The 135769-nt window shown below is 55.9% G+C and overlaps 10 protein-coding genes across 16 annotated transcripts in view; 7 read left to right on the top strand and 3 right to left on the bottom strand.

Moving 5' to 3' along the window:
* The window catches only part of AQP2 (aquaporin 2), a 7736-nt gene extending 1861 nt beyond the window's left edge, over positions 1–5875 (top strand). Inside the window, exons 2-4 of the mRNA XM_054649183.2 lie at positions 2902–3066; positions 4660–4740; positions 5660–5875. Coding sequence (XP_054505158.1) covers positions 2902–3066; positions 4660–4740; positions 5660–5875 — 462 coding nt within the window. The remainder of the gene's footprint in view (positions 1–2901; positions 3067–4659; positions 4741–5659) is intronic.
* Positions 5876–15816: 9941 nt separating this feature from the next.
* On the top strand, positions 15817–18994 carry AQP5 (aquaporin 5). The gene is made up of 4 exons (XM_054649132.2): positions 15817–16359; positions 17581–17742; positions 17973–18056; positions 18809–18994. The coding sequence occupies exons 1-4, from the start codon at positions 15997–15999 to the stop codon at positions 18992–18994; spliced, it is 795 nt and encodes a 264-aa protein (XP_054505107.1). The 5' UTR covers positions 15817–15996.
* A 14448-nt stretch (positions 18995–33442) lies between these two features.
* On the top strand, positions 33443–35484 carry LOC129130560 (pro-glucagon-like). The gene is made up of 3 exons (XM_054649064.1): positions 33443–33537; positions 34657–34803; positions 35475–35484. The coding sequence occupies exons 1-3, from the start codon at positions 33443–33445 to the stop codon at positions 35482–35484; spliced, it is 252 nt and encodes an 83-aa protein (XP_054505039.1).
* A 1628-nt stretch (positions 35485–37112) lies between these two features.
* SLC4A8 (solute carrier family 4 member 8) lies at positions 37113–68726 on the bottom strand. Its single transcript, XM_054649134.2, has 25 exons — positions 68549–68726; positions 61478–61559; positions 60291–60425; positions 59748–59883; positions 58905–59065; positions 57091–57276; positions 55810–55898; positions 55543–55700; positions 55121–55208; positions 53577–53723; positions 53325–53416; positions 52673–52847; positions 52277–52410; positions 51189–51434; positions 50996–51101; positions 49696–49857; positions 48971–49084; positions 48357–48518; positions 47570–47821; positions 45048–45116; positions 43007–43180; positions 41896–42033; positions 40782–40879; positions 40240–40343; positions 37113–39327 (listed from the first exon to the last, which is right to left on the bottom strand). Exons 1-24 carry the CDS (start codon positions 68591–68593, stop codon positions 40256–40258), a joined length of 3237 nt encoding a protein of 1078 aa, XP_054505109.2. The 5' UTR covers positions 68594–68726; the 3' UTR covers positions 37113–39327; positions 40240–40255.
* Positions 68727–76764: 8038 nt separating this feature from the next.
* GALNT6 (polypeptide N-acetylgalactosaminyltransferase 6) lies at positions 76765–92452 on the top strand. Its single transcript, XM_054649126.2, has 11 exons — positions 76765–76843; positions 81823–82394; positions 83616–83788; positions 85612–85761; positions 86190–86424; positions 87767–87884; positions 87984–88184; positions 89710–89841; positions 91100–91201; positions 91312–91464; positions 91584–92452. The coding sequence occupies exons 2-11, from the start codon at positions 81907–81909 to the stop codon at positions 91695–91697; spliced, it is 1866 nt and encodes a 621-aa protein (XP_054505101.1). The 5' UTR covers positions 76765–76843; positions 81823–81906; the 3' UTR covers positions 91698–92452.
* A 959-nt stretch (positions 92453–93411) lies between these two features.
* Positions 93412–95195, top strand: CELA1 (chymotrypsin like elastase 1). The gene is made up of 8 exons (XM_077192799.1): positions 93412–93454; positions 93548–93630; positions 93725–93825; positions 94081–94206; positions 94291–94427; positions 94693–94838; positions 94919–95068; positions 95178–95195. Exons 1-8 carry the CDS (start codon positions 93412–93414, stop codon positions 95193–95195), a joined length of 804 nt encoding a protein of 267 aa, XP_077048914.1.
* A 92-nt stretch (positions 95196–95287) lies between these two features.
* On the bottom strand, positions 95288–100980 carry LOC129130558 (chymotrypsin-like elastase family member 1). Its single transcript, XM_077192798.1, has 8 exons — positions 100941–100980; positions 100765–100847; positions 100570–100670; positions 100189–100314; positions 99968–100104; positions 99557–99702; positions 99327–99476; positions 95288–95488 (listed from the first exon to the last, which is right to left on the bottom strand). The coding sequence occupies exons 1-8, from the start codon at positions 100978–100980 to the stop codon at positions 95288–95290; spliced, it is 984 nt and encodes a 327-aa protein (XP_077048913.1).
* A 1376-nt stretch (positions 100981–102356) lies between these two features.
* BIN2 (bridging integrator 2) lies at positions 102357–109080 on the top strand. Of its 3 annotated transcripts, none has more exons than XM_054649129.2 (11): positions 102357–102499; positions 103909–103989; positions 104103–104157; positions 105609–105703; positions 105795–105890; positions 105970–106077; positions 106164–106249; positions 107054–107129; positions 107409–107491; positions 107743–108574; positions 108877–109080. In XM_054649129.2, exons 1-11 carry the CDS (start codon positions 102422–102424, stop codon positions 108982–108984), a joined length of 1698 nt encoding a protein of 565 aa, XP_054505104.2. In that variant the 5' UTR covers positions 102357–102421; the 3' UTR covers positions 108985–109080. The 3 variants fall into 3 exon arrangements, with proteins under 3 accessions (XP_054505104.2, XP_054505102.2, XP_077048896.1); XM_054649127.2 differs by having other exon boundaries at positions 107743–108589; XM_077192781.1 differs by lacking the exon at positions 102357–102499 and adding an exon at positions 102569–102618 and having other exon boundaries at positions 107743–108589.
* A 5223-nt stretch (positions 109081–114303) lies between these two features.
* SMAGP (small cell adhesion glycoprotein) lies at positions 114304–121714 on the top strand. The gene is made up of 4 exons (XM_077192752.1): positions 114304–114530; positions 114893–114965; positions 115058–115132; positions 120348–121714. The coding sequence occupies exons 2-4, from the start codon at positions 114935–114937 to the stop codon at positions 120509–120511; spliced, it is 270 nt and encodes an 89-aa protein (XP_077048867.1). The 5' UTR covers positions 114304–114530; positions 114893–114934; the 3' UTR covers positions 120512–121714.
* Positions 121715–121938: 224 nt separating this feature from the next.
* On the bottom strand, positions 121939–128909 carry DAZAP2 (DAZ associated protein 2). 5 transcript variants are annotated; one of them, XR_013185916.1, is made up of 4 exons: positions 127900–128260; positions 126490–126726; positions 122904–123382; positions 121939–122843 (listed from the first exon to the last, which is right to left on the bottom strand). XR_013185916.1 is itself a non-coding variant. In XM_054649060.2 (4 exons), exons 1-4 carry the CDS (start codon positions 128769–128771, stop codon positions 123257–123259), a joined length of 483 nt encoding a protein of 160 aa, XP_054505035.2. In that variant the 5' UTR covers positions 128772–128909; the 3' UTR covers positions 121939–123256. The 5 variants fall into 5 exon arrangements, 3 of the variants coding, with proteins under 3 accessions (XP_054505035.2, XP_077048865.1, XP_077048864.1); XR_013185915.1 differs by having other exon boundaries at positions 121939–123145; positions 123185–123382; XM_054649060.2 differs by adding an exon at positions 128759–128909 and having other exon boundaries at positions 121939–123382; positions 127900–128006.
* Positions 128910–135769: the final 6860 nt, after the last annotated feature.

Here is a 135769-nt window from a genome sequence, read left to right as displayed (position 1 = left end):
TTTTTCCCAGGATTGCTCTTGGGGCACTTGGATTCTGGGGGTCCCAGTGGTTTCGGGAAGGACACATCCAAAATCCCACCTCTGCATCCCTCTTGTCCCAGGCTCGTGCCAATTCCCCCTCAGCTGTGGGTACAGGCAGCCTTTTCCTGGCTCTGCTTTGGCCAAGCCACAATTCCCAAGTTGCTGAAGTGGTGGGGACAGGAGAGATTTGGGCACAAACCCAGGGATTCCCTGGATTTAGATTCCTCTGGCATGGTTTTAGTGCTTGTGAAAAACGCCAATCACTTGTTTTTAAAATGTTAGAAGTTTAATAGTTATTAAATTGTTATAAAAATAGTAAGACAATTAGAGTCATAATAATTTGGACAGTTTGAAATAGGACAGTATGAGACAATAAAAACAAAGAGTTACAGACAGTCCAGGTACCTTTTCTGGGCAACATAAGCCCAAAAAATGCCCCACGTTAACAGAGGATTAACCCTTAAAAGCAAGAGCCTGTTGCATATTCATACACCTCATGCATGATGCATAAATTCCATTCAAACACAGGATTCTGGCTGGGCAGTGTCAGCTTCTTCCTCTGAATCCTGACGGTGCCTTCAGTTGGGAAGAAGTTCATTTCTCCTGATAATGGGGCAATAAATTCTCTTTCTCTGAAAGATTCAGGTGTCCTGTGGCTGCTATCTCAGTGCGAGTCCTTTCTTTAGGAAAAAAGTATCCCACATAGCATCGTTTCTATTTTAACAATTTTTATAACCTATAAAACTATATTTAACACCGTACTTAAGAGAATTAATAGAGCATCACTTTCTAACACAACACATATAATATTCATTTCAATATTTGCAAAAAGCCAATCATAAAATACATGCATTTTTCACAGTGCTGGTCCAGAGGAGCATCTCCCCGTCCCCTCCCTCCCTCCATTTCTCCTGGGGCACTGGAGCTGACTCCTCTCCCAGGAGATGCTGTGCTGGTCCCACCCACCTCCTGTCCCCAGCTCCCCCCATGCCTGGGGGGTTTCTGATCTGGGGCAGAGCCAGTAAATGCCCCCATGGCTCTGCCTTGGCCAAGCCACGATTCCCAGGCTGCTGAAGTGGTGGGGACAGGAGAGATTTGGGTCTAAATCCCAGATTTTCATTAGATTCAGCTCATTCCTTCCCACTGTGATGGGATGGTCACACCAGATCCAGCTGGTTCATCCCAAAACCCAACACACGGATTGCCTAAAGCTTCACAAGGATCTCAGGGAAAAAATAAAGCCAGGGAGCTCAGGATCCCCGTGGAGGATTCTCCAGTGGTATCCTGGCCTCCAACACCCCCTTCCTCACAAGAGGGGGAAAATGAACTGAAACCCAGGGATTCCCTGTCCCATCCCAGGGGGGCTCAGGCACCTGTCGGGATCAGCATCACCCAGCCCCAAGGGAGCGAGGGAGGAGCAGGGAGCTGGGTTGGGAGGCAGCACATGGAAATTGCCTTTCCCACAGCAGGGAGGCACTGCCAGGACTCAGCAGCACTGCCAGAGTGATTAAGAGGGTTAAAAAGAGGGATTGTGGTTTGATCTGAATGAGAGGATTTAGGCTGGTAATGACTGAGGGTAATAAAAGCAGGAGGTTTAAGGGAGACTCAGACTGCTCAGCTTTGTTGGTTCACAGCTTAAAGTGGGAACTGGGGATTTTGGGATTTTGAGAAGGCTTTTTTCCCCTGTGAGCTGTTCGTGGTGTGGCTGCCTGCACAGATCACCCCTGTAAAAAGGGAGGGGAATACTGGGGAGGAGAATGAGGAAGATCTGACTCTGGAGCTCGGGCAGGAGGGCAGAGCTGCTGATCCTCTTCCTGGGATCACCAAGCAATGGGATTAGATTTGGGAGGGAACGAGGAAAGAAGGGACTGAGTTGGAGGATCAGCTCCAGATCAGACCTGACAAATTCTCTGAGTCAAAAAAGTGTGGAGAGGGATTTTTTTTCTTTTTTCATGCCAAAATATTTCCTTTCAATGTCTTCAAAATGCAACTTGCGAACTTTTCCAAAAGGCATTTTGAGTAGGAGGAAAACAAAAAGAAATTGAAAAATGCCAAAAATGTGCCAATAAAATTTCCTGAGAGGTCAATCAAGCATTTCCCATTGAGCCACCTCTTCTACCTGGGAAGTTTTTTCTTATTGGTGCCAAAAATCTCCCCTGTCTCCTTTGGCTCCCCGTGGTTTTGGATTCCTCCTCCATATTTGTCGGGTCCGGCTGTCTGTCTCTGCCCCGACACGAGTAGAGTGGTTCTTGGGTGGCACGCGATGCAAAGGACGAGTCTGGACTCTTCAGTTTTTCGGTCTTCAGGTTGTTTATTATTTCTTATCTACAAAATTTCCTGTCTGCCCAACAGAGGTCTGATCTGCAAGCAGTCACAGGCACTCTCTGACCACCCACGGGGCGGTCATGTCTTTTTATACTAAAACCTACGTACACAATATTTACCTTTATTTCCCAATGCTTTTCACCCATGCTAGCAAGTGCACCTTCACCATAAACCAATCTCTAAGTGCCAACATCATCACAGGAGATGGAGGACAAGAAGAAGAAAGAAGAAGGACAAGACACGCCCTGATCCCTCCATCTTGTCTCCATAACCCCCCTGTACCAAAAACCTTAAAGTCTATATCTCACCCTCTAAATGTGTCTCTTTTACACCTTTTACTCTAAAGTGATTCTCTTGTCCTCAAACTCTTGTTACTTCTGTGGATGGATCAAAATCAAGCCACCAAACACTCTTGGCAACATTCCAGGATTTTCGAGACCCCCAAGGGTTCTCCTGGCATCTCTGGACATCGGGAACGATGTGCTGAGATCCCACACATATTTCCCATCCACTCACAGAACCTGGATTTGGAACATGTTTTTCCTCCCGTTCCAGCTGCACAATGAGACCACGACGGGGCAGGCGGTGACGGTGGAGCTGTTCCTCACCTTCCAGCTGGTCCTGTGTGTCTGTGCTTCCACAGACGAGCGGCGTGAGGACAACCTGGGCTCCCCTGCCCTCTCCATCGGCCTCTCTGTGGCCGTGGGGCACCTCCTCGGGGTGAGTGGATGGGCCAAAACCTGGCACTTTTGGGTTCTTGTTTTGTTTATGCCCCAAGTTGGTTTGGCTGCATCCCCTGGCTTGATGGGGGATATGTAACCTGTGGTTTTCCAGTAGAGAGAGGGAAAAATCCCACCAAATCCATGGGAGAGCTGTGACCTGAGCTCAGCCTTTATTTGGCATGAAAAACTCCAAGCCTAGCACCTGCTGGACTCTGCTGCTCCAAGGCTCCTGCCAGGAGCAGGGATGAAGGCAGAACTCGACTTCCTCCTCTGGTTTTAAGGCTGAAATTTCCTGAGGTCCATCAATTATTTCTCCTTGAGCCACATCTTCCACCTGGGAGATTTTTGGTGCCAAGAATGTCCCCTGGTTTTGGGGCTAAAGCCAGAGGAAGGATCCAGCTGGCCACAGACGCCTCCCTTGGACTCTGCCTCTCCTTGAATCCCATTGGAAGTTCCTGTGGGATCTCTCCTGGAGCAAGGGCGTTGGTCACTGGGGCTCCCAAGCGCAGGATGAGCCTGGGAAGTGTTTGGGATGGATACTCAGGGAAATCCCACCTGGGTCATGGCCCAAAGCAGCCCCCACACCCAGTGCACACAGGAAAACGCTGTTGGTCACAGCACACGGCTGGGACGGATGGAGACAAGAGATCTCTGCAGCCAGGATGTGGAACTTGGGGTTTATTGCAAAGGGCCTGGGGGCAGGGCCCTGCTGGGAGCTGCCAGGCACAGCTGGAGCAGGACTGAGAGGAGAGAGGGGCAGAGAGGATGAGAGGGTGAGAGAGCAAAAGGGAAAGAGAATAAACAGGGTAAGAGGCAAGAGCTAAGAGGGGTAAGAGCTAAGAGGGGCAAGAACTAAGAAAGCGAAGTTCCCATTACAATACAATAAATCTTCTTCTGTGTTGAATATTCTGATCCTCACTAACCAGTCTAGATACAAATCCTACAGCATTTCCATACAGCCTATAAGAATCACTACATTAGCATACAGTGTTACATTTTAAACCCTAAAATCTCCTCTTTGGGCCCCTTCTGCCAAGCTGGCAGGGTCTGCTCTGACCCTTGGGCCTGTCTGCAAGCAGAGGGTGTTGTTCCATCAAAAGGGGATCACCTTCAGCCAGCCACACCATTGTTTTCCAGTTGTTCAGTAACTGAGGGATCTCAAAGCTTGCTTTCATTTCAATCTCGCTTAGAGTTTCCATATTCTCAAAATCTTTTGCCAGACAATCATATTTATAAGGCTTTCCTGTTTCATCTTCCCCAACATCACACCTTCCATCCTCAGTGCCCCACGAGCCTCTGTGTCCATGGGACTGTTCCACCCCTGTCCTCAGAGGCATGAGAGGGAATTTTCTGCAGGACTGGGAGCTCATCCCCGCAGCTCCTGGGGCTGCAGCACAGCAACCCCGGGACACACGAGCTCAGCCACCTCACAGTGCTGACTCAGGTGCTGGCAGCTCCTGGGATGCATTTTCCTGGAACAGGAGTGCTGAAGGGTGCAGCAGCAGCTCAGCTGTCACCCTAATGACACCCCAATGCTTTTAAAATGAGGTGGAAGGGTTTAATGCTGACAGCAGCCGTGGTGTTCCCGCAGATCCGTTACACCGGCTGCTCCATGAACCCCGCCAGGTCCTTCGCCCCCGCCGTCGTCGTTGGAGACTTCAGCGACCACTGGGTGAGAACTCTGGGGGTTGGGTTGGGTTGGGGTGGGTGAGGCCCCCACAATGCCAATATTCCTCGAAACTCACCAAGCCAGGCAAATCCCAGGCATTTCCATGCCAGCTCCCAGCTGGAGGAGAGATGGAGAGATTAGGAGAAGGAGGTGGAGCTGCTGGGTGCTTAATTGGCTTTTCCAAACTTCAAACTGGGAGCGTTGCAACAGGATCAGGGTGTGAGGTCTGTTGACATGACTTGGCACAGGGAACAAAACCAATGGAGAGTGGAGCTGTTGCCAGTCCTGGGGAACTTCCCTGGTTCCTGGATCTAGGTACACCTTTGGGAACACTCCCCGGCTCCCCAGGGAATGCCCATGGCTCTGAGCCTGCTGGAGCTCCTGGAGCATTTCAGCAATGCTCTCAGGCACAGGGTGGGATTGGTGGTGGTTGTCCTGAGCAGGGCCAGAAGCTGGATTTGGAGGATCCTTGTGGGTCCTTTCCAGCTCAGGAGATTCCATGATTTTATTGTTTTCATCTACAAAGAGCCTGGCTGGAGGCAGAGCTGTGGTGGTTCCTGATGTGTTCCAAGGTGTCTCACCCAGGCAGGTGACTCCTCCTCCTCCTCCCACAGCAATCCATGAGTGGGTAGGAAAATGCTCCTCCAGATGATGCCACATCACTCAGCACGTTCACAATGGGCCTGTCATTAATGCAGAGTCTGAGCAGAAGGGGAATGGTGGAAGAGGATGGTTGGGAATATCCCAGCACTGGAGGGGAGCTCAGATCCCCAGCAATGGCCAAAGCAGAGCTGACTTCGTGTTTTGCTCCCAGGAAGGAACCCAAGGCCCTGGAATGCCCCTCAGAGATCCCAGCTCCTCCCCATCCTCCAAAGCCAGGCTGGGCTTTGCTCACCCCACTTTTCTCTCCTCTCCTCTCCAGGTGTTCTGGGTGGGCCCCCTGATTGGGGCTGCAGCAGCCTCCATCCTCTACAACTACGTGCTATTCCCACAGGCCAAAACCCTCTCGGAGCGCTTGGCCATCCTCAAGGGCTGTGAGCCCGAGCAGGACTGGGCCGAGCGCGAGGCCCGGCGGCGCCAGTCCGTGGAGCTGCACTCCCCCCAGACCCTGCCCAGGGGCATGTCTGAGAAGGTGTAGCCAAACCCCCCCTGGGCCGAGAGAGGAGCTGGAAACCTCTGGCGTGGTTTTAGTGCCAGTCCAGAGGAGCATCTCACCTGTCCCCTCTCTCCCTCCATTTCTCCTGGGGCGCTGAAGCTGACTCCTCTCCCAGGGAGATGCTGTGCTGGTCCCACCCACCTCCTGTCCCCAGCTCTCCCCGTGCCCGGGGGGTTTCTGATCTGGGGGAGAGCCAGTAAAAATCCCAACCCCGCAGGCACAAGGGATCTCCCCAGGATGCCCTCTCCCTCACGCCCCTCGCAGGACACGGAGCTTGGCTGGGGCTGTTCCCTCCCGGAGAGCTCCGAGGAGCCTGAGGAGTGTTCATTACCCTGGGTGTGGAGGTTCCACCCGATGCCTCATTGCTGCTGCACTCTGCTCCCGTCCCGGGTCCCTGCTCGGCTCTGGGCTCACACACAGGAGCAGGAGCAGGAGCGCTGACTCTGAGCCATGAGTGCCACACATGACAGGTTCTGCTGTGAAAGGGACCCAAGTGCCATTTCCCACCCGCCACAGGACACGGAGGTGCTCCCACAGGAGCTTTCCTGGGAAGATGGGACTGGGAGCATGGCCGTGAGTCCCTGCAGGCCCCACTGGGGAGCACTTGCAAATTCTCCCTCCTGTGAAACAGCAAACCCAGGTTACAGCCCAAACTCAGACCCACCTCATTGCTGGGCCAGGGTTGTCCTTCCTCTCTCTCCCTGGTTTTCCCTTCTTTCCTCTGGTCCTGTTCCCCTTGGATCACCTGGAACACACCAAGGGAAGATTTCACACCCAGAGTGTTCCAGGTGCGAAGAATCAGAATCATGGAATGGGCTGGATGGGAAGGGACCTCAAACCCCACCCAGTGCCACCCCTGCCGTGGGCAGGGACACCTCCCACTCTCCCAGGCTGCTCCAAGCCCTGTCCAACCTGGCCTTGGGCACTGCCAGGGATGGGGCAGCCACAGCTTCTCCAGGAATTCCATTCCAGGGCCTCTCCATCCTCTCAGGGAGGAATTCCCTCTCATCTCCATCACCTGCTTCTCACATCCCTTTCTCATGGCTGCATTACTCCAGACCCTCCAAACCCCTCCCACGCCTTCCCTCTGCCCTCTCAGGACCTGGTCATGGTCCTCAGCCCAGCCAAGGAATTTGGGATGGTTTTTGGGTGAACTTTGCTCTTTCAGCCATTGATTTAACCCCATTGCACTTGCTCTGCTCCAAGTTCTCCAGTCCCAGAGTGGATCCCACCAGTGTCAGCCCCACCAGGATTTCTCTGGAAAGGCTGTGATGAGAATATTCAATTAGACTGGGCCCAATTCCATTCATAGGGGTGATTTATGGATCATTCTGGATCATTTCCCTCCCCTTGTTCTGACAGGACACCCCCACCACAGGATGCTCTTCTCTCTGCTCCACAGCACCATCCCCTCCTCCCATCAGATCCATCCTTGCCTTCCTCCCATGCTCTTCCTCAGATGTTGCAGTGGCTGTTGCTGCAGGGCTGAGGAGGGAGCCCAGCTTTGATCTGGCCCAGACCTGGTGTTTACCCACAGCCAATCCATGCAAACACCCCCAGAGGGCTTTGCCAAGGCAGCGCTTCCAGCCCTGGTGTGATCCACCCAAAACCAGGGACTCTGCTTCCCTTTGCTCCTTGATGGTGAATTTGAATTTTAGCTCAGAAGAGACTTCTCAAAAATTCCCTCTGTTCTCAGCAATGGCAATAAAATAATGTTTTAAATCAATCCCAGTGTCAAATTGTATTTCTTTTATCAAATGCTCACTTTTAAAAGTCATATGAGGGTTTTGATGCCTTTTAAAGGAAAATTAATCCATCTATGTGTGCAGGAAAATCCCAGCAGACTTTTCCAGAAGTCACCCTGGGCATGCTCTACTGTGGAAAAAGCCACAGCTGAACTCAGTTATTTATTTAAATTAATGTTGGTGCATTCAATATCTCTTCTCCAGATTGAAGCATTTCATTTATTATTTACCCTGACAATGTTTAAGTCTCATGGGGCCTGAGCCTGAGGTTTAATGTCTGATAATGGCTCTCCTCTTTCCCATGAAGTACTTTAAATTCCCTTTTAGCCCCTGAATTCGAGCACAGGGATCAAATACTGACAGGCCACCCCAGAGCCTCCCCTTCTCTGGGCCAGATAACCCCAGCTCTCCCAGCCTTTCCTCCCAGCAGAGCAGCTCCATCCCTCAGCTCATCCTGCAGCCTCCTCTGGGCTCTCTCCAGCAGCTCCAGCTCCTCCCTGTGCTGGGCCCAGGGCTGGAGGAGCTCTGCAGGTGGGGTCTCACCTGGGCAGCTCTGCAGGTGGGGTCTCACCTTGGCAGCTCTGCAGGTGGGGTCTCACCTGGGCAGCTCTGCAGGTGGGGTCTCACCTGGGCAGCTCTGCAGGTGGGCACTCACCTGAGCAGCTCTGCAGGTGGGCACTCACCTGGGTAGCTCTGTAGGTGGGCACTCACCTGGGCAGCTCTGTAGGTGGGGTCTCACCTGGGCAGCTCTGCAGGTGGGGTCTCACCCGGGCAGCTCTGCAGGTGGGGTCTCACTTTGGCAGCTCTGCAGGTGGGGTCTCACCCGGGCAGCTCTGCAGGTGGGGTCTCACTTTGGCAGCTCTGCAGGTGGGGTCTCACCTGGGCAGCTCTGCAGGTGGGGTCTCATCTTGGCAGCTCTGCAGGTGGGCACTCACCTTGGCAGCTCTGCAGGTGGGGTCTCACTTTGGCAGCTCTGCAGGTGGGCACTCACCCGGGCAGCTCTGCAGGTGAGCACTCACCTGAGCAGCTCTGCAGGTGAGCACTCACCTGAGCAGCTCTGCAGGTGGGCACTCACCTGGGCAGCTCTGCAGGTGGGGTCTCACCTGAGCAGCTCTGCAGGTGGGCACTCACCTGGGCAGCTCTGCAGGTGGGGTCTCACCTGGGCAGCTCTGCAGGTGGGGTCTCATCTTGGCAGCTCTGCAGGTGGGCACTCACCTGGGTAGCTCTGCAGGTGGGCACTCACCTGAGCAGCTCTGCAGGTGGGGTCTCACCTGGGCAGCTCTGCAGGTGGGGTCTCACCTGAGCAGCTCTGCAGGTGGGCACTCACCTGGGCAGCTCTGCAGGTGGGGTCTCACCTGGGCACAGGGGCAGAACCCCTCTCTGGAGGCTCAGCCCAGGCTCAGGGAGCTCTGGGTCCTGTCCAGCTCTCACCCCCAGAGTGTTTTTAGGAGTTTCCAGATTCCTGCAATGATTATCAGAAGTCATCAATTTATTTTTGGTGTTTTTCAGGTGATTCAGAGCCTGGCTGTGATTTCAGGGCCCTGTGCCTTGGTGAAGCTCCTCCAGCCCAGGTGGGATGGCAGTGCCAAGGGGAGGGGGAAATCACCTTCCCAGGGACATCTCCCTCCCCACATCCTTCCCATTTGTTCCAGGCTGTGCTCCTTGGAAACCAAGGAAGGGCTGCACAGGTGAAGACATTTCCACAGCAAAGACCTTTCCAGAGGAAAAACACCACTGCCCCCAACTCGGAATCCTGAGGACACAACAAATGGCCCAAAAGAGTTCCAAGTGAGCAGAAGGGGGCCTTGGGAGGTCCCTGGTGCTGGTGGCTTTGCTGGAAAGGGCTGGACCTGAACATCAGGAGGGTTCATCCCACCTTTCCCACTGTGTGGTTTGGTTTTCCAGCCTGGCTTTGCTTTCCCTGACACTCATTATCCCATGGGACAATTAACGGTGGTTTCAGGGCAAATGAACTCCTGAGGGGGCAGAGCAGCCCTGACCAGCAGGAATTACTGAGCAAAGAGCAGAGCAGAGCTGTCATTAAGCTTTGTCAGCAGTCAGCATTAAAGAGCGTCCAGGTGGCATCCAGGGTTGGCAGGTGACTGTCACCCCCAGCAGCCACGGCAGGCTGCAGCAGCAGGGACAGCACAGGGGACATGGGGACAGCCCCAGAGCTCAATGTCACAGCCACAGGGGACATGGGGACAGCCCCAGAGATCAGTGTCACAGCCCCAGAGCTCAGTGTCACAGCCACAGGGGACATGGGGACAGCCCCAGAGCTCAGTGTCACATCCCCAAAGCTCAGAGTCACAGCCCCAGAGCTCAGTGTCACAGCCCAGAGCTCAGTGTCACAGCCCCGAACTCAGTGTCACCATCCAAGAGCTCAGTGTCACAGCCCAGAGCTCAGTGTCACATCCCCAAAGCTCAGTGTCACAGCCCAGAGCACAGTGTCACTGTCCCAAAGCTCAGTGTCACAGCCCCAAAGCTCAGTGTCACAGCCCAGAGCTCAGTGTCACTGTCCCAAAGCTCAGTGTCAGCCCCAAAGCTCAGTGTCACACCCCAGAGCTCAGTGTCACAGCCCCAAAGCTCAGTGTCACAGCCCCAAAGCTCAGTGTCACAGCCCAGAGCACAGTGTCACTGTCCCAAAGCTCAGTGTCACAGTCCCAGAGCTCAGTGTCACTGTCCCAGAGCTCAGTGTCACAGCCCAGAGCTCAGTGTCACAGCCCAGAGCACAGTGTCACTGTCCCAAAGCTCAGTGTCACAGTCCCAGAGCTCAGTGTCACAGCCCCAAACTCAGTGTCACAGCCCAGAGCTCAGTGTCACTGTCCCAAAGCTCAGTGTCACAGCCCAGAGCTCAGTGTCACAGCCCCAGAGCTCAGTGTCACTGTCCCAAAGCTCAGTGTCACAGCCCCAGAGCTCAGTGTCCCAGCCCCAAAGCTCAGTGTCACAGCCCCAGAGCTCAGTGTCACAGCCCAGAGCTCAGTGTCAGCCCCAAAGCTCAGTGTCACAGCCCCAAAGCTCAGTGTCACAGCCCAGAGCTCAGTGTCACAGCCCCAAAGCTCAGTGTCACAGACCCAGAGCTCAGTGTCAGCCCCAAAGCTCAGTGTCACAGCCCAGAGCTCAGTGTCACAGCCCAGAGCTCGGTGTCACAGCTCAGAGCTCAGTGTCACAGTCCCAAAGCTCAGTGTCACAGCCATAGAGCTCAGTGTCACTATCCCAAAGCTCAGTGTCACTGTCCCAAAGCTCAGTGTCACAGCCCCAAACTCAGTGTCACAGCCCAGAGATCAGTGTCACAGCCCCAAACTCAGTGTCACAGCCCAGAGCTCAGTGTCACTGTCCCAAAGCTCAGTGTCACAGCCCCAGAGCTCAGTGTCACAGCCCCAAAGCTCAGTGTCACAGCCCAGAGCTCAGTGTCACTGTCCCAAAGCTCAGTGTCACAGCCCAAAGCTCAGTGTCACAGCCCCAGAGCTCAGTGTCACAGCCCAAAGCTCAGTGTCACAGCCCAAAGCTCAGTGTCACAGCCCAGAGCTCAGTGTCACAGCCCAGAGCTCAGTGTCACTGTCCCAAAGCTCAGTGTCACCATCCCAGAGCTCAGTGTCACAGCCCCAAAGCTCAGTGTCACAGCCCAGAGCTCAGTGTCACAGCCCCAAAGCTCAGTGTCACAGCCCCAGAGCTCAGTGTCACAGCCCCAGAGCTCAGTGTCACAGCCCAGAGCTCAGTGTCAGCCCCAAAGCTCAGTGTCACAGCCCCAAAGCTCAGTGTCACAGCCCAGAGCTCAGTGTCAGCCCCAAAGCTCAGTGTCACAGCCCAGAGCTCAGTGTCACAGCCCAGAGATCAGTGTCACTGTCCCAAAGCTCAGTGTCACAGCCCAGAGCTCAGTGTCACAGCCCCAAAGCTCAGTGTCACAGCCCAGAGCTCAGTGTCACAGCCCCAGAGCTCAGTGTCACAGCCCCAAAGCTCAGTGTCACTGTCCCAAAGCTCAGTGTCACAGCCCCAAAGCTCAGTGTCACAGTCCCAAAGCTCAGTGTCACACCCCAGAGCTCAGTGTCACAGCCCAGAGCTCAGTGTCACAGCCCCAAAGCTCAGTGTCACAGCCCCAAAGCTCAGTGTCACAGCCCAAAGCTCAGTGTCACAGCCCAGAGCTCAGTGTCACAGCCCAGAGATCAGTGTCACTGTCCCAAAGCTCAGTGTCACAGCCCAGAGCTCAGTGTCACAGCCCCAAAGCTCAGTGTCACTGTCCCAAAGCTCAGTGTCACAGCCCAGAGCTCAGTGTCACAGCCCCAGAGCTCAGTGTCACAGCCCCAGAGCTCAGTGTCACAGCCAGAGCTCAGTGTCACAGCCAGAGCTCAGTGTCACTGTCCCAGAGCTCAGTGTCACAGCCCCAGAGCTCAGTGTCACAGCTGTGGCTCTGAAGCCAGCACTGAAGGAAGCCAAAGCCTCGTTGCTGCAGGGCAGGAGAAAGTGGAAATGCTGCCAGCCCCAGGGCAGCGGTGTCATCGGTGTCATCACTCAGCTTCAAAGAGAGGGCAGCAGATGGGGGTCAGATAAGAGGGATCCTTGAAATCCCCACCTGAAACACCTGCACAGGGGCATCCCAAAGCAGCAGCAAAGCCTTCCCTGCAGCCCTCGAACTGAGGATCACGAGGGCAAAGTTTGCTGCTTCTGCTCTGTGATATTTCAGTTTTTCCTTATCAATGCCTCATTGCAAAATGCTGGAGCTCAGCCAGCAAGAAACACCTTTTCTCTCGAAAAACTGAACCAAACTTTCTCTTCTGATGTCATCCCAGCTAAGATCTTTGGGCCATCTCATCCCAGCTCATGACTTTAGGTCATGGGTTGGACTTGAAGATCTCAGAGGTCTTTTCCAGCTCAATTAATTGTGTTTCTGATCCCAGTTCCAGCAGAGTTGGCGTCTCCTGTTCAGGACATCCTGTCACTGTTGTTGTTCCTGCCTCCATTACTGGGCCAGTTCTAAGGTTCTTGGCTGAGGTACAGAGCCAGGTGAGGGGGAAATCCCAAAGCCTGGCTCAGCAGTGTTTGTAACCTGAATTTGGAGCAGCCTCTGCCAGGCCCCGAGGTGCAGCACGGAGCTGATCTCACCAGAAAAAGCGAAGAAATGCAAATTAACAGCAGCAAATTAACAGCAGCAAACTAACAACAGCAAACTAACAACAGCCCCACACAGGCTCTGACCACGAGCAGGGTGACAGCAGGGACTGCCAGGGGTGGCACAGGGTGGCCCCAATGACACACAGCCTCCCTGGGCGAGGCAGCCCCGGGTGAGGATGAGGCAGCAGCTGCCTCCCTCCCACCCCCTCCCCGCTTTGGGGTCCCTCTCCTGAGTGGGAGACGGGGGCAGGTTTTGGTTGTGTTGTTTGTCTGCCGATACCAGCGAGGAGGAGGAGGATGAGAAGGATGAGGATGAGGAGGAGAAGGACGAGGAGGAGAAGGATGAGGAGGATGAGGAGAATGAGGAGGAGGAGAATGAGGAGAATGAGGAGGATGGGGAGGATGAGGAGGATGAAGCAGGCAGCCAAACCTGCCCCTGTTGCCCAAAGCCTCCCGTGCTGTCCCTGCAGGGCGGGCGGGCAAGGCGTGTGTGACCCCTGCACGTGGGTGTCCGTCTGTCAGCACCGCCTGCCCCAGGCCTGCACACCTTGCCCAATCCCATTAAACCTGACACATCAAAGCACTTCCAGCTCAGCCAAGCTCCTCGGGTGGCACGGAGCCACGGAGAGGACGGGGAGCCTTCCAAATGCCAGGGCTGGCATCGGGGGAGCCAAGCAGGAATGCCCTCACTAACTCCGAAAGCTGATCCTCTCTAATATCATCCTAATCATTAAGAAGCTGTGAACCAGCATTGGCCTTTTAAACTAAAGAGGGCTTCCCCCCCTCCTTAATGGTATGCCTCAACTAAACCCCAGCCCCTGATTTTTTATCATGCTCCCTTCATGACTCACTTTCTCTTTAGTTACCCAAACTTCTGTCATTCATATCAATAAATCCCCCCTCTAGCAAGCCACCCATGGCTCCAAGCACTACCCCCTGAACCTGACCATGAACTTAACCTTCTTTGACCAGTTCTCAAGCCCATCCTTCCTAGGAATCCCACTAATCCTCATCTCAATGACATTCTCAGCTCTCCTACTACCATTCCTAGATAATCGATGAATCACTAACCAGCTCTCAACCCTCCAACTATGGTTTATCAACCTAGTTACAAAACAATAATGCCTCTAGACAAAAAAGGACACAAATGAGCCCTAATTTTAACATCCCTCATAATCTTCCTCCTGGTGAGAAAAGGTTCCCCAAGAGCCTCGGGAGCAGAGGCTTTGCGTGGTGCTTTCTGGAAGTTTTCCCTGTCATTCCCAACCCTATTTGATTAGATCTCCTAGTCAGCTGCAGGATTTTTCTTGTTGTTATCCACGCTTGGGAGGCTGGAAGAGCATTTTTGGCTTTTCAGCCAAAGTGAGGAGCGTGCTGGAGGAGCCGACAGCAAAATGCAGCTGCCCCCAAGGGATGGGGACATCGAGGAAGGGTTTGAAGGATGGGAACAGGGAGCATTTTATCCTGCTGAAGCCACAGACAGGGCTGAAGGGAAGTGGCAAGTAATTACCACCCTGGAATCCAGCCAGGGTGTCTTGAAATACCAGCTTGCAAAACTTTCACCAAAACACGCCAACGGACCAGGTGTTTCGAGGATAACAGATCTGGGCTTTGACTCTGCAATCAGCCCCGGGATCAGCAGATCCAGGAGAAAACCATTATCAGGAATTAAGGCTGTAACAGATCCTCAGTCCCTTGAGGCCCACCAGGTCTGTTTTGCTCAGGATTTTGGGTACAAAGAAAGAGAAAAGCTCATTTATTTCCAGTCCTGGACAAGAATTTCCCTCTCCTTGCTCTGGACAGGAATCCTCCAGGTGTTTGACCCCCCCCCCCCCCAGGCCTGACAGCCTCCTCAGAAGGCAGCAGTGTTGAACTATTTGGATTTAGGGAGGATTTTACCAATGTCCAATTGGTTTACAATTTTTACCAATGCAGAGCTTTGCTCCCTGAGTGCTGCAGTGTGGCTGCCCCTGGCAGCCAGGGATAAAACCAGCCTGGGCATCATTTGGGAGAGGAAAAGTGAATCAACCAAGAAAGGACAGCAGATCTGGCACCCAAACCCATCTAAAAAAATATCCTGGCACAAGGCTGCAAGGGCTACGAGAGAACCAAGAATTCTTTGTTAAGTGTCACCCGAGACCTTTTCCGCCCCAAAACCTCTGTCCCCACCAGCTCCATGGGCACAGCCCCGAGAGCCTCCCCTGCCCCTCCCTGCCAGCCAAGCATCTGCCAAAGGATGGGTTTGGGATGGAGGGCAGCGCCCCAGGAACATGAAAGGAGATGTGTAAACACAGCCTGTGTCCATGCAGAGCCTGTGGCTTGGTGCTGGCATTCCCAGGAGCAAAATCATTGCTCATTGAGCAAGAGCTGGAAAGGCAGAAAGAAAAGGAAAGGGCGCAGGGAGACAGGGGAGGAGACACCGTTCCCAGCTGCACGTCCCAATTCCAGCACTTGTTCCAGTGCTCTGGAAGGAGCAGCAGAAAGGGCAGGGAGCAGAGGTTCCCAGCCAGGCTCTGCACCAGGAGCCCTCTCCATGCCATTTCTCCATCCACGCACCTCAAGGAAGCTCCGGCTCATCTACAGCTCCCCAGACGGACAAAGCTTCCCTCAAACCCTCCCCTGCACCCTGGACAACCGCAAACCACTTGTTTGCTTGAGCTGAGCTCTCTTCACAGCCTGGGAGAAGTTCCAGGTGTTTGATTTTCCATTTCAAGGTTCCATGGAAATCGAACGCACTGGAGCCCGGCCCCAGCAGAGCTCCTCCAGCCCAACAAGGGTTTTCCAACAGGAGGAGTGTGCAAGCACAGGGAAGGGAGGGAGGGAGGGAGCAAATATTAACTACACCTGTGCTAGTGAAACACCCAGGGCCTGGCAAGAGGCAGTAAAAGCCAAAAGCAGAGGAGGGAGCTCAGCCTCGTTATGCAACCTCGTTATTCAACGACCACAGAGACACCCTATAGGGGCTCTTTGTTTGCAGAGGGAAAGGAGAGAAATACCACCAATATCTGAGTCACAGGTTCACCAAGAGGCTCCAAAGACGTTTTCAGGTGGAAACTTTTGCAGGTTCACATGGTAATTTGGGAGGACTGGCTAATCCCCTGGCTCCACCCACCACCCTGTAACACAGCTCCTGCTGCTCTTGCATATATAGATAGGTATGGCCCTACACCCGGCTGCACACACCAGAGCCCGGACACAGAGCAATCCTAAACTTTCTTCCTCCCTGGCTGCCCTCCACCTGCTCCCACCATGAAGAAGGAAATACTAACCCTGGCCTTTGCTCGAGCCGTCTTTGTGGAGTTCCTCTGCACACTCATCTTCGTCTTCATCGGGCTGGGCTCGGCGCTGAAGTGGCCGTCGGCGCTGCCCAGCATCCTGCAGATCGCGCTGGCCTTCGGGCTGGCCATCGGCACCTTGGTGCAGGCCTTCGGCCACATCAGCGGCGCCCACATCAACCCCGCCGTGACCATTGCCTTCTTCGTGGGCAACCAGATCTCCCTGCTCCGCACGCTGCTCTATGTGGTGGCCCAGCTGGTCGGGGCCATCGCCGGCGCCGGGATCCTCTACGGTGTCACCCCCGCCAACACCCGCGGCAACCTGGCCATCAACGCGGTGAGTCCCTGCCCAGGATCTCCCCTCTTCCCTCGCCTTCCCCTTGGCACCGGCACGGGGAGGAGAATCCGTGGGGATGGATCCTCAGCGCTCTGTCCCGCACACACGGCGGGCTGGGAATGGGACGGGAGCGGAGCCGAGCTCAGACATGACGGCTTTATTGTGCGAGTGATGAGTGGGATGTTTTTCCCTCCTGTAATGAGGGCTTCCTCTGTCCTGAGGGCCCCGTGAGTCACCCGCACCATTGAGATATTCCTGAGTGCAGCCTCTCCACCTGGAGATTAGCGCGGGACAGGAGCTGTGCCAGCAGCAGGGGGAAGGGAGGGAGCAGAGCCCAGTCAGACCAGTATGGGCAGGGGGAGCAGGAGCCCACTGGAGTCACAGCCCTGGGGGAGCCGGGAACGGAGACGGGTGGGGAGAGTGGTGGGCAGGAGCTGGAGAAGGAGCGAGGGCAGGACGGTGTCGAGGGGCCCCGAGCAGTGGGGGCTGCTCCCAGGGGAGGAGGGGGAACAGCAGAACCCTCTGAGATAAGCAGGAATGAAGCACGGCCTGAAACCCTCGGGGCAGTGCTGGAGAACATCTGCAATGAGAGCGGTGGGGCTGCTGCTCCAACCACGGACAGGCCTGGGGGCAGCACAGACGTTCACTGGGATGAGGAGCTCCAATGCCTCTCATTCCACAGGTTCCACATCGCAAACAAGCCAGTTTTAGATAAAAAATGAGCTGTGATGGGTTGGGTTACTTTGTCTTTCCCGTGTCCAGAGGGGTCGAGTTCCCCTGAGAGTCCCCAGAGTTTTGTGCAGAATCACTGAGACAGAACAGCCCATCCCAGGCCACGACCTTCATCCCAACCCTCTCCCTCCATCCTATTCCAGCTGCTCCTCATCCTCCTGGGCAGGTGCTCCACAAAGTGCAGGATGAAAACAGCCTGCAAGGATCAAAGAAATGCAGGGAAAAGGGATTTGGTGGGAAAGCAATGCAGTGTTGTGGAGACAGGGAAGTGGAGATGTGGAGAGCCCAGGGAAGGGGGAGAGAGAGATCTTGGAGAATTGCAAAGAAAGAAAGATCATTCCTTTCAGAGAAGGAGCAGGGACTGGGCAGGGGCCCTGGGTGTTTCTCCTCCAACTTCACCCTCCCAAACCTCCCAACAAAGCACCCGGGAGCCCTCCTGGTGGTGCTAAGCCCTGGGAGGGTTAATTATTGTCACTCTCATGGTTCCAGCTCAACAACAACATAACCCCAGGCCAGGCCCTGGTGGTGGAGATCATCCTCACCTTCCAGCTGGCCGCCTGCATCTTCGCATCCACGGACAACCGGCGCAGCGGCGTCGGCTCCCCCGCGCTGTCCATCGGCCTCTCCGTCACCGTGGGCCACCTGGTGGGGGTGAGTCAGGGGGGTCCTGCGAGCACAGAGCTTCCCAAAATGCCCTCGAGCAGTTGGTCCTGAGGGAGCTGCTCTGGAGGAGCAAACACAGGAGACTTTGGGGTCTTTGGTCGTGAGGGGTCATCTCCAGCTCTCTGGAACAGAGACACCGTCAGGGGACACCTCAGTCCCTGCTCCCAAAGGGTGGCTCTGATCTGCTCCTTAACCCAGGGTTCTTTCCACACCACCAGATTTACTTCACCGGCTGCTCCATGAACCCTGCACGCTCCTTCGGGCCCGCCGTTGTCACCAGGAGGTTCAGCCCCGCGCACTGGGTGGGTGTTGGTGGCACTGGGGACAGGGACAGGTGGTGGCCACTTGGGGACAGGGCAGGGGTGGGGGTTTCAGAGCCCACCCCAGGCAGGAAGGGTTAAAAGGGGCTGGAGAAGGAGGGAGGTTTTGCCCCCGCAGGAACAGTTAATGCCTGGGCACAGAGCCAGCCAGGGGACAGAAATGAACCCCTCCCAGGGTAGGCTGGGTGGGAACAGCCTAAAATCTCATCCAGTCCCACCCCATGCCATGGGCAGGGACACCTTCCACCAGCCCAGGATGCTCCAAGCGCCATCCAACCCAGCCTTGGACACTTCCAGGCATGGAAATCATCTGTGGTGCCCTCTGAGCACCACTGGTGCATCATCTGAGGGGAAGGAAGCCCATGGAAGAGCCCAGCTTGGCCTTTCCTCTCACCCAGCACTTCCTGCAAGCTCAGCCCCGGACTTACAGAGCAGGTTTGGCCCTCAGTGAGCACAGGCTGGGGGGGTTTCATCCCAGGAAGTGTCTGGGACAGGTATTTTCCTCTCTGCATGGCAGAAGATGTGGAGCAGGGATGGATGGATGGGTGGATGATGGATGGGTGGATGATGGGGGATGGGTGGATGGATGATGGATAGGGATGGATAGGGATGGATGGATGGATGGATGGATGGATGGATGGATGGATGGATGGATGGATGGATGGAGGTGCCATGAGCAGAGCTGGAGCAGTAGCCCCAGGAGCTGCTCTCACCACGTCCCTGTTGCTTTCCAGGTGTTCTGGGTTGGGCCCATCCTTGGGGCTTGCTTGGCCTCCCTGCTCTACTTCTACATCCTGGTCCCCTACTGCATGAACATGTCTGACAGGGTGGCCATCATCAAGGGCACCTACGAGTCTGAGGAGGAGTGGGAGGAGCAGCGGGAGGAGAGGAAGAAGTCCATGGAGCTGACCCCACCGTAGGAGCAGCTGGCAAAGCAAGGCTGAGGGAGGGGAGGAAGGCCCACCCATGGGCTTGTGTGTGCCCCACGCCAGGCCACCACCACACCCAGCTGCAGCTGCTGACTCTTCATCCAAACCTTCCCATCCCGGCCCCCGGGGGTGCCGGAAGGCCGGGGGCTCTCTGTGTGTGTAAAGAACCCCTGCATCAGCTCTAGAACTTCTCCAGCTTCCCCACAGCCACAAAGCCCCTCAGCCAGGCCCTGGCACCCTCGGCTCCAGCTCTGCTCCCTGGCAGGGCCCCACGCCCCACACCGGGGCACCTGCAGGACCTCACCTGGCCCAGGGATGGGAACACCTGGGGGAAGGGGAACAACTGCTTAGGGCAGGGGGTGCAGATACCCCCAGCCCAGGGGCTGCTCGTAGATGCTCTTTCACCTTTCCTGGTGCTGGGAGTCCTTTTTATTCCCAAAAGAACAAGACATTTTGGATTCTGTGTTGAGATCTTTGTATTATAGTTTATTATTTATTGCAAATAAAGGAAAGTAAAAAAAAAAAAAATCCTGGGTGCAAATCAGCTCAAGTCTCAAAGTTTAGAGGGAAGAATGGATTGAGCTGGACACAAACTCATCCCAAAGGGTCAGAGAAATAGCAAGGCTCAAACCCTGGATCCTGTAGGAGCTGCTGGGTTGGGAGGGGAAAACCTGAATCCTGGGAAGGATGAGTGGGTGCCTGTGCTGGAGTGGGGAAGGTGCAGGGCAGCTGCGAGTCCATCTGAGGCTGGAAGGAGCAGGAGCATCCTTGCAGGGCAGGAGCAGGAACAATCCTTGCAGTGCAGTCCATCCAGGGCTGGAAGGAGCAGAGCATCCTTGCAGTGCTTCCAACCCTTCCCACACGGCCGGTTTGACTCCAGCTGTACCAGTTCTCCCAGACGGCTCCGTGGGTGCCCTCAAAAAGTGACCCACAACTCCCCAGCCCCTCAGCTGTGCCAAACCCACACCTTCACCTGACCTTCTGCTCTGGCCCTGCTCTTCCAGTTCTACCACAACCCTCTGCCAGAGCAGCTCCCAGCACAGGGACACCGGGACAGGCACAGGGACACCAGGACAGGGACACTGGCACTGGGACACCAGGACAGGGACAGCAGGACAGGGGACACTAGGATAGGCACAGGAGCACCAGCACAGGGGACACTGGGACAGGGACACTAGGACTTCTGTGCCTGTCCTAGCGTCCCTGTCCCAGCATCCCAGGGACACCTGGACAGTGGCACAAGGACACCAGGACAGGGACACCCACCCCAGTCCCCTCCCCAGCTCCAGCCCCTCCTCCTGCTGCCCAGGGGAGGTTCCCCCCACGGACCCCCCCAAGTGGGAGGAGGCTCTGCCCTGGGCACTCCCCCGTCCCGGGTTCAGCTCCATCCCAGCCGGAGCGGGAGGCTCTGCCCTGGGCACGCCCCCGTCCCGGGTTCAGCTCCATCCCAGCCGGAGCGGGAGGCTCTGCCCTGGGCACTCCCCCATCCCAGGTTCAGCTCCATCCCAACCCGGAGCGGGAGGCTCTGCCCTGGGCACTCCCCCATCCCAGGTTCAGCTCCATCCCAGCCGGAGCGGGAGGTTCTGCCCTGGGCACTCCCCCATCCCAGGTTCAGCTCCATCCCAGCCGGAGCGGGAGGCTCTGCCCTGGGCACTCCCCCATCCCAGGTTCAGCTCCATCCCAGCCGGAGGCTCCTGCAGCCCTGGCCGGGGAGGATGGGCAGCCCCACCTGGATTTTGGCACTCCTGGACCTGCAGTCCTGGCTGAGCCTGGGGACAGCGCTGTCACTCCCCCAGCTGTCCCAAGAAGGGGTTGGGGACAAGCAGGAGGAGGAAGGGAGGTAGAAGAGCCCTTTGGGTCAGCAGCAGGGCAGGAAATTAAACCCTGCAACCCCCCAAGTGTCCTCAGGGATGGGCTGAGGATCCCCCACACCTCAGTTTCCCCTTTTGAGGGATATTTGGCCACCTTCCCGTGGGGGATGAGAAGAACACTGGCCCTGGGGAGATTAAAGCAGATCCCAGAGATCCCCTCTCAGGGGCTGGGGCAGGGCAGCCCCCCAAAACCTGCAGCCCCCCAGTGTGCTTCCCCTGCACCCCAGAACCCGGGGATGCACCCAAAGGGTGCACTCAGCCCCCCCAAACTGGGAATCTTGGCCATCCCCCTGGTTCTGGAGCTCTGAACCCCATCCATCCCCACAGCACAGCAGGGATGGGGGAGCCCCAGTGGGAACTGGGGACCACCACAGCTCCCCCCAGGTGTGCCCAGCCCCCCCAGTCCCTCCAGGTGATCAACAGCAGGGGAAGGAGCTCGGCTTGGGTGTGAGCCCTCCCGGGATGAATCAGAGGCTCCTGCAGCTCCAGCTCTGTGTCAGCACTAAAAGCACCCAGGGCCCAGCCCTGAGCCCAGCTCGGGCGCTGCCGGGGGGATTTGGGGTCAGTGGCACCCCAGAGCAGGGCAGGAGCAGCTGAGCCCAGCAGGACCCCTCAGCAGCACAGCCCAGAGCTCCTTCCCCCCCAGCTCCCCTGGGCCCTGAGGATTTGATCCGGGCAGGGAGGTGAATTCAATCCAGACTCAATTTTGGCATCCAGCAAACCCTGTGACCTCACCTGGCCAGGGCAGGGCCCAGGGCAGGGTTGGGAAAGGACTGAGGGCCTCCCACCTGTCCTCACCTGTCCAGGAATGGGAACAGCAGCACTTGAAAACCAATGGAGAATTTATTATTACTACTTCTCCAACATTCCAGCTCCTTCAGACTCGTTTTTAATTAGATTGGAAGGCTGGGAGACAGCAGTGCCCCACTCACTCCCTGAGCAGAAATTGGCTTTTCATGGAAAAATTCACCTTTATTTCAGCAGAAACAGCAAGGCCAGGTACAAACCTGCATGTTCACACTGACTTACCTGCAGGGCTGTGCTGGTTTTCCTGCTTCTCCCTAAAACAGGAGTTTCATTTCCATTCCGTTCCGTTCCATTCCACACCTCTCCACCATCATTTGGGGAATAAAAAGGTGAGTTACACTTTATTACCAGCTTATCTTACCCTAATTTAAATGTTTCTCACCAGGTGAAACCACTCCAAAGGCACCTCATTACCATTCCTGGGTGGTTTTGCTCTAATTAAGGGTTATTCCCTGGACGTGCCCACAAGCAGCTGCTCTGCTCTAAGAAGATTTCACAGGTAATTCCTCACTCCTGAGTACCTTTTCCATCCTCAGGTAATCACTGCTCAACTTTAAAAACTGGATTTTTTTTTTTGCCTGGAGGGAGGACAAGCCCAGGATTTTCACAGGTTGCAGCAGTCTGGAAACTTCACATTTTTAATACATCAAAGGGATTTCAGGTCTATTTAAGTCTAATTAATGAAGATCTCCACCAGATAATTTAAATTCCCTGAAACCCAAGTTTTCTGGACAGGGGAGGAACCAGGGCCATGAGAAGAAGAAAAATTCAGTGGAAATGGCTCAGTTAAGGATTTTTCTGTGGGATGCAGGAGCTTCTTTGTTTTTGCTCCTTGCAGAGGGTGAGGCCCAGCTCTGTCCAGGAGGGAGCAGGGACAGAGCTCCACATCTGGGGCATATCCCTTCCACCCTGCTCCCAGCTCAAATTATTGTGCATCCCTGAACGTTTCCGTTGAATCCTCAGGTCCTGGAGAGCAGAGCCTGGTTTCACCTGGAAGCTCAGCTCAGCTCAGCTCAGCTTGCTGGGAAGATGAGGAGAAAACAACGCAGGAAATCCCAGAGAGGGAGAAAAGCATCACAGAGGGGCTTGAATCCCAGCTGGGAAGTCCCAGGGAGCACCTCCCTGCTGCAGGAGGAATTCCAGGGCTGCTCTGGAGAGCCCTGAGCAAGCAGAGAGCAACTCAGGAGCACCACGAAGGAGCTGAGCCAGAGGAGAGAACTGAGAACACAGAATAGAACCCAAAATAAAGAACACAGAACAGAACCCAGAACAGAGATCGAGGCTCCACACCAGGGAACTTTATTCCTGCAAATACTGACATTTCCAGAACATTTCCAGAGCATTTCCAGAGCATTCCCAGGGTTGAAATGCCACCAGAGAGGAGTGAGCTGTGCCCCAGGAGCAGAGCCCAGCCTGGGTGTTGGCATTAGTCATGGCACAGGCTGTGCCAGCACCCACCTCCTCCAGAGCCTTCCTCCTCCTACTCAGCCTCTGCCCAGCCTGTTGTGCCATGAGATCCCTCGTTAGGAGCCAGGAAACAGCTCCCAGGCCACCAAGGGACAGCAGCCACCCTTCCTGTTGTCACCCCGGCCAGGAACGTGGCCTCCGCCTGAGCAGCACCTCCTGCAATTTGTGTTTGGCTCCCTGGCTCAGTTCACGGGGATTTGGGGGTCAGGCTGGGCACCCTCCAGTGCTGCCAGTGCCACCAGTGCCCTGCCTGGTCCCCACAGTGCACTGAGACCCCAGTGGGTTCATAATTCATGGAAAGGTGAGAGCTGCCCAAAAAATGCCCAGGACATTGAGGAGGCAAAGGGCCAGAGATGTCCAGAGAGCAGGAAGGGCAAGAGGAGCTCCAAAGGTGCTTCTGTTCCCACTAAACACCTCCCACAGCCCCCCAGCAATAACCTCTTTAATAACTCCCAACTTTAATATGTCCCAACTCCTACAGCCCAAAAAACGCTTCTTTAATAAATCCCAACGATTTTTATAAGTCCCAACTCAACTCTAATAAGTTCCAACTCCTTCAGCCCCTTCAGCCTTCAAGCCAGAACAGCTGGGAGTTTTTAGCAGGTGTCCCAAGGCAGGGACCAGGAGGGGACAGGTGTCCCCCTGCCCTGGGTGCTCTGGAGCAGCGCCCCTGGGAGAGCCAAGGGTGCCGAGGGCAACTCCTGCTGCCCTCTGCTGGGATTGCCATGGGGAAAGGAGAGGAGGCCAGGAAAACCCTCCCCAAAACGGCCCAGCTGAGGGAAAACCCCTCTGTTGTTTCCACCCACCCTTCCCAGAGCTCAGCCTCAGCACCCCATGGACATGGAGGTTCCTCCCTGGGGACTCCATTGGCGCTGCCGGCGGCGCGGCTCTTCCCGCTGCCAAGTTTCCTCTTGCTCAAGGTTTTGCCTCAGCTTTCCAAGATCTGTTTGTTCTTAATCACCCTCCAAACAAAGTCCAGGCGGCTCCTCTGAGGGCTGCTGGGGATGGCATCAATAAAAATCAAAGGTAATAAGAAGGGAAGATAAAGGTGCCCTGCAGGCCTCAGCTTGGCCTGACAAAGGGGCTTTGTTGGGAAAGGTCAGCTCTGGAGCTGAGAGGGTTTCCCAGGCTGGAGAAAGCAAGAACCCAGCAGGCAAGGAGGGGATTAAACTCAGCTTTGTTAAACTGCAGCCCTGGGGTGAGGTGTTGGAGCTGCCCCAGCTGCTCCAGCCAGGCTTTGGGCTGAGTTCCTCCAGAACAGGAGCTCTCCAAGCTCAGTGCCTCCATCCAGCCCCAGGATGGGCAGGAAAAGGAGGACAAGACCTCGAGGGCCCTCTCCCTGCACAGAACCACTCAGGAGAACTGGGACCTGATCCATGGCAGAAAAAACCCCTGAAAAATCACCACGAACCCGCAAAATAAACCAAATAAATCCCCTGGCACGAGGCCTCCAGGATCCAGGCCCGGCTCTGCCACTTGACATTAATCCTGCTTGGCAAAGGCCACGGGAGCTCCTGTGCCCAAAGCAAGGTGCAGCTGCAGGTTGGGATAAAGCCCTCTTGTGCAGCCAGGATTACAAATGGGGATGAAAACAAACTTAAATGTCCAGCACAATGAGCCTTTTCTAAAAAAGTCAGAAAGAAAAAAAATAAATCGATTCCTCTTCCCCAGCAAATCTTTCTGCTTTTACCAGTGGGGATTTTTCCCTCCTGCCCAGGAGCTGGTTTCTCTGGGGACAGGGCAGGTGGTTCCCTGCCATGCAGCCAAAGAAAATGAGCCCTTTCTCCATTCTTTTTATTTTAATTCCTTATTTTTTAAGCTACTTATCCCAACAGCCAATTGTTTCCTCACCAGGAGCCCCCCGTTTGGAGATCAGAGTCCACAGGAATTCTGACATTCTGTTATCACCCTCACGGGGAAGGGATATAAAACTGAGCTTGTTTTCTTATCTCTTGGAACAGAAACTGCCAGTGTGTTTCGCAAAGGAGCCCTGTAGGAACAGTTAATCAGTGGATAAAAGCGTGTTGGGTGTGCAAACACAACCTTATCCCACTGCTGACATCAGGGCTCGCATCTCCACGGCTTTGCCCTGGATTTTTGCCACATTGTGTTTGGATTTTGAGCTCAGCTGCAGAGCTGGGCTCGGCAGAGCTGGGCTCTGTCTCTGCAGCAGCAGAGCTGTGCTGGGCTTTGCTCATCGCTCCTGCACCATCCAGCCCCCAAGTGCTCCTTTCTTTCCATGGAAACAGGAGTGAACCTGAGAAGTGCCCTGTGCAGCAGCCACCCTGAGCCCCGGGTGCAGCAGAACAAGGTGTGGTTAATGTCGGAACTCAGCACATCCCTCTGGGTGTCCAGAGCTGCCGGGGGGCTCGGAGACCCTGGCTCACAGCCCAGAGCACCTGTGGGTTTCATTTTGACCCCTGGAGCAAGTTGCCAGCTTTGTATGAGGACCTGAAAGTCACAGAGGTTTGAATGGTGTAATAATAAAATGATCACAGGGTGAAAATGGAGATTTTAGGATTTTTGGTGTGGGGGTTGTGGGGACAAGATGGAGGAACTTGGGCGTGTCCAGCCTTTCTTCTTCTTCTCCTTCTTGGTCTCCATTTTCTGCTGTGATGCTGGCACTTTGGGATTGGTTTAGAGTAGAAGTGCACTGTCTAACATGGGTGACAGGTATTGGGAATTAAGTGTCAATATGTTCTATGTAGTTTGTAGTATAAAAGGACAACACCACCTCAGGGGCGGTCAGAGTGCCTGTGGCTGCCCTGCTGAGCAGATTTCGGCTGGGCAGAAAGAAAATTTTATAGATAAGAATTAATAAACAACCTCAAGACTGAAAAGTGAAGAGTCCAGACTTGTTCTTTGGCCACGTGGGCTGAAGCAGAGACATCCTATGTTGCCAACATATTTTCATGAAAAATCCTTTTCTAGGATTTTTCCTCCTGAGAAGCTGAGAGGCCCCAGGAACAAAATGTAAACATTGATTATCTGCTGCTGTGGAATGCAACAGGTGCATCTGGGATTGGTCTCATGTGGTTGTTTCTAATTGATGGCCAATCACAGCCCAGCTGGCTTGGACAGATGGTCCGAGACAGAGCCTTTGTTATTCATTCTTTTCTATTCTTAGCCCAGCTTTCTGATGAGAACCTTTTCTTCTATTCTTTTAGTATAGTTTTAATGTAATATATATCATAAAATAATAAATCAAGCTTTCTGAAACATGGAGTCAGATCCTCGTCTCTTCCCAAACCCGAAAACCCCTGTGAGCACGGTCACAATCCTGCACATTAACAACCATCAACCTGAGAGTTAACCAGAGCAGGGAACACCCCCCAGCCCGGGCACGACCCCAGACCATCCCTGCATGAGCCATCCCGGGATGGGCAGGAGCGAGATCCAGCAGCAAATCCAGCACTGGGCTCCTTCAGCTCAGGCTGGCGCTGTTTAGGACCAGTTCTGGTCTCAAACCCAGCCCAAAGGGGCCAAAGCAGGCACTGCCAGGGGTGTCTCTGGTGGAGGCTGCTCCTGCTCCAGCTGGGGCTCCCAAATCCTCCTGCCTGACGTCTGAGGATGGTCAGGATGAATCCTGCACCCTGAGCAAATTCAGCCCAGATCTGAAACCTCTGAACCTCTGGGCTCAGGCTGGGGCCAGAAGAAAGACCCCAAAGGGATGGAGTGAGTCTAGAGCCAGGAATGGGGCTGGGGAAGGGCTGGAGCACCAGGGAAGGGTCTGGGGAGCTCCTGAGGGACTCAGCCTGGAGAAAAGGAGGCTCAGGGGGGACTCTCTGGCTCTGCACAACCCCTGACAGGAGGGGACAGCCAGGACAGGCTCAGGCTCTGCTCCCAGGGAACAGGGACAAGAATAAAGTGCCTGGGGAAGTTTAGGTTGGGAAATTTCCTCACTGTAAGGTTGTCCAGCCCTGGCACTGGGGCAGAGCTGGAGTCATCACCCCTGGAAGTGTCCAAAACCCGCAGGAATGTGGCCCTTGGGGGCCTGGTTAATGCTGCTGATGCTCTCGGAGGTTTTCTCCCAGCCTGGATGATTCACCTCGGGAACAGGAGGGCTCAGACAATCCAAGGCAGCCAAAGAGCCAAACTTCCCATCTCCAGGCGAAGGAGCTGAGGCTGAAGGGTCCTCGTGGTGCAGCTGCAGCTCCCGGGGCCCATTCCCATCCCCGGGGAGAGCAGGAGCTGCAGCCAAGCCTCGGCGGCTGAGCAAACACGGGCGGCTGCTGTCCAAGCAGGCAAGTGAATCTGGAGGCACAATTTGTCATCTAATTGCAGCCACACCCCCCCGGGATTAATTGCTGCATTTGAATTCAAAGCAGGGCAGATTTACGGCCCCATCAGGTTTCATCAGCCGTTACTGGTGATTGATGCCCGGCTAAAAGCACTGCAAACAGCCAAAAAAGGGCTCTAATAGGGGTTTTTTTCAGAGTTAGGAGTATTTGAGTTGTTTGATCATCCCCAAGCCTGCAAGAGAGGGGGATTAAAACCTTGGCCACATTTGCTGCAGACTCCACTGAAGGTTTTTGGCTCGTGCACGAAGGGAAGTTGCCTCGGGAGGGTGTCTAAGATTTCCACAGAATTATGGGTAGGAAGAAGAGTCAGGGAAACAAAACCCTGATGTTTTTCCACATTCAAAGTCAGAGGGACATTTAGCAGAAAGAAACCTTTAACCAGGATAAACCAGCAACTACTACAGTGTCAGATAAAGAGGGGAAATTAACCCCACCCTGCCCCAAGATCAGCCGTTGTGAGGCTGCAGTGTGTAACCACCCAGGTGCAGGGTCAAAGCCATCCCACAGCTCCCCATACCATCCCATAACCTCCTGAAAACATCCACAGCCACCCAAAACCATCCCACAGCTCCCCAAACCATCCCTCAGCCACCCAAAACCATCCCATAACCTCCTGAAAACATCCACAGCCACCCAAAACCATCCCACAGCCTCCTCAAACCATCCTCAGCCACCCAAAAACATCTCACAGCTCCCCAAACCATCCTCAGCCACCCCAAACCATCCCATAACCTCCTAAAAACATCCACAGCCACCCAAAACCATCCCACAGCCACCCAAAACCATCCCACAACCTCCTAAAAAAATCCACAGCCACCCAAACCATCCACAGCCTCCCAAAACCATCCCACAGCCACCCAAAAACATTCCACACCCTTCCCACACCATCCACACCCTCCCCATATCCTCCCTCAGCCACCCAAATCCATCCCATAACTTCCCAAAAACCTGTTTCCCAAACCATCCCACAGCCACCCAAAAGCACCCCACCCCTGCCCCAAACCACCCCACAGTCTCCCAAAACCATCCGCAGCCACCCAAAACCATCCACAGCCACCCAAAAACATTCCACACCTTCCCCAAACCATCAACAGCCATCCAAAACCATCCCACATCCTCTCAAACCCTCCCTCAGCCACCCAAAAACATCCAAGCCCTCCAAACCCTCCCTCAGCGACCCAAAACCAGAGCTCAGAGCTGGTGATGCCCAGAGCTGCCCCAGTTCAGCTCCTGTGGGGTCCCAGTATGAACCAGCAAGCGCTGGTGCTGGGCCCTGAGGGCCTGAGGCTGCTCAGAGCACCCAGAGGTTCCCCAAAAACCTCTGAGAGTACCCAAAAAAAGTCTTTCCTCCATAAAGGAAATGGAAACCACCTTTCACTGCAGGGAACGGTGCTGGGAACACCCAGGAGGGTCAGGGAGCAGGAGGGGCAGGGAAGGCCAGGGAGAAACAGGGGTCACTGAGGAGCTCCAGAGAGCAGGAGAACCCACCAGGGAGAAACAGAGGTCACTGAGGAGCTCCAGAGAGCAGGAGAACCCACCAGGGAGAAACAGGGGTCACTGGGGAGCTCCAGAGAGCAGGAGAACCCACCAGGGAGAAACAGGGGTCATTGAGGAGCTCCAGAGAGCAGGAGAACCCACCAGGGAGAAACAGGGGTCACTGGGGAGCTCCAGAGAGCAGGAGAACCCAGCAGGGAGGGCCAGGGACAGAAGGAGCAGCCCAGGAGGGCTCAGACCCCAGGTGTTTCAGGCACCATGGGCTCAGCCAGGTGTGTCCCACGCCCTGCTCCACCCACCAAGGTTCAGCCAGAAGAGGTGCAATGCACCAGTTCAGCCAGGTGAGAGGGCTGAGCCTCCAGCCTGACCTCCAGGTGACCCCAAAGAGCAGCTCCCAGTGATGAGGAGGAGCAGGGACACCAGCAGAGGTGCCACCATGGCTGGGGACCCACGGGTGTCCAAATCCCAGGGGTGAGAGCCCCATGCTCCACCCCAAAGAGTTTCACCTGCAAATCCCATTTTCTCACCCACCTCCCAGCCCAGCAATGGGTTCAAACTGGTTTCTGCTCCAACCCTCACTGAGGAAACCACTTCCAGCTCTCCAGGCTCACATCCAAGTTTCCCATGGGCAAAGCCTGTCCTTGGCCCCCAGTGGCTCTGTGTCCCAGGGATCATGGACATTGGGAGCTCAGGGAAGGTGCCTGGGGACAGAAGAGTGCTGGCAGCTGGGGATAAGAGGGACCTCACCCAGTTTGTCAGCAGCAATGTGAGAGGAGTCATAAATCCATCAGAAATGGGGATCCACCACAGGGATCAGCCTGAGCTGGGTTTTGGAGAGGGCCCAAGTTTTGACTCCTCACAGCTCAACCCATCAGGTCCCACTCTTGGCACCAGCTCAGCTTCCCATCCCACCCCACTGCTCCTCCCTGGCACCAAGCCTGTGGGACATCAACTCCGAGATGTTTCCTGCCAAAAGCCAGGCACAAAGGGGAGAGGAAATAATCCCCAGCCCTTCAGAGAAAGGGCTTCACCGAAAATACCCGGTGAGAACACAGAGTTTCGCTCTGCAGTGGCCCCTCCCTTGGCTCTTCAACACCTGCAAAGCAAAACAGAAAAAACCAGCCCAAAAAATGCTGAGAGCAAACCCAGGCCCTCGGCGTCACAGGGGAGGTTCCAGGTGGAACCAGTGACCCAGGGAGGTTTTTCTTTGCCAGATTTGCCTTGGCCACTGGGGCACCTCCAGCTGTGGTGGGGAGGAGGAGGCCACAAACTCCTTCAAGAGGAAAATGGGGGTGAAAAGTGCTGATTCCCAGGCCCTGGGCTCGGAACCACGGCTGGGGGACAGATGGGGACCTTCTCCAGTCCCTGCCCTGGGTTAGAGCCTGGGCTGGGCTCTGTGGGCAGCAAAGGCCTCTCAGAGGAGCCAAGGGAAAGCCAAAGTCTTTATTCTTTCCTGTTAGCTGTAAACCCCCTCAAAATGAAGCATTTCCTGGTTTGTCCCCACTCCAGCAATCTGGGTTAAATTTAAGAGCAGGTTTAAACATGAACTTCCCTGCCCATGGCAGGGATGTGGAACTGGATTTAAGGTCCCTTCTAACCCAAATCATCTGTGCTTCCATGGCAAAGTCATCGTGTTCCCAGCCTGATTTCAGACAGTCCTAGCAGGACCATGTCCCACCATCCCCATGGGAGCAGCCCTGGCTCCTCCTGCCTCTCCCCACTCCTGGAGATCAGCTCACCCTCATGAGAGCTCCTGGGGAAAAATAGGAAAAGGGCTGGATGGGGAATGAATGAGAGTTGATGGATGTGGTGTCTGGAGTTTTCCCTCATCAGCTTTTTGGTCCCTGCTCCATCAGAACAGGATGCTCTGGTAGCCTCAAAGCTGCTTCTCCAGGGATGCTCCCAGAGCCAGAGTTTGACCTCAAAACGTCCCAACTCGGGTGTGACGTCACCGTGATGTCACCGTGATGTCATCAGGATGTCACTCCAAGCTGCCCCCCAAAAAAGAGGAATCGCCGCAGTCCTTGGAGGGGCAGGACGGGAGTTCTGGGAGCCTCGAAGGGAGGAGGAGGGGAGGAGGATGGGGAAGGGCAGGGGAGGAAGGCTGGGCAGGGAAGGACAGACAGACAAACGCTGCCACCTGGTGTCCATAAAACCTCTCAAAGTCCTGAACCGGGATGGATTCAGCTCTGCAGGATCGCAAAGCTCAGGGTCCTGCCTGTTGGGCTCCTCCAGCCCCGGAGAGCCACCAGCAGCTCCATCCAGCTGGAAAAGAGAGCGTGACTGGGTTTGCTTGGAATGGGGAAGCGCCGCGTCCCCAAGGGCTGCAGGAAATCACCCGGGGGCTGTGGGGAGAGGCTCTCATGGGACATTTCCCGAGGCCACTCCAGCCCTGGGATCCACGGTGAGAAAACCACACGAGGAGCATCGGCTGAGCTGAATGTGCCCTCCCCGAGCTGCCGCCTCCGCAGGCAGCGCCGCGGCCTCCCGGGCCGGGGGACATCGCAAACGGTGACATCGTGAGCTAATTTGGTGGCATTAATAACAAACATCCCACCCGAGTGACAGGCGGCAGAGCTGGCCCTCTCGTCCCCAGATCCAGCTAATTAATGTCCCCCTCCCTCCCTCAGGGGATGTCAGGCTCCCTCCAAAGGCCGCGAGTGGCCCTCATTAAAGGCTCGTCAGGATGAGCGTCCCCCAAACATCGACCTTATTTTGACAGTGGCAGTAATTACAGAACTCTCCGTGGTGGAATGACTATAATTACCCAGGCACGAGCAGAAAGGTCCCGAGGGGGGGAGAGCACAGAAAGCTCTGGAGAAAGAGGGAAAAAAAGAGAGAAATCTGCACCTGGAGCCCCCATCTCTGCTGGTGGGAGAAACAAGGCCCAGCTCCCCAGGGCTGGCTGTTGTCTCCCACTGCCTGGGAGAAAAGGCACATTCAGACCCCCAAACACCAAACCCTGGACATTCTTCCTTGCCTGGAAATGCCCCAGAGATCCCAAACCTGCCCTGGAAACACCTCCTGCCATCCACACTGGGAATGCAGAGCCCCCAGGAGCCCACCTGGCCCCCAGGTGGGGAGAAGCTCTTCAGGGAGCTGAGGGCTCTGCCCTGGGCCCACCCAGGAGCCCCCACCCTCCTCCAGGCCCAGATCCAGCTCTTTAGGGTTGCCCTCAGTTTTCCCCTTCTCCTTATTCCTTTTTCCTTCGCTGGATCCAAGGATTTGAAACAAACGAGCCCAGTTCCTATGGGACACCCTGGAAAACTCTGAACCAATGAGTTCCAGGTGTTCCCAGGGCTCCTGGGCTGAGCCTGGATGTCTCACAGGGATCCAGAACTGCAGCCCCTCATGGGGCCTCCTTTCACCCCCAAACCCCATAAATCACAGGGAACGTCCCCAAAATCACAGGGAACATCCCCAGTTTCGGGTCTGGACTGGGGCAGCCACACCAGGCTGGGATCACGAGTGGGATCTGCCTGGCTGAGGAGCTGCAGCAGGAATTTCACACGGCAGGAAGTGTTTGGAGACACAAATCATTGGTTTGTGCCTTTGCTCTTTATTCCTTCTTGTTTCTTTTCTCCAATGAAGGTGCTGGAAAGGGGAGCCCGTGGGCAGATAAATCCATGCAGGACACGCTGTGCCAGCAAGGGGCCACCTCACCTGAGAGGAGGAAACCCACAGGTCACTGCTTTGGTCCAAAAAGTGGGGAGAAAAAAAAGAAAATATAAGAAAAACAGCAACAACAATTAAAAAAAAAAAAAACTTCATTGAAGGCGTCAGTTGGAAAATCCACCAGTAACAACATTGTCTGCAGCAGCCCCACTCCAGAAAAGCTGTAATGATTCACAGTGACCCATCTGAGGAAAAGCAGGATACCTGTGACCCACCTGTCAGCTCTGGGCATCCTCCAGATGAGTTTAAAAGCACCAGGGAGGAGAAGAGTTCAGCCAGAACCGGCTCGAAGGAGGAAAATCAGATCTGGTGTGGAGGGAGCAGCTCAGTCCCCAAGGTAGGTGCCTCTCCCTCCCTCTGTTCTCCCAATCTCCAAAAGAATCTAACCAGGTGAAGAAAGCATTTGGTGATGGGCAACAGAAGTCTGGGTTTTGGCAAATAAAGGGTGGGAGGTGGCATTTTATTCCTGCAGAATTTCTGAGGTGTCCAGCAAAAATAAGGAATGTAAAATACGAATAAACCTGCTCATCAGGAATGCGCTTTTCCAAGCAGTGGGGAAGTTCTCCAGCACTGTGGTGATAATTCCAGGATAGAAATGTCACCCCCAGACAGAAAAGGGAGGTTTGGGATAAAGCTCATTGCCAATTTTATCCTTGGGTGCTGTTCTGCGTGCCATGTGCCCAAGGGAAGGGTGAGGGTGGGTTTGTCACACACACCCACCCCAATCCTGCCCACACCCCGGGCAGGGGCTGGGTGGGATCAGGGCTTGGGGTGGGAATTGCAGCCAGGAGATTCCCTGGGTTTCTGCCTCCCCAGGAGCCCAGATGGTGCAGTGGCTGTACCTGTCCGGGCTGGTGCTCGCCGTGCTCATCCCAGCCGGAGGGCAGGTGGCTCCCAAGGACCTGCAGGAGCTGTCCAGGTACGGGGCTGGGTGGAGCAGGGCTGTGGCAGCAACTCAGCCCTCTCCACTCCTGGGGCTGTCCCAGCTCTCCCTGCTCCAGTTTATTTTGTATGGATCCCGTTTATGTATCCATCTTGTATGTTCCCATTTATTTTGTATGGATCCCGTTTATGTATCCATCTTGTATGTTCCCATTTCTTTTGTATGGAAGCCGTTTATGTATCCATCTTGTATGTTCCCATTTATTTTGTATGGAACCCGTTTATGTATCCATCTTGTATCTTCCCATGTATTTTGTATGGAACCCGTTTATGTATCCATCTTGTATGTTCCCATTTATTTTGTATGGATCCAAACAAATTCCCTCCCGGCTCCCAGAGCTCCTGGGCTAAGCCTGGATGTCTCATGGGGATCCAGAACTGCAGCCCCTCACGGGGCCATCATTTCACCCCCAAATCCCCAAAATCACAGGGAACATCCCCAGTTTCAGGTCTGGACTGGGGCAGCCACACCAGGCTGGGATCTCGAGTGGGATCTGCCTGCCTGAGGAGCTGCAGCAGGAATTTCACACGGCAGTTCCTGGCAGGGACATTCCCTGTAGGGAATCCCAGGATTTCCTGCCTGGGTCAGAGCAGAGACACCCTGCCCCAGGCCAGCCAGGCTGGGCTGAGCCCCTTTTGTGCTGGTGCTCCCGTGGCACCTGTCCTGTGGGAACCCTCTGTGGTGAATCCCAAAGTCGCCCTGGAGCTGCAGAGGATGGTGCAAACCTCGGAGCAGCCCCACGTTCCTGCTCTGATGGGGGAAGCAGGGACCAGGGTGGAGGTTGGGATCCACCAGCAGGAAAGAGGGGGATGATTTGGGACAGGACACTGGATGTGTTTATTGGATGCCAGGAATCCATGCCAGGCTTGGCAAACCTCCAGAAACTGAAACAAGAATTGTGCGTTTGATTTGTAGGAATCATATTAAATATTGCAGATTTATTCCTCTGCCCTATTCCATCTTTTCTGGGGGGGTGATCCTCACAGGGACAGGGTTTGGAGGGCACAGCCCCACCCTGGCCATCCCCTGGGGCAGGATCCTGCTGGGCTGTCCATTCAACCCCATTTTCCTCCCTTCCCCTCCCACCCTGAGCAGATGGAAGCTGTTGGGACCCCAGAACTCCCAGAGCTTCCTGTCCCACATCAAGCGACACTCGGAGGGGACCTTCACGAGCGACTTCACGCGGTACCTGGACAGGATGAAGGCCAAGGACTTCGTGCATTGGCTCATCAACACAAAGAGGTGCTGGGAGCAGGGAGAGGGGTGGGATTGTGCTGGGAAACAACCACCCACCTCCCCAGTCCTGATCCTCATGGAGAGCGTGAGAGGGAACTGGAGCAGTGCCAGGACACAGGGAATGGATGGGATGGGAAGGAATTCCTCCCTGTGAGGGTGGGGAGGGCTGGAATGGATTTCCCAGAGCAGCTGTGGCTGCCCCTGCATCCCTGGAAGTGCCCAGGGCCAGGTTGGAGCACCCTGGCACAGTGGAAGGTGTCCTCCCATGGCAGTGGGTGGGGTGGGATGAGCTTTGAGGTCCCTCCCAACCCAAACCATTCCGTGATTCCATGAAATCCATGGATCTGGTGCCAAGGCAGGGTTGGACTCCCTTTTCCTGCTGCCCAACAGCTCCCAGAGATCCTCTGGTTTCTTGTAATAAGGTCAGGAAAATTGAGGCATTTGTGGTGTGATTGGAACTCTGGGACGGGAAGGGGCTGTTTCATCCTCCCCGTGATTTGTCCTCACATTTTCCTCCTCATTCCAGCCTTACCCTCCTGGGATCACTGACATTTCTGTTCCAGCCATTCCCAAGGGGCAGCTCCTCCCTGAGTGAGGGAACCCTCCCTGCCCATTCCCAGCTCCTGATTTTAGCAGGAGTTTCCACCCCCTGAAGCTCTTTGGGGTTTGTTTTTAAGGTACAATTAACAGCAAATCCAGGCAGCAGCTTTCCAGCCACATCCACGTGAGAAGGCTGGGCCTCTCCTCGCCTGCCAGGATCAGGAGCTCCACAGAAGGATTCACCCATCACCTGCAGCTCCTGGATCCAGCCCTGGGTCCCTGGGAGCTCCACAGAAGGATTCACCATCACCTGCAGCTCCTGGATCCAGCCCTGGGTCCCTGGGAGCTCCATGGAAGGATTCACCCATCACCCATAGATCCCAGACCCAGCCTGTGGTTCCTGGGAGCTGCAGGTGATGGGTGAATCCTTCTCCTGCTGCTGCTGGACCCAGCCCCTGGTTCCTGGGAGCTCCAGGGAAGGATTCCCAGCTCCTGGACCCAGCCCCTGGTTCCTGGGAGCTCCAGGGAAGGATTCCCAGCTCCTGAACCCAGTCCCTGGTTCCTGGGAGCTCCAGGGAAGGATTCCCAGCTCCTGGACCCAGTCCCTGGTCCCTGGGAGCTCCAGGGAAGGATTCACTGCTCCTGAACCCAGCCCCTGGTTCCTGGGAGCTCCAGGGAAGGATTCCCAGCTCCTGGACCCAGCCCCTGGTTCCTGGGAGCTCCTCCTGAGCTCTGCCCCCATGGATGAGCCGTCCCTCCAGCCTGGATTTCCCTCTGGCTTCCTTCTCCCCATGGTTTTCCCCAAATGCCAATAAAACCTTCGCTCACTCCTGCAGTTCCTGGTGTCTCCAAGCATCCCACTGGGATCCCACACAGTCCCAGGGGATTCTGAGCCTCTCACTCCCATCTTGGTGCCTCATTTTCCCTCAATTCCTCAAGTTTTGGGTTTTCTCCAGCCTTTCCAAGCATCCCACTGGGATCCCACACAGTCCCGGGGGATTCTGAGCCTCTCACTCCCATCTTGGTGTCTCATTTTCCCTCAATTCCTCAAGTTTTGGATAAAAGGGAAAACCAGGGTGTGCCCACCTGACCCCACTGACCAGGGCCAAAAGAAATTTAAGAAAAACCCTGCAGTAATTCCCTTTTTGGTGTTAAATCACTCCAATTTAATCTGGATCCAAAGAATCTCCTTGGAGTTAATTTAGTTCTAATTAATTACAAGACAAGTGGGCCCAAAAAAGGGCCAGAAAGGCATCAGAGGCAACAGCTCTGGATGGGGAATTTCACCTCTCCAGGGCATTCCTGGAGTCCCAGCACAGCCAGGGTTGGCACAGGGGACATGTGTGACACAGCTACTCCCACTGAGAAATAAATTAAATTAAATTAAAATTTTAAATATATAATTTTAAAAAAGAATAATTTTTAAAATAGAATCATTTTAAGATAAAATAATTTGGAAAAAATAAAAGTATAATAATTAGAAAATACTTTTAAAACAGAGTAGTTTAAAAATTAAATTATTTGAAAAAAAAAAGCAAAAGTAAAATAATTTTAAATTAAATAGATTTAAAATTAAAAATATATTAATATTAGAATAATATAATTCTAAAAATTAAATAAATTAATTTTTTTAATTAAAACTTCCCCCCCTTGGTTTTATTTCCAGCCCAGAGTGTTCCCAAATTCCCTTAGGATAAAATAAATAAAACTATTTCCACCTCTCAGAAAGAGAAACAACTCCAGAATTTTCACAGAGAGCACAAAAACAACACAAAGAAAGTGTCAGCACCTCGTTTATTCCCTGTTTGATTTATTCCCTGGTTACAGCCTTTGTCGTTCCCATTCCCATGGATTTCCTTTTGGGAATAGTCTGGAAGGGCCCGGGGGGGAGTGGGAGGGGATTGATGTCAGATTTCACTTTCTGGGTCATTCCAAAGATATTTTGGGTTTATCCCTAAAGCAGCTCCAGGAACCATTTCTGGAAGGTTTTCCCTCTGTGTTGTTTTCCCCTGCACAAGGAAATATCAAATCCTCCCAAAATATTCAGCCTTCCTTCCTTCCTTCCTTCCTTCCTTCCTTCCTTCCTTCCTTCCTTCCTTCCTTCCTTCCTTCCTTCCTTCCTTCCTTCCTTCCTTCCTTCCTTCCTTCCTTCCGAAGCTGAGCCCAGCCCAGAGAAAAAAAGAAAACAGGAAACCCAAACTTGTCCAAGCAGAGGATCCCACTAATCCCAACTTTCCCTTTCTCCAGAATTTACTTCATTTTTCAGCCCCCTCTCCTTCCTGAAGGCCCAAGGCAGCTTTTCCTGCTCAGCCACTGCCCACCCCAGGCTGGCAGCAGTGAAACTCCACTTCCCAAATCCCCATCCATCCAACCTGATGGAGTTTTGCCCTGCCTGGGGAGGTGGCACCTCCATCTCACAGAGCAATTCCCCACCTTCTTTTCCCCAGCCCTTGTCCTCCTGGGGTGGTTCCATGCAGGAAAAGGCTCCTGGATGGGTGGGATGAGCAGGAGTGGTGGTGCCCCTGTCCCAGCTGAATGTTCCAAGAGGCTGGAGCATGTTCCAAGCCTCCTGGGGGCTGTGGGAGCACCTTTTCCTCTGGAACGTCCTCCCTCCACAGCCCCCGGACTCAGCCACACGTCCCAGGGGGACACCAGAGCCCCCCAAACCCCCAAAGTGTGGGGAGAGCTTCAGGACCTTCACCAATTCCCAGCCTCTCCCTGTGAAACAGCAGGAAAAGGAGGAGGAAAAGGCACTTCCCACTTCCCTGCCAGCTCCAAAGAGGCTTTGCAAGGACGGGGTGAAGGAAAAACCAGAGCCCAGGGAGGTGACAGGAAGGGAAGGAACAAGGGTGGGGTTCTGGGGATGCAGAGCTCCACAGCTCACCTGGCTGCTCCCACCACCAGTGTCACTGCCATATTCTCTGAAAAATCCTTTCACCAGGATTTCTTCTCCTGGGAAGCTGAGAAGCCTCAGAGAAAAATGTAAGTAATAATTATCTGATTGCTTCTCCTGTGCTTGGCTGCTTTGGAATGTGGTCTGGACATTGTTTACCAACTGGTCGTTGTTTGATTGGTTCTGTGTGAATTGTTTTTACTTAATGACCAATCACCATCAGCTGTGTTGGACTCTGAGGAGTCAGTCACGAGCTTTCATCATCATTCTTGTTAAGCCTTCAGTCTGTATCCTCTCTCTTTCTTTAGTATAGCTCTAGTATAGCATTCTTTAATATAATATAATTACATAAAATAATACATCAGCCTTCTGAGAACATGGAGTCAGATTCTCATCTCTCACCTCATCCTGGAGACCCTCACAAACTCAACACCACCAGGGATTTTATTTTTAAGCTTCCCTTATGGTCATTTTGGAGCTGACTAAAAAGGGACATTTCTGGATTTTACTGCTCTCAGGCTGGTGGCAGAGCCCAAAAAGAACCCTCAAAAGAGATGGGAAAATGGAGCATAGGGAGCTTTTCCTTTGTGTTATCCTGAGTGCTCAGGGGTGGTTCCTCCCAATTTCTGAGATGCTCCCAAGGCTGTTCTACCATGGAGAGCACCCCTCTTGTACCAGTATGAGACAAAAGTTACCCAAAGGAGGATCCCAAACCAGCCCGAAACCCCAGCTGTGAGGAAGGAGAAGGCGCCAGATCGAGCAGGGAATGGTTTTGTACATTCAGAGTTTATATTTGGAAAAAAAAAAAAAAAAAAGAAAAAAAAAAAAAAGAGGAAGGAGAGGAAGAATTCGAGATTAAAAAAATAGAACTGATGGGAAGCGGTAGCGGTAGCGGAGCCTCCACCACTGCACAACACACGCACACGAGGACACACGAGGCTGGACAACACGGACCCCCGGGACGCAGCAGCCCGGGGAACGGGAAACTCTGCATGGCTTTGTGGGACCCCTCGGCTGGGAAACGAGCCGCTCCTCCGTGTCTGCCTTGGCACATCCCTGAGTCACACTCCTGCTCCTCGACGGCGGCGTCGAGGCGTCTAAATGTGGGCGTGGGGGGAAAAAGGGGAAATGGGGGGTGTCAGCAGTGGAAGAACCAGAATCAGAGATCTGTGGAATTGTTCAGGTTGGAAAAGGTGTTTGAGATCAACAAATCCAACTGTCAACCCACATGTTGACAACTAGCCATGAGCCCAGGTGCCACATCCAAGTTTATGGAGCTCTTCCAGGGATGATGGCTCCACCCCTGCCCTGGGCAGCTGTGTCAGCCTTTCCATAAAGGAATCTTCCCCAGCATCCAACCTGAACCTTCCCTGGTCAACTTGAGGCTGTTCCCTCTCCTCCTGTCCCTGTTCCCTGGGAGCCAAGTTCATCACCAGCCATGTCCCCAGGTGCCACATCCAAGTTCTTGGAACTCTTCCAGGGATGATGACTCCACTCCTGCCTCCACAGGCAGCTGTGTCAGGTCCTGGACAACCTTTCCATGAAGGAATCTTCCCCAGTATCCAACCTGAACTTTCCCTGGTCAACCTGTATCTGTTCCCTGCGAGCAGATACCGAATCCCCCTGGCTGTCCCCTCCTCTCAGGGAGTTGTGCAGAGCCACAAGCTTCTCCCTGAGCCCTTCTCTCCAGGCTAAGCCCCTTTCCCAGCTCCCTCAGGAGCTCTCCAGACCCTCCTCCTGCTGCTCCAGCCCTCCTCCAGCTCCACTCCTAGCTCTGGAGATGCTCCCAGCCCCTCAAAGCCTCTCAGGATGGAGGATCCCAGGATTCCAGGTGCAGCTCCCTCACTTCCCAGCAGAGAGGAGCTGGTGGCCATGGTCCTGCTGCTGGTGGCCATGGTCCTGCTGCCTGCTCCCAGGAGCGTGGCCCTTGCCCAGCAGCACTGGCCAGAGCCCAGGGGTCCATGGGCCTGTGCTGTCCCCAAAGGGCCACGCCACAGCTGAGCCTTTACCTCCTTCCTCCCGGCTTCAGAGCGTCTCTGTGTTCATGGTCAGAGCCTTCCACACCGTGGTCTTGGACATCTCATCCGAAATGTTGATCTCGGAAGGATCAGCCCTGAAAGGAATGTTCCAGATGGTTTTCCATGAGGATGGGTCTGATCCCACCAGGAGCATTGGCAGCAGCCAGAGGAACAGGAGGGCCTGGAAAACCGGAGCTCAGCTGGTGGGGATGGTTTGGCTGGATGAGGAATTTTGGGAATCAAGGCCTGGAGCTGCAGACCCACAGCTGGTGTTTCGTGTTTTCCCCTGTGACCTCTCAGGTGGGAGCACGAGGGTCTCCAGATCCCAGAAAGCCACTGGTGATGTAGTTTTGGGATAAAACAGGAATTATGCAGCCACTGTGTGGGGCCAGAGCTCTGCCATCACCTCTGAAATTGCCAGTAAATTGGGATTTTCCCACTAAGATGACTGGGGATAAATCTGCAAGTGGAGAAACCTGAGCCAGACACTTCCCACTGATCCTGCCAGGGATCCTCACCTGGGGGGTCTTTACCTGTCACTGCTGGGCTTTGGGGTGTCCACCCTGCTGGTCTTCCCCAGCTTCAGCTGAACAGAATTCGCAGCAGCTGCTTCCATCATTTTCTGGGACTCCTGAAAAGAGACGAGTCAAGTTCTCTCTCCTTGATCCAAGAGGGGAAAAATGAAATTCCAGTAAAAACCTGGCAGGCTCCCCTCTCCTCTGACCCACAGCACCTTTAGCAGCAGGTAAAGACCTTCCCCTGTGGGTGTGTTTGGGGTTAGTGACACTGCTGGGAGCAAACCCTCACAGAAATATAGTAATTATTTTTATTTTAAGGCTCATTTTAAAATTATAACCATGCCTCTGTTCCAGTGTGAAATTCTCTCAGAATTTAGGGAAAAAAGTTCAGAATGTGGGATCCAGGCTATGAGATCCGTTTGTCTCAGTTCTGATGTTCCCAACAGCTGCTGCCCAGAGGAGCTGTGGATTCCCCATCCCTTCCCCAGCCTGGCAGGGCCCAAGGCCAGGCTGGATGAGCCTGAAGCACCCTGGGATAAGTGGGAGATGTCCCTGCCCGGGGCAGGGGTGGCACTGGCTGGGCTTTAATGTCCATTCCCACCCAAGCCATTCCATGGCCCCACAACTCCATGATCTAAGGATGAGCTGTGACAGGAACAGGGAATCTCACAGCCCAGAGGAAATGCCACTGTCATATTTTCTGGAAAAATCCCCTTGCCCAGGGTTCTTCTCCTGGGAAGCTGAGAAGCCTCAGAGAAAAAGGAAAACAATATTATCTCATTTGCTTCTCCTGTGTTTTGCTGCTTTGGAATGTGGTTTGGACATTGTTTACCAACAGGTGATGATTTCATTGGTTTCATGTGAATTGTTTTTACTCATTGGCCAATCACACCCAAGCTGTGTCAGGACTCTGGAAGGAGTCATGAGATTTTCATTATTATCTTTTAGCCTTCTGTCTGTATCCTTTCTCTATTCTTTAGTGTAGCTTTAGTATAGCATTCTTTTATATAATATAGATCATAAAACAATAAATTAGCTTTCTAAGAACATGGAGTCAGATTCATTCATTCCTCCCAGTCACAGGAGACCGTGAAAATACCACGAGGAGATTCCCAGCTCCTGGCATTACCTCCTCTTCTTTGGCTTCATTTTTGGCATCGTCCAGCTTCTTCTTCTTGCTTTCTGGCATGAGGTCATCCAGGAAGCTGAGCTCCCGCTTGGAGAAGCAGAAATCCATCACTTTCCGGACAAAAACAAGAGCCAAAACCTTCAGGAAGGAAAGGGGAGATGGGTGAGGCCGGAGATGGTGCTTCCATCCCTCCAGAGCAGTGAGCACCGGGGGCAGTGAGGAGCACTGGGAGCACCAGGAACAGTGGGAATACTGGGAAAACTGGGAACATTGGGACACCGGGAACACTGGGAACACTGGGAACACTGGGACACTGGGACACTGGGAACACCAGGGACACCGAGAATACTGGGATACTGGGAACAGTGGGAACACCAGGAACACTGGGAACACCAGGGATACTGGGAATACCGGGAACACTGGGAAGAGCGGGGATACCTCGAATACTGGGAACACTGGGAACACCAGGAACACTGGGAACTTTGGGAGCACTGGGAACACTGGGAATAATGGGAATACTGGGAATAATGGAAATACTGGGAACACCAGGAACACTGGGAATACCAGGAATACTGGGAATACCAGGAACACTGGGAACACTGGGAACACCAGGAACACTGGGAATACTGGGAATACTGGGAATACCGGGAACACTGGGACCACTGGGAATAATGGGAATAATGGGAATACTGGGAATACTGGGAACACCAGGAATACTGGGAACACTGGGACATTGGGAACACCGGGAACACTGGGAATACAGGAATACTGGGAACACCGGGGACACCGGGAACATTGGGAACACTGGGAATACTGGGAACACCGGGAACACTGGGATACTGGGAAGACCAGGATCATCAGGAACACTGGGATACTGGGAATACTGGGAACACTGGGAACATCAGGGACATTGGGAACACTGGGAGCACTGGGGACACTGGGAACACTGGGAACACTGGGAACACTGGGGATACTGGGAACACCGGGAACACAGGGGATACTGAGAACACCAGGAACACTGGGAACACCAGGAACACCAGGGAACACTGGGGACAATGGAAACACTGGGAACACCGAGGATACTGGGAACACTGGGAACACCGTCCCTCACCATCATGGGGAAGATGATGGCGGCGCGGGAAGCTTTGATGGCCCAGAGCAGCACGAGGCAGAGCAGCTGGATGAGGGTGAACAGGTGCACCTTGCGCAGGGGCACGTGGCGCAGGTAGATGAAGTCGGGCTGGTGCTTGGCTGGCATCCAGAACAGCTTCAGGCGGTCGAAGAACTGCAGAGAAAAGGGAGCACTGCTGTGGGAGTGTACTTCTTGTTGAGGGAGTGAGAAAACTGTCTTTTGTTTCTTGAAAAAGAAAGAAGCTGTTCCAGATTGCAAGGCAAGATGTATTCTGTCACCATTTCTATGGCAGTTGTCTTTTGTCAAGTGGGCAGTTTTTCCTTATCTCTTCCACAATCACTCCTCCCTCGGGAGGGGACATCTGCTGATAACAGCTATTGAATGTCCCTGCATGGCTGATAAGAACTACAGCATCCCACTGGGAGATGTGAGCCCAGAGGGAAGAGCCAAGCATTCCTACCTGGATATAATCTGAGATTTCAAATATTACTACCCGGATATAATCTGGAGATTCTGGAACACCAGCACAGCTTCTCCACTGAATTTCCCAGAGGAACAGCAGCTCCATCTTCCACTGGATCTTTGGAGGAAGAATCCACCCTTTCCTACAGATCCCCCTTGCTCCAACAGAACCACCCCTGACACTGCAGGAGGGCTGCAGCCACAATTCCAATGGGACTGATACCAACACCCTGACCCACAGGGTGTCAGGTTGGCTTCTGACTCTGTCAGTGTTCTTGTGGTTTCCTGCATTGTTCATTTTATCCTTTTATTTTCTTCCCTATTAAAGAACTGTTATTTCCTGCTCCCATATTTTTTGCCCGAGAGCCCCTTAATTTAAATTTTATAGCAATTCAGAGTGGTGGGGAGGGTTTACATTCTCCATTTCAGGAGAGGCTCCTGCCTTCCTTAGCAGGCACCTGTCTTTCCAAACCAAGACAGAAGCTTAGAAATTTCTCTCTTTAATTAAGTTAAAAGACACTTCATAAGACTTAAGAGATTTCACTTCAAACTTAAGGATAGCTAATTAGACAAGAGCTAAAAAGTCTCACCTAAACAATTAACTAGAAAAAGACGTGAACAAAGAAACTAACTGCTTTCTTAAAGTGCTTTTACTAAGAGCAAGAACATCTAACTCTTAGCTCAGTTTTTCTGTTTGTTATTTTGCCTTTTATTAAACTTTTTTTTGTTTCCAACACTCCAACAGAAGCCATCCTGCTGATTTTTATGCCTCCAAAAGTAGCTAAGCTATCTTAAGTATGTTATAAGCCCCCTAGAGCACATTAGACCTCGCTCAAAGAAGTTATTCTAACACACTGCCACAGATCCTGCAGTGAGATGTGGAGATTTTGGGAGCAAGGAGAGATCCAGGATCCCCTTCTGTTCCTCCTGGGACCAGCACCTGCTTTCCCTTCACTCCATCCAAAATCCACGTGGCTTTGCCCACCAAATTCCAAATGATTCCAGGGTTTTCTCTGGTCAGCATCTCTTGGCTCAGGGAATCCCCCAGCGAGGATTCCCACCAGTGGAATTTCCTTCCCTTCACATGAATTCTGCCAATTCCCATCACCAAACACCAACCTGTCCTAAAGCCTGAAACGGAGAGTGCTGAACTGCCCCTCCCAGTGCTGAACTGGCCCTCCCAGTGCTGAACTGGCCCTCCCAGTGCTGAACTGGGCTCTCCCAGTGCTGAACTGGGCCCTCCCAGCGCTGAACTGGGTCCTCCCAGTGCTGAACTGGGTCCTCCCAGTGCTGAACTGGGCTCTCCCAGTGCTGAACTGGGCTCTCCCAGCACTGAACTGGGCCCTCCCAGTGCTGAACTGGGATCTCCCAGCGCTGAACTGGGCTCTCCCAATGCTGAACTGGCCTTCCCAGTGCTGAACTGGCCCTCCCAGCCCTAAAAACTTCCTGAGCCCACACCCATCAGTCCCTGACAAAAACCATTTGAATTTCCTGCTCTCAGAGACATTTTTCCCATCCCAAGGCCTTCAGGAGGGGAAATTCCCTGGAGCAGCCGTACCTGGATTCCTCGGAGTGAAGAGACCCCCATGTACAGAAAGACCCCATAAAGGACTGGCATTGGGATAAACTGGGGAAAAAATTGCAACAATTAATGGCTTTCAACTTCATTTGCAGCATTGCCACTCTCTCCCACCACTCCTTTCTCAGTGCTGCCCGAAGATTCCCAACTTTCCCCTGCTGGATTTTATCCAGCACAGATTTTGTTCTCTGTGTCAGGCTGATCTTTTGATTCATTCCATCAGAATAATTCTCTTTTCCAGAGAGGCTGGGAGACAAAGAGGGGATTTCATCCATCAGTGTGGAGAGCTTTGTGGATAATTGGCTAGCTGAGAAAGGCCACTTCGATGTGATACCGTTGGATAAGGATAGGGGAAACAAGCTGGGGATTAAGTAACCAGTGTCCAATCACTGACAGAGGTCATGGTGACCTTCGCTGAAACAGGAAGATGGGGGAGAAAATCGCTTGCCAGAAAATGAAGATAGCCTAGGTAGAGAAGCTATAAGAATGTAAACATAGAAACAAAATAATCATTAGAGCATAGAAGTAGGTGTGGTTGATCTAAGTGTGCTTTAACCAATAATGAGCTCAGCTTTTGCAATATGTATAAGCTTCATTAACACCAATATAAATATGTGTGAGCTATCAATAAACTTTGGGATTTGCTGTTCACACATATTGTGTGCTGCATTTCTCCCGCCGTTCACGACACATCAGGACCACATTTCATATATCTGAGACCTCCTGTGGGGGTAAAGAATGATCTCGAAAAACTCTTGTGGGAATGCATGGAAGTGACATCTCCTTTGAACCTGGAGATGGAAATGGGTCTGGTTTGAACCTGGAGGTGGGATTGTGTCTCCTCTGAGCCTGGAGGTAGGAATGGGTCTGCTTTGAGCCTGGAGGTGGGAATGGGTCTGCTTTGAGCCTGGGTTGTGTCTCCTTTGAGCCTGGAGCTGGGATTGTTTGGTGAGAACAGGCAGGGAAGCCTGTGGGGGGAACTCTGAGGGTTCAGCTCCTGGGAATGGCTCTCCCGAGGCTCTTGGGGGAGTGAATTGCAGCCAATAAAGTCCTGCTTGTCTGAAAGTGCTAAATTCTAACCCAAAGCGAGGGTGGATGTGTTGAGTGTGCGTGGCCATGTCTGGGGAGCAGGGATGGCCTCTGTGAGAGGCTGCTGGAAGTTTCTTCCATGTCTGGCAGAGCTGGCTCTGCCAGACATGGAAGAAACTTCCAGCAGGAAGTTTCTGGCTCCAGGATGGAGCAGTTTGGGGAGAGCTGTCTGCCATGGGATGGACTCGGGTTGGAGGAGATCCTGCAGGAGTGTGTCCCCTGGGAGGGACCAGTGAGGAAGGGCTTTGGCTCCTCACAACATGGGATGGCCTGACTGAAACCCCCATTTCTGCCTGCCAGCCTGGGGTGGGCAGTGGCCGAGCAGGAAAAGCTGCCTTGAGCCTTCAGGGAGGAGAGGAGGCTGAAAAATGAAATAAATTCTGGAGAAAGGGAAAGTTGGGATCAGTGGGATCCTGTGCTTGGACAAGTTTGGTGTTCCTGTTTTCTTTTCTCTGGGAGCAGAGAGACAGAGCTGGGTTCAACTTTCAGGGACGGGGAGGGAGGGAGGGAGGGAGGGAGGGAGGGAGGGAGGAAGGGAGGAAGGGAGGGAGGGAGGGAGGGAGGGAGGGAGGAAGGGAGGGAGGGAGGAAGGGAGGAAGGGAGGAAGGGAGGAAGGGAGGAAGGGAGGAAGGGAGGAAGGGAGGAAGGGAGGAAGGAAGGAAGGAAGGAAGGAAGGAAGGAAGGAAGGAAGGAAGGAAGGAAGGAAGGAAGGAAGGAAGGAAGGAAGGAAGGAAGGAAGGAAGGAAGGAAGGAAGGAAGGAAGGAAGGAAGGAAGGAAGGAAGGAAGGAAGGAAGGAAGGAAGGAAGGAAGGAAGGAAGGAAGGAAGGAAGGAAGGAAGGAAGGAAGGAAGGAAGGAAGGAAGGAAGGAAGGAAGGAAGGAAGGAAGGAAGGAAGGAAGGAAGGAAGGAAGGAAGGAAGGAAGGAAGGAAGGAAGGAAGGAAGGAAGGAAGGAAGGAAGGAAGGAAGGAAGGAAGGAAGGAAGTTTTTAAGGTTTAGTTTTAATTCTCATGATGCTGTGATTTTGTCAGAAATAAATTCAATTAATATCCCTAATTCCAGCCTGTTTTCCCATGATCATGATTGATGAGGGATCTGTCACTGTCCTTATCTCGAGCCATGAACCTTTGGTGTATTTTCTCTCCAGTCCAGCTGGGAAGGGCAGGGATGGTCCAGCTTTGGGATCCAGCCAGGGTCCCTCTCACTAAAGAGGGTGTGGAGGACAATCCCAAATTAAGGTATTTGTCCTGTTTGCTTGGCTTGAGCACCCCAAGCTGGGTCTGAAGGGCTGGGAAGTCACCAAGGCTGGCTCCCATCCTGCCCTTGGCGTCACCTCCTGTGGGAGAGAGGCCCTAATTTCACATCCCCTCCCAAACTCCTGTGGGTCACCAGGGGGTTTCCATCCCACTCTCACCTTGAGCACGGAGGTGAAGAAAACGGAGCAGCCCATGAGCACGAAGATCATCAGGCCAGTGACCCTCTGCTCCCGGATCCCCAGGAACTTGGGCTGCTCGCCCGGCGCGGAGCAGTCGGACTCCACCTTGAGGCTGTTGACGTGGGTGATGGACAGGACGGTGGCGGCCACGAACCAGGGCAGCCCCATCACCGAGCACACCCCCAGCATCACGGCCACCATGAACAGGTCCAGGTGGTACCCGCAGCCTTTCTGGGGAGCAAAAGTGGAACAGGAGCACTCCTCAGGGACCAGGACAACACCACAGGTGGGGCTCAAACCCTGCCCAAGCACAAGTCAACTGGAAAATTTATATAAGGTTTGAAATAAGAACTGGAACCAAACGTGGATTTGATGTCTTGCACGAAAATCCAGAAGAATCAGACAAAGTGGGTCTGGAGGGTTTGTACCATCTCTGCTTCTCAGAAATAATTTTAAAATTTACTATTTTTTTCATTCCTAAAGAAATTCCCACCACTTGCAGGTAGGACATGGCTCTGAGTGATCCCTGGAGCTCATTGAGGGAGCTCATTCCCGAGCTGCCACTGACATTTGAAAAAACACCACCCTTCTACACCCCAGTATTCACTTGCTACTCCCAAAAGTTGCCATCCCCTCCCTGTGTCCAGGAGAGCTCCTGCCACACAGCCTGGGGTTATCCCAAACCTTCCCAAAGCCTCTGGGACAGGAGCTTGTCCCAGCCCTGCAGAGCGGGGTGGGGAGGGGGTGACCCCCTGCAGCCCCTCACCTTGAGCCTGTGCTCCTTCCTGTTGACGATGACGGCCGTGATCTGCTGGTCCATGAAGATGAGGATGGTGCAGAGCAGGGCCGGGATGAGCGCGGCCAACACCGTCCACCACGGATTCGGCCCAATGGGGTTGATAAGCCACCCACGGTCATCCCTGGTGGGCTGCAACACAGGGCAGGATCAGCTCCCAGCCCAAACCCTTCCCTGGCCTCTGTTCTCTTCCATGCCTGTGTCCAAGCATTTCCCATTTCCCTTCGTGTCACCCTCTCCCAGGGGGCTTCAGAGTACCAGTGTCTTCTGTCCCAGAGTCCCCTCTCCCCTGGATTTGGGGCTGTCTTCCCAAAAGACAGGAAGGAATTGATGACTTGGATGTCAAGGAGGAGACATTCACACCAGCAGCAGCTCCTCCAGCCCAGCCCTGCCCTGCTGGAGATGGTTCTCCTGTCCAGTGTCTGGTTTTAGGGCTGTACCCCGATTTCCAGGGGGGATTGGTGCTCTTGGATGTCACAGAGGAGATGGTTCCACCACCAGCATCTCCTCCAGCCCTGCCCTGACATCGCCTGGTGGCACCTGAGGTACCAAAAGCCCTCTCCACCAATCCCCAACCCCGTTACCTTGAACACGTGGGGGACGTGGAGCTTGGGGGACGGGATCCCGATCCCGAGGTCAATGAGCACCATGATGACAATGGTGAGGAACACAGCAAAGTCACTCACTGTGGATCGGACCTGGGGTGAGAAATCGGGGCTGAGAGGGGCCAGGACACGAGGTGGGAAACCTGGGGACACCCACAGAGTTGGGACTGGTTAATCCCTAAAATCCCTCCATTCCAAGGACATGCAGCCAGCTCCCTTGGGTGGATGTTGCTGCCATGTTGGAGATCTGGGGATCTGGTGTGGGACAGTAGAAAGAGTTTAATTAGGGGGAAAATTCAAATTTTAATTCAGACATAAGCAAAAATACCAAAAATGAGGAAAGGTGCCACGCTTCTGGGTAAAATGGGAATAAGGCACTGAGGCATCATTCATTCCTGTTTTTCCATGGCAACTCCTCATTCAAATGCCACTCCAGAAAATGATGCTCAGAAGGGGAAGAGAAATAAATAACTTTGGAAGAGCTGATTTCCCACTGCCTGAGCCAAAAAATATCACCCTGGAACAGGTCAAGATGCAGGTGGGGAATGGCACAACCTCCCTGCACTCATGGAAACGAGGGAGGGACATCCAAGGTGAGCATTTCCCTGCCTGTGACTGAGCGGTGGCCAATCCTTCAGTGCTCCAGGAATGGCATTTTGGGAAAGGAGCATGGAATCTGTCCCGGGCCACCACCTTCTACCTACTCTGGTTGGGAAGTAACGGCTGGTTTTAAACTTCTTCAACAAACTCGACAGGACAAAGGTGGAGAAGAAGAGGATGCAGCACCAGAAGAGGACGTTGGGCGCGTAGGGGCCGTTGTGTCCACAGGCAGGTCCGTGGAACTCCCCATGCAAGGAGCGACATTCCTGGGGAAACAGAGCATCAGGACACAGAGGAAAACCGGGATAACGCGGGGGGTTGAGGGTCTCGGTGCAAGATCTGTGACCCTGCAGCTGCCATAGAAGTTATTAATATGAATATATCAATATATTATAAATATATCTGTATATTATAAATATGTAAATATTCATATAAAATAAATATACTCATATGAATATAAATATTATTATATTAGAATATAATAATATAAATGTGACTATTTTATATACAAATATAAATATTTATATATAAAAATAGAAATATATAGATATATTGTTATATTATAATATAATAATATGAATATGTGGCTAATTTATATATCAATATAAATATTTCTATATTTATATAATGCAAATATGGGCAGCAGCATCTGAACAAGTGACACACAGAGCTGGAATTACACAGAGGGGAGCAGAGGCAGGATGTGGTGGGACACCACAGACCCATGGCACATCCTCTGCTCCACCATGGCTGAGGAAAACACTGCGGGGGAAGGAAAAGCTGGAAATTTGTGGATAAAGAGGGACCAGGGAAGGAGCGCTGGGACAACCATGGGATGGAAAAAGAGACAAATTGTCCCTTTGCAGTTGGGGCTCTCAGGACAAGGCCAAAAGGGGCTGGAGATGTCCCAAAGAGTTCCCGTCCCACACCTGGGCTCTGCTTCCAGGGACAATCCCTGTGGGGCTGCTCAGACATGAAAATTTATGCAAGACCCTACAGACAGCAGGGCCTGGAGCCATTAGGGACCAATTAAGGGAGCCAATCACTGCCTTCAGGCAGGAACTTCAGTCCTTCAAATGCTCCAGGAATCAAAGCACTCCCTTAACCTTGATCCAGGTCCCACAGCCCGGCTGAGGGGGACAGTTCTTGTCCCTGAGGTTGGGGACAAAGTGAGCTGGATCAGGTGAGCTGGATCAGGTGGGCTGGACCAGGGGAGCTGGACCAGGTAGGCTGTTTCAGGTGGGCTGGGCACCCCTGGACTCTCCTTCCCAGGACCAAGCAGGATAAAAGTACTCATGAGATTTAAGCAGGGACTTCTCAGAGCACTTTGAAGCCCGAAGTCACCTGAAGAAGGTGGCTTTGGCACCTGGCCTCCCTGAGGAGGTGGTGGCCCAGGGCACTTACGGTCACTGTGAGGTTTCCCCAGGTGATTCCCGACACGTTGACCCCGCTGCTCCTCCAGATCCGCAGGGTCTCGTTGCTGGGATGAGCTGGGGGCTCACACTTACAGCTGGAGGGGGAAACCAGGACAGGGCTGAGGGAACAGCACCAGGATGAGCCCAGAGGAACCTGCTGGGGGGAGGAGGAGAACACCCACTAATAGATGGTGAGGAGGTCCAGCTTGCTATGCATGTGCACGGGGAAGGTCTCCCGCAGGTGGCTCAGCTTCTCCAGGGCCTCGTAGATGAAGATGATGCAGATGAGGGAGGCGAAGGCCTCCTCGGTGAAGCGGGTGATGTAGCACACCAGGCAGCTGGCGTCCGTGGCCACCAGCACCACGCAGAAGAACGCGGTCCAGAGCCCGATGCACGTCCGCAGGGACAGGTAGGAGAGCGTGTATTCCCTGGAAAAGCACAAAATCTCCTGGGGGAGAGGCCAGCACAGGCCTCAGAGCCGAGCCTTCCTCCAGAGAAAATTAGGAGCAATGGGGGAGGGTGTGGAGGTTGCAGGTGGTAATTGGGGTTTCCATGTCCTTGAGGTGGCGGGGTGTGGGTGGAGAAGCCAAGTGGTTAATTAGTATTAATTAATGTTGTCTTAATGCCTTGAAGGCTGATTGAGGTTGTGTCCCCCAGAGCCCCAGCACCAAAACCAGCTGGGTTCACCCCAGTCACCCACAGTCAGCCTGGGGGTGAATGAGAAGTTTAATTCTGGTGAGGGAGCTTCATCCCACACCAAAGTCACTAAGATGAAAGGACTGTCATAGAAAAGAACTATTTCCCAGGAAAAGCTCATCCTTGTTCAATAAAATCACCAAAATGCAAAGTATTCCAATTTTAAACTACATGGATATTTGGGCAAAATCTATTTCTTCTTCCAGCAAAAACCAGGTTTAAAAGTTTTGTACTCAGTGGTAAACAAACCCGCCCTCATTCCCAAACCACAGTGACTTGTCTCACTTTTCTTGGGCATCCATCCAGAGCCTCTGGTTCCTCCTCCTCCTCCTCCCACTGCTTCATTACAACCCTAAAGTCCCAAAATGACCCCAAGCAAAAAACCCCAAATGACTCCCAAGCCCAAGGACTCTCACCCTTCCTGTGCAACAGCAGCAGCAGGAGACCTCTGTGACCCAGCAAACAACTTAAATCTGACAGTTCCCACAAGAAAATGAGAAGAAAAACATCTTCTCCCTGCCCAAAAAAATAAAAAAAATCTTTTCCCCAGAAGAATAGAATCCAAACATCTCACTTGCAGAATTTGTAGAGAATCTTCTCAAAGACCAGGACGGGTCCAGTGCTGCCGAGGATGGTGAGGGGTTGGCCAGCAAAGAGAGAATAAACCACGCCCGTCATGGACGCTCCCAGCAGTGACTCCATGGCACTCTGGCAGGGAAGAGAGGGAGCAGGGAGTAAATCAATCATTAGGGATAAAAACCCCCCAAAAAACCCAAAGGAAGTTCACAGCAGGGAAGAGATTTCCAAGGTTACGGAGTGGGTTGGGTTGGAAGGGACCAGCGGGTTGGGTTGGCAGGGGCTGGTTGGGCTCCAAACACTCCCCTCGAGCAGGGACACTTCCCACCAGTCCAGGGGGGACCTTTTGGGGCATCTCCCCCTTCCCACGCTCCCTACAGAGAGAGGAGCTCACAATGTGGCCGTGGGTTGCCTCCCCCAGCAGGCCCCCGAAGGTGATGACGGGGGACATGCAGGCACAGTAAAGGAACAGGAAGGACGCCAGGCACTGCAGGCTCAGACCGTCCCTGAAGTCACTCCAGAACCACGGCGCCTTGCGCTTCACGTCCAGGACCAGACCCCCAAAGAGCCTGCAGGGAGGGAGGGAACACCAGGCTGTTCTCTTGGAGAGCACCTTTGGTTTCCTTTAGGCAGAAAATGCCTTCACCTGGAGGTGTTTGCCCCTGCCCCAAATCCAGGAAACCCCGGTGTGCTGATGCTGGGATTCGGCCACCTTCCCATTCTCCTCCCTGCCCAGATCTCCCACCTTCCCAGACCTCCTCCCTGCCCAGATCTCCCACCTTCCCATTCTCCTCCCTTCCCAGATCTCCCACCTTCCCATTTTCCTCCCTGGCCAGATCTCCCACCTTCCCAGACCTCCTCACTGTTCAAATCTCCCCCCTGCCCATATCTCCCAGCATCCCAGATGTCCCCCCTGCCCAGCCCAAGGTGGACACGTGGAGCCCTTTCACTGAACCACTTGACCCCAGAAGCTGCTGGAAGGGAAGGTGCCTGCTCAGATTTTGGGGGCAAAACAGAAGAAGGTCTCAAACCAGGAGAGCTCCCACCTCCCAGTCCGCTCCAGTTCAGGACCGCTGTGTTTCTCCGGTTTGCTATGGGAAGAACTCTCATCCAGAGCTCCCGGCATCTTCCTCTTTTCCTGTGAGCAAGGAATTCAACTCAAAACTGGTATTTTTCAGGTATTTTATCAACCACCAGCTTGTTGTGCTCCTGGCCTGGGTGTGGCTGTGCCAAACTGGGAATTCCAAGTTTAGCAGAATTTGGGGTGTTGTGCTGCCCGTCCCCCTTGGAGCACCCACCTGGGAGGGGACGTTTTTGGGGGGCTCGATTCGGATGGATGGGTCCCACTCTCCTGGAGGCAACACCGTGACCTGATCCAGGAACTCATCGATGCCAGCCACGAGGTCAGCCCGGTCCTTGGCTTTGTAGGCAACGTCATGGAAAACCTGCCCAGAGAGGAGATCCCCAGGTGAGAGCACAACCCACCCCAGGTGTCCTCACCTGGGCAGCTCCCCTTTGGCTATGGCAGGACCATCTTCCCCAAAACTCCAGCTGGAAATGTTCCCCCACAGGAAGAATCTGGGCATTGTGGTGTTTGTAATCATCTCCTCCATGAGGGCACCATCCCTCGTGGCTTTGAGGAGAAGTTCTACCACCCTGGCAATGCCACCCCTGGGATGGTGCCAGCCTTGGGTGTGAGGAGGATGAGGTGCAGGATGAATCCCAGGTGGGATTTCAGCACTGCTCCCTATGGCCACACTGGAGGCATTGGCTTAAAGGGGAGAAGTTAGGGGTCACTTAGAGGTGACCTTATTGCCTTAGAGGTGACCTTATTGCCCTCTTAGAGGTGACCTTATTGCTCTCTACAGCTTCCTGAAGGGAGGTTGTAGACAGGTGGGGACGGTCTCTTCCACCGGGCAGCACTGACAGAACCAGAGGACACAGCCTCAAGCTACACCAAGGAAGGGATAGGTTGGATATTAGGAAAAAGTTTTTCACTGAAAGAATAATAAAGCACTGGAATGCTCTTCTCAGGGAGGTGTAGAATCATCATCTCTGAATGTGTTTAAAAAAAGACTGGACGTGGCACTTGGTGCTATAGTCTGGTTGAGGTGCTAGGGCATAGGTTGGACTCGATGACCTCAGAGGGCTCTTCCAACCTCATTATTCTGTGATTCTGTGATTCTGTGACACACTCTGACTCAAGGAGAGCGCTGCATTTTGACCTGAGGCCATGGAAAGGGCTTCCAAAATTGATTGATTTTGGAATGACTGCAGTGATTTTGGTAGCACTGAGATCATGGCTGTGCAGTTGATTAGAAGTGTGTAATTTCACTTTTCTGCCAAAATCCAGCAGGCAGAAAGGCAGGGATGGAGCTTGGGATGGCACTGGAGGGAGAAGTGAGGGGCTGAGATTGGGGTGGCCCAAAAAGCAGATGTTGGAGCTCTGGATGCTGAGGATTTTAGACTTTCTGTGCTGACACATGTTTAAAAAAAGACTGGACATGGTGCTATAGTCTAGTTGAGGTGTTAAGGCATAGGTTGGACTTGATGATCTTAGAGGTCTCTTCCAACCTCATGATTCTGTGATTCTGTGGAGCTCTTCTGGCCTGGGCGATGCCACCCCTGGGGACCATGTCCTGGGTACCCCGTAGGGAAGGATGGGGTGTGGGATGCACCCAGAGGGGATTTCAGCCCCAGGGATTTGGGGTGATGTAAATCTGCCTGGTTTGGGGTGTAAATGAAGGGCTGGGACAGCAAATCCTCTTCCTCACTGCTCCAGGGACAGGCAATGGTGAAGAACCCCAGAAGTGACCCCGAGATCCCCCTTATCTCATCACACCTCATCCGTCATGGTGGTGGCCATGGACCTGCCGATCTCGTGGTACTGATGGGCTTTTCCTCCTGGCCCCAGCAGAACAAAGAGGAACCTGAACAAGGAAAACCAAACTGAGAGAGGAGAATGTGGCTTCACTCCAAGAGCACCCAGGGAAACCCAAGGGACCTCGAGGGGAAACCCATTGGTTCCCCGCCTCCCCCATGGGTTGAATTGCTCACCAAAACCAATCACAAATCTCATTTTAGGGTCAATTTCATTGAAATTGGTGCATAGGTTTCAAAGATCCAGCAGGGAGGGAGGAAGGTGAGGAGCAGCATGGGAGAAACATGCAGCTCCCACTTGTTCCCTTGGGCCCCAAATCGTGGGGCGATTTCAGGTGGGTTTGGGATTATTTTAAATAAAAACTTTGTGCTTCTCCTTCTGACCTTGTTGGGATGGGAACTTCTGTCATTCCCGACAGGAGCACGGCCGGGGTCAGGCGGACAAAGGCCACGAGGGGCTGGTGGAGGAAATCCAGCTCTCCCACCAGCACATTGGACGCCTCCGCTCCACTGGGGATCTTCTTCATGAAGTGCAGCTCCGCCTGGGCAGGACCAGCCATTCGCAGGCAATCCCCCAAAAACGAAACCCTCAGGGCCCCCCAAGGTCCCTCTCAACCCCCTGGAGGTGTGGGAGAGGTGCAGGGGTCTCACCTTGCTCAGGTCCATGGCACTGGTCTCAGGGGTCACCCCATTTTTGGCTTCTGCAGTGGTGGGAGAAGGGTGAGGGGTGAGGGTTTGGGCTGGGAGGGAAGAGAAAGACACTCAGAAAGGGAGGAAAGGAGGAGTTGGGGTGTTTGTTATTTGCCAGAACAAGTCTAATAGGGACAAAGTCACCCAGAAAACCCCATCTGGTGCCAAAGCCTGGAGAAACCCTCAGCTGGTGTCAAATCCCTGGAGAAATTTTCACCTCAGGCTAAGGACAGGCAGAAGACCTCACCTGGTGCTAAAGCCCCAGGAGAAAACTTCACCCAGTGCAAATTCCTGGAGAAAACGTCACTTGGTGCCAAACTCTAATAGATACCTTCAGCTGGTGCCAGATCTGACAGGAACCTTCACCCCGTGACAATCTCCTCCAGAAACCCTCACCTGGTGCTGAAAACTGGCAGAACCCTCACCTGGTACCAAATCCCTGGAGAAACCTTCCCTTTGTGTAAAAGCCTGGCAGAAACGTCCAGCTGGTGCTAAAACCTGGCAAAAACCTCACCTGGCTCCAAGCCCTGAAGGACCTTACCTGGTTCTATACCCTGCAGAACCTCACCTGGCCCCAAACCCCACAGAACCTCACCTGGCTCCAAACCCCTGCAGAACCTCACCTGGCCCCAAACCCCACAGAACCTCACCTGGCCCCAAACCCCACAGAACCTCACTTGGCTCCAAACCCCTGCAGAGCCTCACCTGGCTCCAAGCCTGCAGAGCCCCACCTGGCCCCAAACCCCACAGAACTTCACCTAGCTCCAAACCACACAGAACCTCACCTGGCTCCAAACCATGCAGGACCTCACCTGGCTCCAAACCCAACAGAACTCACCTGATTCAAACCCCACAGAACCTCACCTGGCCCCAAGCCCTGCAGGACTTCATCTGGTTCCAAACCCCACAGAACCTCACCTGGCCCCAAGCCCTGCAGGACCTCACCTGCTTATAAGCCCTGCAGAACCTCACCTGGCTCCAAACCATGCAGAACCTCACCTGGTTCCATACACTGCAGAACCTCACCTGGCCCCAAACCCCACAGAACCTCCCGTGGCCCCAAGCCCTGCAGAACCTCACCTTGCTCCAAGCCCTGCAGGACTTCATCTGTCTCCAAACCCCACAGAACCTCACCCAGCCCCAAACCCCGCAGAACCTCACCTGGCCCCAAACCCCACAGAACCTCACCTGGCCCCAAACCCCGCAGAACCTCACCCGGCCCCAAGGCCTGCAGAACCTCACCTGGCTTCTCCAGCAGGTGCAGGTCCTGTTTCTTGCTGACATCAGCAAAGGAGCGCACAATGGGCAGGAGGTTGTTCCTCTTCCTCTCGTTCTGGTGGTGGTGCTTCTTCAGCAACACCTCCCGGACCTTGGCCCGCGTGCGCTCGTCGAACTCCGGCGAGGGCTCCTGCTGGGCCAGGATCAGGTCTGGGAGGACAGGGACACCAGGTCAGAGCATGGTCCTGCCCTGCCACAGCTACTCTGCCCCTATAGCCCTGAACCCCGGAGGGTGGAGGGAGAATTAAATCAGAGTCATGCAAGGAAATGGCTTGGAGTGAGTCGTTATTGAACGAGGGTCAGCTCTTAGGGAGAGCCAAACAGCCAGGTCCTGAAATACTCAAAAATGTGCAGGACATTCTCCTTTTTTGCTGCAGAATATTCTCCTTTTTGCTGCAGAATATTCTCCTTTTTACTGAGAAAAGTAAAGTAAAAAGTAAAGTAAAGTATTGCAGTAAAAGGGAGAATATTCTCCTTTTTACTGCAGAATATTCTCCTTTTATACAGAATATTCTCCCTTTTCCTGCAGAACATTCTCCCTTTTACTACAAAATATTCTCCTTTTTACTACGGAATATTCTCCTTTTACTACAGAATATTCTCCTTTTACTACAGAATATTCTCCCTTTTACTGCAGAATATTCTTCTTTTTGCTGCAGAACATTCTCCTTTTTACTGCAGAATATGCTCTTTTTTGCTGCACAACTTTGCTCCAGTCTCTGTCTAACCCAAAAATCACTTTCCAAAGGACCCCACACTGCCAGCAAGAGCTGCACACCCGGAGCCCACTCCCATCCTAGGAACCTGTTCCAGATTGCAAGGCAGGATGTATTCTATCACCATCTGCGTGGCAGTTGTCTTTTGTCAAGTGGGCAGGTTTTCCTTATCTCTTCCACAATCACTCCTCCCTCAGGAGGGGACATCAGCTGATAACAGCTATGGAATGACCCTGCATGGCTGATGAGAATTACAGCATCCCATTGGGAGATGTGAGCCCAGAGGGAGGAGCCAAACATTCCTACCTGGATACAATCTGAGATTTCAAACATTCCTACCTGGATACAATCTGAGATTTCAAACATTCCTGCTTGGATACAATCTGAGATTTCAAACATTCCTGCCTGGATACAATCTGAGATTTCAAACATTCCTGCTTGGATACAATCTGAGATTTCAAACATTCCTGCTTGGATACAATCTGAGATTTCACATTCCTACCTGGATACAATCTGAGATTTCACATTCCTACCTGGATACAATCTGAGATTTCAAACATTCCTACCCAGATACAATCTGAGATTCTGGAACACCAGCACAGCTTCTCCACTGGATTCCCAGAGGAGCAGCTGCCTCTTCCACTGGATCTTTGGAGGAAGATTCCACCCTTTCCTACAGGATCCCTGCTCCAGCAGAACCACCCCTGACACTGCAGGAGGGCTGCAGCCACAATTCCAATGGGACTGATACCAACACCCTGACCCACAGGGTGTCAGGTTGGCTTCTGACTCTGTCAGTGTTATTTTAGTTTACTGCATTGTTTATTTTATCCTTTTATTTTCTTCTCTGTTAAGGAACTGTTATTTCCTGCTCCCATATTTTTTGCCTGAGAGCCCCTTAATTTAAATTTTATAGCAATTCAGAGGGAAAGGGTTTTACATTCTCCATTTCAGGAGAGGCTCCTGCCTTCCTTAGCAGGCACCTGTCTTTCCAAACCAAGACAGAGCCCCATCAGGCCAGCTGGGAGCCCCGAGCACAGGGCAGGATTTCCCCCCCGGTACCGGCGATGTCCTCGACGCTGGTGGCGCGCACGTCCAGCAGCACGGTGCCGTTGATGATGCAGCTGCGCAGCTCGAAGAGGCTGTGCAGGGACAGCGTGGCCACGTAGGGTTTGCTCCAGCGCTCGCCCCCATCCTCCACGTCCTCCTCGAATTTCAGCCACCTGTGGATTTGGGGTGGGATCAGTCAGAGAGAAAAAGGCTCCAGCCCTGCAGCTCCTCGGATAAAAGCGTGGAGTGGCTGGAGGAGGTTCCTGCAGGTGGGAAAGTTCCGTGTCCCAGAGAACTCCTCTGCCACTGCAGCTGGCAGCAGGGATCACGGAATGCTGGAATATCCTCAGCTGGAAGGGACCCACGAGGACCATAGAGTGCAACCCCTGTGCAGGACACCCCAACAATCCCACTTAGAGCTGTCCCTAGCCTCTGGAAACATGGAATCAATTCCAGAGGTGGAAGGGACCTATGAGGATCACAGGATCATGGAATCTCTGGAATTGGAAGGGACCCAAGAGGACCATCAAGTCCAACTTCTGGCCCAGGATAACCCTGAAAATCCCACTAATCCCCAAACCAAGCATTCCCTGTCCTCTAGAACCATGGAATCTCCTAAGTGGGAAGAGACCCTCAAAGATCATCAAGTCCAATCCCTGGCCCTGCCCAGACACCCCAAAATCCCACCAGTCCCAGAGAGCTTTGTCCAAACACTCCTGGAGCTCTGGCAGCCTCGGGGCTGTGACGATTCCCTGGGGAGCTGTTCCAGCAGGGGAAGAACCTTTTCCCAGTATCCAACCTAAACCCCTCCAGACACAGCTTCCTGCCATTCCCAAATTCCAGGGATTTATTTACCTGGCCGTCTCCTTCCACTCGGCATCTTCCCCCTCCTTCACGCAGATCTCATCCAGCTCCGTGAACAAGTCATGAGGAACGTGCTGCTCGTCCTCCTCCGTGCCCAGGATGAACTGGACCCGCTGGGATGGGGTGTCTGGGGACAGAAGGAGATTCCCCATCCCATTACTGAGCCTGGATCCATCCTGGCACGCTCACATTCCAGTGGCATCACACTAGGACCAGTCCAGCCATAAACGCTGGGCTGGCCCCGCTCCCACAGCTCCCTCTGGGCTCTCACAGGGCAAAGTGGAGCCTCCATCCCAAGCTCCATAAGGATGGCCTGCTTTCCTTCCCCACACCTCCAGTTTTACACCAGGATCCCTAAATCCATCATAGATTTTTTTTTTTTTAATTTTACTTAACTCTAAAACAAGAAAAAATTTTGGGAAAAGGGGAGTCTTGTTTTAAAAAAAGCCCCTTTTCCTCCGTGAAACAGCCCCACAGAGTGTCCCCAGGGACCTGGCTGGGCAGTGGCATGGTGGGCACCCCAGGAGGACTCACAGTGGTATCCCTGCTCGGCGGGCACCGCGTCCTTCTCCCGCTCCCGTTTCCGGTGCTTCTGGCTGTGGGCGCGGTGGTGCCGGTGGCTCTGGCGCACCAGCGGCATCCGCACGCCCACGTACAGGGTCCGGTGGCCTGGCAGAACAGGGTGGGGGCAATGATTGGTGGCTCAGCCAGCACAGCCACCCCAGGAGGAAGCCACAGAGTCAGGGCAGCTCCTTAGGGACCCGCAAGGTTCAGCAAGGCCCCACAAAGGACACCCCAAAAATCCCACAGCGATTTCCCTTAATGTAAATTTCAGTGGATCCCTGACTTTGCCAGACCTGCCCTTTTTTCCAAGCCTGTTTTACTCAAGCTTCACACCAAGGGATGGCTTGGGGTCACCTAAATGTGCCCTGATAGCACCAAAACCCTTCTTGAATTCCAGCTTGGGCTGGACAACACCACCACGACCACCAACCCTCAGATTTGCTCATTAAGCAGGAGATAATACAATAATTATAGTTTTGAAATCTTTTTATGGCAGAAGGTGACAAGGAAAGCTCAAAGGAGCCTCATGACGATGAACTCCAGGAGGAAAACAGGGAATCTGCACCACATCAAATGATTCTCCTGCCCTCTCCAAGCCAGGAGCAGCTGCTGTGGGAAAAGCAGATGGGAATTATCCAACCCCGTGGATATTTCACACCGGGCCTCCACCAGGGCTTTAAAAGCCATTGCGTTAAAAAATAAATCAATAATTTGTTGTTTAATCAAGAACCACAACAGGTTTTGCTGCTCTTGATGTGACACCAGGCAAGGGAGACATTGCAGGGACTTTTTCCAAGGGCCTGGTGGCTCCTCCAGCAGGATTCCAGCAGGATCTCAGCGGAATCCCAGCAGGATCTCAGCAGGATCTCAGCAGGATCTCAGTGGGATCTCAGCAAGTTCTCAGCAGGATCCCAGCAGGATCTCAGCAGGATTTCAGTGGGATCTCAGTGGGATTCCAGCAGGATCTCAGCAGGATCCCCACAGGATCTCAGCAGGATCCCAGCAGGATCCCAGCAGGATCTCAGCAGGATTTCAGTGGGATCTCAGCGGGATCTCAGTGGGATTCCAGCAGGATGTCAGCAGGATCCCAGCAGGATCCCAGCAAGTTCTCAGCAGGATCCCAACAGGATCTCAGCAGGATCCCTGCAGGATCTCACCTTCCAGCTCCTCCTTCTCATAGTGGATGTTGACCACATTGCTCGTCCTGCCCTGGTCAATCACGGCCTCCTCGTCGTGTCTCTAGAGAGGAGAAGAAGGGAAAACGTGGGGATGGGTCTGTGGAGCTCCCTGTCCATCCACCATTCCACGAGGATCACGGCTTCTCCTCCAGGCACAGCCCAAAAAACAAGGACTTGTGGAAGGTTCTTTTCCCAATCCCATATAAATCCATCTATGTACACAATGGGAGTCTGAAAGGGTTACTGTGGGGGGAGAGGGACTTCAGACCCAAATTTGGGCATTTCAGACCTAAAAGTACTCAACCCCCTGCTTTGTTTTTGTGCTTGATTTCTTAAAAAAGGAAAAAATACACAGGGATTTCCAAGCTGGGGGAAAAGAGCCATTTTTGGTCTCAGGGTGGCTCCTGCAGGACTCCCTGGGGGGCTCTTGGCCACAGGACGTGGCCACCAATGACCTCCAAAATCCTTCAAGGTCCTGCCGAGGCTCAGGCTCCCCTTGGTGTGAGTTCCCCATGGAAAACAGCATCTCCCATTTTTTAATTGAGATTTCTGAGCAACCTGGGCTCATGGGAAGTATCCCTGTCCATGGCAGAGGGGTGGAGCAGGATGGTCCAATGGTTTTCCAACCCAAACCATTCCATGATTCTTTTATCCTTCAAATACTAAAGGAAAGAATCACCACTGCTCACCTCCCCTCTCCTTGTGCCCCCAAGAAAACCAAAATCCCATAAAAATCTGTGCAAACAAACACCCTGCAATGCCCAATAACCCATATTTTCCATCAGTTGTCCAATTATTCCTCATTTAAAGGCTGAAGGGGAAAATTTGGGATGAGTGGATGAGGTCCAACTTGCCTTGATGCCATCATGGCGACCAAAAATGATTCAAACAACAAAAACCACACCCAGATTTTGATTCCTGAAAGTGAAGGTGGAAAAGGAGCAAAATCCTGAGGGAACTGGGGGAAAAGAGCCACTTTTGGTCTCATCGTGGTTCCTGTAGGACTCCCTGGGCAGCTCTTGGCCACGGGATGTGGCCACCAATGACCTCCAAAATCCTTCAAGGTCCTGCCGAGGCTCAGGCTCCCCTTGGTGTGAGTTCCCCATGGAAAACAGCATTTCCCATTTTTTAATTGAGATTTCTGAGCAACCTGGGCTCATGGGAAGTATCCCTGTCCATGGCAGAGGGGTGGAGCAGGATGGTCCAATGGTTTTCCAACCCAAACCATTCCATGATTCTTTTATCCTTCAAATACTAAAGGAAAGAATCACCACTGCTCACCTCCCCTCTCCTTGTGCCCCCAAGAAAACCAAAATCCCATAAAAATCTGTGCAAACAAACACCCTGAAATGCCCAACAATCCATATTTTCCATCAGTTGTCCAATTATTCCTCATTTAAAGGCTGAAGGGGAAACTTTGGGATGAGTGGATGAGATCCAACCTTGCCTTGATGCCATCATGGCGACCAAAAATGACTCAAACAACAAAAACCACACCCAGATTGATTCCTGAAAGTGAAGGTGGAAAAGGAGCAAAATCCTGAGGGAACTGGGGGAACTGGAGGGGCTGCTGGATGAAATTCCAGGAGCAAGAGCTCCCCCATGCCTGGGCAACCAGCTCAGAGCAACCACAGCTGGAATCTGTAGGGAAAGTTTCCAACACCACCAGGCAGACGCTGCCCTTGTATTGATAATGATGCCATGAGGTGATTGGAAAATGGAGAATAAATAATGGATTATGATTTCAGCTGGAACAACTCTTGGGGAATCTGCTCCCCCCAAATTCCTGCTTTAACCAATGGATGGAAAACCTTCGGCTCCCTCCCAGGCACTGGTGAGTTTGATGAGGAAGAGGAGCAAACATTCCTGCTGGGAATGACTGCTGGTGCCTGAGCATCAATTCCAGAGTTCACTGTCACTCCCTTGTCCAATCCCCTACATTGGACAAACGCTAGTCAAATGAGCCTGAGGTGGGTTCTCTGTCAATAACCCCACACTAACTCCATTCTTTGCCCTCCATTTCCTCCTCCCATTCATCATCGTGGGCCTCACACTCGTCCATCTCACCTTCCTCCACAAAACAGGCTCAAATAACCCCCTCAGACTGCGACAAAATCCCCTTCCACCCATACTGCACCACTAAAGACATTCTAGGTGTCGTACTAATACTCTCCCTACTCGTCTCCCTGGCCCTGTTCTCCCCCAGCCTCTTAGGTGAAACCTTTACACCAGCTAACCCACTCCTGCACACATCAAACCAGAATGACACTTCCCCTGCCTGCTCCTGGACCTGCCCTCCCCATGTTGCCCAGCAGCCGGATTTTCCTGTGCCAGTGGCTCTTCTGTCCTCGCTCCAGTGACATCCATCACCACCCCCCTGCCCTTCCCAGCACCCTCCAGAGCCACCAAAAGGGACTAAACCCAACCCTGGAAAAGGCACAGGGTGAAAGGGCTCGATAAATCACAATTTAAAATGGGAATTTTAATAAAATGGCAAATTTGAGCACAGCTGTGGCAGCGGGAGTGAACAGGGATTTGGGAGGGGCAGATTCAATCCTCCCTCAATCCAAGCCTCTTTCTCCCCAAAAAGACATTTTGTCAAACCTCCCCTCCTGCACGCCAGGGAAGCTCCAGCAGGATTTGGAGGAGTTTTCCCTCCATCAGGGGGTGCACAGCCCCAGCAGAGCCCCTGGGATTCTCCCAGAGAGGGTCACGGTTCCACTGCTGTGACCTCGTGGGTCCCTTCCCATCCAGGCCATTCCTTCATCCCCATGTCAGTCCCCGGTTTTGGGGGACTCCAGATGGATCAGGGGTCAGATTCCCTCAGGACAAGGTGGCACCTTGTGTCCCTCAGCTCCAGAGACAAAAAGGGACGGGATCAGAATCCAGGGTGCCAACCCAGGATTATTTACACTCCCCAAAACTCTGCACACTCAGAAAACCTAGTGGAAGGGAAGAATCCAGCTCTGGTTTATGGAAAATTCTGCAGAATGGGGTGAAAACACCACATCCTGCCAGGGGAAGGACAATCAGCATTTGGGTGGATTTTAAACCCAAATTCCCAAAGAAAAAGTTAGGTTCAAACTGTCAGGAAAAGAAACATCATGGGCAGGGCTGGTTTCCATCCAAATTTCCTGCAGAAAATCAGGGAATTCCTGGAAGGTCTCGCTTTGGCACAAGCCCCATCCCTTGGGGGATCCTCATCAGCCAGAGCTGATATAAGTGCCATGCTTTCTATAAGCTACAAGGACGTAAAATTTGGTGGGTGATTGGTTGATGATTTATCATCATGGTTTGTATTTATGTTATTTATGTTTGGGTTTTTTTGGGGGGGGTAGTTCTGGGGTTAATTCTATGTCTTTGGGGGTGGTTGTGGAGTGATGATGGTGGCTGATTGGTTTTTTTAATAATAGGAAATGTAGAGGAAGGTTAATTGAAAGTATTGATGATAAGTGATTTGGATAATGTAGAGATAGATGGTTTAATTATTTGATGAAAAAAAAAAGTCAAGATGAAAAAGTGAGGTACAAACTGTCAGGAAAAGAAACATCACGGGCAGGGCTGTTTCCATCCAAATTTCCTGCAGAAAATCAGGGAATTCCAGGAAGGTCTCACTTTAGCACAAGCCCCATCCCTTGGGGGATCCCCATCAGCCAGAGCCTGTCCTGAAGCTCCGGACAAGCCCCATTTCTCCTCTCCTCCCTCTCCAGCTCTGCCTGGCTCCCCGAGCTGAGCGAATCCGGCATCTCCATCCTCCAGAGTCGTTTGCGTCACTGAGCTCCCGGCAGAGGTCACCTGCCCGGAAAGGTGACCCGGGTGTCAAATGGCCCGGCCGGGGAAGGTGACACCGAGGGCTGGGCTGGGAAAATCCTGCCGGGACCAAGCTCGGAGCCCCACTGAGGGTTATTAACCAGGATTGAGGCTCCAGGAGCTTTAGGAGGGGCAGGTGGCAGCGGTGGGATGCTCTGACATCCCACGGCCCTTCCCTGGACACATCCCCAAAATCACAGTGAGGGAAATGTTGCCCCTCCAAACTGCCCCGGTCCCAGTCAGGCCACTCAGTGTTGGTCTGGTTTTTTAAGTTCTTTTCAGCCTTCTGATATTTATATTTTTTGCAATGAACTTTCTTATGGATTTTATGTAACTAATTAATTGCTTTGGATTCTTTTATGGAGGAGGAGAAACTTGATGGGCTGTTGGTTTGTCCACTGTCATCCTCCAATCCACTGTCACCTTTGAAAATCTATAAATGTTGGAGTCAGAAATCAATCTTCCCTCTTTTTTACCTTGGAGATTCCAGTTTTATTTCGTGTCCTGGAGCAACAGACTGGGAGGGGCTGTTCCCCCAAGGACATTCAGGGGGATGAGGATTTATGGCTGTGGGTTTGGGGTGGGATGGAGCAGGAAGGGGCATGGCTCCAAAGCAGGGGTTATCCCAGGATGCCTGGATGGGCACCAGCCTTGCCTCTCCATCCTCCTCCACTGCCAACAGCCTGGCAAGCACCAAATCACCCAAACTGGGCTGCAAGGGGGGTGCTGAGCTTGGCATCGCTCACCCTGGAGTCTGAGATCAGCCAGACTTGCTTCAATTTGCTGTTTTCTAAGGAAAAAACCTCAGTTTGGCTGCCTGGAAGTTGTTTTCTGGGGGGACTGAAAGGAATTGTTGCTACTAGGAATGAAATCAGGAATGGCTGGAGCGAGGCAGGAAAAGCCATTTCCATCCCCCTCCATGTCACATCCCTTTGGGAACCTCCCAAACCCCACAATCTCCCACCCCATGTCCCCTCCTGGCCTCCTCCACCACCTCCCATCCCCCTTTGCTCCCAGCTGAGGCCAAACCCGGCCCTTTGCTCCCCAAAAATCCCCTTGGCCCTTATTTGCTCCCCAAAAATCCCCTTGGCCCTTTTTTGCTCCCCAAAATCCCCTTGTTCCAGCAGGAAAGGTTCAGAAATTGGGGAGGGTTGAGCTGTCACCTCCAACTCTTCCCAAAACACCCCTTGGAAGTCTCAGACTTCCTTGGAAATGCCCTTTTTTCATCCCATTTTCCAGTCTCTGCCTCCTCATGTGTGTCCTCTCTCCCTCTCTAAATTCATATTTTGTTGGGATTTTGTGTCCCCCACAGGGATCTTTGGGGGTCCTGCCTCAGTTTCCCTGGCTCCCTGCAACTCCTCAGGTTAGGAATGAAAATCTCCTGCTCTGGGGATGTTTTGGGGTAACTGAGGATGAGGAAAAGCCCCAAACAGAGGCTCAGGACCAGCCCTGAGCCCCCCTGGCCCCCAGCCCAGGGCACACCAGGAGCGGCCACCAGCAGCGCTGGCAGGATTGATGTCACTCACCTGGCCAGAGGTGTAATTAATAATTAATAATTAATTAATAACTGACCCACTGTTCTGATGGGATGAGGGTTACATGGGGAACCTGGAGGCTGCTGAGGTGGCAGAGAGACCCCCCCTGACCCCTCTCCATCCCCCTGGGACAAAACCCTGGGGTCCCCTGGGCTGTGTCACCCCAGGGACCCCCCGGCTGTGACTGGGGGAGGGGAGGGGTCTCTGTACCCCCAAAACGGGGCTGGGGAGGGACCCTCTGGTCACAGCCAGGACATCCCCAGGACACCATGGTCACAGGGCAGGGGGACAGAAACTCCATTCACGCAGTGATTTCCGGGCAGATTCGTTAATTCCCAACCTCTCATTAATTAATTCCCACCCAGAGCAGCTCCGGACAGTCCTGGGGGGGAGGAGGGGGCGGGCAGGGGGGACAGGGACAAGGAGACGCTGAAAGGGGGGGACAGCCCAAGGGGGTACAGCCCAAGGGGGCACAGCCCAAGGGGGGACAGCCCAAGGGGGGACAGCCCAAGGGGGGACAGCCCAAAGGGGGGCACAGCCCAAGGGGGGACAGCCCAAAGGGGCACAGCCCAAGGGGGCACAGCCCAAGGGGGCACAGCCCAAGGGGGGACAGCCCAAGGGGGGACAGCCCAAGGGGGGCACAGCCCTGGTGTCCCCTATCCCCTCCTGCCCAGGCACGGGCACAACCCCTGAGCCCCCCAAACTGTGGGGCTGTGACAGGGGGACAGTGACAGGGGGCACAGTGACAGGGGAGGACACGGGGACGGTGACAGGGGGACAGTGATGGGGGGGACAGTGCAGGGTGGCAGTAATGGGGGGACAATGACAGGGGGACAATGACAGGTGGCTATGACAGAGGGACAGTGACCGGGGGGGACAGTGATGGGGGGACAGTGCAGGGTGGCAGTGATAGGGGACAGTGATGGGGGGACAGGGAGACAATGATGGGGGACAGTGACGGGGGACAGTGATGGGGGATGGGGGGGACAGTGACCGGGGGGGGACAGTGATGGGGGGACAGTGACCGGGGGGGACAGTGCAGGGTGGCAGTAATGGGGGGACAATGACAGGGGGACAATGACAGGTGGCTATGACAGGGGGACAGTGACCGGGGGGGACAGTGATGGGGGGGGACAGTGCAGGGTGGCAGTGATAGGGGGCAGTGATGGGGGACAGTGACGGGGGGACAGTGACGGGGGATGGGGGGACAGTGACGGGGGGGACAGTGCACGGTGGCAGTGATAGGGGGACAGTGACCGGAGGACAGGAGGAGGGGACAGTGCCGGGGCTCGGCGGGGCTCGGCGGGGACAGTGGCCTTTGTCTCCTCTCCCAAGAGCCGCTCGGGGGAGGGGGCAGGAGGGAGGGGAGGCACAGGCAGATGCAGAGGAGGAGCCGGGGGGGGGCCCGGCGAGGACCCCCCAGCAGCCCCACGCAGGTGCCCTTCCCCCCCTTCCCCTCCCTCCTGCGCCCACCTCGAGCCCCCCCCCTTTGCGAGGCCGGACCCCCCACCCCCGGCACCCCAATTCACGGACACCTCCCCCCCCGCCGGTGCCCTTCACCCCCCTCCGCGCTCCCCTTGCCCCCCCCCCATTGCAGAATCCTCCCCTCTCCCCCCCCTCGGTCGGAAATGCCGCAGTGAAGCGGGCACGGAGCATCCTCCGGCCGGCCCGGGGGCACCGGGCACCTCCCGCCCGCCGGCCCCACCTGGTAGCTGAGGATGCCATCGGGCTCGTTGCTGCCGGCGGGCATGGCTGGGCCCGGGCACCCCCCCGGGGCGGGGGCCAGGGGGGGGCCGGTGCCGCTCACACCGGCTCCAGCATCGCCGGTGCCGGGGCCAAACCCCGCCCAGGCCGGCGGCGGCAGCAGCAGCAGCAGGAGGAGGAGGAGGAGGAGGAGGAGGAGGAGGAGGAGGAGGAGGAGGAGGAGGAGGAGGCAGGGCCGGGAGGGGCGATGCCCGCGGGTTTCCTGCGGCCCCCAGCCCCGATCCCCTCCCCAGCCCCGCTCGGACCCTTCCGAACCGTGCCCAGGACCCTCCTGGTGCCCCCCAGCATCAGCCGCATCCCCCCTCCAGCGCCTGCCCTCGGCTGACCCCCAGCCCCCCCCGATCGCCCCCATTCCCTTCAGCACTCAGCGCCCCCCCCCCGGCATTGCCCCCTCCCCGGTGCCCGCAGCAGCGCCCCAGGATCCCCCGATCGGCCCCGCTCTCATCACCCCGATTGCCCCCTCACCCCATCCCCCCAGCATCTCCCCGGCCCCTCCGGGGTGCCCCCTCCCGAGCCACTGCCCACCCTGGCACCTCCTGGTACCATCCTGGTACCCCCAAAACCATCCTGACACTTCCAGCTCCATCCTGGCTCCCCCCAGCTCCATCCTGACCCCCCCCAAAACCATCCTGGTACCCCCAGCGCCATCCTGACACCCCCAGAACCATCCTGGCTCCCCCCAGCACAATCTTGACCCCCCCCAAAACCACCCTGCCCCCCCCAGCATCATTCTGACCCCCCCCAGCACCATCCTGACTCTGCTTCTCACCGTTCCTTGATCCCCTCAAGCCTCCCCCTCAGATCCTCTCCAATGTCACCCCCAAATCCCCTCAGACACCCCAGACCCTCCCCAGCTTCACCCCCAGTTCCCCTCCCCAGCATCACCTTCAACACCATCCTGACCCCCCCAACACCATCCTGACCCCCCCAGCACCATCCCGACCCCCCCAACACCATCCTGAACCCCCCCCAGGGTCATCCTGACCCCCCCAGCATCATCCTGGTACTCCCAGCACCATCCTGACCCCCCCAGACCCATCCTGACCCCCCCAGCACCATCCTGGTACCCCCAAAACCATCCTCACCCCCCCAGATCCATCTTGGCACCCCCCCAGACCCATCCTGACCCCCCCAGACCCATCCTGACCCCCCCCCCCCCAGCTCACTCCCGTCCCCTCAGGAATCTCCCAATCCCCACAACCTCCCCCTCAGACCCCCATGTCCCCTCCTGGCCCCCTCCACCACCTCCCACCCCCCTTTTCCCCCAGCTGAGGCTAAACCCAGCCCTTTGCTCCCCCAAAATCCCCTTGGCCCTTTTTTGCTCCCCAAAATTCCCCTTGGCCCTTTTTTGCTCCCCAAAATTCCCCTTGTCCCAGCAGGGAAGGTTCAGAAATTGGGGAGGGTCGAGCTGTCACCTCCAACTCCTCCCAAAACACCACCTGGAAGTCTCTGACTTCCTTGGAGATTCGGTTTTTTTTAATCCCATTTCCAGTTTCTGCCTCCTCGTGTCCAAGCACAGCAGGATCACGGAACATTTCCCTTCTCCTAGCGAGGGATGAAATCGAGGGGCAGTTATTAATTAACAGAGGCATTAATGACTTCCCATCCTCGCTGGTGGCACAGATGGGCTCCCCCCCCCCCCCCCCCCCATCCCTCATTTCCAGCAGCTCCCAGAAGATTTGGGGCAACCACAGCAGCCAGAGAGTTTTTCCTTAGAGAAATCCTATTCCTGGGCAGGAAATTTCCCTTTTTCCTCACTTTCCCATGAAAGGGATGAAACCCCAGCCTGCCCCAGCCTCCTTTCTTCTGTCTCCTCTGAAAATGTGGCCCCAAAGGAGTTGGATGTTGGAATTTGGGGTTGTTTGGGCACAGATTCGTGCCCAGGGCTCGATGTCAGCACCTGGGCAGCCCCTTCCCCCTCCCACAGCCTAAACCCTGAATTAGAAACCTCCAAAAATGAACATTTTCCACCCAAAATCCCATTTCCAGCTGCGTTTTTGCTGCTGTGGTTTCCCCAGGAGCACCATCAGCATCTCCATCCCTGCTTGGAGAACAAGAGTGGGGCTCCCTTCCCCTGAGTTCTCCTGGCACAGCTTCACCCACTCCCGATTTCCCAACTTCTCCTGCCGGGAACCTGCCCTGACCCAGCTCCAAAACAGCTCCCACCCACCTGGAGCCCAGGCTGGCCCCAGCAGCCACAGCCCACCCACGGCCCCACCAGCACCCTGCAATTAAAGCTATTTTGGAGCCAGGGCACCTTCCTGCCCTGCAGATCCAAAAGGGAAATTCCAGATCCCTGGGGAACATCTGGAAGGGGGGGGGGGGGGATTAATTGCCCCCACACTAAAAATGTCCTCGAGGGAGGCTGGGCTGGTGGAGCTTTCACTGCTGCCCCTCCTGGGCTCAACATTCCCTCCGACCAAAGGCTCCCAGGGGGATTTTCCACAGCATTTTGGGCATTTTGGAGCTGCACCAGCCCCACACCAGGAGTTTTGAGTCTGATAAAAACCATCTGTGCTCCTGCTTTGGGAATTCCATTTCCTGGGTGAGGATGGGTCCCTCCCCTCCTGGCCAGCTCCAACCCATGGGAATAAATTGCTCCAGCTTTGGGGCTGCAGCTTCCAGGGATTCGCCTGGGAAATGAGGGTTTCTCCCCTAAGAAGAGCATAAAACCCTCAAATAATCATCAAATAATCCAAATTAATTTGAGGAGCCACAGGAGGAAACTTGGAGCAGGAGATGGTGGTGGGAAAGTTCATTGTGGTGTGGAGAAAACCCCGAGAAAACCCCAAGAAAACCCTGAGAAAACCCCGAGAAAACCAATTTTCAGTGAAATAAAGGCCCTGGTTCTACCCAGGGCTGGAAGCCGCTCCAAGATCCACATGGATGGAGAATCCAAGGTCAAAGCTGCTGTTGAAAGAAAAGTTGTGGGATTTCTCTTGGGAAATGGTTCCAGGGACCCTGGGGACGCACAGAAGTTTGTCATTAATAAATCCATTAACGTGGCTCTGTTTTGGGGAAGAAACTTCACTCCTGGCTTTTCTGGCTGCCAAAGAGGAGGTGTTTGAGCTGAAGATTCCAATTCTTCCCAATCCCTGGAATTAGAGGAGAACCTGGCTCTTCATTTCAACACAAGTTTCCTCAAACTGGAGATGCCAAATCCACTTTGGGAGAAACTTGCAAAATAGAAAAGCCTAAGATGAGATTTTTCCAAAGGAAAAGAGGGATTGGGAACTGATGCTTTGTGCCTCAATTTCTTCAGTGTTGCAGTGAATTCCTTTGGGAATTGGATATCACTGATGGAAATGCTATAAAATACTCAAATTCCTATTCATGAATTAAAATAATTCTTAGTGACCCCAAAAACCTTGAGATTGTCCCACCCAACCTTCCAAACTCCCAGAAAAAGCCAACGTGCCTTCCCAAGCATCCCTAAGTGTTTATGGAAGATTCATTTCCACTCAGTCAAAGGCAAATTTTGAGGAATTCCCTTTTCCCAGGATTTACAGCTCCCCCCTCACACCTCCAGACCCCAGGATGGGATCAGCTTCAATATCCACAGGGATCAATAACAGAACACATCCAGGGTGATCCAAAGCTGGGACCACATTCCCAGGAGAATGGAGACGGATGGGGAACGTGGAAACTGCTCCCAGTCCAAACCAGCAGCAGCAGCCCAGAATCCTCATCAGCCCCAGGGCTGGAGGAGCCCCCGAGGCCATTGAGTCCCACCTGGAAATGTCCAGAGTCTGTCCCCTGGAAATGGGAAATGTCCAGAGTCTGTCCTGTGGAAATGTCCAGAGCCTCTTCCATGGAAATGGGAAATGTCCAGAGCCTGTTTCATGGAAATGTCCAGAGCCTTTCCCATGGAAATGTCCAGAGTTTGTCCTGTGGAAATGTCCAGAGTCTGTTCCATGGAAATGGGAAATGTCCAGAGTCTGTCCCGTGGAAATGTCCAGAGTTTGTCCCATGGAAATGTCCAGAGTCTTTCCATGGAAATGTCCAGAGTTTGTCCTGTGGAAATGTCCAGAGTCTGTCCCGTGGAAATGTCCAGAGCGTGTCCTGTGGAAATGTCCAGAGCCTTCCTTTCACATGGAAATGTCCAGAGTCTGTCCTGTGGAAATGTCCAGAGCCTGTCCCGTGGAAATGGGAAATGTCCAGAGTCTTTCCATGGAAATGTCCAGAGTTTGTCCCGTGGAAATGTCCAGAGTCTGTCCTGTGGAAATGTCCAGAGTCTGTCCTGTGGAAATGTCCAGAGCCTGTTCCATGGAAATGTCCAGAGTTTGTCCCGTGGAAATGTCCAGAGTCTGTCCCGTGGCTCAGGGTACAGATCCATGGATTTCCCACTGGGAGGACGAGTCCTACTCCAGGTGGAGCAGCAGGTGGCTCAGATATTCCGCGTGTCCTGCTGCCTCCGAGGGGAGAAGCTCCTGGCACAGCTCACAGCCCGGGGCAGCCTCAGCGCTGGGGCTGAGCGTCCCCTCCTCCAGCACCCAGCCCGGAGTCCAGCAGGTCTGGGAGGAAAAGGGGGATTTTGGGACAGAGAAACCCCCAGGAGCACCCTGGAGCAGCCCCCAGAGCCTGATCCCACCCAAAAAGGGCTGGGCTGGAGCTTGGGGGAGCTCGAGCTGCCCCTTGCTCCACCCTCGGTACATCCCACTGGACAATCCCATGTCTGTGTGGCTCCCCAGTGCTTCTCATGGGCCAAACCAGCAGGAAAATTGGCTTTGAGCAGCAAACTGGAGCACATTTGTCACCTGTCCCTGTGCCATCGTCATCTGATGGGCCCCAGACGGACACAGCTCCACTTCCCCCTTCTCCTTCAAAAACTCCCTCCCAAATCCTGCCCAAAATCAGAGTTATCCCCAGGAATACCCAGCCCCTGAAGCCATTAAAGAATTTTTAAGGGCTTCATTTAAGAAAAGGAATGAAAGAAAATGGGTTTGGCATCCCAGGGACCCTGGGTAGGAAGGCCAGGATTGGGGTGAAGGTTCACCAGGAGGGGCCAGAGCTCAGGGAGGTCTTTATGAATCCTTTCAGAATGACAGGAATCGTTTGGAATTATTTGGAAATGTGCTTTGGGGTATGGAGATCAGAGAGAATGAAGGAAATGCTTTAGAGCTGTTTAATTGGAAGATTCAAAGGAGGCTGGGAGAATTTTCCCCCCAGCTGACTCCTCCAAGGGATCCCCAAAGCCTCCATGAGGGTCACAGGAGGGACGTCCTGGCTGGACAGACGGACCTCAGGGACTTTCCCATGCCCAAATCCCCTGGGAACCAGAAAATTGGGTGCCCAGAGACTTTTTAGGGAAATAACCCCACTCTGCCACACTTCCCACGTGCCCAGGGTGAAGGGTCCCTGATGCCATGGCCTGAATTCCCCCCGTTACCTTCACAGGCCCTCGGATCTCCACCAGAGCCACATCCCCGGGAGCCTCTTCCCTCTCAAGCACTTCAGGGGCTTCGTAGAGATCCAGAAGGTTTGGGAAGGAGCCCCCAGCCCCTGGGTTTAGTGTCTCCAGCTCCCGAGGGCTGCAGGGAGCTCTCCCTCCTTCCCAGGGCACCGGGAGGATCCAGGTTCTCCCGCAGGCGGGCGCTTCCCCCTTCTCCCCCTCGGTGCTGCCAGGACCTGCGGCTCCTGCGGCTCCTGCGCCGTGCCCAGGGCTCGGGGGGAGCCTCTTGGTGGCCTGGAGCTGTCCCATGGCACAGGCAGAGCCCTCCATGTGGGCCGTGGAGGATGTCGGAGCTCCTGGGTGGCTTTGGTGGCTCTCAGGTGACCTTTGCCCGTCCCCTGTCCCCACATCCTCCGTGCACTGGACAGGCAGCGACACCGGGATGTCTTTGGGAGAGAGAGAGGCAGAGGGGTCATTGCTGGCAATTCAAAGGGGTTTTTCTCTCTTTCCATTGCTCTGTTTTCTCCTTGGGCTTGGGGAAAACAGAGCTCTCCAGGGCCACCAGAGAAAGGACACTGAGGACAGCCAGGAGGGCTGGGGGACCATCAGCTCCCTCAGGAGACCGGGACATCCCCATGCTCCCAAATTCCAGGTTCATCCCAGGAAAGGATTTGGTTCAAGTCCTGGCAGGACATGGGTGGAGAGGAGGGAGCCCCCCTGGCTCATTCCTGGAATTCATCCCGGGAATTCAAAGGGATTTTTCTCTCTTTCCATTGCTCTGTTCTCCCCATTGGGCTTGGGGAACCCCTGGGCTGGCAGAGCTCACCTGTCCCCTCTGGGCCACCAGAGAAAGGACACTGAGGACAGCCAGGAGGGCTGGGGGACCATCAGCTCCCTCAGGAGACCGGGACATCCCCATGCTCCCAAACTCCAGGTTCATCCCAGGAAAGGCTTTGGTTCAAGTCCTGGCAGGACGCAGGTGGAGAGGAGGGAGCCCCAGGGCAGGGAGGCTGCAGTTTCCCAGCACAGCTTTGTCCAAACTAATCCCTCCTGACCACAAAATTCCCATTTTAGGGTTGGGGAAATGGTGCCAGACCCCGTGGGGGTGCTGTGAGTGTTTGGGGGGGAGAGGAGAGCACGGAGAGGGGGAATCCTTGGAAAACCAGAGGGTTCCTGGGTGTTTTTTGGGCTGTAGATCCTCCCCAGCCCTTCTCCCACCCTCTCCAACTGATGGTCCCAGGAGCAGGAGTGTCCCTGAGCAGCAGCACCCAAAGCCACGAGGGGCTCAGGGCACGTTCCTGCTCCAAGCCCCTTTACCCCACCAGAGGAACTTCTGAGGGCACCAAGACCAAGGTGGGAATGACCCTGCAGGATAAATGTGGGAATGATCCAGCCAGGACCAATAACCCTTCCAGGACCGAGGTGGGGATGACCTTGCCAGGATAAAAGTGGGAATGGCCCTGCAGGACAAAAGTGGGAATGACCTTACAGGATAAAAGTGGGAGTGACCCAGCCAGGACCAATAACCCTTCCAGGACCGAGGTGGGCATGAACCTGCCAGGATAAAGCTGGGAATGACCCTGCCAGGACTGAGGTGGGATTCACCCAATCGGGATAAATGTGGGAATGACCCTGCCAGGACCAATGACCCTGCCAGGACCAAAGACCCTGCCAGGATAAAAGTGGGAATGACCCTGCCAGGACCGAGGTGGGAATGACCCTGCAGGATAAAAGTGGGAATGACCCCAATGTGCCGTCTGAGGACCCCGCAGGTCCCACTCACCCAGGACCGGTCCCTTCCTGGCCCTCAGCCTCCGGAGGAGCTGCCCCTGCTCCGAGCACAGCTCCTGCAGCCTGGCCACCTGCCCCCAGAGCTGCAGGAGCACCTCCTGCATCTCCATCACACCTGGGCAGGGGGGAGGAGAGGCCACGAGCACCTGGGAACAGCAATAATGAGCACGTTAATTCATATTAATCATCATCCACTGGCTACTGGTGTTATCCAAGGGCAGGAGGAGCTGCAGGGTCATCCCGAGCTGGTGGGATGGGGAGGGTCAGGTGCTGCAGGCGGGAGGGATTGCACAGACAAGAGCTTTCCCAGTTCTCTCATAATTTAGGAAGACAAAGAAAAGGGAAGAGGTTCTTCCTTAGAGGAGCTGAGCTGGGCTTTTCCACCTCTCCCCCACAGCTTCCACAAGCTCCAAAAAAACAACACAAAAAATCCCGTTTAAATCTACCTGGAAGAAGTTGTGTTACCATCTCAGTGCCAAAGGATGGAATTTTTTGGGCATGAGAGCAAAAATCTCCCAAGAACAAACCCATCCAAGGAATGATGTCCATGGGTGGGGACACCATTCCCTTTTTTGAGCTGCTCAGCCCCTTCTCCTCCCAAAAATACCCCAGGAAGCACCACCCAGCATCAATTAACCAAATATTGGCATTATGGAGGAAAATTGCGTTCCCCACGTTTGTCCCCTCTTTGACAGCTGTATTATGGATTAAACTTCCCAGTTTTCCCATCTTGCACCAATTATTACCGGGCGAAAAGATAACAAATAAACCCAAAGCTGGGCACAAATCTGCAAACCATCTGCAAAGAGGATCTGAAAGGTTCTCGCGATCCTAATTAGCATAATATGTAAATCAGCCTGGCTTCCTGTCAGCTCCTCCAGGTTTGCTGCCGCTCAGCGCCGCAAGTTTTAAATTTAAGCTCCGGCTCAAATTAGGGGATTGGCTGGAGGGTTGGATGGAGCCGCCTCCGACGCTGTGGATTCCCCGGGAGGGATGAAGGGCAGAAATCGCGAAGGAAATGCGCTGGGAGCCAGGAAAACCTCAGAGGCGATGGTAAGGTTTGCTCCCGGCGCAGGGAACGGCGGTGCTGGCCCCGCACCGAGGGTGACTTCACCCCACTTTTGGCTCTTTGGGGTCCTCTGCTTCTGAAAACCTTTACAGTAAACATTTTTCACCCCCCTCCCTCCCAAGGCAGCCAACTCCACCTCTAATTCAAGTTTTGTTTTGCCTGAGAGTTGTCCATAAAGACGCCAATTAATTATTAATTGGAGTGTGGCACCGAGCCGCCTCTCCCTAACAAGCCTGGGAAGATTTTGTTATTGGATTGATATTTGGATTTCATTTGGATTTTTTTATGGATTTCATTCCAGCCCTACCAGGGTTCTTCAGGTCTCGACTCCTCATTTCCCCGGATTGGTGCCACCGGGACGAAGCTGTAGGAGATTTTTTTTATGTCCCAAAAAAGCCTCTCCTCTCCCAAACTGCGATTACAAGCAGCGATTCGGGGGCACCGAACTCCCGTTTGCGGGGTTGGCAGAGCGGCTCCGAGGGGCAGAGCCCGGCGGGGTGGGGGGAACGGGACCCCCAAAATCCCATCCCCACCACCCGGCTCACCCCAAAACCCTTCTCTTTCCCCCAAAAGTGACTTACCGTGTGGGGACCGCGCTGGCCCTGCCCGGTGGCCGCGGTGACGCCGAGCTGAGAGCGGCGGGTGCTGAAAGTCGAGCAGCAGCAAATTTGGGGGTGGGAATTTCCCCTTCGGGCTGTGAGCGAAGAGCGAAACCTCCGGCGCAGGAAACGAAAGGGGCGAGAGCGACGGCTTCGAAGCGAGCTCGGAAAAGCCCCGGGGAGGGCGATGGAGGCCCCGGGGGGCTCGTGGGGACCGAGGGTTGGCTCCAATCCGTGCCTCAGTTTCCCCTCACACCTTATTCCAGCTCATTAGCGCTTTAATTTGGGGCTGAGGGGTGTTTGTGCCCCGGAGACCTCATCCCCTCAATATTGGGATGTTATCTGGAATATGAAACCCGTTAATATTCCAGTTGATATCCCAATAATCCCGATTAATCCTCGCTGTGCTCCAGCTCAAATCTCTCAAATCCTCCGCACAGCGCCGGGGCCAAGGGAAAATCCTGGGCTGGGTGAAGGAGCCCGCCCAGGCCCATCCCCCGGGGCTTTTCCCGTGCGCACCCTGCTTCTCCCAGTATCCCCAGTGCCGGGCGCTTACTGGTGCCAGCACACCTGGAGCCACGACCTTGGCACCTCCATAAATCCCTGGGACCCCCAGTGCCAGTCCCTTACTGGTCCCCAGTACGTGGGGTCCTACCCTGCGGCTCCCAGTGTCCCCAGTGCCAGTCCCTTACTGGTCCCAGCACCAAGACCTTGGCACCTCCATAAATCCCTGTGGCTCCCAGTGTCCCCAGTGCCCGTCCCTTACTGGTCCCCAGTGTCCCCAGTGCCAGTCTCTTACTGGTCCCCAGTACATGTGGGGTCCTACCCTGCAGCTCCCAGTATCCCCAGTACCAGTCCCTTACTGGTCCCCAGTATCCCCAGTGCCAGTCTCTTACTGGTCCCAGTACACCTGGAGCCAAGACCTTGGCACTTCCATAAATCCCTGTGGCTCCCAGTGTCCCCAGTGCCAGTTCTTTACTGGTCCCCAGCGTCCCCAGTACCAGTTCCTTACTGGTCCCAGCACACCTGGAGCCAAGACCTTGGCACCTCCATAAATCCCTGCGGCTCCCAGTGTCCCCAGTACCAATTCCTTACTAGTCCCAGCACAGCACCCCCATTTCAGGCTCGGGGCCGGCTGGCGGCTCCAGGACCGGCCGTTATTCCCGGGATGGGCGGGCGATTCCAGGACCCGGCTTTTGCTCCCTGCAGGCACCTCCAGGATCCGGCGTTTTTCCCGGGCCGGGCACCTTTAAGAGCCGGCGTTTTTCCCGGGCCGGGCACCTTTAAGAGCCGGCGTTTTTCCCGGGCCGGGCACCTTTAAGAGCCGGCGTTTTTCCCGGGCCGGGCACCTTTAAGAGCCGGCGTTTTTCCCGGGCCGGGCGGCTTTAGGAGCGCGGCGGCTCCGCCCGTGCACCTGCCCGGGGCGGGCACAGGTAGCGCAGTGGCCCCGCCCCACCCGGACGCACCTGCGGCCCCGCAGCCGCTGTGGAGCCGGTGAGAGGACGAGAGGGGGGTCCCGCTGCGGAACCCCCTCTGCTCTAAGGGGGTCTGGGGGTCCCAGTGCCGAGCTCTTGCCGGGGGAGGGGGTCCCGAGGTCCCGGTGGGCCGCCCTCGCCCCAGGGAAAGGAGGTCCGGTGGTCGCGGGGGTCGTGGTGCGGCGCCCTCTCTGCGGTAAGGGGGTCTGGGGTCCTGGTGTGAAGTCTTTGTCCCGGGGGAGGGGGTCTGGAGGTCCCGGTGTGGAGCCCCCCTCACGGTAAGGGGGTCTGGGGTCCTGGTGTGAAGTCTTTGTCCCGGGGGAGGGGGTCCGGGGATCTCGGTGGTCCCGGTGCGGAGCCCCCTCCTCTCTGCGGTAAGGGGGTCTGGAGGTCCCGGTGTGGACCCCCCCTCACGGTAAGGGAGACGGGAGGTCCCGGTGCAGAGCCCCCGGCCCGGGGGAAGGGGAGCAGGGTGGTCCTGGTGAGGGACCCTCCTGGGGGTTGGGTGCTCGGGGGTCCCGCTGCAGAGACCCCTCCGTGCACGGGGTTCAGGTGGTCCTGGGATGGAGCCCCCGGAGCTGCTCCCGGGGCTGTGGCGGTTCTGGGCAGGGTACTGGGAGGACCCGGCCCCCACCAGCCCCACGGGGCACCCCAGGACCCCCGGCGGGGCAGGGACCCTCACACAGCCGCCATCTCCACCCCGGGAGCGGCTCCGGGACCCCCTGGGCTCGTCCCACCTGGACGGGGGAGCCCGACAGGACCCTGAGCCCTGTGAGCTCCCAGCCCTCCCCAGCACATCCAGTTCCTCCCACTGGAACTGAATCCCGCCGGGAGCAATCCCGCTGCCCCCCAGCCTCCAGTCCCTGCCCCTCCCGGTGTCACCGTGGCTCGCTGCCACGTGGAGCCGGTGGCCACCGCACCCGCGGCAGTGTCGGTGTCAATCCGTTTGTATTTTATTTATTTCCCTTTATTTCCTCCACGAGCGTATCTCTGTTTCCGCCTCTTCCTACCATCCCTCCCTCCCACATCACGGGGGATGCTCCTGGAATTCCCACCGAACTTTTTCCCCCTTTCCCCCCCCCCCCCCCCATTTTTCCCCCCCTTTTTTCCCCCCATTTTTCCCCCCCTTCCCCACCCTGTAGGCTTCCCTGGGTCATTTTGATGTTGTTTTTCCAGGGCATGGGGCCAGCCCCGTGGCAATATGGGATTTTCGGGATGGGACGGAGCAGAATCCACCCGGGAGTTTGCAGGGCAGGTAGCGGAGGGTGCAGGTGCACCAGGAGCTCACGCTGGAGCTCCGTGCCAAATCCACCCTAGTCCTTCCTTCAGAGGGGAAAATTTTATTTATATTTGGCTTTTTGGACCTTTTTTGGGAAGGGGTTGTGGCCCCGTGGGAGCGGCAGCTCTTGTTGTGCACAACCTGTGCCCCCCCGCACACCTGAGTGTCCCTCTGGTGTTAATTAGCACCGACACCTAACGAGCTTCATTAGCAACGTGGCAGGAAGGAAGCTTAGAGTGGTGGGGTTGATGGAAACGGGGTTTTTTCCCCAAAATCCGTTTCTTTTCCTCCCCCTCGTTGTACGGCAGCGCCGTGCAATGAAAACCTCGGGGGCACCAGTGGAGCGGGGGCACCTTCGCTCAGCTTGGGGCAGAAATTCCGAGTGGGAATGGCAGGGAACACCAGGGGATTGATGGGTTTTTTTTTCCCCGATTCTGCTTTTCCGCGCTGGATGGGGCCGGGCGCTCTTGGCAGTGAAGCGTGGTCCAGCTTTGATCCCGCGGCGCTCAAAGCGGGGACCCCGGGACCCTCCTCCTCCTCCTCCCCAGCCCGAACCTCCTCGCCCTTGAAGTTGTGGCAGGTGCCCTTCCCCGCCCCATTCCCGAGAGAATGGAAAGAAAAGGGGAAAAAGGAACCGAGGGAAGGGGGGGGGGGACCCCGAAGTGGAGGAGGAGGAGGAGGAGATGGCGGTGAATGGATCCCGCCGGGCTCGTCCATGCTCCGGCGGCCGCGGCTCACAAAGAGGAGCCGCGGGAAGTTTGGGGGTGGTGGAAAGCTCAGAGCCTCCGGCGGATCCCGGGGCAAACTCGGGAGCTGGCGCCGAGCTCCCGGTGGCCGAGGCACCGGACACGGCACCGGACACCGAACCTGCTGCTCCAGCTCCGCCGAACCCGGAGCACTGCACGGTCTGCTCGAGTTTTCCTTCGCAGGCAGGAAAATGCCCAGGAAAAAGCTTTTTTTTCCCAGCGGCCCAAAATATTTTGGCAAATTTTGGGCTCTATTTTAACTTCGGCGTGCAAGGGGCGGTGGCGGGGGGAGGCTGCAGCCTCCAGATCAGTCCCAGAAGAAATTTTTGGGCAGGTTTCGTGTGGGGTATTGGGGGTGGGTGGCACATCCTCCGGCATTTTTTAACCTGCACTTTTCCTGGTGTTTCAATTTCGGGATGGATTTAGGGGCTGGAAGTGCTGGGGGGGATGAATTTTACAGGTGTCGCTTGTGCCAAACTTAATATATTGCTAATATTATATTGCTATATTAATACATTACTAACATTGTACTGCAATATTGATATGTTAATATGTTGCCAATATTACTTTATTATGTCGATATATTAATGTATTATTTTGCTATTGTATTATTGTGTTATTATTTGTTATTAACCTGGTCTAGTGGGAGGTTCCCTTCCCGGGGCAGGGGGTTGGACTGGATGATCTTTAAGGTCCTTAACAAAACTATTCCATGAGCTGATCATATTTATATATTCTATTTTAGGTACAACATGATCTATTTTAAATACAATACATTATATCTTGAGTGCAGTATTTCTGTTTTGACACCACGGGGATGCATCCAGCCCGGGAATTCACTGCAGGTGTTTCTCCTTCCCCCAGGTCACTGGAGCAGAGCAGGACACCGTGATGCACCCGCAGCCCCCACATTCCTGAACCCTCCAAAAACGCCCCAAACACCCCAAAATGAGGCTGTTCCGCCGCCGCTACAGCACCTTGAAGGTGGCCTTGGCAGGCGCCGTCTTCGTTCTCTTCCTCTTCATCCTCCAGAAGGACGTGGGCAGCAAGGAGCCGGGCGAGGAGCCGTGGCTGCGGAACATCGTGCAGGGCAAGGGCCAGGTGCTGGACCTGATGCTGGGCGCCGTGCGGGACCTGCGGGATTCGATGCCGCGGCTGCAGATCGGGGCCCCGGAGCCGCCGCCGGAGCCGCTGCCCAGCGGCCGCTCCTGCCTGCCCGGCGTCTACACCGCGGCCGAGCTGCGGCCGCTGATGGAGAGGCCCCCCCAGGACCCCGCCAGCCCCGGCGCCGACGGAAAAGCCTTCAAGAAGGATCGCTGGACGCCCGAGGAGACGAAGGAGAAGGAGCGGGGCTATGAGAAGCATTGCTTCAACGCCTTCGCCAGCGACCGCATCTCCCTGCAGCGGGCGCTGGGCCCCGACAGCCGCCCCCCCGAGTGAGAGCCGGGCCCAAAGGCCCTGGGGCCCCTCTGACCCCCTTCAACCTGGCCCCTCTGACCCCTTTGACCCCTCTGACCCCCTTCCACCTGGCCCCTCTGACCCCCTTCAACCTGGCCCCTTTGACCCCCTCTGACCCCCTTCAACCTGGCCCCTCTGACCCCCTTCAACCTGGCCCCTCTGACCCCCTTCAACCTGGCCCCTTTGACCCCCTTCAACCTGGCCCCTCTGACCCCCTCTGACCCCCTTCAACCTGGCCCCTCTGACCCCCTTCAACCTGGCCCCTTTGACCCCCTTCAACCTGGCCCCTCTGACCCCCTCTGACCCCCTTCAACCTGGCCCCTCTGACCCCCTTCAACCTGGCCCCTTTGACCCCCTTTGACCCCCTTCAACCTGCCCACTTACCCCCTTCAACCTGGCCCCTTTGACCCCCTTTGACCCCCTTCAACCTGCCCACTTACCCCCTTCAACCTGGCCACTTCTACTCCCTTCCACCTGCCCACTTATTCCCTTCAATCTGGCCACTTACTCCCTTAAAATTTAAGGGAAAATTAAAGCAGATTAGGGCCAGGATGTCACCTAGCACTGGCAGAGGATTGAATGGAGACAGAGCTAAAAAAAAAAGAATTTAGTTGTTATTATTATTTCTCCCTAATTTTGGCCCCTTGGGGGCGGGTTTAGTGGCAGCAGGCTCTTTGTGTCTCCCTGTACCTGCTCGGTGGCTCCGGCGCCTCCCCGCCTTTCCCTCCTCTCCCTCCTTTATCCCAGCGGCTCCAGCGGTCAGACTTTTTCTTTTCTTAGCCGAGTGGAACAGCCTCGGACCCCGCTGGGGTCGGGGGGAGGGAAAGAGGGAAACTCCAGAGATTTCCCCGCCTGCCCTCGGCCAGGGGCTGCCGGATTAAAGCGGGGCCCGCGCGGAGGGGTGGGATGGGGGAGACATGGGGGGGAATTCGGGATGGAAAAAGCCTTGAAAGGGATGGAGGAATCCAGCCCCCCGCGCTGGCAGGCGATTATCCGTGCTTAGCAGGTGTGGCGGCGACAAAGGGGGGACACGGAGGCCGGCAATGGGACTCACTCAACCAAAATCAATGGGAATCAAAGCAGGGACGAGTCCAGAGGGGCCAGAGCTGCTCCCCCGCAGCTGTGGGGTTTGGTGGGGGGGGATATCGGGGGTCACTCCAGTCGTGCCTCCCCCTTCACCCCCCCATTCTGTCCCCCAGGTGCATCGATCAGAAGTTCAAGCGCTGCCCTCCCCTCCCCACCACCAGCGTGGTGATCGTGTTCCACAACGAGGCCTGGTCCACCCTGCTCCGGACGGTCTACAGCGTCCTGCACTCGTCCCCAGCCCGCCTGCTCCGCGAGGTCATCCTGGTGGACGATGCCAGCACGGACGGTGCGTGGGGGACACGGGGACAGAGGGGTCAGGGAGCACGGTGGGGTGTGGGTCAGAGGTCTGTGGGGTCAGAGGGGTGCAGGAGATGCGGTGGGATGTGGGGCCAGAGGGACACAGGGAGCATGGTGGGAAGTGGGTCAGAGGGATGTGGGGTCAGAAGGATGCAGGAGCTGTGGTGGGATGCGGGGTCAGAAGGATGCAGGATTTGTGGTGGGATGGGGGTCAGAAGGATGCAGGATTTGTGGTGGGATGTGGGGCCAGAATGGTGCAGGATTTGTGGTGGGATGGGGGTCAGACAGATGCAGGATTTGTGGTGGGATGTGGGGCCAGAATGGTGCAGGATTTGTGGTGGGATGGGGGTCAGAAGGATGCAGGATTTGTGGTGGGATGTGGGGTCAGAAGGATGCGGGAGCTGTGGTGGGATGGGGGTCAGAAGGATGCAGGATTTGTGATGGGATGGGGGTCAGACAGATGCAGGATTTGTGGTGGGATGTGGGTCAGAGGGGTGCAGGAGCCCTGGTGGAAAGCAGGAGCCAGGAGGGTGCAGGAGCCATGTGGGATGTGGATGCCAGAGGGAGGTAGGACAAGCTGTGGTGGGATGTGGGAGTGAGAGGGATGCAGGAGCCACAGGGAGCTGTGAGGGAGCAGTGGGGGGAATCAGGGGCCAGAGGGAGGCAGGATCCATGGCAGGATGTGGGATCAGCAGGATGCAGGGGCTGCCAGCCCCTTTCCAAGCCTGGAACAGCAGCTCTGAGCCACTCACGCTCCCAGTGTCCCGGGATCTCCCAGCAGCCGCTCCCCATTCCACATCCACCCCGGAGGAGCACATCGGGGATTTTCCCTTCTCCAGCACCGCTGTTATCCCTGCCCTGGGGACAAACCAGGTGCTCCACAAACCTCCACCCTCAGCCAGCTGTAATCCTCGTTAATTAGCACCCAGAGCTAATTAACGCGGGGTTCAGTGTCGGGGCACTGGGAGGAGCGGACTCTGCCCTTGGCCCAGATAAATTCTCCCTTTCCACCCACGGGCTCCCGAGGAGCAGGAACCTTGTGGTGCCCCAGAGCTCCACTCCCACTGTGGCTGGACGTGGGTTGGACTCAGGTCCCCTTCCCAGGACACTTTTCTTGGGATCCCAGCTCCCACCTGGGCGTTTCCAGCTCCTGGCTTGGCTGCACCTGCCAAGAAATTCTGGGTCCCTCTGGTGACCCCTTCCCCCAGGAACAACTTGGTCCTGGTGACACTTCAAGCACAGGGATGTGGCCTCCTCACCCACCCTGCCAACCCCCAGTCCCTCTCCAGAGAGGAATTAGACAGGAGGGGGCTTAGATCTTTATAAAACTTATTTTCTTTAGCCAGAAATACACTTGGGTTTGGGGCAAAGGCTCAGGTGTCCTTGAACCCAAACCCAACTGCAGGGTCTGAACAGCAGGGGATGGGATGGGATGGGATTTATAGGATGGATGGGATGGGATTTATAGGATCAATGGGATTTGAGAGATGGGATGGGGTGGGATGGGATAGATGTGAGAGATGGGATTTGGGATGGGATGGGATTTATGGGATCAATGGGATTTATAGGATGGGATCTGGGAGATGGGGTGGGATGGGATTGATGGTATTGATGGGAGAGATGGGATTTGGAATGGGATCAATGGGATGGGGTAAGATGGGATCAATGGGATGGAAAGGATGGGATCGATGGGATTTATGGGATGGAAAGGATGGGATCGATGGGATGGGATGGGGCAGCAGGATGGGCTGGTGGGATGCAGGGACTGGCACCTGCCTCTCTGATGGCTCCAGATGGTTTTCCCACCTGCAGAGTACCTGAAGGAGGAGCTGGATCGCTACGTGGAGCAGCTGCAGATCGTGCGCGTGGTGCGGCAGCGGGAGCGCAAGGGGCTCATCACAGCCCGGCTGCTGGGGGCCAGCGTGGCCAGCGGGGAGGTGCTGACCTTCCTGGATGCCCACTGTGAGTGTCCCCCTGTGACACCCTGTGACACCGTGAGTGTCCCCTCATGACACCCTGTGAGTGTCCCCCCTGTGACACCCTGTGAGTGTCCCCCCATGACTGTCCCCCCCACAACACCCTGTGGCACTGTGAGTGTCCCCTCCATGACACCCTGTGACACCCTGTGTGTCCCCTCATGACACTCTGTGACACTGAGAGTGTCCCCTTGTGACACCGTGAGTGTCCCCCCTGTGACACCCCATGGCACCATGAGTGTCCCCCCGTGACACCATGAGTGTCCTCCCATGACACCCTGTGAGTGTCCCCCTGTGACACCCTGTGGCACCATGAGTGTGTCCCCGTGTCCCCCCTGTGACCCCGTGTCACCTGTGCGTACCCCGGGTGCTTTGGGTGGCGCCAGCCCCGCTCAGCCCTGTCCCGTGTCCCAGGCGAGTGTTTCCATGGCTGGCTGGAGCCGCTCCTGTCCCGCATCGCCGAGGAGCCCACAGCCGTCGTGAGCCCCGACATCGCCACCATCGACCTCAACACCTTTGAGTTCTCCAAGCCCGTGCAGAACGGGAAGCAGCACAGCCGGGGCAACTTTGACTGGAGCCTGACCTTCGGCTGGGAGGTGGTTCCGGCACGGGAGAGGCAACGCAGGAAGGATGAGACCTTCCCCATCAAGTAAGCCCAGCACGGGATGCTTTATCCAGTTGGGTTTGCTCTTTTTTCCAACAAATTGGTGTTTCTGACGGTGTTCACAGGGGTCTCAGGTTGAGGGAAGAGATGAGGATTTGACTCCATGTTTCAGAAGGCTTGATTTATTATTTTATGATATATATTATGTTAAAACTATACTAAATGAATAGAAGAAAGGATTTCCTCAGAAGGCTGGCTAAGAATAGAATAGCAAAGAATGATAACAAAGGCTCTGTCTCAGATTCTCTGTCCGAGCCAGCTGGGCTGTGGTTGGCCATTAATTAGAAACGTCCAACATGGGCCAATCCCAGATCCACCTGTTGCATTCCACAGCAGCAGATAATCAACGTTTACATTTTGTTCCCGAGGCCTCTCAGCTTCTCAGGAGGAAAACTCCTAAGGAAAGGATTTTCCATAAAAGATGTCTGCAACAGGTGTTCTCCTTGATTTTGGTGCCTCTGGGCGGGCGGTGCGGCCCTTTCCCAGCGGGGCTCTCCCCTTTTGGCATGGGACATGTTGGGAGTTTGTGCCCAAGCACAGTCAGAGCTTGGGGGGGGGGGGGGGGTGGAGGACAAACTTCCCTTGGGGCTTGGGGTATGCAGGGCCAAAATGGACCTTGGAATCTCCTCCAGCCACCTCTTGCTCCAGCATTTAGGATTTAATTACTCTTGCTCCCATTAAGGATTTAATTGCTGTCTCTGCCTTCTCACCCTTGGTGCCCAGGTGCCCCCACGCAGAACAGGTCACCTGTGGATCAGGCTGTGCCAAAATCCCTCTTCTTATCCCTCTGTTTGACATGCAGACAGAGCCTGGGTGGTTTTCCCACCTCTCCCTGGTGCCCCCACCGGGAGACACCGGACACCCCGCCCCACCCCGGCCGCGGGGCTGGCTTTGTGCTCGGGTCACCTGGGCGACGCTCCTGTCCCAATAAAGGCCCCTTTCACCTCCAGCCGGGCGCCTGGCTCCCGCCGCTGCCTCGTCTCCAACAGCTCAGCGAGTCCTTGGCGTTTATTCTTTTTCCTGAATAAAAGCAAGGTTCTGTTCCAGCCTCAGATGGAAAAGATTAGGGAAGCGGGAGGAGGGATTGGGGCACCGAGCTCTGACCTCCTCCTCTTTTTGGCGACAGGTTTTTGGTAACAATATCCTCTTTTCACTTTGAATCCAGTGAGGCCCCTCCGTGTCACACTGTCACCTCTGTCCCCTCCCAGCAGCCGGGCCCAGCCTGTCCACCAAAGCCACCACAGCTGGATGGAGGGGGACTCTGATTTCCCAAAACTCAGATTTCTCCTCTTTTGTTTGTGTTTTACCCCTTCTTTGCCCCCTGCAGGTCCCCAACCTTTGCAGGTGGCCTCTTTGCCATCTCCAGGTCCTACTTTGAGCACATCGGCTCCTACGACGACCAGATGGAGATTTGGGGGGGTGAAAACGTGGAAATGTCCTTCAGGGTAAGGACAGGGGTAACCTTCTGAGGGCACCTCCAGGGAGCTCCCTGCTGGGGGGCCCGGGGGCTGGACCCCCCCACCTCAGGTGTGGCTTCCCCGCAGGTGTGGCAGTGCGGGGGACAGGTGGAGATCATCCCCTGCTCCGTCGTGGGCCACGTGTTCCGCTCCAAGAGCCCCCACACCTTCCCCAAGGGCACCCAGGTGATCTCCCGGAACCAGGTGCGCCTGGCCGAGGTCTGGATGGACGACTACAAGGAGATCTTCTACCGCCGCAACCAGCAAGCCTCCCAGATGGCCAGAGAGGTACTGGGGGCTGCTGCTGCTGGGAGGGTGTCTCGGTTTGGAAAGACAGGTGCCTGCTAAGGAAGGCAGGAGCCTCTCCTGAAATGGAGAATGTAAACCCTCCCCACCCCTCCAAATTGCTATGAAATTTAAATTAAGGGGCTCTCAGGCAAAAATACGGGAGCAGGAAATAACAATTCTTTACTAGGGAAGAAAATAAAAGGATAAAATGAACAATGCAGTAAACTAAAACAGCACTGACAGAGTCAGAACCCAGCCTGACACCCTGTGGGTCAGGGTGTTGGTATCAGTCCCATTGGAATTGTGGCTCAGCCCTCCTGCAGTGTCAGGGGTGGTTCTGATGGAGCAGGGATCCTGTAGGAAAGGGTGGAATCTTCCTCTGAGGATCCAGTGGAAGAGGCAGCTGCTGTTCCTCTGGGAAATCCAGTGGAGAAGCTGTGCTGGTGTTCCAGAATCTCAGATTGTATCCAGGTAGGAATGTTTGAAATCTCAGATTGTATCCAGGTAGGAATGCTTGGCTCTTCCCTCTGGGCTCACATCTCCCAGTGGGATGCTGTAGTTCTTATCAGCCATGCAGGGACATTCAATAGCTGCTATCAGCAGATGTCCCCTCCCGAGGAAGGAGTGATTGTGGAAGAGATAAGAAAAACTGTCCATTTGACAAAAGACAACTGCCACCCAGATGTGATAGAATACATCTTGCCTTGCAATCTGGAACAGAGGGCTGGTCCTGCTGGGAGCTCCACCTGGGCAGCAGGAGCGGGTGGGAGACCAGACAGGTGGACACAAATAGCCAAAAGCCTTTTTTTCTTTCCCCTCTGGCCGGAATGTTTCCTACTAGGAAAACATCGGGATTTATGAATTTCTTTTTTTTTTTTTAAGCAGGGCACCCCCAATGTAGGGAGTAATTAGTACCTGTCTCTATTGATTCAGAAGGCTGAACAATTGCTTTATTAAAATTATATTATATTACATTATACTATACTATATTAAAGAGATACTATATTATACAAAAGATACATACTGAAGAAAAACTCTGTCTGAGACAGCCAGGACACAGCTTTGAGTGATTGGCTAAGGAATCAAAACAATCCTCAGTAGAATCCAATTGACAAATCACTTCAGGTAAACAATCTACCTAACAATTCCACATGTGCAAAACAACAGGAGCAGCAAACAGATATCAGAACTGTTTCCTCTTCTTTTCTCTGTGCTTCTCCAGGAGAGAGAGAATTATGTCTCTCTGTTCAGAGAATGTGAATGCCACACACCAAAGCTTCTTATTCTTTTCTTTTTTCAACACCAAAACTTCTTATTCTTCACCAAAATATCTCCGAGCTTTTGGTGGACCCGGTGGGTACCTGCCAGGTGTCTTCCCCACCTTGTCTTGGTGCTGGCCACACCATGAGGGATGATGGCAAAGCTGGGGTTTACTCCAAACTCTGAACCTGGAAAGGGTTTTTTTGGGATTTTCCCTACTGTTTTCTGAAGTTAAGTTAATTTTTGTCCATGACTTCGTCAATAGAAGACATTTGGTGACATCACAGAGCGGCGCAGGCTGCGGGAGCGGCTGCACTGCAAGAATTTCACCTGGTACCTGCAGAACGTCTACCCCGAGATGTTCGTGCCCGACCTGACCCCGACGTTCTACGGAGCGGTGAGTGCGGGGCTGCCGGAGCCGCGGGAGCTCCGCCCTGTGCCGGCAACAGCCGGGGGAGCCCGGAGGGTGGGTCCGGGGAGGGGGAGCTGGTGCTGCCGCGTCTGTCACCGTGTCTGTCTGTCACCGCTCGCTGTGTCTGTCTGTCACCGCTCGCTGTGTCTGTCTGTCACCTCATCTGTCACCGGCTGGCGGGGCCGGTTTGGGCTCCGGCTGAGCTGGAATCCGGCAGAGCTGGTTTGGGGTGAGTCCCGGGGTGAGGAATCCGTGGGGATGTGGGCTTGGGTTAAATTGGGGGGAAGAGCTGAAAAATTCCTTGAGCCCCAAACATCGTCCTGGCACAGGGAGGGCTGGAAAAACTGAGCTTGGGATGGGATGGGATGGGATGGGATGGGATGGGATGGGATGGGATGGGATGGGATGGGATGGGATGGGATGCTCCATCTCCATCCCGAGGGAACCTGGGCACGGCTGGAAGGCAGGACCCCATCCACAGGGAAATGGAGACCGGCGGGATGGGCAGGGCTGGTTCCGTCCCTGAGAGAGCTGGGGACAGCAGGACACGGAGCTCTGGCTGCATCCCCGAGGAACTGAGGGCAGGCAGGATGAGGGGCTCCAGCTCCATCCCTGAGGATGGGATTCCTCTGAGGCTGGAAAATCCCTTTCCCTCAAGCTGGGTGTTGGATCCTGAGTCTGCCCCTCCTCAGCCAGGGCGATGTGACAGCAACTGGCACGGCCAGCACCCAGCCCAGCGACAGCCGGGTGACAGCCAGGTGCTGGCTGCTGGCTCCCATCCAGCTTTTAATTCACCTTCATTTCCTGAAACCTCCGCCCAGGTGCCTTTCCCTTTGCTCCGTGTGCCGGAGGCGATGGCTCGGGCGTTCCTCGTGTCCTGGAAAGGACACGGGACCCGGAGCCGGCTCTGGGTGCCGGGATTGTGTTTGCACAGCGATAACCCAGAGCCCTGCACGGCCAAACCCGAGCCGGTCCCACCCCGGCTCCTCTGAGTCCTTCTTTCCTCCACTCCCCCAGCCTTTTTCCTCACTACTGCTCCTTTCCACCCTTACCTCGTCTTTTTCTCCCTTTTTCCCCCCTCTCTCTCCTCCTCACCCCCGTTCCCGTGGCCTCTCCCCGCCTTTTTCCCCTCATCTCTTTTTCCTCACCTTTCCCTCTCCTTTCTCTCCCTCGTTTTTCTCCCCTCTCCTTTTCCCACCACCACCTCTTTTCCCTTCCCAACTCCTCTCTTCCCCTCCCACAGATAAAAAACGAGGGCACCAAGAGCTGCCTGGACGTGGGCGAGAACAACCACGGTGGGAAACCTCTCATCATGTACCCCTGCCACGGGCTGGGGGGCAACCAGGTGCGCCCCCCGAACCACCCCCATCATTTCCCCCTCTGCCACCCCCCGGTTTTCCCCCGGGCTCAGCTCCCGGGGCGCGGCAGTGACGGCCCTGCCGGCTCTTCCCGCAGTACTTTGAGTACACGAGCCAGCGGGAGCTGCGCCACAACATCGGCAAGGAGCTGTGCCTGCGCGGAGCTGCGGGCACGGCCGAGCTGGGCGAGTGCCAGTTCCGAGGGAAGCCCGGCCGGGTGCCCGCCAGCGAGGAGTGGGACCTGGCGCAGGTGAGGAGCCCCCTCCGTGCCGGGAATCGCCCCTGGGCACGGAGCGGCCCCGCCGGGGCTGTTTCCCCTCGGTCACACCCCGCTCTCGTTCATGGATGGTTTGCGTTGTTTCTCGGCAGAACCGGCTGATCAAGAATTTGGCCTCGGGGATGTGTCTGACGGCCCGGGGGAAGCACCCGGCGCTCGTTCCCTGCGACCTCACGGACCCGCACCAGCTCTGGTCCTTCACCTAAACGGGAGCGGAGCCCCCGGCCACGCTCAGGAAACCAGGATCCAAAAAACTCCCTTGTTCGCTTTAATTTAAGAAGTGAAGGCCTTAAATATGCTGCACTTCGTGGTTGCCTTGAACTGAATCCCGTGCTTTTGGGAGCCGGGCTCTGCCGGGGACACCCTAGGGACCCCGAAACGCAGCGGTGGTGGCGGGGGCGCTCCTGCCGATGCTCCTCGGAAGCCGCTGCTCGTCCTCCCCATCCCGGCTCCAGCCAGAGACTCTTCAGTTCGTATCAGGCTTTAAAAACGTGGATGCGCCTCCCCAGATGGGGAATCTGGGCGGGAAAATCCGTGGAGGAAGAGGATGGTGACCGTGGGGCTGCTCCCGTCGAGGGCGGATCGGGGCTTGCGGTGGCCCCTGGCGGGCAATGGGAGAAGTTGGGATCTGTGCCTTAGGAATCACGTTGGATTTGGAGGGGGGAGGAAGTTAGATTCTTGCTTTTATTATTGTTATTATTAAATGATGATGATTCCTGGGGGCGATTCGGCTTGTGCTGAGCAGGAGGAGTTTTCCCTGGATGGCACCAGAGAATCCTTCTGAACAGGATCCTGGGTGCCATATCTGCTCTGTTCCAGATTGTTTGTCTATCCCAACTTCTGTAGCTGCCACTTTTGTTGCCATATCATTTATAGCGGGGAAAAATCCTCCTGGACATGGCAGGAGTGGGGAGAACCTGTCCTAGACACTGAACCTCAAATAAAGAGATGCTTTATTTTACACAAATCCTGTCTCTGGCCATTCTGAGCTCCAAACACTCCTCTCACATTGTATCCTTCACGCTTCTTGTTCTAGAAACTCCCTATTTAGCCCAAAAATGAGTGTACAGCCCTTTGTGCCACAGCTGGGGGATCAGCTTTGCCTTGGGGTGTCCTTGTGTGGGGCGGAGCCGTTGCCACTGTCCCTCACTCTGTGCCCTTGGTGCTGATAGAACAAACATGGGATTACTTGGGAATTGTGTTCCTGGGAAGTTTCGTGTTTTCCTTGGAAATAAATGCAGAACTGCAGCAGGTGCTTTTTATTCCCAACACTTTTTTGGACCTGGTTGACCCCATGACCCTCGTGATCCCAAATGCTGAGGCCTGTGCCTCAAGGGCCAATGTTGCTCACCAAAACAATCTCCATTTGGAGTTCAAGGGGTAAAACATGACAGAGTTTTGGCCAAAAACCCAGGGTTTATTTCAAACCTATCTCTGCTTCCTCCTGCCCCAGCCTCAGGCCCCAGGGAGCCCCGGCCCTGCTCCAGCGCTGGCTGTGCCGGGGGCTTGGGGAGGGGCTGACGGTCGTGCCCCGTTTGTGCCTCGATTTCCCCATCCCGGTGCCGATGTGGCTCCATCCAGGGGTTGGATCGAGCCCCTGGGCGCCATGGCACGAACCGAGGCCGGGCAGAGCTGCAGCCAAGGCCTCCTGGGGCTGAGGAGAGCGGGAGGCAGCGGTGCCGCGGCTCGGGGACCCGGGCACAGGAGGCGGCAGCGCAGGGCAGCGTCTCCCTGGGCTGCAGCGCCGAGGGGGGCTCGGGGTGTCCCCGGGCTGCCTGGGGACCGAGTGTTCTTTGGCACAGGGGCCAAGGCCGCTCGGCGGGGCCGCGGCACCTGCTGCCCTTCCCGCGCCGCCTCCCGCCGCCCCGTTAAAGCGCCCGCGGGGCCGGCGCTCGGTCCCACCGCGGACTGCGCTCCACCATGATGCTGCAGCTCGTGCTCCTCGCCGCGCTCGCCCTGTGCGGTGAGTCCCGCCCGGAGCCTTGGGCCTCGGCACCCCCGAAAGGCCCCTGGAGCAAGCCCGGGGGGACTCACGCCCCCGTGCCTCTGTCCCCAGGGCGCTGCTCCGAGCTGGATCTCGATGGCATGCAGCGGGTGGTCGGCGGCACCGAGGCGCGCTCGCACTCCTGGCCCTCCCAGGTGCGTCCTGCCGGCGTCCCACGACCCGGCCCGGGGCTCTGCCCGCGCCGCGACCCCGCGCTCAGCCCCGGGCCGTGTCTCGCCCCCTCCCCAGATCTCCCTGCAGTATTACTCCGGGGGAGGCTGGCACCACACCTGCGGGGGCTCCCTCATCCACAGGAACTGGGTGATGACCGCCGCCCACTGCGTCAACAAGTGAGCGCCCCGGGGACCCCTCCTTCCCCTCGCCAAACCTCCTTTCCCCCAAAAGCCCTTCCAAGCAGAAATTCTGGCTGCCTCAAGCCCCAGAGCAGCCGCCCTTGGAGCGCTTTTGGCCTCCTCCTTTTTGGCAGGGCCTCCGCGGCGCTTCTCCGGGAGCGCCCCGTTCCCGCTCGGAGCCTCCCGGAGCAGCTCCCGCTCGGGCTGCCCGGAGGCCGGCGCTGACGGAGCGTGTTTGCACCTTGCCGCCAGTAACCTGCAGTACCGTGTGGTGGCCGGCGAGCACAACCTCAACATGAACGACGGCACCGAGCAGGTGTTCAGCGTCAGCAGGATCATCGTCCACCCCTACTACAACTCCAACAACGTGGCCGCAGGGTAACGCTGGCGCAACGGGCACTCGGGGGGAGCCCGGCCGGCGTTTGGGGGCTCCTTGTAACATCCTCTCCCTCCCGCCGGCAGCTACGACATCGCCCTGTTCCGCCTGAGCAGCTCCGCCACCCTGAACAGCGCCGTGCAGCTGGCCGTGCTGCCCCGGGAGGGCACCATCCTGCCCAACAACTACCCCTGCTACATCACGGGCTGGGGCCTGACCCGCAGTGAGTGACGAGCTGCCCCCGACCCAAACTACCCCGGCACCGGCCAACGCCGGCAGCCGCGGCGGCGCCCGCAGCCCGGCACGGCCCCGGCAGGCTCCGCTCGGGGCTGCGCTGGGGGCTCGCAGGTGCCCAGCGCCGGCCGGGGCCGTGCCGAGCCCCGGGGGCACGGGCGGGGCCGGAGGGGCTGCGCGGGGGCCGCGGGCTCGGCTTTGGCCGGGCCGTTCCGGCGGCTCCGAGGCGGCGCTGACCGCCCCGCTCCCCGCAGCCAACGGGCAGCTGTCCAGCGTCCTGCTCCAGGCCCAGCTGCCCGTCGTGGACTACCAGATCTGCTCCAGCGCGTCCTACTGGGGCTCCACCGTCAAGAACACCATGGTGTGCGCCGGCGGCGACGGCGTGCGCTCCGGCTGCCAGGTGCGCCCGCGGCCCCCGCGCTGCCCCCGCCGCCCCCGGCGCGCCCGCAGCCCCGGCTCACGCCGCTCCTCGCTCCGCAGGGCGATTCCGGCGGTCCCCTGCACTGCGCCGTCAACGGGCAGTACCAGGTGCACGGCGTCACCAGCTTCGTGTCCAGCCAGGGCTGCAACGTCCTCCGCAAACCCACCGTGTTCACCCGCGTCTCCGCCTACATCTCCTGGATCAACAGCGTAAGGCGCCCGCGCCGGGCCGGGCTCAGCCCCGGCGCTCTCGGGGCACCGCTGCGCCCGCCCCGGCCCCGGCCCCGCGCGGCTCAGCCCGGCCCTTCCTCCCTTCCAGGTCATCGCCCAGAACTGAGCCCGGCGGGACAAGCGCTCGCTGCCCCCCGCCCATGGACATCCCCTCACTGCCCCGCGCCGCGCTCCGGGCTGCCCGCCCCCGAGCCGGCCTCAATAAAATCTCTCCTCCCGTCTCCGAGCCTCCGCGCTGCCTTTGCTCGCGTCCGCCCATCCTTCCTCCTCCGGCCCGCCATCCTCCTCCTCCCCCAGCTCCCGCACCGGCCCTTCCCCGCCTCCTCCTCTTCCTCGCTCCTCAGGCAAGAGCCCTGCGGAGCAGGAGCTGCCTCCGAGCTCTCGGGGCAGCCCCAGCCTCTGGGGGATGCTGGAAAAGGGGCAAACGCTGCAAAGCCCCTTCCTGCCCTCCAAGGCCTTCGCTCCCTGGCATTGCGGGGGCACACGGAGCTTTCGGGGCAATCCCATCGGGATCTCCCCTGACTCTTGCTCTATTTCTCTTCCCCAAATTCCCTCCTCGGCCACGAGAGGTGTCGGATTCGGGGACTGCTGCCACCCCCTCGTCCCCCAGCTGCGTCCTGGGGCTGTGCCACAACCCCCAGCCTGGGGACACACCACCAGCACCAACGTGCCCCAAACGCCCGCCTTACACCCAAACAGACACTGCTGGGTGGATCCAGCAGCCGCTGGGAGTTCCCCCCAGCCCTGGGTCGTGTCCTGCTGAACAAAACACCCACGAGTGACAAGAGAGCTCTCCCAGCCCTGGGAGGCCACGGGAGCAGTGGCTGTGCCCGGCCCTGCTGAAGCCCCTGAGGGCTGCGTCCAGTTCTGCCCCTCCCAGCAAGGAAAACACCGAGGGGCTGGAGAGTGTTCAGAGAAGGGAACAGAGCTGGGAAGGGGCTGGAGCAGCTGAAGGAGCTGGGAAAGGGGCTCAGCCTGGGCAAAAGGAGGCTCAGGAGGGACCTTCTGGCTCTGACCAACTCCTGACAGGAGGGGACAGCCCGGGGAGGGGTCAGGCTGTGCTCCCAGGGAACAGGGACAGGACGGGAGGGAAGATTCTCAAGCTGTGCCACGCGAGGCTCAGGTTGGACATCAGGAGATGGACACAATCCCTCCCTTGGCTGGCTGTGATCCCAGCCCTGGTTTCCCATGGCTGTCCCAGGTGTCCCATTCCACAAAGCCATCGAGTCCCTGTGCAGTGACACCGGCCCAGCCCCAGCCCAGCCCCAGCTGGTGCCTCTGAGGAGGAACCCTCAGGTTTATCCCCTCACAGTCCAAGAGTGCAAGATTTGCTCTTCCTCCCAAATCTTTGTCTCCTCCTGTCTCTCCCAGTGTCCACCCACCTGTCTGTGCCACTGCTCTCCAAAGGCTCAGCAAAGGGTCAGCAGCTTTGGCCTCTTGGAGCACCCAGAGCTCAACCTTCATCTCCCCCACAAATTGAGCTGTTCCTCGACACACCAAGCACAGAATCCCAGAATCCCTGAGGTGGGAAAGCCCTCTCAGAGCATCGAGTCCAAGCTGTGCCCAATCCTGACAGGAGGGGATAGCCCAGGGAGGGGTCGGTCTGTATTCCCAGGGAACAGGGACAGGATGGGAGGGAAGAGTCTCAAGCTGTGCCACAAGAGGCTCAGGCTGGACATCAGGAGGAATTTCTTCATGGTGTCTTGGTTTGAAAAGATGTGAGTCTGCTAAGGATGGCAAGGGCCTCCCTTGAAATGGAAAATGTAAACCCCTCCTTCTGAATTATTATAATTTTGAAATTAAGGGGCTCTCAGGCAAAGATTTGAGAATAGGAATAACAGTTCTTTATTAGGGAAAATTTAAAAAAAATTAAAAAGCAGTAATAGAAACAACAATCAGAGTCAGACCATGCCCTGCCCCCCTGTGTGTCAGGGTGGTGGCACAGCCCCATCCCATGGGGGCTCAGCCCTCCTGCAGTGCCAGCTGTGGTTCTGCTGGAGCAGGGATCCTGCACAAGGGGGGAGTTTTCCTCTGCAGCTCCAGGGCTGCTGGAGATGGGCCTGGGCTCCCTCTGGCAATGCAGGGCAGCAGAAGCTGCTCCTCTGGGAATGCAAGGGGAAAAAGCTGTCCTGGTGTTCCAAAACCTCAGATTGTATCCAGGTAGGAATGTTTGAAATCTCAGATTTTATCCAGGTAGGAATGTTTGAAATCTCAGATTGTATCCAGGTAGGAATGATTGGCTCCTCCCCTGGGCGGAGCATCTCCCCATGGGATGATGGAATTTTATCAGCCATGCAGGGACACTCACAGGCCCACGAACAGAAGATAATTAATAATTTATGGCCCATGAACAGATAATAAATAATGCCCATTAACAGAAGATATCTCCTGGAGGGAGGACTGGTTGTGGCAGAGATAAAGAAAGCTGCCCAATGAACAGAAGAGAACTGCCCCACCTCTAGAAGATGATAATAAAATACACATCCTCAGGCACATCTTGCCACCTAAAACACACAGACAGGGTGGGTGGCCATTGGAAGGGGTTGCCCAGGGAGGTTTGAGGTGCCCATCCCTGGAGATGTCCAAGGAAGGACTGGATGTGGCACTCAGGGCTCTGGGCTGGGGACAAGGTGGGGATTGGGCACAGCTTGGGCTCGATGGTCTGGGAGGGCTTTTCCTACCTCAGGGATTTTGGGATTCTGTGCTTGGTGTGTCGAGGAACAGCTCAATTTGTGAGTGAGATGAAGGTTGAGCTCTGGGTGCTCCAAGAGGCCATGAGCTGCTGACCCTTTGCTGAGCCTTTGGAGAGCAGTGGCACAGACAGGTGGGTGGACACTGGGAGAGACAGGAGGAGACAAAGATTTGGGAGGAAGAGCAAATCTTGCACTCTTGGACTGTGAGGGGATAAACCTGAGGGTTCCTCCTCAGAGGCACCAGCTGGGGCTGGGCTGGGGCTGGGCCGGTGTCACTGCACAGGGACTCGATGGCTTTGTGGAATGGGACACCTGGGACTGCCATGGGAAACCAGGGCTGGGATCACAGCCAGCCAAGGGAGGGATTGTGTCCATCTCCTGATGTCCAGCCTGAGCCTCTCGTGGCACAGCTTGAGACTCTTCCCTCCCGTCCTGTCCCTGTTCCCTGGGAGCACAGCCCGACCCCTCCCCGGGCTGTCCCCTCCTGTCAGGAGTTGGTCAGAGCCAGAAGGTCCCTCCTAAGCCTCCTTTTGCCCAGGCTGAGCCCCTTTCCCAGCTCCTTCAGCTGCTCCAGCCCCACCCCAGCTCTGTTCCCTTCTCTGAACACACTCCAGCCCCTCGGTGTTTTCCTTGCTGGGAGGGGCAGAACTGGACGCAGCCCTCGGGGGCTTCAGCAGGGCCGGGCACAGCCACTGCTCCCGTGGCCTCCCAGGGCTGGGAGAGCCCTCTTGTCACTCGTGGGTGTTTTGTTCAGCAGGACACGACCCAGGGCTGGGGGGAACTCCCAGCGGCTGCTGGATCCACCCAGCAGTGTCTGTTTGGGTGTAAGGCGGGCGTTTGGGGCACGTTGGTGCTGGTGGTGTGTCCCCAGGCTGGGGGTTGTGGCACAGCCCCAGGACGCAGCTGAGGGACGAGGGGGTGGCAGCAGTCCCCGAATCCGACACCTCTCGTGGCCGAGGAGGGAATTTGGGGAAGAGAAATAGAGCAAGAGTCAGGGGAGATCCCGATGGGATTGCCCCGAACGCTCCGTGCGCCCCTGCAATGCCGGGGGGCGATGGCCTTGGAGGGCAGGAAGGGGCTTTGCAGCGTTTGCCCCTTTTCCAGCATCCCCCAGAGGCTGGGGCTGCCCCGAGAGCTCGGAGGCAGCTCCTGCTCCGCAGGGCTCTTGCCTGAGGAGCGAGGAAGAGGAGGAGGCGGGGAAGGGCCGGTGCGGGAGCTGGGGGAGGAGGAGGATGGCGGGCCGGAGGAGGAAGGATGGGCGGACGCGAGCAAAGGCAGCGCGGAGGCTCGGAGACGGGAGGAGAGATTTTATTGAGGCCGGCTCGGGGGCGGGCAGCCCGGAGCGCGGCGCGGGGCAGTGAGGGGATGTCCATGGGCGGGGGGCAGCGGGCGCTTGTCCCGCCGGGCTCAGTTCTGGGCGATGACCTGGAAGGGAGGAAGGGCCGGGCTGAGCCGCGCGGGGCCGGGGCCGGGGCGGGCGCAGCGGTGCCCCGAGAGCGCCGGGGCTGAGCCCGGCCCGGCCCGGCCCGGCGCGGGCGCCTTACGCTGTTGATCCAGGAGATGTAGGCGGAGACGCGGGTGAACACGGTGGGTTTGCGGAGGACGTTGCAGCCCTGGCTGGACACGAAGCTGGTGACGCCGTGCACCTGGTACTGCCCGTTGACGGCGCAGTGCAGGGGACCGCCGGAATCGCCCTGCGGAGCGAGGAGCGGCGTGAGCCGGGGCTGCGGGCGCGCCGGGGGCGGCGGGGGCAGCGCGGGGGCCGCGGGCGCACCTGGCAGCCGGAGCGCACGCCGTCGCCGCCGGCGCACACCATGGTGTTCTTGACGGTGGAGCCCCAGTAGGACGCGCTGGAGCAGATCTGGTAGTCCACGACGGGCAGCTGGGCCTGGAGCAGGACGCTGGACAGCTGCCCGTTGGCTGCGGGGAGCGGGGCGGTCAGCGCCGCCTCGGAGCCGCCGGAACGGCCCGGCCAAAGCCGAGCCCGCGGCCCCCGCGCAGCCCCTCCGGCCCCGCCCGTGCCCCCGAGGCTCGGCACGGCCCCGGCCGGCGCTGGGCACCTGCGAGCCCCCAGCGCAGCCCCGAGCGGAGCCTGCCGGGGCCGTGCCGGGCTGCGGGCGCCGCCGCGGCTGCCGGCGTTGGCCGGTGCCGGGGTAGTTTGGGTCGGGGGCAGCTCGTCACTCACTGCGGGTCAGGCCCCAGCCCGTGATGTAGCAGGGGTAGTTGTTGGGCAGGATGGTGCCCTCCCGGGGCAGCACGGCCAGCTGCACGGCGCTGTTCAGGGTGGCGGAGCTGCTCAGGCGGAACAGGGCGATGTCGTAGCTGCCGGCGGGAGGGAGAGGATGTTACAAGGAGCCCCCAAACGCCGGCCGGGCTCCCCCCGAGTGCCCGTTGCGCCAGCGTTACCCTGCGGCCACGTTGTTGGAGTTGTAGTAGGGGTGGACGATGATCCTGCTGACGCTGAACACCTGCTCGGTGCCGTCGTTCATGTTGAGGTTGTGCTCGCCGGCCACCACACGGTACTGCAGGTTACTGGCGGCAAGGTGCAAACACGCTCCGTCAGCGCCGGCCTCCGCGCAGCCCGAGCGGGAGCTGCTCCGGGAGGCTCCGAGCGGGAACGGGGCGCTCCCGGAGAAGCGCCGCGGAGGCCCTGCCAAAAAGGAGGAGGCCAAAAGCGCTCCAAGGGCGGCTGCTCTGGGGCTTGAGGCAGCCAGAATTTCTGCTTGGAAGGGTTTTGGGGGGCAAGGAGGTTTGGCGAGGGGGAGGAGGGGTCCCCGGGGCGCTCACTTGTTGACGCAGTGGGCGGCGGTCATCACCCAGTTCCTGTGGATGAGGGAGCCCCCGCAGGTGTGGTGCCAGCCTCCCCCGGAGTAATACTGCAGGGAGATCTGGGGAGGGGGCGAGACACGGCCCGGGGCTGAGCGCGGGGTCGCGGCGCGGGCAGAGCCCCGGGCCCAGCCGTGGGACGCCGGCAGGACGCACCTGGGAGGGCCAGGAGTGCGAGCGCGCCTCGGTGCCGCCGACCACCCGCTGCATGCCATCGAGATCCAGCTCGGAGCAGCGCCCTGGGGACAGAGGCACGGGGGCGTGAGTCCCCCCGGGCTTGCTCCAGGGGCCTTTCGGGGGTGCCGAGGCCCAAGGCTCCGGGCGGGACTCACCGCACAGGGCGAGCGCGGCGAGGAGCACGAGCTGCAGCATCATGGTGGAGCGCAGTCCGCGGTGGGACCGAGCGCCGGCCCCGCGGGCGCTTTAACGGGGCGGCGGGAGGCGGCGCGGGAAGGGCAGCAGGTGCCGCGGCCCCGCCGAGCGGCCTTGGCCCCTGTGCCAAAGAACACTCGGTCCCAGGCAGCCCGGGGACACCCCGAGCCCCCCTCGGCGCTGCAGCCCAGGGAGACGCTGCCCTGCGCTGCCGCCTCCTGTGCCCGGGTCCCCGAGCCGCGTCACCGCTGCCTCCCGCTCTCCTCAGCCCCAGGAGGCCTTGGCTGCAGCTCTGCCCGGCCTCGGTTCGTGCCATGGCTCCCGGGGGCTCGATCCAACCCCTGGATGGAGCCACATCGGCACCGGGATGGGGAAATCGAGGCACAAACGGGGCACGACCGTCAGCCCCTCCCCAAGCCCCCGGCACAGCCAGCGCTGGAGCAGGGCCGGGGCTCCCTGGGGCCTGAGGCTGGGGCAGGAGGAAGCAGAGATAGGTTTGAAATAAACCCTGGGATTTTGGCCAAAACTCTGTCATGTTTTACCCCTTGAACTCCAAAATGGAGATTGTTTTGGTGAGCAACATTGGCCCTTGAGGCACAGGCCTCGGCATTTGGGATCACGAGGCTCATGGGGTCAACCAGGTCCAAAAAAGTGTTGGGAATAAAAAGCACCTGCTGCAGTTCTGCATTTATTTCCAAGGAAAACACGAAACTTCCCAGAACACAATTCCCAAGTAACCCTATGTTTGTTCTATCAGCACCAAGGGCACAGAGTGAGGGACAGCGGCAACGGCTCCGCCCCACACAGGGCCACCCCAAGGCAAAGCTGATCCCCCAGCTGTGGCACAAAGGGCTGTACACTCATTTTTGGGCTAAAAAAGTGGGATTTGTGGATTACTGAGATTTTTGGTATCGTCCTGTGTTAGACACAAAACTTGTGTCCTATCCAACTCCAGATATTCCACAGTTCTTTCTTCCCATAGGGTCTTTTCCACCTCAGAATATCCATGATTCCATGGGTCTGGACATCTGGAAGCACTTGGACAACACTCCTGGATTTTGGGGATCTTTGGGGTTGTCCTTTGCAGAACCAACAGTTTTCCTTTATCATCCTTGTGTGTCCCTTCCACCTCTGGTGATTCCACAACCCGAGAGGTCAGGGACCTTTTGACCACCTTGAACTTCGGGGTTTTGCCATCAGTGACCATTAGGAGTTGTCCTGCACGGGGCCAGGAGCTGCCTCCATGATCCTTTGTGTGTCCCTCCCAGCTGGATCCTCCATGGCCCCCCAGCCCTGCGGCCTGGCCGGGTTCCAGGAGAGCCTTTTTGGGGTTTGGGGGTTCCGGGGCGCGCAGCGGATGCTGCCTGGCCTCGCCTCCAACTTCCTCCCTCAGAAGCCTCCAACGGCAGCTGCGGGGCCGCGCCGGGGCCGTGCTGGGGCCATGGCCGAGGGCAGGAGTGGCAGCGCCGGGCTCTTCGCCAGGCAGGTCCAGAAGCGCTTCAGCCGCGCCCAGGAGAAGGTACGGAGGTGCCACCCATCCCCACACCCCACCTGTGACTGGGTTTGTCCTTCTCTCCCCCCTCAGCACTCCTGGGGTGGCCCAAATGGCACAGCTCAGCACCTTTGGGTGCTCACAGGGTGAGAATTTGGGGGTTTCTGGGTCAATGTCATTGCTGCTCCAAGGGTTTGGGGAATGGCATCTCCCAAAGATCCCCAAGACACTTTGGCTTCTCCAATGGTGGGGGGTTCTCTACCCAAAACACCTTTGTGGGGGTTATGGGGGGGCTGTGGGGTGGTGGCACGGGGTGCCTGGGCTGGCTGGCACTGGGGGTGCCCAGCAGGACCCAGCATGGCCGGGGGTCCCAGGAGCCTTGGTGAGATCAGCAGAGGCCCACAGGAAACGGGGGGGAAGGGCCGCGGAAACGGCACGAGCGGGGCGATTCTCACTGCTTTGGGGGAGCCTCTTTCCTTTCCTCTCCCCTAAAAGTAGCTGTGACTCCCCTTTTGGGGTGACACAAGGACCCCTTTCAAACCCTCACCCTCCCGGCTTTCCTGGCTGGGGCTCGGTGCTAAATTTGGCTTTCCCACGGCTCAATCATCCCGGGCCAGGCTCTGGCTGCTTCCTGCACGCTGCAAATCTCCCTCCCAGCCAGTCCTGGCCTCTTCCCAGGGGGCCCAATCTCTTCCTGGACATCCCAAATCTCCCTCTGACCCAGTCCCAGCCCCTTCCTGGACATCCCAAATCTCCCTCTGACCCAGCCCCAGCCTCTTCCTGGACACTGCAAAGCTCACTGCTCCCAGCCCTGGCCCCTTCCTGTGGGGTTCAAGCTGTTTGTGGGCACCCAAAAAGTCCCTCCTGCCTGGCCCAGGCTCTTCCTGGGGGGTTCAGCCTCTTCCTGGACACCTCGAATTTCTCCTCATCTGGCTTCAGTCATTCTCCAGAGGGTCACCCTCTTCCTGGGCACCCCAAAACCCCTTCATGCCTGGCCCCAGCCTCTTCCCAGGGGAGCTCAGTCTCTTCCTGGGCACCCCAAAGCTGCCCCAGTCCAGACTCAGCCTCTTCCCAGGAGGTTCAGCCTGGACACCCCAAATCTCTCCCACCCAGAGCAACCTCTCAGCTCTGCTTCAGCCTCCTCATCCTCCTCATGGCGTCCCCTGTGCCCCACAGCCGGGGCTTGGGGTGTTTTGGGATGCACAGGGCTGCACCCACAGGGTTTAGGGTGGGAGGTAGATTGGCACCCAAAAATTCACCGTTTTCCTGAAAGAAATAAAAGCACAGAGGGATGCAGTGAAATTTTGCATTTCCACATCAATCCTGCCCCGCTGGCTCCTGGGCAGCTCCTCAGGGGGGTTTTGGGGGGCCCGGGGGGCGCAGCCCGGTGCCCTTGGGGTGTGGTGGGGGCCTCTTCCCCTCTCTCTCCATCACAGGTTTTGCAAAAATTGGGCAAAACGGTGGAAACCAAAGATGAGCAGTTCGAGCAGAGCGCCTACAACTTCCAGCTGCAGCAGGTGACAGGGGGACACTGGGGACACCGGGGACACCGGGGACATTGGGGACACCCCCGGGGGTCCCTGTCCCCGCAGACAGCCCTGACCTCCCCCCTCGCCGCCGCGTTTTGCAGAACGAGGGTCACAAACTCTACAAGGAGCTCAAGGGGTTCGTGGGAGCCGTGAGAGGTGAGGAACCCATCCGGGATGGCCCCGGGAACAGGGAGGGACTCGGGGCGGAGCCGGGATAATAAATCAGGAATAGCAGAGGAAATAAATCATGCTACAATAAATAGATTGAGCATTAAAAATCAGTATCAAATCAAAATAAAGAATAAATAAAAATAAATACTGAGAATAAATAGATTGTAAGCTATGAATGGATAATAAAAATAGTTAATAAAATACTATACGTGGGATAATAGATAATATAATATAGATGTGATATATATGTCTTACATATATGACATATGCAATATATATTTTTATATCTCATTATTTATTAAATGCATATGAGATAATAAAGAGATAAAAATAATAGAGAGATAAGAGAGAGATAAAAATAATAGAGAGATAATGAAGATATATAAGTAATAGATATTAAAAAGATATTAAAGATAAAATAATAATATTAGTAGTAATAATATATAGGTTTAATATCAATAATATTAAATTATAATATAATATAACATAATATAATATAATAATTAATATCGGTAATACTATTAATAAAATAATAATAATACAAACTGTATGTGGGATAATAGATAATGAATATATATGAGATATATATCATATACAAGATACCAAATAGAAAAACAGATAATACATATGTTATATATTGTATATATATGGGATAATAGCGACAATAAATAATTTTAAATAACACACCTGGGCTAATAAACAACAACAGACAGCAGTGAATAAATTAATAACGATCAGGAATAAATGATAATGACAATGATAATGATCGTGATAGTGATAGTGATAGTGATAATGATAACTGATCATGATCATGATAGTGATAGTGATAATGATAATGATAGCTATAATAATAATGACAATAATAATTATAATGATAATAATAACGATAATGATTATTATAATTATGATAATGACAATGATAACTGATTCTGATCATGATAGTGATAGTGATAATGATAGCTATAATAATAATGACAATGATAATTATAATGATAATAATAACGATAATGATTATTATAATTATGATAATGACAATGATAATGATAGCTATAATAATGACAATGATAATTATAATTATAATAATAACAATAATGATTATTATAATTATGATAATGACAATGACAATGATAATAATAATGACAATGATAATTATAATTATAATAATAACGATAATGATTATTATAATAATGATAATGATAATGATAATGACAATGACAATGATAATAATAATGATAGTGATAATGATCATGACAATGATAACTGATTCTGATCATGATAGTGATAGTGATAATGATAATGATAGTTATAATAATAATGACAATGATAATAATAACGATAATGATTATTATAATTATGATAATGGCAATGATAATAATAATGATAGTGATAATGATAACGACAGTGATAACGATCGTGCCGGGTGTCTGTGCCCGCAGTGATGCACGAGAGCTCCCGCAGAGTGGCCGAGACGCTGCAGGAGATTTACAGCCCTGAGTGGGACGGGCACGAGGAGCTCCGCGCCATCGCCGAAGTGAGCCCCGGGTGTCCCCAAGGGTCCCCTTGAAGCCTGGGGGGTTGGAGGGTCCCGGCTGTCACTGCTGTCCCTGTCCCTGTCCCCCCAGAGCAATGACCTCCTGTGGGAAGACTACGAGGCGAAGTTGGCCGACCAAGCCCTGCGGCTCATGGAGAATTACCTGGCTCAGTTCGGGGACTTTAAGGTGCCTCCCTGGGTGGTCGGGCGGGGTTGGGGACAGGGGGAGCACGGGGGGGTCCTGGCTCACCTGTCCCCCCCCCCAGGAGCGCATCGCCAAGCGGGGCCGAAAGCTCGTGGACTACGACAGCGCCCGGCACCACCTGGAGGCTCTTCAGAGCGCCAAGAAAAAGGACGAGGCCAAAATCGCCAAGGTTGGGACTCCCCAGCACAGCCCCCGTGTGGGGACAGTGCCCCGGCCGTGGGGACAAAGCCGCGACCCCCCCGTCCCTCCCGGCAGGCCGAGGAGGAGTTCAATAGAGCCCAGGCGGTGTTTGAGGAGCTGAACAGGGACCTGCGGGAGGAGCTGCCGGTCCTGTACGGCAGGTACGGGCTGTCACAGGCCTGGGGACACCGCGGGGGCTCGGGGACGTGCGGGGGGATGGGGGACACTGCAGGGATTTGGGGACATCACGGGGATGGAGGTCACCGGGGGGGGCGTCAGGGTGGGGATATCATGGGGCTGGGGGACACCACAAGGGCTTGGGGACATCACAGACCAGGGGGTGGGGGACATCGTGGGGCTGGGGGGACACGGCAGGGGGACATCGTGGGGCTGGGGACATCGTGGGGCTGGGGACATCGTGGGGCTGGGGGACACGGCAGGAGCGGAGGGACATGGCAGGGATGGGGGGACATTGTGGAGCTGGGGGACATGGCAGGGACGGGGGGACATTGTGGGGTCGGGGGACATGGCAGGGACGGGGGGACATTGTGGGGTCGGGGGACATGGCAGGGCTGGGGGACACGGGCTGGGCATGGGTGCCATCATGTGGGTGAGGTCCCTCCATGCAGGGAAGGACTTGCGTGGGTCTCTCCTCAAGGTCCACCCTGGGGACACATCGGGGGTCCTGGGGGGACATCGGCCACGGGGCCCTGTGACAGTGGGAGGTGGCAGCTCCGCGGCACCCATGGGGTGGCCCTGAGGGGACATTCCCGTTCCGTGAGGGGCCCACGGAGTTGGGGACTCAGGGGGAGGGACGGGTGGGAGGTGGCTGAGTACCCCCGACCCCTCCGGTGTCCCCTTGGTGGGACATCGTGGGGCACGCCCAGACCCCTCCGGTGTCCCCTCTGGTGTCCCCTCGTTCGGACATCGTGGGGCACGCCCAGACCCCTCCCTGTCCCCCGCAGCCGCCTCGCCTGTTACGTCACCGTTTTCCAGAACATCTCCAACCTCCGTGACGTCTTCTACAAGGAGATGAGCAAGGTGGGGACGGCACCCCAAAACACCTCCCCCAACCCCCGGCATCCTCAGGTGTCCCCAGGTGTCCCCAGGCGTCCCCAAGTGTCCCCAAGTGTCCCCAGGTGTCCCAGGTGTCCATGCCGGTGCTGTTCCCCAGAGTCCTTGCTCTTCATTTCGTTCATTCATTCAGAGCAGCCCGAGGGTGTTTGGGGTGTCCCGAGGTGTTGGGGCCCTGCTGAGCCCCCGGATGATGGGGGGCACCTGGGGGGCCCCCTGAAGTGTTTCTGTGTCCCCCCTCCCCAGCTCAACCGGGACCTGTACGAGGTGATGAGCAAACTGGAGAAGCAGCACTCGAGCAAGGTGTTCATCATCAAAGGTGTCCCCAGGTAACACCCGGGGAGATGAGGGGACAGCAGAGCTGAGGGGACATTTTGCCCCCCAGCCCCCCAAAAATGTGATGGAGGCTCCGGTCCCACAGTCCTGGGGTGGGCGGGCGTCTGCCAAAGATGGGCTGAAGGTGCTTCTTGTGGGCCTGGGGAATTACCGGGGTCCTGCTGGCTGGGGAAGCGCCCCCTGCAAGCTGGGACGGTGACACCCCAAGGAGGAGCCCCGAGTTGAACCCTTCTATCCCCCCCAGCAATCGCCGTTCTCTGGTCATCTCGGCGCCCGTGAGCTCCCCGGCCATGTTCCCCTGCCCGGACAAGGCCCCCGTGCTGGACGCGGAGGTGACACCGTGGTCCCCCGGCGGGGGCAGAGCCGCCACCGACACCGCCACCCCCGCGGTGTCCCCCGGGCCCCCCCCGGCTTCGCCCGCCAGCGGGGGCTCCCTGGCCTCGGTGTCCAGCGAGGAGAGCGCGGAGCCCGGCCCCGGCCGCGACAGCGAGCCCCCGGAGCAGGCGACATCGGCGACAGGGTCGGTGTCCAGCGAGGAGCCCCCGGAGCAGGCGACAGCGGCGACAGGGTCGGTGTCCAGCGAGGAGCCCCCGGAGCAGGCGACAGCGGCGACAGGGTCGGTGTCCAGCGAGGAGCCCCCGGAGCAGGCGACATCGGCGACAGGGTCGGTGTCCAGCGAGGAGCCCCCGGAGCCCATCTCCGACCCCGACTCTCTGTCCCCTGGTCAGGAGCCGTCGGCGACAGCCGCGGAGCCGGGGGGTGACAGCGGGGCGCGGGGGGGCCCCGAGGGCATCGCCACCTCGCTGGCGTCACTGATTTTATCCGAGGCCATCGTCCAGGCCGCTGGCACCTTGTCAGCAGCGGCGGGGACAGCCGCGGGCACGGCAGGGGACAGCGCGGCCACCAGCGCGGAGGGTCGGGCGCGGCCCGCGGTGTCGCCGTCCCCCACCGCAGCTGTCCCCTGCCGTGCCCCCGGCCCCGCGGCCACTCCCCGGGAGCCGTGCCAGCTCGGCGGTGAGCGGGGACAGCGCGGGGACACCGGGGACAGCGCGGAGGCGGCGGATGTCGAGCCAGAGGTGCGCAAAACTCAGGTGGGAAAGTTCTGGGGGACGCCGGGGTGGGAGCGAGGGGGGATTCCGGGCTGGGGACACCCGGGAGGGATGTGGGGACACGGGGCTGGCCCCGGGGACAAAGGCAGCCCCTGGGACACCCTGTGCCGCAGGTGGGGCCGGAGCTGCCCCTCCCCCGGCTCCGGGCACGGCCGGAGCCCCCCTGGACCCCCAAGCCAGGCGGGTGCCACGGGCGGGGGGCTCGGTCCCTTTTGGGTGGGATTCAACCGAACCACGAGGTGCCAGTGTCACCCCCGTGTCTCTCCCAGGGCTGTTCCGGGACACCGGAGCAGGACACGAGCCAGGACACGAGCCGGGACCCCTCAGGTGCTGCAGACCCCCCCCAGGATCCCCCCGAGTTCCTCAGCGCCCTCTGATCCCAGGGAAATGCGGCTTCTTCCCCAAATTCATTCCCCAGAAAGTATTTCCCAGCCCCCATCCCGTCCGAAATAAAGATGGAAAAGGTGGAAAAATCCCAAAACTCCATCTGGGATTGCGGAGGGGTCCGGGGGGATCCCACCGGCGGATTTGGGGTGGCTGAGGAGTGTAGGGCGGGGAGGTTGGGGGTTGTCACTCCCTGCCCTGCTCCAACACCCGTGACTCGGGGAAAAGGCGTCGAGCCTGTTCCACCAGCTCCCGGAAAAACCGGATGCGCTGTGATGCCAAAAACCCCCCAAAACACCCCAATTTTCCCCTCCCGTGATCCAGAATTCCCCCAATCTCCGGGATGATGGCTTTGTCCCGCAGCCAGCGAAGGGTTAAACGGGGCAGGGATCCTGGGGGGTTGATCCTCATTCCAGCCGAACTGGAAAGGTGAGGTAGGAAAAGGGCAACGCCTTCACCTGGGCAACGCCTTCACCTGGAGCCGCACATGGTGCCGGCAGGTAAGAGCTGCAGGAGAGGGACCTGGATCCCGGGATGTCCCTCCCCCCGAAATCCCCGACCCCTGGGGGGCTTCAGGGGGCAAATTCCAGGCACAGGGATCCGGCCAGGGCGGCACCGCCGCCCTGCAGTGAGGGACGGGGTGTGCGGCCGGTCTGGGGTGAAGCCGGAATGTCGGGGCTCGGCCGGGCGTTTTCCAGCTGGATTTGGGGTGGGAGGGGAGGAAAAGGCCGGATCCTGCCACAGGGAGAGGCTGAAAGCAGGAAATCCGGCAGGAAAGCTGAGGGGGAAGCAGGGGGAGCAAAGTGCCCGTCCCAGGGGATCATCCCAAAGTGAGGGACAAGAAAGGAGGGCGAGCAGCAAATCCCGGCCTCCACCCGCTGGGGAGGGGACGGGGCGGCTGTAAAGGGGCTGAGGAGCACCCCAAAAGAAGCCGGGGGAGATGGTTTGGTGATCCCATCCTCCATCCACCAGGAATGGGAACGGAGGGGCTGGAAAGGCGCTGCCGAGCAGCCCTAAAAATCTGTAGGGACAGTTTGTTCCTCTCATCCTCCAGGCACTGGGAATGGGGATGGGAATGGGGATAGGAATGGGAATGGGGGGCTGGAAAGGCGCTCCCAAGCACCCCTAAAGATCTGTAGGGACGGTTTGTTCCTCCTGTCCTCCAGGCACTGGGAATGGGGATGGGAATGGGGATAGGGATGGGAATGGGGGAGCTGTAAAGGCCCTGCTGAGCACCCCTAAAAATCTGTAGGGACGGTTTGTTCCTCTTGTTCTCCAGGCACTGGGAACAGGCATGGGAATGGTGATAGGGATGGGAATGGGGGAGCTGTAAAGGCCCTGCTGAACAGCCCTAAAAATCTGTAGGGACAAACAAAATCTGTTTGTTCCTCCTGTCCTCCAGGCACCGAGAATGGGGATGGGGATGGGAATGGAGGGGCTGTAAAGGTGCTCCCAAGCACCCCTAAAAATCTGTAGGGACGGTTTGTTCCTCCTGTCCTCCAGGCAACGAGAATGGGAATGGGGATGGGGATAGGGGGGCTGTAAAAGTGCTCCCAAGCACCCCTAAAAATCTGTAGGGACGGTTTGCTCCTCTCGTCCTCCAGGCACTGGGAACGGGAATGGGGATGGGAATGGGAGGGCTGCAAAATGCTCCTAAGCATCCCTAAAAAATCGTTGTAGGGTTGGTTTGCTCCTCCTGTCCTCCAGGCACCGGGAACGGGAATGGGAATGGGGGGGCTGTAAAGGTGCTCCCAAACACCCCTAAAAATCTGTAGGGTTGGTTTGCTCCTCCTGTCCTCCAGGCACTGGGAACGGGAATGGGAATGGGGATAGGGGGGCTGTAAAGGCCCTGCTGAGCAGCCCTAAAATCTGTAGGGACGGTTTGTTCCTCCTGTCCTCCAGGCACCGAGAACGGGAATGTGGATGGGGATAGGGATGGGAATGGAGGGGCTGTAAAGGCGCTGCCAAGCACCCCTAAAAATCTGTAGGGACGGTTTGCTCCTCTCGTCCTCCAGGCACCGAGAACGGGAATGTGGATGGGAACGGGAGGGTTGTAAAGGTGCTCCCAAGCACCCCTAAAAATCTGTAGGGTTGGTTTTCTCCTCCTGTCCTCCAGGCACTGGGAACGGGGATGGAAATGGGGATAGGGGGGCTGTAAAGGCGCTGCCAAGCAGCCCTAAAAATCTGTAGGGACGGTTTGTTCCTCTCATCCTCCAGGCACTGGGAATGGGGATGGGAATGGGGGGGCTGTAAAGGCCCTGCTGAGCAGCCCTAAAAATCTGTAGGGATGGTTTGGTCCTCTCGTCCTCCAGGCACTGGGAATGGGAATGGGGGGGTTGTAAAAGTGCTCCCAAGCACCCCTAAAAATCGTTGTAGGGTTGGTTTGCTCCTCCTGTCCTCCAGGCACTGGGAATGGGAATGGGGATGGGGATAGGGATGGGAATGGGGGGGTGTAAAGGCACTGCCAAGCACCCCTAAAAATCTGTAGGGACGGTTTGTTCCTCCTGTCCTCCAGGCACCGGGAATGGGAATGCGGATGGGAATGGGGAGCTGCATCCCCGGCGCTCCTGGAAGGAGTTTTTGGGATCGCAGCAGCCGAGCGGGGCAGGGTTTCCCTTGGGAACGGCTCTGGAGCCGCTCGGCCGGAGCGCAGGAATGAGGAAGATGAGGGTTTTTCACACGCCGGCTTTAAGAACACATTGAAATGCATCGGGATGGGAATGATTCACTGCCGCTCCAGCCCCCCCTTTCCGGGCTGGATCCGGAACCCTCGGCATTTCTGGCAGTGCCGAGGGTTTTGGGAAGCACCGGGGCCTTCCCGCAGGGTTTGGGTGATTCCTTCCCACGATCCCGAGGCGGGAGCAGGGAGGGATCCATGGGGAGCATCCCTGCCCTGGAGAGAGCAGGAGGAGCTCTCCCCTTCCAGCACCGCGCGTGTTGGATGGAAATCAAACCCTTCCCTCAGATAAAACCCGGCTTAAACCTTTGGTGAGTCCCAGCATTCCCATCCTCAGGCGTGGGGGTCCCAGGGCTGCGTTTTTGGGGTGCTGGGGCCCAGAACTGGGCCAACAACGCCAAACTCTTCCCAATAAACCCTTCCCAAAGCTCAGCCCAGCCCCTGTTCCACCCAGCAGCGCCTGTTCCTCCTGTTCTCTTAAAGCCCAGTTTCTTTTGGGGAATTTAATCCCGGTTTTTGCTCTGAAGCCGCCGGGAGCAGCAGCTGCTCCGTGGGAAGGTCGAGGTTGGCTTTGGGAAAGGCCCGGAGAGCTCTGCTGGGGGAGCCTCACAGCAAAGCTGGGCTTAATGAGGGGCTGGGTTAAAGCAAAACCGGACTTCAAGCAAAACTGGATTGAAAACAAAACTGTTCAAAGCAAAACTTGGTGTCATTCAAAGTTGGGTTTAAAGCAAAACCGAGTTTAAAACAAAGCTGGGATTAAAGCAGCTCTGGATGTAATGCAAATCTGTGTTTAAAGCAAAATCATGTCTAAAGCAAACTCAGTGTAAAGGAAAGCTGGTTTTAAGGCAAAATCAGCTTTAATTCAAAGCTGGGTTTAATGAAAAGCTGGACTTAAAGTGCAGTTGGGTTTAAAGCAAAGTGAGTTTAAAGCAAAACTAAGTTTAAAGAAAAGCTGGGTTTAACATAGGACTGGACTAAAGTAAAATCAGGCTTAAAGCAAAATTGTACTGGAAAAAAAAATCGGGTCTAATGCAAAGCTGGGTTTAAGAAAAAATCGGGTTTAAAACAAAGTTTGGGTTAATGCAGAGTTAGGTTTCAAACAAAGCTGGATTTAAAGCAAAACAAGGTTTAAAGCAAAACAAAGTTTAAAGTGAAACGAAGTTTAAAGTGAAACAGGCTTAAAACAAAGTTTAATGCAGGACTAGTTTTAAAGCAGAACTGGTCTGACAGCAAAACCAGGTTTAAAGCAAAGCTGGGTTTAAAGCACAACTGGCTTTAATGCAGAGCTGATTTAAGTAAAACTGAGTTCAAGGAGCGGCGGCTGCCGCCGGCCTGAGCCGGGCTTTGCCTGCTCGGGTCCCGCCCCTCCCTGAGCCCTGCGGGAGGGGAACGGTCACGGCCCGAGCTCCCGGAGCCCCCAGACCCAATTCCCGGGGTGCCCCAGACCCAATTCCCGGTTCCCCCCCAGCCCCAATTCCCGGGGCTCCCCCAGCCCCAATTCCCGGGGCTCCCCCAGCCCCAATTCCCGGTTTCCCCCCAGCCCCAATTCCCGGGGCTCCCCCAGCCCCAATTCCCAGCACCCCCAGACCCAATTCCCGGGGTGCCCCAGCCCCAATTCCCGGGGCTCCCCCAGCCCCAATTCCCAGTACCCCCAGCCCTAATTCCCAGCACCCCCAGACCCAATTCCCGGGGTGCCCCAGACCCAACTCCCGGGGCTCCCCCAGCCCCAATTCCCGGGGTGCCCCAGACCCAATTCCCGGGGCTCCCCTAGACCCAATTCCCGGGGTGCCCCAGACCCAATTCCCGGGGTGCCCCAGACCCAATTCCCGGTTCCCCCCCAGACCCAATTCCCGGGGCTCCCCCAGCCCCAATTCCCAGCACCCCCAGACCCAACTCCTGGGGCTCCCCCAGCCCCAATTCCCAGCACCCCCAGACCCAATTCCCGGGGCTCCCCTAGACCCAATTCCCGCCTGCCCCCCAGACCCAAGTCCCAGCACCCCCAGCCCCAATTCCCGGGGCTCCCCCAGCCCCAATTCCCAGCACCCCCAGCCCCAATTCCCAGCACCCCCAGACCCAATTCCCGGTTTCCCCCCAGCCCCAACTCCCGGGGCTCCCCTAGACCCAATTCCCGCCTCCCCCCCAGACCCAAGTCCCAGCTGGCCCCCAGCCCCAATTCCCGGTTCCCCTCAACACCCGGGGCTCCCTCCCAGCCCCAACTCCCGGCGCTCCCCCAGCCCCAGTTCCCGGAGCGCCCCCAGCTCCAACTCCGGGCGCCCCCAGCCCCAATTTCCAGCTCCCCTAAACCAAATTCCTGCCTCCCCCCAGCCCCAAATCAGGGGGCTCACCCAAACCAAATTCCCGGCTCCCCAAGCCCCAGTTCCCGGCCCCCCCAGACCCAATTCCCGGTCCCCCCCCCCCAGCCCCAATTCCCGGCGCTCCCCCAGCCCCAATTCCCGCCTCCCCCAGCCCCAAATTCCCGGAGCGCCCCCGGCCCCAATTCCCGGCGCTCCCCCAGCCCCAAATTCCCGGCGCTCTCCCAGCCCCAATTCCCGGCGCTCTCCCAGCCCCAATTCCCGGAGCGCCCCCAGCCCCAATTCCCCGCGCTCCCCCAGGCCCAATTCCCGGAGCGCCCCCAGCCCAAATTCCCGCTCCCGGCCCGGCCGTGGCCCCGCCCCACTCCGGCCCCGCTCCCGCCGCTCGATTTCCTCTTTTTTTAAAAAAACCCAAACAAATGGGATTGGATTCGCCCCGGCCGCGCTGAGTCACGGAATCCCCGCGCCCCGGAGCCGCCCGGCCCCGAGCCCCGGAGCCACGGCCGGGACACTTGGGGGGCCCCGGGGGTCCCCATCGGGCACAGCCAAGGTGGGTCGGGCAATTCCCGAGCTCCGGCGCCGCATTTGGGGCATTTTCAAGGACTTTCAGGCACTTTGAAGCTCTCAAAACCTGGGAGTGAATCCGGTCAGGGGCCGGTTCTTCCCTGCCCCGGCTGCGACCCCAGCCCCAGTAATTCCAGTGCGTTACTGGTGCTGCGCCCCTCCCTGCGCGGAGCCTTTTGGGGTGATTGGGGGGGAAATCACGACTTTTATCGCTATTTTTGGCAGCTCCGAAGGAACCCGGAGCCTCACCTGGAAGGAGGCAGTGGAAGGAGGGAGCTCAGCCCCACCTGAGCCCAGGTGATGGGGCACTGAGTGGGAATTCACCGCTTTTATCGCTATTTTTGGCAGCTCTGAAGGAGCCCGAACCTTCCCCTGGAAGGAGCCGATGCCATGGAGGGAGATCAGCCCCACCTGAGCTCAGGTGAGCGCCTGGGGCCGCTTCTCCTCGCTCTTCCCACCTTCTCCACCCGGCTCAGGCCTCCCTGACCTCCCTCTCTCCCTGTCCCGAGGAAGACCTGACCACGCCGTACCTGAGGAAGGCTCCCACCCCCCCCGGCCATGAGGACGCCGACACCGCCGTGATCGCAGGTGAGGCCGCGGCTCCCGCTCGCCCCGGGGCTCAGCCCGGTGTTATACAGTAATTAACCAATTTGATTCATAGGGAGAATTTATCCCAGAATTAAAATACAATCATAAAAAGGCCACAAGCAAAGATCAGATCCTGACAGCGTTGGTGACACAGGGGGGGCACTCTGGCTCCTCTGGGCACCACCAAGAGAAAACTCTCACAGAGTCTTTTCATACATTTCCAACCTTCTGGGAGGGTTTCTTGCTTTCTTATCATTGATTTTATCCTTTTAGCATCTTCAGGTAGTTTTTCCTTTCCTGCTGCTGCTCTTGCTGAAAGTTTCCCTGAAAGTGGTCAATAACTCACCTTGTTAGAGGAAAATCTCCTGCAAAATGCATTCTAGGAGACCCAGATTTACCTTGAATGCACATTGCTGGGCTTTGGTCAGAGGAATAATCCTGTGGAATTAACATTTCATTCAGGCTGGGATTTTGGTGCATATCGCTGTAATCTCATCAGAGGGAATTTCCTGAACCCTCCTTTGGTATGCCAGGATTTTCATCAGGTGAGATTATTGTAGCCTCAGAAGGAATTTACACATATCATCTATTACAGGCTATGTTATAAATGAATTAGCCAATTTGATTCAGAAGGAGAATTTATCCATAATTAAAATACAATCATCAAAAGGCCACAAGCAAAGCTCAGATCAGCACTGACCCAGGCTGACAGCGTGGGTGACACAGGGGGGGCACTCTGGCTCCTCTGGGCATCACCAAGAGAAAACTCTCACAAAGTCTTTTCATACATTTCCAACCTTCTGGGAGGGTTTCTTGCTTTCTTATCATTGATTTTACCCTTCTAGCATCTTCAGGTAGTTTTTCCTTTCCTGCTTCTGCTCTTGCTGAAAGTTTCCCAAAACTGGTCAATAATTCACCTTGTTAGGGGAAAATATCCTGCAAAATGCATTCTAGGAGACCCAGATTTACCTTGAATGCACATTGCTGGGCTTTGGTCAGAGGAATAATCCTGTGGAATTAACATTTCATTCAGGCTGGGATTTTGGTGCATATCGCTGTAATCTCATCGGAGGGAATTTCCTGAACCCTCCTTTGGTATGCCAGGATTTTCATTGGGTGAGATTATTGTAGCCTCAGCAAGAATTTACACATATCATCTATTACAGGCTACAATAATTACTGTAAACTCAGCACAAATTTACACATATCATCTATTACAGGCTATGTTATAAATGAATTAGCCAATTTGATTCATAAGAAGAATTTCTCCATAATTAAAATACAATGGTACAAAGGCCACAAGCAAAGATCAGATCCTGACAGCATTGGTGACACAGGGGGGACACTCTGGCTCCTCTGGCCATCACCAAGAGAAAACTCTCACAAAGTCTTTTTATACATTTCCAAGCAAGAAGAGTTTCTTGCTTTCTTATCATTGATTTTATCCTTTTAGCATCTTCATGTAGTTTTTCCTTTCTTGCTGCTGCTCTTGCTGAGAGTTCCACAAAACTGGTCAATAATTCACCTTGTTAGAGGAAAATCTCCTGCAAAATGCATTCTAGGAGACCCAGATTTATCTTATTGATGATGCACATCGGATGCACATTGCTGGGCTTTGGTCAGAGGAATAATCCTGTGGAATTAACATTTCATTCAGGCTGGGATTTTGGTGCATATCGCTGTAATCTCATCGGAGGGAATTTCCTGAACCCTCCTTTGGTATGCCAGGATTTTCATCAGGTGAGATTATTGTAGCCTGTAATAGATGAGATGTATAAATTCGTGCTGAGGCTACAAATTTATATGAATTTATATGAAAATCCTGGCATACCTAAGGAGGGTTCTGGGGAAGTTTCCTCTGTTAGGAAAATTAATCCACAAACACCAGAAGTTTATATCCAAAAAGGAGCCAGAGGAGTCCTTTTGCTTTATTGCAATAAAGGCAGAGGCCATGGGGCATTCCCCTGGGATCTCTCACATTTTTGCAGGATGCAGCCTCCTTTTTATCCCAATTTCCCTCTCTTTTTCCCATTTCTGAGGTGTTTGAGAGGTTCAGACTCCCCAAAACACCTGATACCAGAGATTCCCCTCTAATGTATAACCCTCACTTTTAATTTTTAATTCTTATGGAATTTAGGGGTTTTTCTTCCCCATTGTTTCTTTCATCTTTCAATGTCTAACTTCATTTATCAGCAAACTGAAATTTTATTTGTGAAATCAAATCTCTTTTCCCATTCATCAATCAGTGGAATCCTCCCCATTGTTTCTTTTATCTCCCAGTGCTGGTTTTATCTCCCAGCAGACCCAGAGCTGGTTTGGAAACACAAATCCACTGTTTCTCTCACCTCTGATGAGATTGCAGCAATATGCACCAAAATCCCAGCCTGAATGAAATGTTAATTCCACAGGATTATTCATCTGACCAAAGCCCAGCAATGTGCATTCAAGATAAATCTGGGTCTCCTAGAATGCATTTTGCAGGAGATTTTCCCCTAACAAAGTGAATTATTGACCAGTTTGGGGAAACTTTCAGCAAGAGCAGCAGCAAGAAAGGAAAAACTACATGAAGATGCTAAAAGGATAAAATCAATGATAAGAAAGCAAGAAACTCTTCTTGCTTGGAAATGTATGAAAAGACTTTGTGAGAGTTTTCTCTTGGTGATGCCCAGAGGAGCCAGAGTGCCCCCCCTGTGTCACCAACGCTGTCAGCCTGGGTCAGTGCTGATCTGATCTTTGCTTGTGGCCTTTTTACCATTGTATTTTAATTATGGGATAAATTCTTCTTATGAATCAAATTGGCTAATTCATTAATAACATAGCCTGTAATAGATGATGTGTGTAAATTTGTGCTGAGTTTACAGTAATTATTGTAGCCTGTAATAGAAGATACGTGTAAATTCTTGCTGAGGCTACAATAATCTCACCTGATGAAAGTCCTGGCATACCAAAGGAGGGTTCAGGAAATTCCCTCTGATGAGATTACAGCGATATGCACCAAAATCCCAGCCTGAATGAAACGTTAATTCCACAGGATTATTCCTCTGCCCAAAGCCCAGCAATGTGCATTCAATGTGCATCATCAATAAGATAAATCTGGGTCTCCTAGAATGCATTTTGCAGGAGATTTTCCTCTAACAAGGTGAATTATTGACCATTTTCGGGGAAACTCTCAGCAAGAGCAGCAGCAGGAAAGGAAAAACTACCTGAAGATGCTAAAAGGATAAAATCAATGATAAGAAAGCAAGAAACCCTCCCAGAAGGTTGGAAATGTATGAAAAGACTCTGTGAGAGTTTTCTCTTGGTGATGGCCAGAGGAGAGGAGCCAGAGTGCCCCCCCTGTGTCACCAACGCTGTCAGCCTGGGTCAGTGCTGATCTGAGCTTTGCTTGTGGCCTTTTTACCGTTGTATTTTAATTATGGAATTGTGAAAAACGCCAATCACTTGTTTTTAAAATTTTAAACATTTAATGATAATAAAATGGTTATAAAAATAGTAATGCAATTAGAGTAATAATAATTTGGACAATTTGGATTGAGGACAATATTAGACAATAAAAACAAAGAGTTATGGACAGTCCAGGTACCTTTTCTGGGCAAAATAAGCCCAAAAAAGGGCCCACATTAACAGAGGAATAACCCTTAAAAGCAACAGCCTGTTGCATATTCATACACCTCATCCATGATGCATAAATTCCATTCAAACTCAGGATTCTGGGTGGGCAGTGTCAGCTTCTTCCTCTGAATCCTAACAGCATCATCCTCTCTGAGTGAGGCAGGAAGAAGTTCATTTCTCCTGATAATGGAGCAATAAATTCTCTTTCTCTGAAAGATTCAGGTGTCCTGTGGCTGCTATCTCAGTGCGAGTCCTTTCTTTAGGAAAAAAGTATCGTACATAGCATAGGTTCTATTTTAACATTTTGTTATAACCTGAAACTATATTTAACACACTACTTAAGAGAATTAATACAACATCGCTTTCTAACGCAACACATACAATATTCATCTGAATATTTGCAAAAAGCCAATCATAAAATACGCATTTTTCACAGAATAAATTCTCCTTATTAATCAAATTGGCTCATATATTGGAATAATTACCAATATTGCCAGATGGGATGTGCCTGACCTTGTCTGGCCCTTGCTGCTGAACCAAAGAGCAGCAACTGTGGTGATTTCACCCCACAGACACATTTGGCTGGCTGGGTGTGTGGTGTTTCACCCCTGAGAGATTTTTGGCTGCCTAGGTGCTGCAGTTGGCACACAGACAAGTCCAGGAGCTCTGGTGGTGCTGGGATGGAGCTTCCCCCCATAACAGGGGCTGCTCCTCAGGTTTCCCTCTGCTGGAGAAGCTTTCAGGCCATGGTGAAGGAAAGGAGTCGGTTCTGAGGGAGGGTTTGGATCCAGAGCTTTATTCTGGCCTCTGAATGCAGCACCAGCTCCCACAGAACTCCCTGAGCCCGTGGCTGCTGCTCCTTTAACCCCGGGGAGAGGGGCAGGGAAGGGGCAGGGAGGCACCAAGCAGGGACAGGAGGGGAGGGACAAAGGGACAAAGGACACCTGGATGGCCCAGGGCCCCCAAGGGGTAGAGGGCATCCTTTGGATCTGCCCAATCACTCGAGGCCCTTCTGGAACAGCAACCACGGGCTCAGGGAGCTCTGTGGGAGCTGGTGCTGCATTCAGAGGCCAGAATAAAGCTCTGGATCCAAACCCTCCAGCAGAACCGACTCCTTTCCTTCACCATCACCTTAAAGCTTCTCTGCCAGAGGGAAACCTGAGGAGCAGCCCCTGTTATGGGGAGAAGCTCCATCCCAGCACCACCAGAGCTCCTGCAGGCCTGGACTTGTCTGCAGGGCCAGCTGCAGCACCCAGGCAGGCAAAAGTGTCTGTGGGGTCAAACACCACACACCCAGGCAGCCAAAAGTGTCTGTGGGGTGAAACACCACACACCCAGGCAGCCAAAGGTGTCTGTGGGGTGATCCAGGTAGCCAAAAACTGTCTCTGGGGTAAAATCACCACACACCCAGCCAGCCAAAAGTGTCTCTGGGGTGAAATCACCACACATCCAGCCAGCCAAAGGTGTCTGTGGGGTGAAATCACCACAGTTGCTGCCTTTTGGTCAAGCAGCAAGGGCCAGACAAGCCCAGGCACGTCCTGTCCAGCAATATTGGTAATTATTCTAACACATCTCACCTGTCACACCTGTGCCTGCCCTGCAGTGGTGATCACCCTGGTGTTCCTGACCCTGCTGACCGTGCTGGTGGTGATTGGGATTTACCTGTACCGGAACCAGGGCTCCTACCACACCTACGAGCAGCCCGAGCCCGACACCGCCCCACGGGAGGAGCCTCCGGCCAAGGACAAAGAGGAATATTTTATCTAAGGACACGCCTGGGATCCACACAGCTCCCGAAACTCCCTGGAGATGGAGGCCTATGAGAATTGTCAGGAGTTAGGATGATACCTGAATTCCCTGGCGTCAGGGATCTGCCCAAATTTCCCAGAATTGAAAGATCCCGGAGCTGAGGATCTGCTGAAATTCCCTGGAGGTGGGGAATCTTCCTCAGTGGGATCTGCCTAAATGCCCTGGAGCTCTACCTGCATTTCCTGGCTTTGGGATTCTGCCCAAATTCCCTGGATTTGGGGATCCACCTAAATTGGAAACCTGCCTAAATTCCCTGGATTTGAGGATCCACTTAAATTGGAAACTGCCTAAATTCCCTGGGGTTCTGCCTAAATATCCTGGAGCTGGGATCTGCCTGAATCCCCTGGAGCTTGTGATCTCCCCAAATTCCCTGGAGCTGGGGGTCTACATGAATTGTCAGGAGTTAAGGATGCTGCCTGAATTCCCTGGCATCAGGGATCTCCTCAAATTTCCTGGAGTTGGGGACCCACTGAAATATCCCAGAGCTGAGGATCTGCTGAAAATTTTTGGAGGTGGGGAATCTTCCTAATGGGATCTGCCTAAATGCCCTGGAGCTCTACCTGCATTTCCTGGCTTTGGGGTTCTGCCTAAATTCCCTGGATTTGGGGATCCACCTAAATTGGAAACTGCCTAAATTCCCTGGATTTGAGGATCCACCTAAATTAGAACCTGCCTAAATTCCCTGGGGTTCTGTCTAAATGTCCTGGAGCTGGGATCTGCCTGAATCCCCTGGAGCTTGTGATCTCCCGAAATTCCCTGGAGCTGGGGGTCTACATGAATTGTCAGGAGTTAAGGATGCTGCCTGAATTCCCTGGCGTCAAGGATCTGCCCAAATTTCCCAGAATTGAAATATCCCAGAGCTGAGGATCTGCTGAAATTCCCTGGACGTGGGGGATCTTCCTCAGTGGGATCTGCCTAAATGCCCTGGAGCTCTACCTGCATTTCCTGGCTTTGAGATTCTGCCTAAATTCCCTGGATTTGGGGATCCACCTAAATTGGAAACCTGCCTAAATTCCCTGGATTTGAGGATCCACTTAAATTGGAAACTGCCTAAATTCCCTGGGGTTCTGTCTAAATGTCCTGGAGCTGGGATCTGCCTGAATCCCCTGGAGCTTGTGATCTCCTGAAATTCCCTGGAGCTGGACTTCTGCCTAAAGCTGAGGATCTGATTTCGTTTGGTTTGCGTTTTTTTCTTCCTTAATTTATGAAGCCAATCATGGAAGGAATATGTGGGTGCCCAAGGGTAGGAAAAACCCCAAATACCCCCCAAAAAAGTAATAAGAGGAAGTTCCCAGTGCAGCAGGAAAAAGGAAAGAAGTGAGGAAAGCCCTCGCTGGCAGCAGCCAAAGGGGTTCTCAGAGGCCCAACAGAAATGTGTTACTTCATTTAAATTTTCAAAATAATCTTTATTTTGGTTTTTAGTATAAAAATCCACAAGTTCAGTGCAGCACAGAGAGTCCGAGAGCCAAGCTCGGGAACAGTCAGGGATGGTCACACACACAGAACACAGATTCAGATTAAAGTGAAATATTTAAGATAAAATAGAACCGAATCTGAGCTCTTCCTTCATCAAGTAACAACCAAAAAGAAGAAAAACACCCGACTGAGGATCCCTGAAGTGTTCCTCCCAAAAGCTTGTGGAGGTTTGGTTATCAATGCATTGATAAACCCATCGATAAACCCATTCAAAATACCCCATTCATAAAACCCACCTACAACCACCCCATTCATAAAAATCTATTTACAACCACCCCATTCATAAAAAATCCATTTACAACCATCCCATTCACAAAAAACTCCTCCATAAACCACCAATTTACACCTCATTGATAACCCCCAAACCATGCCGACCCTAAAGAGGGAACCCAAGGGATTTGGGTGCTCCCTGACAGTTCCCCCAAACCATCCCGACCCTCAAGAGAGAACCCAAGGGATTTGGGTGCTCCCTGACACTTCCCACCCCCAGCACAGATGGAAACGGCCTCTCGGATTTAAGGAATTTGGGTGCAAAAAGGCCAGGTTCAAGTTAAAACCAAGCGTTTGCTAATTAAGCATTAATTAAACCTGGCTCTAGCTGGAATGGGGAGGATCCCACGGGAGCAGCAGCACGGCCCTGGCACCGCTCATGGCTTTGATTGGAGCTGAAGTGCAAAAAATCCAAAATTACTGGGAGGGGGTTCAAAAAAATCCCAGGACAGAGGTTCCTGGAGGAAAAGGTGGGAGAGGGTGAGGGGGAACCTCGGGGCAGGCCAGGAAGGGCTCAGGTTTTATCTCTGGGAAGGAATTTTGCCTCTGGGAACGAATTTTGCCTTTGAAGAGAAGATTTTTGCCTCTGGGAAGGGAATTTTGCCTTTGGAGAGGAGATTTTTTCTGCTTCCTACCCAAAATCCACCTTTCCCAAAAAAAAGAGAACCCTGGATGCGTCCAGCAGAGGGATGAGGTGGGGAAACCCCTCCCCAGGGCTTAATTAGGCCATTAATTAATTAGAGCTGCATGTAAATGAGGAAAGGGCGGGGCTGAGCTCACCCCCATTTGTGAAGGAGCCCCCCAAGTGACCAAACCCCTCCCCCCCCGTCACCCCCTTGTGTCACCGGGGGGGGGGGTCCCTCCCACCTTTGGGGTCCCCAGGCCTGGTGCAGGTACCTGGGGAGAGGGGCTGGGGGGGACCCCAAAGGGGCAGGGGGACCCCAGCACGGCCCCCCCTCACCAGAGGCCGAAGCCCCCCCCCGGCCCCCCCGGGAATCCCCCCTTGCGCGGGGGCAGCAGAACGGCGGCTCCGGGCGGGACCGGCACCGGGGCGGCGCCCGCGGGGCACCCGGCAGGCGGCGGCTGCAAGGAAACAGGGACGGGTCAGTGTCGCGATAGGGGAGGGGTCACTGTCGCGATAGGGGAGGGGTCACTGTCGTGATAGGGGACGGGTCACTGTCGCGATAGGGGAGGGGTCACTGTCACGATAGGGAACGGGTCACTGTCGCGATAGGGGAGGGACCACTGTCGCAATAGGGGAGGGGTCACTGTCGTGATAGGAGAGGGGTCACTGTCACGATAGGGGAGGGGTCACTGTCGCGATAGGGGAGGGGTCACTGTCGCGATAGGGGAGAGGTCACTGTCGTGATAGGGGAGGGGTCAGTGTCGTGAGAGGGGACGGGTCACTGTCGCGATAGGGGAGGGGCCACTGTCACGACGGGGACGAGTCAGTGTCATGACAGGGGACGGGTCATCTTCATAATAGGGGAGGGGTCACTGTCGTGACAGGGGACGGGTCACTGTCGTGACAGGGGACGGGTCACTGTTGTGACAGGGGACAGATCACTATCGCAATAGGGGACGGGTCACTATTGTGACCAGGGATGGGTCACTATCACAATAGGAGGACAGGTCACTGTCACTACATGGGGACAGCTGAGATCACTGTCATGACAGGGGGACAGGTCACTGTCACGACACAGGGCAGCCAAGGTCACTGTCACGACAGGGGATAGGTCACGGTCATGATAGGGGACGGGTCACTGTCAGGACAGGGGGACAGCTGAGATCAGTGTCATGACATAGTACAGGTCACTGTCACAACAGGGGACAGCCGAGGTCAGCATCACAACAGGAGCGGGGACAAGGCTGTGACAGGAGGGACACGAGGGCCAGTGTCACACCCGGGCAGGCTCTGGAGACACAGAGATGTCCCCAGCCCCGCTGAGGGACAGTGAGAGGGCTGGGACACAGCCCCAAGCCACCCCTGGGGCTGCAGCACCTGGGCCAGGACAGGGACACCTGTGCTGTCACCTGGGACACACTGTCACCTGTGCTGTCACCTGGGGCACACTGTCACCTGTCCCCAAGCTCCAGGTGGGAATTCCAGGGGAGCAGGAACCTCTGAGGCTCCAGGAAAGGGGAGCCCAAGGGGGCTGGGGGAGCAGGGCCAGGTGAGCATGGACAGGTGAGCATGGACAGGTGAGCAGGGCCAGCATGGACAGGTGAGCATGGACAGGTGAGCATGGACGGGTGAGCATGGACAGGTGAGCATGGACAGGTGAGCATGGATGGGTAAGCAGGGCCAGGTGAGCATGGACAGGTGAGCATGGATGGGTGAGCATGGCCAGGTGAGCGTGGACAGGTGAGCATGGACAGGTGAGCAGGGCCAGCATGGACAGGTGAGCATGGACAGGTGAGCATGGACGGGTGAGCATGGACGGGTGAGCATGGACAGGTGGAGCATGGATGGGTGAGCATGGACAGGTGAGCATGGATGGGTGAGCAGGGCCAGGTGAGCATGGACAGGTGAGCATGGATGGGTGAGCGTGGACAGGTGAGCATGGATGGGTGAGCGTGGACAGGTGAGCATGGCCAGGTGAGCATGGACGGGTGAGCATGGACAGGTGAGCATGGACAGGTGAGCGTGGACAGGTGAGCAGGGCCAGGTGAGCATGGATGGGTGAGCAGGGCCAGCATGGACAGGTGAGCATGGACAGGTGGAGGAGCATGGATGGGTGAGCAGGGCCAGGTGAGCATGGACAGGTGAGCATGGACGGGTGAGCATGGACGGGTGAGCATGGATGGGTGAGCAGGGCCAGCATGGACAGGTGAGCATGGACAGGTGAGCAGGGCCAGCATGGACAGGTGAGCATGGACAGGTGAGCATGGATGGGTGAGCGTGGACGGGTGAGCATGGATGGGTGAGCAGGGCCAGCATGGACAGGTGAGCATGGACAGGTGAGCATGGATGGGTGAGCGTGGACAGGTGAGCGTGGACAGGTGAGCAGGGCCAGGTGAGCATGGCCAGGTAAGCATGGACAGGTGAGCGTTCCCAGGTGAGCAGGAGCCTCTCCCAGCTCACAGGAAGTGCCAGGCCCAGGTGTGGGGACAGGTGAGGTCAGGTGAGGTCAGGTAGGGTCAGGTGAGGTCAGAGGGTCAAGGCCCCCCTTGCCCATCTCCCCCCAGGCCACACCCAGCCCAGCTGTGACCCAGGGCCACCTGTGATCCCAAATCCCACCTGGAAGTGCCCAAAGCCACCTGGATGGGGCTGGGACTCACCTGGGCCGGGGCCGGGTGATCTTCAGGTCCCTCCCCACCCAAATCCCCAAACCCCACAGATCCACCTGCACTTCCTGGGATGCTGCCAGTGCCACCTGTCCCAAACCATCCCACCTGTCCCAGTCCCACAGACACACCTGGTATCACCTGGATAGTGCCAGTGCCACCCCAAAATTTCCCACCCCATCCCAAACCCCACAGATCCACCTGCACTTCCTGGGATGCTGCCAGTGCCACCTGTCCCAAACCCTCCCACCTGTCCCAGTCCCACAGACACACCTGCCCTCACCTGGATCCTGGCCTGTCCCAAACCTTCCCACCTGTCCCACCCCCACAGATCAACGTGGTAGCACCTGGATGCTGCCAGTGCCACCTGTCCCAAACCCTCCCACCTGTGCCACCTCCCAGCTCCACCAGCCCTCACCTGGATCCTGGCCTGTCCCAAACCCTCCCACCTGTGCCACCTCCCAGCTCCACCAGCCCTCACCTGGATCCTGGCCTGTCCCAAACCCTCCCACCTGTGCCACCCTCCCAGCTCCACCTGCCCTCACCTGGATGCTGGCAGTGCCACCTGTCCCAAACCACCCCACTGTCCCAGTCCCACAGATCCACCTGCACTTCCTGGGATGCTGCCAATGTCACCTGTCCCAAACCATCCCACCTGTCCCAGTCTCACAGACACACCTGCACTCACCTGGATAGTGCCAGTGCCACCCCAAAATTTCCCACCCCATCCCAAATCCCCCAGCTCCACCTGCCCTCACCTGGATGCTGCCAGTGCCACCTGTCCCAACCCTTCCCACCTGTGCCACCCCCCCAGCTCCACCTGCCCTCACCTGGATGCTGCCAGTGCCACCTGTGCCAACCCTACCCACCTGTGCCACCCCTCCAGCTCCACCTGCCCTCACCTGGATGCTGGCAGTGCCACCTGTGCCCAGCCTGGCAGCGCTGTCCAAGCCCCCCTCCAGCAGCACGGGGGATCCTGCTGGGTACACCTGGCCCAGGGGCAGAAAGGCCACGGGGGAGCCCAGGCCCGGCAGGGGCAGGGGCGGGGCCAGGGGCAGGTACAGGGACGCACCTGGGCACGCTGGGGACACGGGGGGGACCCCAGCAGCGCCCAGGGGGACGAAGCTGAGACGGTAGAGCTGCAAAAACAGCGAGGTGACAGTGAGGTGACACAGGTGCCACCCCCCAGAGACAGGTGTCACCCCCTCATCCAGGTGTGCACCCACCCAGACAGGTGTCACCCCCACCCAGGTGTGCATCCCACCCATACAGGTGTCACCCACCTCCCCCCAGACAGGTGCCACCCCCTCAGACAGGTGTCACCTCACCCAGACAGGTGCCACCCCTACCCAGACAGGTGTCAGCCCCCACAGACAGGTGTCACCCCCTCACCCAGGTGTGCACCCACCCAGACAGGTGTCACCTCACCCAGACAGGTGTCACCCCCTCAGACAAGTGTCACCCTCCCCACCCAGGTGTGCACCCAGCACCCAGGGGTCTCTCTGGCCCTTGGGAGTTTCCAGGGGGTGTCCAGGGGGGGGATCTCAGGGGTCCCTGTCCCACTGGGGGGGTCTCGGGGGTCTCTATCCCGGGGGGGGGGGATCTCGGGGGTCTCTGTCCCATTTTGGGGGTCTCTGGGTGGTCTCTGTCCCATTGGGGGGGTCTCTGTCCCATTGGGGGGGGTCTCTGGGTGGTCTCTGTCCCAAGCCCCCCCAGGCTCACCTGCCTGCAGGAGTTGGGGTCACCTGAGCTCCCCCCTGGGCTCTCATGGGGGAATTTGGGTCACCTGGGCCATGGGAGGGGGGGTCCCTGCCCAGGTGAGCTCCGGGTTCCCCTGGGCCAGGGACAGGAGGGGTCCCAGGGTGAGGCCCCTCCAGACAGGTGTGTCCCATGTGTCCCACGTGTGCCATGTGTCCCATGTGTGCCGTGTGCGTGTCCCGTGTGTCCCACGTGTGCCATGTGCCCCACCTGTGTGTCCTGTGTGTCCCATGTGTGTGTCCTGTGTGTCCCACGTGTGCCGTGTGTCCCATGTGTCCTGTGTGTGCCATGTCTCCCATGTATCCCACACGTCCCACGTGTCCCACCTGTCCTGTGTGCCCTGTGTGTCCCACACATCCCACATGTCCCACGTGTGCCATGTGTCCCATTTGTCCCACGTGTCCCATCTGTGTGTCCCACACGTCCCATGTGTTTCACGTGTCCCACATGTCCCACCTGTCCCATGTATCCCACATGTCCCACGTGTCCTCTCTGTCCCATGTGTCCCATGTGCCCTGTGTGTCCCATGTGTGTGTCCCACGTGTCCCACCTACCTCGGGGTACGCAGGCTCAGGGTAGGGGGGCGGCTGCAGCAGGGGCAGAGCCTGGGGGTACCCGGGGGGGGCCGGGGCTGGGAACAGGGGCTGGGCTGGGAACGGCCCTGGGGGGGACAGAAATGGGTCAGGAGAGCCGGGACCGAGGGCTTGGGTTGGAATTGAGCCGAAAACTGCCCTGGCAGGAAAAGGCATCGGCCCCGGGCCCTGTGCCCACCCCGGGCATCGCTCCCGTGCCCTGTGCCCCCACCGCGCATCACTCCCGTGCCCTGTGCCCCCCGTGGGCATCAGTGCCATCGCTGCCCCTGCCGTGCATCCCCCGGGCATCAGCCCCATCAGTGCCCAAACTCTGCCTCCCCGGGCATCACCCCCGGGCCCTGTGCCCCCCTCAGGTGCCATCACTGCCCCTGCCGTGCACCCCCCGGGCATCGCCCCCGGGCCCTGTGCCCCCCCTGGGTATCAGCCCCATCACTGCCACCCTGTGCCCCCCCAGGCAGCTCCCCCAGTGCCCCCATGGCATCAGCCCGGCCTCAGTGTCCCCCCAGCGCTGCCACGCCCCCCTCCTCCCCTCAAGGCATCGCCCCCCACTCCCCCCGATGCCTCAGAACCCCCCTACCCCTCTCATGGTATCTCCCCCCAAAGCCCCCCCCCCGCGCCCCCTCCCCATGGTATCTCCCCCAGCCCCGCCTCCCGGCTCAAAGCGAGGCTGAGTACGCGTCTCCATGGCAACCCTCGCCCCGCCCCTCGCCCCGCCCCGCCCGCCCCTCACGCGCCCTTAAAGGAGCCGCGGCCCCGGGCGGCGCTCCCGGCCAGGCCCGGCGGCTCCGCTGAGGGCACCGAGGGCCCGGCCCGGCCTTGCCTTTGCCGTTCATGGCGGCGGCGGCTCCCGCGGGCACGGCGCGGGACGAGGACGAGGAGGAGGAGGAGGAGGCGGGGGCGGCCCGTGGGGGAGGGTGAGGGACGGGGCAGGAAGCGGGACAGGAAGGGAGCGTCGTGACGTCATCGCGCTCGGGGCGGGGCCATGCGCTCTTAAAGGGACCGCGGGAAACGTTGGGGGAGGAAATGAGGGCGGGTCCTAAAGGGGGCGGGGTCACGATGGGAGGGGCTGGAGGGGAGGGGTCCCTAAACAGGGTCTGGGGTCCTTAAGCGGGGTCAGGGGGCCCAAACAGGGTCGGGGGGCCCTAAATAGGTCTGGGAGTCCCAAAAAGGGCCTGGGGGTCTCTAAACAAGGTCTGGAGTTCTATATTTGAGCATTAATAAGAATTTATTAATAAGAATAAGAATTTAATATTAAAAATATAACATGAGAATTTCATATAAATTGCAGTTAAAATAAATATTTATAAAGTATTTATAAAATATCTATACAACCTTTAGAGGTATATAATACATACTAGAATAATATATAAATATAGTAAATAACGTTAAAATATTAATACAATAGTGTAGCGTATAATATATAGAAATAAATATTAATAAGGATTAATGAATAAGACACTATATTAATTATTGTAATAATATATTAGTACAAAAATCATAATTATCATTAATATATAAATATTTTATTGCATAATATATAGATATATGTATATATTTAATATATAATATAAAATGTATTTTATATTTTTTATTTATTTTATATTTATTTATATTTATATATTTAAATGTATAATATAGTAATAGATTATATACATTCTATAAAATATAAATATTTCATAAAAATATAATAAATAAAAATATAATAAATAAAAATATATAAATATATATATTTAAATATATTACTATATATATATGGATATATGCCAATAAATTTTTATATAAATGCACAATACATAGCATAATAGTATAATATATTTTTAAAAATTCAACAAATCTGATAAAATAAGGGAATATATAGTACATAAAATAAATATAATGTGTATCACACTTACATAAATAATATATTATATTATTATATTATTATATTATATAATTGTAGCTAAAATTATAATTGTGTATATATATATATTATTACATATGAATAATCCATGTATCTCTGTATGATTAAAGAGCCCCCTTAGGTTGTGAAATGCCCCCTGAAAGTCTCAAATTCCCATTTTTGGGGGGGATTTTTTTCTCCCCGCATTCCGCCCCCACTTTCAGGACTCAAATCTCTCCTTTTCCTCCCGCTCATGAATAATGCAGCAGCTGCGGCATGAATATGCAAATGAGCCTGCTGGCCGTGGGGTGTGCTCATGAATAATTCATGAGGGGAAATGTTCCTCACCCTCAGAAGGCGCAGAAACGGAAAAAAATTCGGATTTATCTTCAAAGGGGGAGGGGGCGGGCGGGAGACACCGAGCTGCGCTTAGACCCCGCTTAGAGACCCCAGACTCATTTAGGGACCCCCAGATCCCGCTTAGGGACCCCAGACTCATTTAGGGACTCCAGACCCCGCCTTGAGACCCCCAGATCCCGCTTAGAGACCCCAGACTCATTTAGGGACCCCCAGATCCCGCTTAGAGACCCCAGACCCAGCTTAGGGACCCCAGACTCATTTAGGGACCCCCAGACCCCGCCTAGGACCCCCAGACTCTGCTTAGGGATCCCCAGACCCATTTAAAGACCTCCAAACCCGTTTAGGAACCCCAGACCCATTTAAGGATCCCCAGACCCATTTAAAGACCCCCAGACCCGCTTAGGAACCCCAAACCCATTTAAGGACCCCCAGACCCATTTAGGGGCGCCCCTCCCTCCATCGCCCCCGCCCCCCAAGCCCCCCCACTGAGTCTTTGTTAATTAAAATCCGCCCCCCCACCCGAGCTGTTTTCCTTTCCCCCGTACGCAAAACCATTCGCTCTATGCAAATGTATGCAAATGAGCCCGGGATTTAACTAGCTGTAGGTATTTAACGATTCGGATTAAATATTCATAATCACGGCAGCGCGTATGCAAATGAGCCCTGCAGAACTGGGCCGCGGCCGCCTATAACAGGTGCACCTGGGCTAATTAGAATATTAATGAATATTAATGATATTAATGAGGAGGGGTCGGGCTGGCTCTGGGGTCATTAATATTGGGTCCTGTCCCCCCAGCCCCTGTCCCTTTTGTCCCCTCTCGTCTCGGGGGTCCCGGGGTTTTGGGGGGGTCTGGAACTGGGGATTTGGGGTTTTGGGGGGGGTCTGGATTTGGGGTTTGGGGGGCTCTGGAATTGGGGATTTGGGGTTTTGGAGGGTCTGGAATTGGCGGTCTGGGCTTTTGCGGGGGTCCTGGATTGGGGATCCGGGGTTTGGGGGGTCCTGGCACTCCGGGTCTGGGGTTTTGGGGGGGGTCTGGAATTCGGGGTTCAGGGTTTGGGGCGTCCTGGATTGAGGATCCGGGGTTTGGGGGGTCCGGGATTGGGGATTTGGGGTTTTGGGGGGGGTCTGGAATTGGCAGTCTGGGCTTTGGGGGAGGTCCTGGATTAGGGGGGTCCGGGATTGGGTATCTTGGTTTTGGGGGGTCCTGGCACATCGGGTCTGGGGGTTTGGGGGGGTCCTGGATTGAGGATTGGGGTTTTGGGGGGTCGTGGGTTGGGGATTTGGGATTTGGAGGTCCTGGCACTCCGGGTCTGGGGTTTGGGGGGGTCCTGGATTGAGGATCCGGGATTTGGGGGATTCTGGATTGGGGATCCGGGTTTTGGGGGCTCTTGGCACTCTGGGTCTGGGGTTTTGGGGGGTTCTGGATAGGGGGTTTGGGGTGTGGAAGGTCCTGGATTGGGGATCCAGGGTTTTAGGGGGTCCTGGATTGGGGATCCGGGCTTTGGGGGGTCCTGGCACTCTGGGTCTGGAGTTTTGAGGGGTCTCAGATTGGAGATCCGGGGTTTGGGGGGTCCTGGCACTTCGGGTCTAGGTTTTGTGGGGTTTCTGGGCCGGTAACCTCTGATTTGGGGGTCTTGGAGCTGGAGGTGGTTCTGATGCTGGGCAGGGTCTCTGGTTTTGGGGTTCCAGGGCTGAGGAGGCCTCTGCAGCTCGGGGGTCTCTGTTTCGGGGTTTCTGGTTCTGGGGGTGTCCCTGGTGCCTTAGACCCGGGGGGGCTCTGGGGTGTCCCTCTGTTGTGGGGGGGGGGGGGGGGTCGCTGCCTCGGGGGGGTCTTTGGGCCCAGGGGCCTCTGGCTCGGGGGTTTCCAGAGGGCGTCCAGGGGGATCTCGGGGGTCTCTGTCCCATTGTGAGGGGGTCTCTGGATGGTCTCTGTCCCGAGCATCTCTGGGCTCTTGGGATCTCTGTCCCAGTTGGGGTGGGGGGATGTTTCTGGATAGTCCCAGGGTCTCTGCCCCGGGTCCCTCTCCCGGGTCCCTCTGCCGGGTCCCTGTCCCGGGGGTTTCAGGGGATCTCTGTCACGAGGGTCTCTGGGGTCCCTGTTCGGGAGTGCCTGTCCCGAGGTCCCTCTCCCGGGTCCCTCTCCCGGGTTCCTCTCCCGGTGTTGCTCTCCTGGGTCCCTGTCCCGGGGTCTCTGTCCCTGGGTCCCTGTCCCGGGGGTCTCTGGGCTCTCTGTCTCGGGGGTCCCTCTCCCGGGTCCCTCTCCCGGGTCCCTTTTCCGGGGGTGTCTGGAGTCCCTTTTCCGGGGGTGTCTGGAGTCCCTGTCCCGGGTCCCTCTCCCGGGGTTTCTCTCAGGGGTCCCTGTCCCGGGTCCCTCTCCCGGGGTTTCTCTCAGGGGTCCCTGTCCCGGGTTCCTCTCCCGGGCTCTCTGTCCTTGGTCCCTCTCCCGTGTCCCTCTCCCGGGGTTTCTCTCCCAGGTCTCTGTCCCGGGCTCTCTGTCCCTGGTCCCTGTCCCGTGTCCCTGTCCCAGGTCCCTCTCCCGGGTCCCTCTCCCGGGGTTTCTCTCCCAGGTCCCTCTCCCGGGCTCTCTGTCCCGTGTCCCTCTCCCGTGTCCCGGTCCCGGGCTCTCTGTCCCTGGTCCCTGTCCCGTGTCCCTGTCCCGGGTCCCTCTCCCGGGTCCCTCTCCCGGGTCTCTGTCCCGTGTCCCTCTCCCGGGCTCTCTGTCCCTGGTCCCTGCCCCGTGTCCCTGCCCCAGGTCCCTCTCCCGGGGTTTCTCTCCCGGGCTCTCTGTCCCTGGTCCCTGTCCCGTGTCCCTCACCCGGGTCCCTCTCCCGGGGTTTCTCTCCCAGGTCTCTGTCCCTGGGTCTCTGTCCCTGGTCCCTGTCCCTGGTCCCTGTCCCGTGTCCCTCTCCCGGGTCCCTGTCCCTGGTCCCTGTCCCGTGTCCCTCTCCCGGGGTCTCTCTCCCGGGTCCCTGTCCCGTGTCCCTCTCCCGGCTGTCCCGGGCCGTGCGCGTTGTCGCTCGCAGCGCCCCCAGCGGCGGCGGGCGGCACGGCGCCTGCGGCAGCGGCCTGCGCATAAATTATGTTCATGACGCAGCAGCCCCGAAACCCCGGGAAGCGCCGCGGCTCCCCCGGCGGGACCCCCGCGGCACCGAGCCCCCCGTGACCCGCCCCCCCCCGGCACCGAGCCCCCCGTGACCGCCCCCGCCGGCCCGGACCCGGCCCGGGCTCCCGGGGCCGCCGCCGCCCCCCGCCCCTTTGTGCCGCCGCCTCCGTCGCCGCCGCGGCGATCGCGGGAGCGGCGAGAGCGGCGGGGACCCCCCCCGGCCCCCCCGGGGCTCCCCCGGACCCCCGACCCCCGGCTCGGTGAGTGCGGGGCCGGGGCGGGCGGGGGGCGGCGGGCCCGGCGCGGTGAATATGCAATGGCGTAATTAGCATAATTTATATATTTATGATAAAGAGCGCTGGGGGGGGCGGGGAAGGGGAGAAAACGGCGGAAAACGGGGGACAGCGAGGGGGGGGGCAGCGGGATTTGGGGGGGAAAGGGGGGTCAGGGGAGGTTTGGGAGGCAGGGGGGCTCGGAGCGGGGCGGGGGGGCCGGGAGGGGAACTGGGGAGAACTGGGAGGAACTGGGGAGAGACGCGCAGGAACTGGGGGGCTTGGAACGGTGGGGACTGGGGGGGATCGGGGGGTGCCAGGGGGGGACCCCGGCTTAGGGGACACCCCTGGGGGAACCCCGGAACTGGGGGGGCAGGGAAGGAGGGGCTGGAGAGCCCCGGGGCAGGGATGTCCGGGGGGGGCAGGGGGATTTGGGGACACAGGGCGGGGTTTGGGGCAGTTTTGGGGTCCTGCCCAGGGTGGGGGGGACAAAGAGACCCAGCGGGATTTGGGGGGGGGGGGGGGGGGGGGGGGGGGCAGAGGGGCTTGGGGGGAACTGGGCAGAGCTGGGGGGACACGAAGGCTCCGAGTGGGGGCAGGTGGGAGCGGGGGGCACCTCGCACAGTTGGGGTCCCTGGGGGCACCCCGGAATTGGGAGGGGGGTCCGTGAAGGGGGGGAATGGAGAACTGGGGGGGGGCAGGGAACGGGGGGGGCCGCCCTGAGCGGGGCATGAGGAATTTGGGGGAGCGGGGGTGGATTTTGGGGTGTAGGAGAGGAGAACAGTGCTGAGGGGGGCAGGACATTGTGGGGGTCCTCGGGGGGGGTCCAAGGGGGATTTGGGGGGGAAAGACAGATTGGGGGGGGTCTGTGGGGCTTGGAGAGGGTGCTGAGTATGTGGGGGAAACTGGGGGGACATCACGAGTTGGGGGGCACAGAAATGGGGGGTGAGGGGGACCTCGGCTAAGGGGGGGGGGGTCCCGGGAACACCCCTCAATTTTGGGGTCCAGCAAGGGGCAGGAGGGGCTGGAGAGCCCCGGGGCAGGGAAGGGGGATCGGGGGGGGCAGGAGAGGAGACACGGGGTGAGGGGCTGGGGACAGTTTTGGGGTCCTGCCCGAGGAGGGGCCGCCGGGAATGGGGGGGCAAAGGCAGTTTGGGGGTCAGAGAGGCTTTGGGGGGGTCTGGGGGGGAACTGGGGAGAACCGGGGGGACACGAAGGCTCTGAGTGGGGGCAGAGGGGGGTGGTGAGGATTTAGGGGGACCTTTGGGTTAGTGAGGGTCCCTGGGTCACCCCGGAACTGGGCGGGGGCGGTCAGAGAAATGGGAGGAGGGGGCTGGAGACCCCTGGGGCAGGGAAAGGGGGGGTCACTGCCCAGGTGGGGGTGGCAGGAGGAGTTCGGGGGAAGTTTTGGGGTGCAGGAGAAGAGAAACAGGGCAGAGGGGGGCAGGACGGTACTGGGGTCCTGTTGGGAACCCCAGAGGGGATTTGGGGGGAAAGGCTGGGCAGGGGAATTGCAGGGGGTACCAAGGTCTGAGGGGCTAAGGAAGGTGGGGGGGGGGGGTCCAAGGACATTTTGGAGTGCTGCAGAACAGTGGGGGGGGCACTGTGAGGGTTTGGGGGCACCGAGCACCCCATAGAGGGGGCATTGCCCCCACAGCCACACTGAGCCCCTCCTTTGGTGGTTTTGGGGTGGGGGGACCTTCCCTGGGAGCTGCGCTGGGATGGGGGCAACGGGGGGTCCTCACTTTGGGGGGGAGGAAGGGGGTGGGGCTGTGTTGTCCTGTGCCCCCCAAACCTGTCCTCAGCCCCTCCATCCATGGCCATCCCAGGGGGACTCTTGTGTTCTTCAACCCCTGCACCCCATGTGAGCCCCCCAAAGGAACAGAGGGGGCACAGCACTGACCCCTCATCCCATTGATCCCATTGATCCCATCGATCCTATTGATCCCACTGATGGCATCCCATTGATCCCATCCCATCCCATCCCATTGATCCCATCCCATTGATGGCATCCCATTGATCCCATCCCATCCCATTGATCCTATTGATGGTATCCCATGGATCCTGTTGATCTTATTGATCCCATCCTGTTGATCACATTGATCCTGTTGAATCCTATTGATCCCATTGATAGCATCCCATTGATCCCATCCATCCCATTGATCCTGTCCCATTGATCCCATTGATCCCATCCCATTGATCCTATTGATCCCATT

Source organism: Agelaius phoeniceus, chromosome 35, assembly GCF_051311805.1.
Source record: "Agelaius phoeniceus isolate bAgePho1 chromosome 35, bAgePho1.hap1, whole genome shotgun sequence".
Classification (NCBI taxonomy): Eukaryota; Metazoa; Chordata; class Aves; order Passeriformes; family Icteridae; genus Agelaius; species Agelaius phoeniceus.
The sequence above is the reverse complement of the archived record's forward strand: the minus strand, read 5'-3'. Positions and strand labels throughout refer to the sequence as shown.

Excerpts from the sequence above, each read along its gene's own strand:
- AQP5 (XM_054649132.2), top strand. The coding sequence starts at position 15,997 with ATGAAGAAGGAAATACTAACCCTGGCCTTTGCTCGAGCCGTCTTTGTG. Across the intron at positions 16,360-17,580 it reads GCAACCTGGCCATCAACGCG|CTCAACAACAACATAACCCC; the intron begins GTGAGTCCCTGC and ends TCATGGTTCCAG. Across the intron at positions 17,743-17,972 it reads CCGTGGGCCACCTGGTGGGG|ATTTACTTCACCGGCTGCTC; the intron begins GTGAGTCAGGGG and ends CCACACCACCAG.
- LOC129130560 (XM_054649064.1), top strand. The coding sequence starts at position 33,443 with ATGGTGCAGTGGCTGTACCTGTCCGGGCTGGTGCTCGCCGTGCTCATC. Across the intron at positions 33,538-34,656 it reads GACCTGCAGGAGCTGTCCAG|ATGGAAGCTGTTGGGACCCC; the intron begins GTACGGGGCTGG and ends CACCCTGAGCAG.
- SLC4A8 (XM_054649134.2), bottom strand. The coding sequence starts at position 68,593 with ATGCCCGCCGGCAGCAACGAGCCCGATGGCATCCTCAGCTACCAG. Across the intron at positions 52,848-53,324 it reads GAACTGGAGCGGACTGGGAG|GCTCTTTGGGGGTCTGGTCC; the intron begins GTGGGAGCTCTC and ends CCCTCCCTGCAG. Across the intron at positions 45,117-47,569 it reads TCTTCACCTCCGTGCTCAAG|TTTATCCCAATGCCAGTCCT; the intron begins GTGAGAGTGGGA and ends TTTTTTCCCCAG.
- GALNT6 (XM_054649126.2), top strand. The coding sequence starts at position 81,907 with ATGAGGCTGTTCCGCCGCCGCTACAGCACCTTGAAGGTGGCCTTGGCA. Across the intron at positions 82,395-83,615 it reads CCCGACAGCCGCCCCCCCGA|GTGCATCGATCAGAAGTTCA; the intron begins GTGAGAGCCGGG and ends TCTGTCCCCCAG. Across the intron at positions 88,185-89,709 it reads CCTCCCAGATGGCCAGAGAG|AAGACATTTGGTGACATCAC; the intron begins GTACTGGGGGCT and ends CTTCGTCAATAG.
- CELA1 (XM_077192799.1), top strand. The coding sequence starts at position 93,412 with ATGATGCTGCAGCTCGTGCTCCTCGCCGCGCTCGCCCTGTGCG. Across the intron at positions 93,826-94,080 it reads GCCGCCCACTGCGTCAACAA|TAACCTGCAGTACCGTGTGG; the intron begins GTGAGCGCCCCG and ends CCTTGCCGCCAG. Across the intron at positions 94,428-94,692 it reads GGGCTGGGGCCTGACCCGCA|CCAACGGGCAGCTGTCCAGC; the intron begins GTGAGTGACGAG and ends CGCTCCCCGCAG.
- LOC129130558 (XM_077192798.1), bottom strand. The coding sequence starts at position 100,980 with ATGCTGCAGCTCGTGCTCCTCGCCGCGCTCGCCCTGTGCG. Across the intron at positions 100,848-100,940 it reads CGCCGCGCTCGCCCTGTGCG|GGCGCTGCTCCGAGCTGGAT; the intron begins GTGAGTCCCGCC and ends CTCTGTCCCCAG. Across the intron at positions 99,477-99,556 it reads GCGTGCGCTCCGGCTGCCAG|GGCGATTCCGGCGGTCCCCT; the intron begins GTGCGCCCGCGG and ends CTCGCTCCGCAG.
- BIN2 (XM_054649127.2), top strand. The coding sequence starts at position 102,422 with ATGGCCGAGGGCAGGAGTGGCAGCGCCGGGCTCTTCGCCAGGCAGGTC. Across the intron at positions 107,130-107,408 it reads TCTACAAGGAGATGAGCAAG|CTCAACCGGGACCTGTACGA; the intron begins GTGGGGACGGCA and ends CCCCCTCCCCAG. Across the intron at positions 107,492-107,742 it reads ATCATCAAAGGTGTCCCCAG|CAATCGCCGTTCTCTGGTCA; the intron begins GTAACACCCGGG and ends TATCCCCCCCAG.
- SMAGP (XM_077192752.1), top strand. The coding sequence starts at position 114,935 with ATGGAGGGAGATCAGCCCCACCTGAGCTCAG. Across the intron at positions 114,966-115,057 it reads TCAGCCCCACCTGAGCTCAG|ACCTGACCACGCCGTACCTG; the intron begins GTGAGCGCCTGG and ends GTCCCGAGGAAG. Across the intron at positions 115,133-120,347 it reads CGACACCGCCGTGATCGCAG|TGGTGATCACCCTGGTGTTC; the intron begins GTGAGGCCGCGG and ends CCTGCCCTGCAG.
- DAZAP2 (XM_077192750.1), bottom strand. The coding sequence starts at position 128,235 with ATGGGGCTGATGCCCGGGGGATGCACGGCAGGGGCAGCGATGGCACTG. Across the intron at positions 126,727-127,899 it reads CTGAGCCTGCGTACCCCGAG|CTCTACCGTCTCAGCTTCGT; the intron begins GTAGGTGGGACA and ends CTGTTTTTGCAG. Across the intron at positions 126,438-126,509 it reads CGCTGCCAGGCTGGGCACAG|GTGGCACTGGCAGCATCCAG; the intron begins GTGGCACTGCCA and ends GGGTTGGCACAG.